Source organism: Rhipicephalus microplus, chromosome 8 (genome assembly GCF_043290135.1).
Source record: "Rhipicephalus microplus isolate Deutch F79 chromosome 8, USDA_Rmic, whole genome shotgun sequence".
Taxonomy (NCBI): Eukaryota; Metazoa; Arthropoda; class Arachnida; order Ixodida; family Ixodidae; genus Rhipicephalus; species Rhipicephalus microplus.
The window spans coordinates 105335601-105479779 of NC_134707.1; the positions used below are offsets into that span (position 1 = coordinate 105335601).

Below are 144179 nucleotides of genomic sequence, written 5' to 3' on the forward strand. Positions count from 1 at the left end.
TTCCCTAGCATTCTCTCATTGTACTCACTTGAGATCTCCGGCTCGCCATCGTCTCTTCACAGGCATTTGTTTGTTTGTTTGTAGCCTAGAATGCATGGCTCATACCCACTCTGGGGACTGGCCAAAAAACATATGGTCTCATATGGACGATAACTGCACTACTGCTTACAGTAACAAAAAAAGTAGAAAGAAAACAGTATAGTAAATGTACAAAGATTAAGAGAGAGAGGGAGAGTAAAAATAAGAAGAAAAGAAACACTAATACATTCTATACCTTCATTTTGGGAACCGACCAGACAGCTCAGTTTGCCAAACCCATATACTTTTGTATGTATGTCTCAGATTTAACCACATTTCGGAAATCACTTCTCGACCCACCTTTTTTTAGTCTTTGTTGCGCCAACTGTTGTCTTTTTCACCGTCAGTGGAAGTTCTGTGTATTTGGATTTACCCCATTTCTGTGGCGTTTACCCGTTTTCGGTGATGGTGTTTCTTGAAGGCGTGTGAATTTGTGTGGCGCACGCCAGTTTGATGGACTAACTGTTATTCACTCATCTTTAGCAAGGCAGTGGTGAACTTTACGCGATATCTAGAGCGAATACTGTGCTGTAATCATGATTTCTTTTCGGAACTGGGCGAAAAAAAATAAAATATTTACTTTACAGTGTCGCACAGCGTTATAAATCACACCATTATGGTACCTGTTTGCACGAGCGAATACAAACACATCACAGGGGTTGACGTTGACAGTTTATTTTCTCAATGCTATCCTGACCCGTTGTCGAGCCAGCCCCTTTTACGGCTCCAACAGACCATCGAAGTTGATAGAAGAAGTCGAGAACTGTTGGCTTTCCTTCTGTTGCCCTTTCACAAAAGGAAATATGTTTCCCTGGTAGCCAGTAAAAACCTTATCGTGGGAGCGTTCGCTTTGCTGGGGCTGGGATGTCTCAAACGTTTTTCATATTTGTTTCATGCCTAATGAATTGCATTCAAATAAGTTGTTAGTGAGTGGTGAGAATGTGTTTTGTTTTGGTTTTTCGTCCCGTCTCAGTGCGCTGTTCTTAACATATACCAATTTTGGCTCGCCAATAAACAGTGTCGCCCTTTTAGGCGCAAGCACGCAAGACCCGTTAGACAAGATTGGTCAAGTTAGCGTCATGAAATACGTTAAATACATAGAAGGAGCGTGCTAATAGTCCTCCAGAATAATATAAAAACAATCGCTTGCGTATCACCCACTTTTGGGAGTGAAATGTCATCGTAACGTTCTCTAAAGGGACAATAAGGGCAACTATGCTTGCGACGTTGATTGTCGAAGTTCGAAAACATCGTTGTGTTAATTTTATACCGAATAAGTGCTCACCTTGAGGTAAAGTAACGTTTTAGCATTCCGCATTGCCTCGGCACACTTCTACTGACCGGCGTGAAAGCGGGCTATTAGACGTCACTGTTTCTGTGCCCATTTTTGCCCACGCTTACGACTTTGCCCGTGTATATTCTCGCGCTGTTAAACCTCAAGTATGCTAAACCAACTAGTACACTCAGCCACTTTGTTGGGTTACAACGAGGCCGCAGGCACCAGTAGAAGCCGAGCGAAAGTTGCGGCAGACACGGAGGCAACAACGGCCATTGTACAATTTTCTGCCATCTTAAAACCCGTGGTTTTGCTTTTTTGGTTTAACTAGACCCCGCTAGATGGCGCCACCTACCCAGCTTACCCAGCTGAAAACAGAAGAGTCAGTTGTTTCTCTTTTTTTTTTAGCTGTTTATTAAGCCTCTTGATGCGCGAAAAAGTATTTGTGTAATTGTATCAAGTTTGACTACTAGCGATTAATTGTAGTCGGACACTATCATCTCTTCGTGATCATTTCAATAATGTTCCACTCGTGGCATACCCTATATCATACATTTAGCTTAAGTTTTTGGCAAGTAAGGCACTGCTGTTGATAATATGATCGTTTCGAACTTTGTCATACATTTAACTTTCACTCTGACATAAATGGCCATTTGCCTTTATGTGTCTCTTTAACGCAGAAAAAATGGCTTATTGTAGGCAATGACGCCCCAACAGCAAAAGCAATAACTTTCTGTTTTATCAGCAGAAAGTTTTTTAGAGTTCAAAGATTCCAACGTTTCAGCCGCTGAGAATGTGTACTTATCTAATGCAAAATCAAAAGCACCCAACAGAAGTTTCTATGCACGTATTAGGCAGGAATATTAAGTTTATATCTGAAAACCCTAATAATGTTCCCTGGCTATGCGTATGTTTCACGTGCATTTACTTGTTTGGTGTATTCTGTAATCACTCTCATGAATCTGAAGCCCTCAAGGCTAAACTTTTCAATTAAAAAGCTTAGGTGACGGTGTTTCACACGGTGTTTTACAGTTCGACAAAGCGGAACCTCGCTGGTCTTTCGGGTTTAGCGGTGAATTGCGTAAGAAATCCGATGTCACCATGGTGATTTTCCACTCGGTAACGCTTGAGTACCTGCAGAAGAGAAGAAAGTTTAGGGGAAATATCAGTTAGGAAACATTTTGAACCCATGGATAACCCATACAATTTCGGAACTCAAAATAACGAAAAGTAAGATGCTCAGAAAACGTTTCTCTACTAGACACAACCAAAGGGACAGAGCAGGCATTAACGCAATGCGTTTAAACAAGAGGTATACAATAATGTGCTGATGTTAACCATATCTCATAATGGTTCATTTAGAAGTGTCTGTATTCACCGGGTTTCAAACAAGACAAAGAAAACAGCTTGTCATGTCGATGTTCAGGTTATCTCTATAGGGCCTAGTAGACCTTGCAATCTTTGCAAAAAACCTGATCATGGGAAGCAGCAAAGAGTTCTTCTAAAAGAAGAACTAACAACTTCAGTGTAAGTGTCATCTTACCTCTTCCATATGGTGCTGCGATTGAAGTTACATGGCCAGAGGTGCACGGAGGTCCTGTTAATTGGTTTTCATAATTCCCAACTTTTCTTGCAGCCTCCTCCAACCCCGTTGGAATGGTCGAAAGCAAAACGAAAGGAAGCTTCGCAATGGCATACAAAATTGAAAATGAGGTGATGACCTAGCCGTCCCAACGGCTTGCGCTTGGTCCCCAGCATACTGGGGGTGCAATATGCGAAAAGTAAACAGTTTTTGCCAAACAGCAAGGGTTCTCAGATGCAATAACGAACAAAAACCTGCATGAAACGATGAGAGCCACTGTGCCCTTCTTTTTTTGCCGTGCACATGCACGCAAAGAAAAGTGGATGATGCATGCAATAACAGCTGAAAGACCACAATAACAAGGCTAATAAACATCACTATATAGATTTCTTTCAGTGCTGTGCCGAGAATGCTGATAAAAATTCCCTTCTTTGATGAAGACTTGGCATTAGGTGAAAGCCGGTAGAAGGTAACGGTCTAACAAATGAAAATCAGCAGTTTTTTTACACAGACAGACAACGGATAGATAGATGAACAGATAGACAGACAAATATACATACATACATACATACATACATACATACATACATACATACATACATACATACATACATACATACATACATACATACATACATACATACATACATACAGACAGACAGACAGACAGACAGGCAGACAGAGAGACAGATAGATAGATAGATAGATAGATAGATACATAGATAGATAGATAGATACATAGATAGATAGACAGATATATAGATAGATAAAATAATGAACCAACCGATAAAAGATGGACATGTATATATTCAGGTGAACGGACAGAAGGGAGGGCGGACAAACGCATGGACCGACAGACTCATGCATGGAAGCACGGACGGAATAATGGAAGGGCTAGTGATCGAGGTCGCGTGACTTTGGCGCCAGGCCTCTAGTGAAACATCGCTCCAGGAGCTTCTAGGCCTGCTCCGGTGCTCCAGCTGTGCACCGCGTGCGTATGACGTCGCTACTCCTCCAGCAGGCGCAGCACAGCTGTCGATAGGCCACGCGGGACTGCTTAACTTTGGTCAGTGTTCCTTACGCTAGAAAACAGCTACTTCGGGCATTCTCACAGATCAAGTCATATTCCCCATTCAGGCTCTGGGTTTACGGTAGAAAGGTAAGGCAGGCGTTGTGGATTCACAGAAACCTGTCCAGAAGCATGAAGGAAAAGGCGATGATTTAATAGAACTTCGTGGTTACTCAGTCACTCCTGTCATTTCAGTATATTATCCCTATAGCGTCGTAAACTGCAGCCATTACTCCGACATTACAGAACATTGTCCGAACCGCCGCCATCGCAGTGACTTTAACCACAAGCGCTCAAGGTGCCCCTCTTTACAAGAAAATATCAAGAATTTTCCGAAAATGCCTTTCATTTCATGCTCACGAGTCCGGTCCTCATTGAAGAACTCAAGGCTGCCAGAAGTCCCCCGATGCAGCGGTGAGGCTAGGCCTTCCTATCCATACATAGAAGCGTCCCGCGATCTTACCCCTATAAAACGGGGGTGGAATCTTTCAGAACCGCGATAAAGTTTTTCATCCATTCATTCATATCCCTCAGTGCCAGGCACCTCTCACAGTTTGTTAATATGCATGGAGTATTTCAGGGAATGTTACATTCCCACGCACTCAAATTCACTGAACTCTCACTTCAGTAAACGTCGAAGAACCCGAGGAAATTTGTAAACTCAAATGTGGACAATGTTTTTTACCTTCAAAATAATTTGCGAATTTTGATTCCGACTGGTGAGCTGAAAGAGCAAGGAGAGGAAACTCCGTCCACAATGTCTACATTTGTGGGCACTGCCTTTGGGTAGCTTCTCGCTGAGACGTGTAGAGTTCCAACCTTCCATTTTATGCTACATCCTCTGCTAGGGATAAAATTCGAAACTGCATCAACAATTACAAACTCTTCGTTGAACTCATCTGCTCTCGTTGTCGGAGAACCTGTAAGAACAATTTGAGAACCTAACAGTTCCGCTCAAATATTTCAGCTCACGAAGTTCGTTCTTGTATTGCGTGCGGCCACTTTGACTCGATGGCACTGCATGCACAAGAGATGTTGCACCGCCACCGATGAATAGGCGATTTGGAGGTGACACGTATGGGCTATGCCAGTGCTGCAGGTTGTAAGCACTTCATTTATTGGTAGATAAACTAGGTCGGGGTCTGAAGATCAAGTTCGTTCAACTGAAATGCTCCTGTAACTGCAGTTCTTGTTTGCACAAAATGCGTAAGAAAACCGCTCAGAATTTTGTAGAACAGTGCTATTCTGATTTATTTGTTGAATCATCATTCGTACAAATGACAGCTCACTGTATTTGTTTTGTGTATCTGGACACATGTGTGTTTTAATCGTTTAATGTGTTGTGTAACACTACGGAAAGCATCAATGGGGTCCACATTTAGAGTTAGCCTAATAATGTCTGGAGTTCTACGTCCCAGAAGTACGATATGATCACGAGATATGCCGTAGTGGAGAGTTGCGGAAAATTTGACCATCTAGTGTTCTCTAAAGAGCACTGACATCGCGCAGTACACGGGTCTCTACCAATTAGCCTCTATTGAAATGTGGATGGTATGGGCGTCATGAAACCCCTTCAGGTTGGCATCCGAGTACCATACCCACTGTCCCACCGAAGAGGACAAGCGTTAACTTAAATCGATAAGTAAAATATGATGTCCAACTCTTGTAGATGAGAACCAGTGCTGTTCGGTATGTATACCTGGGCGACAAATGTCTTCGTCAGTAAAAATAATTCTGTGGAGGTTTTCGCTTTCGCATTAGTTACGTGATTCAATTAGCTAACATGACGACCGAGAGTAGGAACGATGAAGTGCTGTAGCAAAAACATAAACGTAGAGGATAACAAAAGAAGCACAATAAAAAGTGCAGGTTTTTATAACTTAACTACGCCTTACTTCAGTGTCAACGTCGCAGTACCTATTACATCTTGTCCAACAAGTGATATTACATAGGCAGAGGCGTGCGAAGGTTTTCATAATTAGGAGCAGCGAGCAAACTTCATTGCTGCCTCTTCTACCCCTATTGCAATGGCCAAACGCGAAGGGAAAAGAAGCTTCGCAATGCGCACGAAATTTCAAATGAGGTGATGACGTCCTCGACCCCGGTTATAGCATCTGGAGATATATGTGCGCGGCAATATCTCTCGGTGGAAACAACGGTGTCCTGCCTTGAGTGAACGAGCAACAGGCTGGAAAAATTATATGCTTTGCGAAAATCTAGTTATCAAACAAGATTACGGGTTTCGTAGTAGAGACACCACTATGACTCTTTGGTATAACTGCAGTCGCTCACAACAAAGCGTGCGGTTTCCCAGAAGAGTCAAAGAGCGCCCTAAAGACACATACGGGGACCAACAGTGAGTTGCTAGGCACTCTGGAAAGCCGAGTGGCCTGTATAATCACATTTTAACAGCATATTCAAGTTACTCCTTGCTGTGGGAACCCGTAAATCATTTCTTAAACCTAGCTTTTTTCACCAGATGCAATTTTTTTTGCCTAGCCAGACCACCTTCGTCACTAAAGAAAGGGAGCGCTATGCGTACATGTCTATCAATCCTCATCATTGAACTCCGCGTCTCACATCTCGCAACTCGTGTGACATATATGCACAACTCTTCAAGAACTTTTGAGCTGAAAGCTTACGTAGAACGCTTGAACCCTATCGAACATACCTGGGCGACAAGAATGGTGATCTCCATCTCAGCGACTCTCCTGCCTATGCACATTCTCGGTCCAATGCTGAACGGGAGAGAGGCGAATGGGTGTAGCTGCCAAGAGCCATCACTTGTCTTCTGCGAGTTGTCGTCGCTCGACCGTAGCCACCTTTCAGGCAGGAATTCGGACGCCCGAGTAAAGTTCTCCTCGAGTCTTCCAGCTACAAATGGCTCAGTGCGTAATACTGTCTGAAAAATGATATTTAGGCTGTTACAATCGCCATCAGTTGAATATCTTTCGCTTTTGTTAGCCACTGTGAAGTCTTTGCTTAAAAACAAGTAACAAGTTAGGCGAGGGCACCCGGTAACGTAACTGTGTGGCTCGTTATGCAGCACTGAATGAAGCTTGAGAAGAACGTATCTAAGCCCAGTAGATACCCATCTCGTCAGTTGTGGTGACTGCTGACAGAAATTTGGGTTATCTTTTTCATAACCTTCGGGCTGCATATTGTAAGGAGAAGACTATGTAAGTAAATATATCATTCGGACGATTTCTGTCGTAACTACGGCGACAACAGGCCAAAGGAAAATAGAAACATATGCAAATGCATTGAACGTGAAAGCCATAAGACGTCAGGAGCAGAAATTCACCTGTCCCTCAACGGAACTCGCGTTCATTGGTAAACTCGTGTGCGCGTTTAAAGCAGGCAGTCTGCCCGGTGTTGCCTGAAAGGCTTGATCGCGCAATGACTTATGCATTTGTATATGTATATATACACATACATATACATATAAAATTACATGAATACAAAGCACAAAGTTTGTGCATGCTACAAAAATGTTTACAAAAGATGATTGTCAGCTTTGAAAATGGTGTTTGAACGCAAAAATGCTTCTGTAAAATCAAACTTTAGCGGTGCTTCAAAGACGTGGCGCAAGCTTAAAAACACGATGAAAGATGATCAGTCCTCGTTCTCGTTTTTAAGCTTACGCTATGTTTTTAAAGTAACGTTCACCAACTTTGCCCAACATTGCGTACTGCTGAGCTTATCGGATAAATCTGGACTATCGAAAATTACCGAGATGTGTGTATCAGAGATCGTTAAATTTATCCGAAAACACGAAGTCCTACTTATAACGAATGACGCCAAAACAAAACCATAATTTATGCAAAATGAGCTTTTTTCCCGCTATCACGTAGTAATTGACGCTGTCACCGTAGGTATTGCGACAATAAAACAAGTATTACCCTAATAGTATTACGCTAATAAAACAAGACCTTGCATTTCAGTCACTAGAAATACGCCGCAACATTGCTCTTTTATGTCTGTTTCATAGGTACATCTATAGTAACGAAATTCACTGTTTGCCACTTTATTCTCCTGCGCGCACTTCCCAGTGCATTCACAATGCACGTAGTCTTATGCGCATTCATGGTCACACGCAGGCATTTAACTTATCATCACTACCTCGAGTCATTGCATATTGGAAAGGTCTTCCGAATCATGTTGTATCCATTTGTAACCGTGATATTTTTCGTGACAACCTGATTTCGTTGCACTCTAGTATTGTATAACGCTGTCGCACCTTGATTTTTGTAATCTTATATATATATATATATATATATATATATATATATATATATATATATATATATATATATATATATATATATTCGTCTGCTTTTCTCCTTTACTGTTATTTTGTTTGTATACTGATGCCCCCCTTAAATAAATAAATAAATAATCGCCCAAAGTTTCTGCTACGATAGACGGATAGGCTGCTTTTTGGGACTCTGCCATTTATTCGAAATCAAGGCAGTCGACTAAGCCAGACAGTTCTTTGTAACTAAGATTTTGAACAGCGAAGCTAGTCCTAGATTGGAGTAAACTATCAGTTGTCATCCAAACGCTATCACTTACAAGAAAGGGTATTTGCCACAGAAATTGACCATGTCCTACCAATCACCATCGGTCAACTAAAAATGGCCACAGGTGGGCGGCAAACGTCAACTACTTGCTCACGAGGCATAGGGATTCCTACACCCGCATACATAGGACGCGAAGGGAATGTCTTGACACTCCGCTATCCAGGACTACAGACAGAACCACATAGAGGAGTCGCTTTCAACATAGAGCAAGAGAAAAGTTAGTTCAGCGCTGTGATTAACTGTCACTGTCATAGGAGGACGACAGTCAGGCGCTGCACTTCTTTCTTCGTGTAGTATCACACAGTGAAGGTGCATGCGAGAAATGCTAGAGAGAGGAAGAGAGAAAGAAGATAATGGAGTAAAGCATAGTATAAAAATATTAAGGAATAAATTGAGCAAGACAAAAGAGAGATTAAAACTAGATTACAAAGGAAGACAGAAAGAACATAGAAAAAGAAGGTGAGCGAAAAATAGAGGAATAGTGATACGAAGAAAGGAAAGAAAAAGAGAATAAAAAAGGCGGAGAGAAAACATAGAGAAAGCAGACAAAAACGACCAAGAAAACAAAGCATGGAGAAAAAGAAGAAAAGTAAGAAACAAAGAGAGAGTGAAAGAGTAACAAAAAGTCACAATGTTTTCCCCTAAAGGGAAGCATGTGTAGATGTGAAGCAGCGGGTGCTAACGCTTACACTGCCGATGACGTTGACGCCGGCGCCCATCGTGGTGTCGCGGAGGTGTCAGACCTAGGAAGGCCTGAAGTACGAAGTGACAGGCCGGTTTTTTCTACTGAAACATGCCAATTGCTGCTAATGGGCAATGATGGACAAAAGACTCCGATTGCACAGAGGCTCCATCGCTGCCCGCTTTTAGTTAACGTGCTCACGCTGAATTTTGAATGCTCAACAACGCAAAGAAGGAACCTCCTACCGGCACTACCTTGGAGTTCAAGATCAAGTGCCTATAAATATGGGATGGCCCGTGAAAGGCTTGGCAGCGTGAGTGGCCATTTTTTTTTCTTTCAATCAAGAAACTGACTACCTGACGCTGCCTGCATCGTCGTTGCGATGCGAAAGAGAGAAGAAGCTTAGGAGAGGACCAAGAGGGATAAGAAACGCGCATGCGCAATGGGGGGCGAACACTGCGGGGAAGAATGCTTAGAGGAGAGAAACGGAGGCGAGGGCATGTTAGCAGGCGCTTCCTGCTTCGACGCTGCGAGTCGAGAGGGGGAAACCTAAGAATAGGAGAGAAGGGGAGCGGACGCGCATGTGCAGCAAGGGTGGTCACGCCGCAGACGGCATTGAGCTTGACCCTAAGATGATTCGCATCTAAAATGCCCGCCCAAACCCACAATTCCTTCTTACTTGGGTCTGACACTGACACTCTCTTGGTGATTGACTAAAAATTCTGGACGTTCCCACCACGTCGCGCAAAGCTTGGCGCAACCAAGATGGTAGATTCTTAACCTAAACCTAGTTGCGACATATTTAAACCAAGCAAGAATCATTTACTCCCAGCAGCAACAAGCATTACCATGAAAACTTAAGGACTGACCAGCCTCGATATCAAGATCTTTGTGGGGGTAGTGCAAAATTCGCTTGTACTTATTTTTTGTTGTTTCACCGAACTTGACTAAGGGTGAACACATAATATAGATGGCTCCTCCAGTCTCCTGCTAATGAAATCTTCTTTTATAGAAAGTAAATGAAGTCGCAAATTTTTGTGCCTGACAAGAATTGTTACTGAAAATAACCGGAACTTCATGCTGTGCTATTGTACGTAGCCTCATCAGTAAGCGTGGGTAACACACTTATTCCTAGTCAGAAAAAAATATACGCCATAAAAGAATGACGAGCAAAATAAAATTGAGGACTGCAGAATTTGTATTGTCACGCTTTCTTTCTTTGCGCCTGGACCATGTTCGTGTGAGAAATGAACCTCTACTGTGACAAATGCACTATTTGCCCTACCGTTATTTATACTGTGATGACGTTTATTGAACTGGAGAAGTCGCAACGATGTCGCAACGAAAAATGGCCGTACGACAAGCCTCGCAAAGGTGGCCTAGGTTCTCGTGCAATCAGAGCACGGGGTTTTTCCTTCTCTTTGGAAGGCGCATACACGTTAGTGCGTATGCTCCACTACAATACCCCCCGGGTTGAAGAGTAGCCATCCTGGCGACTCAGGGAGTAGGCACAATGAGGGGGTTGTAGTAGGGCTTGAGACGGTCGACGTGTACAGTCTCGCGTCCTCGACGGCGCAAATCTGGCGATTGTGTTAGGGGCTCGATGATGTAATTCACCGGCGAGGTTGCATCAATGACACGGTATGGACCATGGTACCGGGCCAGAAGTTTAGAAGACAGGCCAGGAACGTGCGGGGGCACCCAAAGCCACACGAGGGAGCCAGTACGAAACGTAGGCGCTATGTGATGAGCGTCATCATGTCGGGTTTTTTGTAGACCTTGAGCCTCACTTGTCATAGACCGAGCCAACTGACGGCAGTCTTCAGCGTATCTGGTGACTTCCGAAAGCGGGGAGCACTCCGATGCATCAGGGCGGTACGGGAGTATGGTGTCGAGGGGGTGGGATGGTTCGCGGCCGTACAACAGAAAGAACGGGGAAAAACCGGTAGTCGCTTGCGTCGCGGTGTTGTAAGCGAAGGTAACAAAAGGCAAGACAGCGTCCCAGTTAGTGTGGTCGGAGGAGGTGTACATCCTCAGCATGTCGCCAAGTGTGCGGTTGAACCGTTCAGTGAGACCATTCGTCTGTGGATGGTATGCGGTAGATTTCCGGTGGATGATGTTGCATTCAGCGAGAATAGCTTGGATGACCTCCGACAGGAACACTCGACCCCTATCACTGAGTAATTCCCGTGGAGCCCCATGGCGGAGAATGAAGCTGCGCAGAATGAAGAGTGCAACTTCATGGGCGGTCGCTGCCGGTAGAGCTGCAGTCTCAGCGTAGCGTGTCAGATGATCGACGCCGACAATAATCCACCGGTTTCCAGAGCGACTATATGGGAGGGGGCCATAGAGGTCTATACCCACGCGGTCGAATGGGCGAGCCGGGCACGGGAGCGGCTGTAACATGCCAGTAAGGTGCCGCGGAGGTGTCTTGTTCTGTTGGCAAGTGGTGCAAGACTGAACGTATTTCTGCACAAAGCGATACATTCCTCGCCAGTAATATCGTTGGCGCAGCCGTTCATAGGTTTTCAGGACACCTGCGTGAGCACTTTGAGGGTCTGCATGGAAATTCATGCAGATGTCAGAGCGCATATGAGTTGGGACAGCAAGGAGCCACTTCCGACCACCAGGCATGTAGTTGCGGCGGTACAGAATGCTGTCTCGCACGGAAAAGTGGGCTGCTTGTCGGCGTAGCGCTCTCGTGTAAGGGACAGCAGACGGATCGGTAAGGTAGTCGAGTAACAATGCAAGGTATGCATCTTTACGCTGCTCCGAAAGCATGTCAGTGGTGTCTATTGGTGACAAGGTGGTAAAAAGTGGTGACAGAGAAGCCACATCTGGGGTTAATGGCAATCGCGAAAGTGCATCGGCATCCGCATGCTTGCGACCGGAACGATATACTACACGGATGTCGTATTCTTGCAATCGAAGTGCCCAACGTCCCAGGCGTCCGGACGGGTCTTTCAATGTGGACAGCCAACATAGAGCGTGGTGGTCTGTGACCACGTCGAAGGGGCGGCCGTAAAGGTACGGGCGAAACTTCGTCAAGGCCCAGATTATGGCCAAACACTCCTTCTCTGTCACGGAGTAATTCAATTCAGCCTTCTTGAGAGCGCGACTTGCATAGGCGACTACGTATTCGGCTTGGGTGGCTTTCCGTTGTGCCAAAACTGCACCAAGACCGATGCCACTTGCATCGGTGTGAATTTCTGTGGCAGCAGCGGGGTCGTAGTGACGAAGAATGGGTGGTGAGGTCAGCAGGCAGCGCAGCTGGCGAAATGCGTCGTCACATGCAGGTGACCATGCAGATATACCTTTGCTGTTGGAAAGCAGACCCGTGAGAGGTGCGATGATGGACGCGAAGTTGCGCACGAAGCGACGAAAGTAGGAGCAGAGACCGATGAAACTTCTTAGGGCTTTCAGTGATGTGGGCAACGGGAAGTCAGCGACAGCCCGAAGCTTTTCGGGATCCGGAAGAACACCGTCTCTTGTGATGACATGTCCCAAGATGGTTAGTTTTCGTGCTGCGAAATGGCACTTCTTGGAGTTAAGTTGTAGGCCCGCAGAAGTTAGACACGTCAGAATCTCGTGGAGGCGAACAAGATGTGTCGGGAAATCAGACGAAAAGACTACGATGTCGTCCAGGTAACACAAGCAAGTTTTCCACTTATGGGCACGCAAGATGGTATCGATCATGCGCTCAAATGTGGCAGGTGCGTTGCAGAGCCCAAATGGCATCACTTTGAACTCATATAGGCCATCTGGCGTTACAAAGGCTGTTTTAGGGCGATCACATTCAGCCATTGGCACCTGCCAATACCCAGAACGCAGATCCAAGGATGTAAAGTACTCGGCGCCTTGTAAACAGTCAAGAGCATCGTCTATTCGTGGTAGCGGGTAGACATCTTTCTTCGTAATCTTGTTTAAGCGGCGATAGTCCACGCAAAATCGAACGGTGCCATCTTTTTTCTTTACGAGAACCACAGGTGATGACCAAGCGCTTTGAGAAGGCTGTATCACTCCACGTTTAAGCATGTCGTCTACTTGCTCCGTAATGACGCGGCGCTCTTCGGCGGAAACGCGGTAAGGACGCTGTCGCAGAGGCGAATGTGAGCCGGTGTCAATAGTATGAGTGATAGTCGTGGTGCGGCCCAAAGCAGGTTCTTGAAAGTCGAAAGAAGAGCGAAACTTGTTAAGGAGAGCAACAAGTTGGCGGCGATGCGAGAGGGGAAGGTCTGCGTCAATAGCATTGTCGAAGGGTGACAAACTTGATGGCTCAGACGCATCAGTTATTGCGGCAATGTGACATGGCGTTTCGTCGGGAAGAATAATATCATCGATATGGTCGACAGGTTGCACATATCCCAACGTTTCACCACGAAGTAAGCCAATGGGGTAGTTGCAGTGGTTGGTAACCAGCATTACGGTTAAACCAGACGCAATTGTAAGAACGGCAAATGGGAGAACGATGCCCTTGCGTTCAGTAAAAACAGGAGATGGCGTAAACACCACCGTGGCGTCAGGTTGCGCCACACATGAAAGGCTTATAGGGACCGAAGCTTCCGGGGGCAAGGTGATGTCGTCGTCAGTGATAAGTTTGCAGAGCCGAGGCGACTGGTCGGGTGGTGGAAATTCATATGTTGGCACAAGGGACACTTCGGCACGGGAACAATCGATGATAGCTTCATGACGTGATAAGAAATCCCAACCGAGGATAAGGTCATGAGAGCAAGATGGCAGAACAAAAAACTGTACGACGTACAAAACGTCTTGGATGACGACGCGCGCCGTACACAGAGCCGAGGGATGAATTCGTTGCGCGCTAGCCGTGGACAGCACCATGCCACAGAGAGATGTGGTCACTTTCTTCAGTTTCCGACAAAATTTGGCGTCTATCACAGAAACGGCGGCCCCGGTATCAATTAACGCTAATGTGGCGACTCCCTCAACATCGACATCAACAACATTTTGTGGCGAAAACGGAGGCCTTGGGAATTGCGCACAAGGTGCAGTTCTTGCCTCCGGAACTGCACTGATTAGTTTCCCTCCTCAGGAGGTGGTCGATGACGCTCCACTACAATACTTACATTAGCGGGTATGAGGTAACCTGACATTACGACATCATGGTTGATTTTCCTGTTCACTCCTGGTATGATGGGGTGAAACCTAAAAACAAAACAAAACGTAAAAGTGATTTGCATAATACTCAATAATAAAAAGAAGTGTCCTTTCAGTTTCCCAAAAAAAGATTCCAAGTTAGGTGGCCTAAACATGGGGTATTTTGAAGTTAAACTGTTTGCTATACAACTTGTTGTGGCTGTTAGGCAGATATACTCATAACTTTGATGAAGGTTGTGTAAGTGTAAGCATGCGTACCAATCAGTGTACATAACGGTCAACATGCAGAATTTGCCGCAACCTTAGGAGTTAGGACTTACCAGGAACGCCACCTCAGCCGATTTATATGCATTCATATGAAACGCTGTGGCAGATCTCATCAACGACGTAAAAAATAATTATCGCCTACAGGGTACCATATATATAGCCCACTCGCCTTACGGATACCATATAGGGTACCATAAAGGGTACCTAGTATATATAGCCCACTCCCCTTACGCCATGTAGCTTCTCAATTTCACTAAATACTATGCCTCCAGTTACATATCGTACGTTTCTTACCCCATATTTTCGCCATCTAATACACCCTGCGATATATATCTTGCCTTCATTCGTTTTCTGCTAACAAAGGAATGAGAGAGTGAGTCAAACAAGCTTATTTTTGATCCGGCATAAAGGGCGAAAAGGGAGGAAAATTAAAGGAAGACTCTAGCGTGCTTGGACGTCCCGGAGCAGCATCGTGCTCGCATGAAACCACTGGCTAAACAAACAAAGGGCTAATCTAGATCGTATAATGTAGACCACCACCTAACTCTCTACACATTAAAAGTAAAAATAGTGGGAGTCTGCTATGTGCAGCTCGGCGCCAGAGGTCCAGGGCCAGATGCTGAATTGGACCAAGAGGGTAGCGAAGACCTACGTTTGGTAGGCTCCTCTGCTGCCTCCACCACCGCACCCCTCCCTCCTAAAATAAATGAAGTTTTACCCTTCTCCTCCTTATCTATCAACGATGGTCTCTAGTTGTTCTTTGAGGTGATTTCTTTGCGTATAGTAACTACTCACTTGGATGGTAAGTTCGCCAATGAGTGTCATCACTTCCCTCACACTTGATAGACGAACAAAGCTCCTCTGTCGGTATTGGCCGCAAACGGAGCACTATGTCGTTGTTACATTGTATACTTAGTACTGACACGGCCGTGGTAATGCGCAGACCATCGAGGGTCTCCAACGTGCGACGATTTCATGGAAAGTTATGCCTGCAAACTCTGCGATGATCGACGCTTGTTCGGTTGTAATGTGCGTTGATTGAGATGAATCGTTCAATTTTTCAGCTTCCACCCTATCTTTCTGCAGTCTTTTTTCTTTTCGTGAGTGCGTGTGATGTGGCAACTGTGAAGCCCGGTAGGAAGGAGAAGAAGCTGAACCTTGCCGAGAGTTATGAGAGAGGCTCGTTGAGGTGCGGAGCGTCTTACGCTCGTTCCTATGTGGATGGGGCATGAAAGCAACAACGCCTCACCAAAGAAGCGAAGAGGGCATGTCATGGGGAGCAGCCACATTTGCGATGATGCTCGCTTTCCAGCGCAGCCACCCTTGTAATACGCTCTTGGGTGAGTGGTCGAGTGGAAAGTGCCATGGTTGCACCAAGATGCTACCATAGAATTACAGCGTGGTCGCTACAGCTCATTGGTCATCGTACGAAACCAACATAGCTTAATGGGAAAAACAGGAAATGGTAAGTGTGTACTGCCAAGACTAAAGGGTGAAATGTAATGTCTCACGAACGACGCTACAGCCATCGCTTTGGTACATTAAAGTCCTATAACTACCATAGAGCTAACGTAGAGCTGCAGCTACAGAATAAAAATAAAATAACAACAAAAAAACTTAGAAAAGGCTTGTAAAAAAGAAAAATGCATTAGTTTGGTGAAATGGCACATGAACTTCCCTATTTCAACAACTTTAACGGAGTCGTGCCGGCTTAGATTGCTTATGTTCACACTCACCTCAGTGCTTCTTTGATGCAGGCTCTGACGTAATGTAGTTGATCATGAATCTGTGCAGGGAACGTCCCAGGGCAGTCCTTTGTGGCAGCGAGAACTTCTTGCCGTGCTTTTTCTTGGGCTGCTGGGTTCATTGCTAACTTATATAACGTGTAGGTGGCCGCGGCAGACGTCTGCAGTCAAGAATATGGAAAATAAGCTACTGTTAACCGTATTCAACAGTACTTACTTAGGTATTTACTCATTGACGCCAAACGTCCCAGCCATTTCAACGACCATCTCAAGTGTTTTAGACAAAAATCTTGCTGGTTTACTGCATTGACAACAGTAAACTGCTAGAATATTTGGAACAGAAAAAAATATTTGGTTACGTGGGTTTCTTATTTACATCCCAAAATGTCATCTTGGTGCTGTTCGTGAAAAAAGAACTATTTTAAAAGTACAATTCTTTCTTTGCATATAAAATTTGGTTTACATGTTAAGTAGAAGTGTTTTTGTAAGCTTTTTGCGGCTGAGTAATATTTATGCAGTTTTTCTGCCACACGCGCCTTGGTGAATTCAGAAAAAATGTTTTATTTTAGCAGTTTTTATAGTTTATTACTGCACTTTGCATGAATATTCCAGAAATGAATGCTTATTTGAACAGAAGGCATATATTGCAAAAATATTTTAGACCTCTAAAGATTCTAAACTTTGAGTGAAAAATTCAAGAATTTCACAAAAACGCCATATTTGTCCTTATTTGCGCCATATTTGCACGATGTGTTGTTTCAAATAAAAGCTAGATTTACACGAAACTTGGAAATAAATGAACGGTTCTTCTTACGTGGCTTGTTTTTTCTTTACAGTTTTTGTTTGAGGAATAGAATACTTTTTTAAGTTTTGTACTCCCTATTTTCTATTTTTGAAGTTTCCTATATTCAAGCCAGAAGCTAGCATATGAACAAATGGTAAGATAACCGCCACTGTAAAGCTTCAAAACTTGTTTTTTTCCTCACTCCTTGGCCTGCTAACCATTTCGTTTTCATACAAAAACAACATAAGCAAGTGTTGCTTTTTCTGTATGTCAGTTAGTTGTTATCAGTAATGAATTTTTCGTGGACTTCTTGTATATCAGTGGTACAGGTGGGGGATGTATGTAAAAGAAAAAAAGAGGGGTTTTTACAAACAAACACAAGATGCAGCGTGAGATCCGTGCCTTTTATTCATTCATGGCAAGAAATAGTGAAACAAAACATTCCCGTGAATTCTATCTCAACAGGTAGTCAATGAGGTGTTTAGTCTAGCCACATTCAACCTGTTTCTAGCTATGTTTGCGTTTCATATATGCTAGCATAAATAAAGCATACCCTCGTGCATATGTCATAGACAACCGACAAGAATTCTACAACCATTTCATGAAGGATGACGTTACGTCAGCTCTGCCACAATGTACAAACGCAACCCAACGAAGCTTATCGTAAAATTCAAAGGGGCAATGTTACGGGACAGTGGAACATAGTTCATCAAGAAAATGTAGGGGAACTTAGTTAATCCACTTTTGAGAACAGTTGCTGAATATTGTTCTGTGAGAAACAATACGGTACACTGATGTTTACGAGCGTTTTGTGCATTAGTTCATTCTATGATAACAGGTTCGTCCATTTCATTGCATAATTAGCTTTGTGAGGAGCGCCCGGTCGAGCATTGTTCAATTTTTGTCTCAGTTTCATGTAGGAGGTGCTACAAGGAAAAGCGTTTTTAATAGTAGTCATTTTTTTTATTTCAACACAGGGTTAGGACCACCAGGGGGACGCCGTCTCGTGTGGATGTGAAAACATCGGCTCCGCGTTCGAAAATGTTTTTGGACAGTTTTTTGTGCATTTGCGAGCGTCTTTTGGTGCCAGTCAACGCATAAAACCGCACGGACTACATCGATACCAAGTATTTCACTGTGGGTGAGCTTTTTCACCCTTTTTCGAGACTCTTCTGTTTGCCCATCTGCTCAGCTGAGCGCCCTAAGCGGAGGCTACGGCGGAGCGGCCGCCGGCCCTTCTCGGAAGGGTGTTTCAGCACTCTACGCACGGAATGTCTATGCAAGTCTCTGTCGATGGAGAGGATATCACTCCCGATGATCTTCAAGATTCTGGATGGTCTGTGGCTACCACTAAACGTAAACTTCGTGGGACGCATACCCCCAGGACCGAGACGCGAGCAAGCGTCTCCATGCACGGCGACGCGTGGTCGCCTCAGCGCTCCCGGGCTGCGGTAAAGAAGCGTCTTATCGCTGCTTCTAGACTCCCTTACCTTCCAAGGGATCACCATTGAGTTATCGTGAGACCTCGAATTGGCCTGGACATGAGAACTGTGAGTCAAATTAAGTTTGCGAAAGCACCTGCAGTGGCTGCAGCGCTCAGTGAGGAAGAAGTCACGGAAGACGTGGTATGCCCAAATATGATGCAGAACATTGCAGTTATAAGCACTCCAGCGGAGAGGAACGCCAGGGCGTATTCCAATATCACCGCCATTACTCTCGGTACCGCCAGTTTTGATGTTAGTGCCTACCAAGCTGCCCCCGATGACACCTGCAAAGGTATCATCAGAGGTGTTGACGCGGACATCGGTCAAGAACAACTTTATTCAATTATTGTACACCCAAGGAGCCCGACTGCACTCCAAGTGAAAAGAATCAAGAATTCCACCACGGTGATCATCCTCTTTGACGGACTAAAAGTCCCAAATTACGTCTTATGTGGGAATAGTTTGAGTCGCTGCACCCTGTATCGTCGACAGACGGATGTCTGTTATGCCTGTGGAAAGCTAGGTCATCGAGCCGATGTTTGTCCCCATCCAGAGGAGGCCGTCTGTAGAGGGTGTGGTATGTCATCTCCTTCGGAGGATCACGTCAGCACTCCAGAATGCAAGTTGTGTGGGGTCCACATCTCACGGCAGACAACACGTGTAAGCATCGTTTTCAAGTGTCCTACATAGTATGTCGACGAAGACGAGAGCGATGAATGCAATATACGATGGAATTCGCGGAACAAGACGCCGACGACATGAACTTCACAGATAGTGGAGGAGACTTCCTATCGCTACCAGCCGCTGCAGGCGGCCGTGCTACGACTGAGCACCCGAGCAGCAGCTGGCGCCCGCGTGACGTCAGCCAACAGCTACAACCACCGCGAGGGCGATCCCTTTCCAGAGGCAGAGCAAGGGGCCGTTCAAGATCCAGAGGACATTCTAGATCCAAGGGCCGTTCTAACTCACGGGTGCCTACCGTCCGCAACGGTGTGCAGCAAGGAAATCAGCACCAGACCTGGGCTTCCAAGATCAAGGGCTCCCAACCACAGGTAAAGGGGGGTACCAATCCAGAGCAGCACTCAGATATATATGCGCAGATGCAAAGGGAAAATGCTAACCTCAGGGCCATTGTCGAGGAACTCAGGGCTGAAATAGCCGACTTAATGAAATCACAGCAGGTTTCGTCTCCGTCTCCTTCAAACACAGTTCCCTGTACAGAGGCCACATCGGATGCGAGTCACGATGAGGTACCCATGGACGTCCATCCAGGGGCAAAACCAACAAAAAGGAGAGCGCTAGCACAACCGGCCAATAACGAGGACAGAAATTTCAAATCAGAGGTCAAGAAAACCTTGAATGATATCAAAAATGCTCTCAGGGAGGTGGTCGAGTCGATTGCGGTATTGGACAGCAGAGTCACAAAGATCGAGACTGACCAAGTTAAAGCTTTACAATCAGCCGAGACTACTCCGGCCTAAGTGATACCTAAGGTCAGGATCGTGCAAAAGGTGGCAACCCGTAGCGTCTCTCAGGAGAGAGCTTTTGAGGGTCCCAACAATGGCGGGGCACCTTAAAAATTTCGTAATTTTGCAGTGGAACTGCTGGGGCTTCCAATCAAAGAAGGCAGCTCTCCAGCCGTATATTAAATCCCTGCCAATTCGACCACATGTTATTATGCTACAGGAGACGCTTACGGAAACAATGAGCCTGCCAGGCTACACATCACATCACGAAACCTCCAGATGGCCGCGGTATCTGCACGTTTGTGTCCAAGAAGTACACTTTCATTGAGCACAATTTGCACATGGCAAATAGCAAAATTGAACACTTTCTTTTAGAAATTATACCTGGCAGCAACCTTAAAATAGCATTTTAATACTCCACATATATAGCTCTCCAAAAGGCAGGCACCATCGCTTCAACTCATTGTTATCAAAAGCCGTTGCGATTGCTAGGAAAGTGGACGCACTCATAGTTATAGCGGGAGATTTCAACGCACCCCATAAAGCTTGGCGCTACCCTCGCACCACTGCCAAGGGGCCGAGCTCTGGCAAGTGGTATCGGATCTGAATCTTACTTCGGTCACTGACCCCACGTTTCCTACCCGCACTGGAAATTCTCGCTCTAGGGATACTACTCCAGACCTCACCTTTGTCACAACTACGGGGGAGGTATCATGGTTAAACTTAGGAAAAAACTTGGGGAGTGACCAATGTACTTTGAGTACGGCATTACAAATTCAAGCAAAGCCCCCTAAAGCTTTCAAATTTACAGATTGGGACCTCTTCCGTAAGATCAGAGCGAAGAGCGCAGAAGAGATTAATGACTCACCGAATTTCGACAAGTGGCTGTCTCAGCTGGTCAAAAACGTCAAGTCGGCCACCAGAACGATAGAGACTGATCTTCCGATCAATAAAATGGATAGTACGCTTGCTCATCTTCTTGAGGCTAAAAGCGCCCTGCTAGCCAGGTGGAAAGCACACCGTATGAATCGAAGACTGCGAAAACGCATCGCAAGTCTTAACTAGAAAATAACGACTTACTGTCAGACGCTGGAAAAACAGCATTGGGACGAGATTCGCAACAAGGTGGATGGTCAGATGAAAGTTGGGGGAAAATGGAACCTTCTCAAACACCTGCTGCAGGAGACCCAATCTAAATCTAACCAGACGCGCTTGTTAGACCGAATACTGCACTCAGAAAGGAAGGGTAAATCGGACACGGAAATAACGAAGTGTCTGGCACAGAGATACCTCCCTTTGGACACAACCCGGCCTCTTTCTGGCTACGCGCAATACACGGGATCACCAGCCTTTGAATTGGACAAGCCCTTCCAGGAAGCTGAGGTCCGCACCATCCTAAAAACAATCTTAATGGAAACTCCAGCCCGGGCTCGGATGGCATTACAAACAAGACACTACGCAATTTAGACGATGACTCTGTCACCTACCTCACCAAACAAATCAATCGTATTTGGGAGACGGGGACTTTCCCTGAGCAATGGAAAAGGGCGTCAGTTATTCTCATACCTAAACGTGGCCGGAGTCCCAGTTTTAGCAACTTACGACCCATTTCACTGACGTCCTGTATAGGCAAGGTCGCCGAGCATGTCATCAACGATCAAATATCAAAGCACATAGAGAAGACTAACCTGTTTCCGTACAACATGGTAGGTTTTAGACCACACCTATCTACTCAGGACGTCATGAAAATGCTGAAGCATCACATAATAGATCAGGAGACAAAAGACGTTAGAGCTATTCTCGGTCTGGATCTTGAAAAGGCCTTTGACAACGTCTCGCACTCCCACATACTTGCCTCCATGTCTTCTCTCAACTTAGGAGCCAACTTTCACAAGTTCACCAGCTCGTTCCTCAGAAATAGAAAAGCCACTATACAGCTTGGGGATCTCAAGTCTGAGCCCTACGATCTCGGTTCCTTCGGCAGCCCGCAGGGCTCAGTCGTCTCCCCACTGCTTTTTAACATTGCAATGTGTGGCCTTGCTGCAAAGCTCTCAAACCAAGAAAGCAACAAGTTCGCCATCTGCGTGGACGACATCACCATATGGAGTGTCGGTGCCTCGGAGGGATCTGTGGAGAGCTCTCTTCAAGAGGCCGTAGACTGTGTTGAAGTCTACATAAATGAAATGGCCCTCAAGCTCTCACCAGCAAAGTCCGAACTTTTCTTCTATCGACCCACGAGACGGGAACCCAAACCCCAAAACTGGCAACCACTGGCTGACATCGACATTAGGCTGCACACGGCATCGGGGCCGCGTATTCCAAGGGTGGACTTCATACGCGTTCTGGGCATGATTATCGAGGCTAATGGACAGAACGGCCGCACGATCGACCGTCTGACTTCTAAGGCAGTAGGGGTCATCCGACTAATCTCACGCATTTCCAACAGTCGGGGTGGTCTTCGAGAGCACAACCTCCTCAGACTATTCCATGCATTCTTAATAAGCCACATAAGCTATGTCGCATCTATGCACAGGTGGCAACTCCATGAAATAAATAAGTTGAACATCCTCATAAGGAAACGCATCAAGAAAGTTCGTGGCATTCCTATGCGCACAAGCACTGAGAACCTTATGAAACTTGGAGTCCACAACACGCTCGAAGAAGTTATCGAGGCTCAACAAACGGCACAGGTTGCCAGGCCTTCGATCACATTAGCGGGGAGAAAAATTCTGCTTGACACTGGAGTCAACCCCCTGATGCTCGAAGTGCAAAATACGCCACTCGATGGTTATATACGCTCTTGCATCAAAGTATGCCCCCTTCCACGAAATATGCATCCACAGTACAACGCGGGCAGGCGTGTCGCTCGAGCCTCTTCTCTTTTAGCTCAAGCTCACAAACACTCGTCTGTTTCATGCTTTGTTGATGCCGCCCAGTATGGCGTTTCCGCTCGCTTTGCGGTAGTATCCGTAGATACTAAGGGTCAGATTTTATCCTCGGCGTTGGTTCGAACCACTTCTCACAAAGCAGAACAGATGGCCATTGCACTTGCACTCCTTAATCCACAAAGGACTGATATTTACACGGACTCTAAATCCGCTGCTAGGGCCTTCGCTTCTGGTTCCGTGTGCAAGGAAGTTTTGAGAATTCTCACTCACAAGGAACTCACCCACCACACAATTATTTGGTTCCCTGCTCACCTTGGCTTGAGGGTCGGAGGCCTTCCCATTGTCAACAAGCTAGCCCACTCCTAGGCGCGAGGCTTCACTTACCGCGCCGGGACTTGTGCTTCTCAGACAGAGGAGTCAGCCACCAGCCTTCATTTTAAGAACATTTTGACTACCTTCAACGAGATCGCGAAGCATTATCAATTAGGCCGTAGGTCCTTTCCATTGCCACACGAAAAAAAGTTGTCTAGGCCACAGGCAATCTCTCTTCGCATGCTTCAGACGGCAACATACCCTAGCCTCGTAACCTATAGCCATTACTCCGATATTTCAGAACTTTGTCCGGACTGCCAGAATCGCAGTGATTTTAACCACATGCTCTGGAGGTGCCCCTGTTTACAAAAAAATGAAGAATTTTCTGAGAACTCCTTTCATTTAATGCTCACGAGTCCGGTTCTCATACAACAACTCAAGGCTGTCCAGAATGCCGACGATGCGGCGGTGAGGCTGGGCCTCCCCGTCCCAACGTGGGAGCGGCCCGCGATCCTACCCCTATAAAACGGGGGTGGAATCCTTCAGGACCCCAATAAAAGTTTTCATCCATCCATCCAACACAGGGTTACAAATATTAGGTTGCCATGCACACCTTTTATTCCTTTTTTTGTGTAACCACTTTCCGGCAGAAGCTACACCTCATTGTCTCTCTGCCTTCAAGAATATTTCGTATTTTAGGGGCGAAGCTCCTTATAGCGGCATCCGTTCGTCCCCCGTAGTATGTAAAAAGGATAACATTTTGACCTCCAAGGTGGTGCCGGTGAGAGACTTCTTCTGTGCGTTGTTGAACAATAAAAAATAGTGCTCAATGTACATGTCAATAGCTGCTAATGGGGAATGAGAGACAGGAGCATTCGGCTTTTAGTTAACGCGCAGGCTGCGATCACCATTAGCAGCCATTGGCATGTACATTGAGCACTATCTGACAAGAAAGGGTTGCTACTTTATACTCGCTGGGTGTAACCTCCTTAGCTTTAGAAAGGTTTAGCGAGCGTTGAGCTGCAGTGCCATGAATACAATGAACTTGTATATACCATGAATGAACTCGAGGTGGTTAAAAATGGGAAGTAGATACGAAGCGCAAGCCGTAAGAAAGTAAAAGCCGAATTCTCCGCCTCTCATTTCCCATTAGCAGCCATTGGCATGTACAGTGAGCACTATCTGACTGAAAAAGTTTGCTACGTCATACTCGCTGGGCGTAACCTCCTTGGTTTTCGAAAGGTTTAGTGAGCGTTCGGCTGCAGTGCCATGAATACAGTGAACTAGTATATACCATGAACTGGAGGTGGTTAAAGGTGGGAAGTGGACCCGAAGCGCAAGCCGTAAGAAAGTGTGCGTGTGCCACCTCTCGTTTAGTCCATGGAATGTCCGCTGGATGGCGGTGCTTCTATATGGGGAATATATGATGAAAAGATGCAAGATGGTGGTACTTGGAGTGTTGAATAGATGGACGAACGGACACATAGACAGATGCATGAATGGACGCATGAACGGACGCAGGGGCGGCTGCATGGACGAACGCAGGGACGGACGCACGAACAGACACACGCACGGACGGGCTGATGGACGCATGGACGGTCACACTGACGGACGCATGGACGGACGGAAGCAAGAACGGACGGACGAATTCTTCACCCCACTCTCCATCATTCACTCCGTGGATAGGCTGCCAATTTTTTTTTGTATAAGCTACAGAGCACAACGGGAACAGTGGTGTTTTTTTTCTTCAACTAACCCGGCCACTAAAGACAACGATGGAATCTTCGTTGTCACGAGTGTAAAACTGCGAAACTCTTTACTGCTGATCTGATCCTTCAACAACCAACGAATGCCTGCGTCGATATCTTTGCACATTAAGAAGCCCCTAAACCAGCAGGCGTCGAAACTTTGTTGCAATATTGAGTTGTGTACGAGTGTGCAATGAACGCGTAGCCATTAGACAGTTTTGAAACGGCGCCGTACTGGCAGAATTACACGCGTTTCATGATCCAAAGTTGCAGCTCATCCGTTTAGCGCTTTTCTTCGCTACCACTCGTTCTCGGGCTCATTTCTTCCAAAATTTCTTTTCCCCCCTCGTCGAGTGTTGCTGATCTCGCACGCAATCTCACTTTACATACCGTCATCGCTGACTGGCCCTTTGAAACAGCGTGTACTGACGGCAGCCGCGACTCTGTCAACTCTGTGCTTCTTGGTTAACTAGTGTAGTTGCAACAACGACCCGAGCTCTGGCGGATAGTACCGGTACGGACACCCTGTTGTGCGCTTGCCTTCGAACGGTCGCCCATGTATGGCGACACGCCTTGCAGGAGCACATCCGCTCGAGGTGAGAGGTACCGTCGCCACATTCCCCAGATCACGGCCGACGATGCGGGTTGGTGCATGGCAAGATTTTTGCCCGCTTGTTGCTACTCCCGCCTATACAAGCGTACGTAAAGGGGCAAGAGGGCAGCCCCCTTGTATCCACCTAAAAGAGGAGATGGAGTGCTAATTCAGCCCTAAACATTGATTTCATGGGGAGGAGAGGCTGCGATGAATCCCCCCTCTCGCCCCGAAGGGTAAACCTGCGCGCCCTTATGCGTACACCATGCTAAGATCATCATCAGTGCAAGTGAACGTGCCGATTGGCTAACGTGCACGCACAGGCAACACGACGAAGGGCAGCAACAAGTGTGGGCAGCTACTTGCAGACTGACCGTAAGTCGCAAGTCAATGTTGAACCAAAACGCAGCTTCACTTGCTGGCAGCATCACAGATTTTACACGTTGTCGTCACGAACGTCACTGGGGAGGCTGGAAGGGCCCGGACAAGAGAAGCTCTTATTTTTGAGAATTTGTGGTGAGTTCGCGACTTGTAGCACTGCCGTATGTGACATCGTGGATCGCAAAGGCATTTTTAACAAGATGCGCGTATTTATCAAAATGTATGAAAAAATATCGCAAGTGGTTTGGGGTCTTTTCATGGCCTTGATTTTCTGGGCACAAGTTTGCACAAATAAAAAAAAATTATTTTTACCGGCTATAATTGCTTAGGTCGCCGTAACAACCGAAGATCAGGACATGCAACTCAACTCATGTACCTCATGATATACACGCCACGCTCACAATGCAATGACGGCTGATTCTGTAGCTTGACATACATCAAATTCGGTATTGCAAGACGAGATTGTATGACGAATATAAATGACAAGTGGGAATATGAAAATCATGACATGTCACGTGCGACATGACTTGCACGCCACACTCATGGCACACTTGCGGCCGCTTTTCTCGCGTGACATGCACAAAATTTGATACTTCGCGATGAGACTGTGTGAGGAAAATAAATTAAAATTGGTGATATGAAAATAATGACGCGTCTTGGGAAACACGAGTTGCATCTTAGGCTCATTATATGCTCCCGACCAGTTCGCTATCTTGATATGCACTAACGTACGCATTCACTGATGCGTCTGTACGACAGGCATAAATGGCAGATCGTATAATAACATAATGAAATCGGTGTCATGCACATGATTTACATGCCGCGCTTATGGTGTCCTCACTACCGTATCGCTAGCTTTATATACACCAATTTAGGTATTCGATGGCGTTACTGTATGCAGACCATCAATTGAAAAAAAAACTATATCCAAATTATAACATGGCGACAATTTTCTGCCACGCTCATGCACGCCGGCGGCCATTTCGCTAGCTTTTATACAAAATGTTCGGCACTGCATGACGTGACATTATGACGAACACAAATTACAAATGGTGATGTAATAACATGACACCTAAGGTACAGCCTGACTGCCTTGCTACGCTCATGATACACTTGCGTTCAGTTCGCTTGCTTCAAGTACACCAAAACTCGTACTGCGTGACGCGACTTTATGATGAGCATAACTGACAGGCGTTAATGAAAAATCATGGCATGCATGTCATGCACAACGTGATTTGCATGTTATAACTATGGTGTGCTCACGGCTGTTTCGCTAGCTTCATATATGTCACGACTAGTATTGCGTCATGTGACTGTATGACAAACATGCTTGAGAGGTCTTAAAATGTGAATCTCGACGTGTATATTAGGTATAGCATGACTTGCTCCCTGATCGATCTTTCGAATTTTATCAATTCCCACAGTGCCTTGATCTTATTTTGTTCCGAAGATGTTTTTTGCAAAATGTCGCAAGTTGCATCGCAGACCTGCATTGGGAACTGCTGATCTTCATTAATTCTGACGAACGTCTCCTTTATTTTAATGCCGGTGCAAACGCGCGTCTCTCCACGAGAGCTGTCGGTCCGCCCTAATTCAGCGAGTGGTCGTGATGCGGCGCTATATGAGAGGTCGCGCTGTTGCCGTCGCACGTGCGTCCGAGCGCTTTTCCCCGACAATGCGATAGACGTTTTTTCCACACCAATGTCATATGTCTGTCAGATTCGCTCCTTCATGCTGCTTCTTTCTGGCTCGAGACAATGCCGCCACCACGTCACAAAGTAGCGCATGCAGAAGCGTTGCAGTGACGCTTCCTCGCTGGTTGCCCGCATACCGCCACCAACAGTGACACGCTATCTCAAAGCACTGTATATTTCACAGAGCCAGTGTGACTGCCAATAATCTGAACACGAGAAATGCCACACGCCGCCCCATGGATCTGTACACAAGTGAACAAAAATTGGAGAGGGAGCCGAACAGCTGGAATTGGGAGCATATGGCTGATACTCATAAAATAGAGCAGGCGTTGTCCTGAGTAAGTGTCTTATGAGACTCTTTCTTGAAGGAGATGTTGTAGTTGTAAAATACTCACTGGATAGCTATTGCGAGAATACGCAATATTTAATGATTGCATGAGCTCATTCATGACGTAATAAAGGCGTTTACAAAAATGAATATTTCATAACTAGCCGAAAGAAGAAAAATAACTAACAATAAAAATGACTTACTGTATCCGTTCCGCCGACAACAAAATCGTGAAGAAAAGTGAACATTTCCTTGAAGTCCATCTTCTGCTGGTTGTAGAGGTGCCGGAGGATTGTGCAGTTCTGACTGCTATCGCGCTTTGATTCGTCCTCTTCCGCTGCTTCCTTCATCATGTGAAACATGCGCCTACAAATGAGAATAGTCTGTCAAAGAGCCATGAAGCCATCCTCTTTTTCAAATATTTTCTTTTCGCATAGAGTGAACAAAGGCAAAATTATTGGAAGTATCAAATAATTTTGACATCTCATGCTAAAGCTGGAGAAAATGGTTCAATACAATAGAAGGTGACCTTGATTTTTTTAAAGCACTGATAAAAAGTAAAACCTTCAGCGCAAGCACAAAGCAATGAATACGACATGAAAGTGTTAGAGAAAGAAGGAATATAGGAAAGGTAGGGAGGCTATCTATAGACTACGTCCAGCTTGCTGGCCTGCGCATCTTGTGACCACCGTGCATCTGGTCACAGCGAAAGCTGAAAAAGCAGCCTTTGGGAGCTTTTTTTTTTTCAGTTTTTTGGGCAGCTGGTACAAGAACACTTACAAGTTACACACTGCACCTATTTTCATAATAATTTTCGTGCAGTATAGACGCATTCACGAGGCCATCCTTCGTCATTCTACGGAAAAGCGTGGTAAGCGGTACACACAATGAATCTGGTGCGTTTTTTTATGCTGCGACTGACGGTGACGAAGATTTATGCCTGAAGCTTTTGTAACGGGTTGGAGCATTCAACAACCTGATTGTTTCACAATTCTCATTGTGTGACGCCTGGATGATCTTTGCTGTTCCAAAACGCATTATTTCTCAAATAATGTATTTCTTCCCCGACATCAAGCCTGCTGATGGCCAGATTACAAAGGCGTTTGAAGCGTCAGCTTTTTTCAGTGATGAAGTACTGGGATATCATGTAGGGAACCCGGGTTCGAATTCCATTGTGTCTCTGGTGTTTTCAGTTACACGTTTCTTTTTCCTATTTTAGTCATAGTGGTTACGAATACAAGCCGTGATGGCAAACTACGGCACACGTGACCCTTGTTGTTATATAAAACAGCTTTCGCTGTTATAAAGGAAGTAGTAGGATAGGGAGAGAGAAGGCTTGGCAATACACATAGAGTCAGGTTTCACAGGTGGTTTTTCATGTCGAAATTTCCGGAGCCCTCCCCTACGGCGTCTCTCCTAATCATATGGTGGTTTTGGGACGTTAAACTCCAGTTATCAATCTATCAAACCAGATGGTTTCTCACTGCTGTTGCCTTAAACTAACGCAGAATGGCTTGCGCAAATTTCTGGGTGACTGTGCTGTGAAGCCAGGCTCTCAGTGTCTTTAATTCACAAAGGGCCGATCATCAAGTTTCCACTGAAGGTGAAGTATGCGATCCTGTTCAAATTGCGAACAGTGGCACAAAATATTATCAATAATATCTACACAGTTGCAGTTATCTCACACGGATCAATTGGCGATACGATTGCCTAATGAATTGGTAAGCGCTACACCACCCTCAGCCGACACATTACCGTACCGTCTCATCGAGAAATCTTTGATGGCAGTTGTAGCTAGAGTAACCATTTCAAGTATTGTGGGAAACCCGATGGAGCACCTGCATTCTACATACCTTAGTCTTAAGTAGACGCTGAAACAACGTGTCGGAGTATCGCAAGGAGTAGAGATGTTACTATAGGTTAGCTTATTCCTTCCTTCCTTCAGCATAAGGCATACGGTAACTCAAAGAAAACGCTGGCGTGAGCAAACGAGGCTGCTTAAGCGTATCGATCTCCAACTGTGGTGTCTGTGGTTTCAAGGCAAACTGTGCGGTGAGAACACGTGTCAAAGGTGAACACCATGTGTTGATCTCCTCTGAAGATACAGGGCGAGCGACAACAGGCAGCCATGCCCGGCTAATCACAAGACTTCTATTCTGCATATGCTCTGCAGCCTTCCTTTGGGATCTCTCCAGTGAAGAACACCTCCGGCTTGTTTCGTACGTCTCAGAGCCGCGTTCTTCGGGCCCCGCTCCCGAGCTTTCAAGCGCACGTAGAATACAGGACACGTGGCACCATATGTCCAACCTGAACTTGGAGCTAATCATAACAGTGACAAAAAAATGCACCTACTGAAGTGACCATATAGCCGCTATCCCCCAAAAATGATTAAAGGTATACAAGCTTCTTCCTTCACCACGCTAATATAAGAGCAACCTTGATGCATTGACCAAAACCCTTGTGGTACCACTGCGCGAGCAGCTGGGGTAACAGACTTCACCTTGTTCTGTTTCTTATTTTCAATAATTTGCTATTACAGTGTGGCACCTTTTTGTTTCCTGAGTATTGATTTTTTGAAATTGTGTACTATTACTCGCTTCAAAACGCTCGAAGGTACATGCGCTGTCGATACATCCTTAATGAAGAGCACGAAAGAAGTTGACAAACGAAATAAAAGCAGGAACACGCAACGAGCGCTGTCTGTGAATTCAAACATTTAACAAGGCGAAAGGCTCATATTCTTGATCAAATAAACAAATTTACCGTCAGAGGCTTCAACATGAGCGATGCCAAAACCATGAAGTGATAATGTCAAGGTTTGACGTCATCAGGACATCATGGATAATTAGAATCTCTGACGTCATCACTTGATGTTGTCGCCTGCCTGAAATCTAAAAGAAGCTATAGGCAACACCAAGTATTCACTCACTGCATGCGCGCACTGTTCGTGCTGGAACATTTGTGTGAACCAGTATTTCCACTAATAGAACCACCATTTTAAAGACGATAGTTTTACTAGGATACTTCAAACAGGTAAGTTGATTGGATAATATGGGTACTAATAAAAGAATTTCAGGTGAGTACAGCTGTCCAAAAAGTGTAACAAAATGGCTTGAAGGAGGTGTACAAACAAAATTATTAGACCCGACGTAACTTACAGCACTGTGATACTATCACAGATCACTAAAGAAAACAAAGAGAAAAGACACCACAAAAAGTTCCTATTCGATCAGCATCACATATTGTTTGTGTAGAAAAGTAACACTTTTCTACACTTAGAAAAAGTGTACAACAATTTATAGTACTTTGTATGCTACTATGGGAGAGCAGCAAGCCGTCCCAGTTACGCGAGCATTCCGGATAATCAGTTTATAAAAACGTTCTTAACAATTTTGTGTACTTTGTTCTTTACAGCAGGGGAGTGAAAAGCCGTCGCAGTCATTACAAAGCATGTGCAAAAGTATTGCTCTGTCTGTCTTTCCTCGGGTTCGTGTGTTGAACGATTCATTTAACCCCTTGCTCAAAGCCCACCCATCTGAATTGATGGTTGCGTTTATACGTAAAAGTTATCAATCAAAAAGCAAATATTACGCATACCTGAGACACATTGCTACGTGAGTGTTACGAAGTGTACTTTTTTATTAAATGCGAATCATTTCTTTGCGTACTGCAAGCACGTTTGGCATCTATCTGCGTATCTATCCACCTATCTATCTAGCCACTTGCCCGACCACGGTGGTCTAATGGCTAAGGTACTTGGCGGCTGACCTGCGGGTAGCGGGATTGAATCTTGGCTGCAGCGGCTGCATTTCCGATGGAGGCAGAAATGTTGTAGGCCTGTATTCCTATATTTAGGTGCAATTTATAGAACCCCAAGTGATCGCAATTTTCGGAGCCCTCCACTACGGCGTCTCCCATAATCATATGCTGGTTTTGACGCACTAAACCCACCACAGTGACTGATCAATTGATCGATTGATCTATCAAGCCGCTTACGTCTGGGTGCTCCTGTGATCACCCTCTTAATTTGGCATGAACCAAAATTAGTATGGTAGGGTAAGAGGGTTTTGCGGATATTACGAGCTGGTCAAGACACGAATAAGGCAATGCTGTCGCATACGTCGTCAAACACTTGCCACCAGACAGTGGCACATACCCACGGGCAAGCATACCCGCGTACCCACTTGTATTCGGGTATGGACCACAGGTGAATGACACTTGGTATCTATCGAGGAACGACAAAAAAACATGCATGGGTAGCGAGCCTCAAGAAAAACCTGACATCGGCAGCATTGACTCCACGAACGCAAAGAATAAATGTCAGGGTACTAGCAGAAATCAAACCAAAGCATTTTGCAAGGCATTCAAGCAATATACCACAGAGAAATGCCACATCGATTCCCAAGGTACGTAGGTTCTGCCAAAAGTTTTTAGAAAATGCATAAATACGTAACTAGAAATAAAACAGTTTTTATACGTTGCGCCGACGATGTGGCGCTATTACCCAAAACGCGAGTGCTTCCTATGCTTTGCTGAAAAATGCAGGGGCTTTAACTAAAACGAAGCGGTGCGTCTGACGATCACTGTGTCTGCGTTCTAAAAAAGTTCAATTCTTCGCATTACTGTCAGTTGGTGCCATATCTCACGAAGCACCTCCAGATAGAATTGTCTTTCTACGTCCTTTGCAGGGAGGCACGAAGATACGCGGCCATATTTTGTGAGTAATCGTGTTCGCACGACGCTATGCTCACTTGTTTAATTATTACGTTAGTGTTCAAGGCAATATTGCCACGTTCGCTTGTTTTTAGCATTTTCATGCAACCAGCCAGTCACACATCTAACCATGGACTCGCGCTGTGGTTACTTGTGTGGCGTAACTCTACGTTCCCAAATACTCCAGTCTTCCGTTCAGCTGTACGCGCGAAATGCCAACACTATGGAGTTTATTTTGCAGCTGACGCAAGCGCCACTGAAAACTTTGGAAGGTTAAATAAGGCATTTATAAAAAAAAACGCATTTCACCGACAAGCATATTGTTCGACGACCGTCAGCTGTGTGCGCCGTTTTAATTACACTTCGAGTGCCATTCTGCTTCTTAGTACAAGATGAACCAATGCGGTGCTCGACTGCAGACCCGAAGGTCACAGGATGGAATCCTGGCGGCAGCGGCTGCAGTTTAGATGGCCGCGAAATCGCTCGAGGCCCATGCAATTAGGCTAAACTGCGCGTTGAAAAACCCCAGCTGGTCCAAATGTCTGGACCCTTTCATCACGGCGTCCCTTTTAACGATATCTTGGTTTTGGGACATTAAATCTCAAAAAATTATTGTAGGAACTTCTAACAATGAGGAGTTCAGTATTTACAGGCTACGATGGCTTTTTTTTGCGATCACAACACCGGGACACCATATAACAAACTATAAATGATGCAGATTCTCATATGTATTGCATTGATATATATTTACGTAAAGGTAACCCAATTATTATAACAGAAGATGCAACTGAATCGGTGACCATAAAGCGTAAAGTTTACTTAACAAGCGAGCTGTAGGGGGTGCTGGTGTTTAGCAAAACATGATACAAAAGCAACATATTAAACAAAGGTGTAACAGAACCCGAGAACTGAGTAATACCCATTACCGCAAACAAATGTGCAAAACATGTAAAACAGAAAGCGAAAATTGAAGAACTGTTATACGACAAACAAATGCGGAGAAATTTTCTGAGGAAGAGCTTCATTCGAGACGAGCTCGAGCTGGCACACACTGATGATGGTATCTACAGGTGAGGGAATAATACAAATGATGATGACACATCCAATTGATAAAGACGAGTGAGTAACGGCGCTGACACTAATTTCACTTCACGCTGGAAGCAACCTCATGGCCACCTGAGAAAAAATATTAAGAATTGCATCGGGTCGCTTCAGTCGAGAAATGTACACAATATCTTTCTTGTGGCAATGGTGGTCGGAGGGAGCCTTAAATGGTGAGATACAGTGAATAACGGGGGACGTTTGTTCAATGACAATATAAGATCCTACAGAACGACTGAGGAACTTTTCACATAAGCCGGGCACAAGCAGGGGAGTCCAGATAAGAACTACGGCTTCTGGAGAAGAGGTGACAGCACGGTGAGTTGAATCGTAGCAAAACTTTCGAGCTTCCTGGGAGATGCCGCTGTTCATTCGGGCCAGATGACAGCAGTGTTCGAGGCGACACAAAAATAGTGCGGATAAAAGGCCTGCTGAGATAGCAGGAGCCGAAAGAAAGGAGACGTCCAGAGTTACACTAGGAGAGCGGCCATCTACCAGAAATTAGAGAGAAAAGCCAATGGTCCGTTGTGTAGCCATATTATGGGCGAACGTTACGAATGGCGGTGTCCCAGTTCGTGTGGTCAGAGTTTACGTGCATGGCAATCATGTCCGAGAGGGTACGATAAAAGTGTTCTGTCAAGCCATTTGCTTGTGGATGATAAGTAAAAGTTCTCTTGTGGAGGGTGTTGGCGGCGTGTAGAACCTCAGCAACAATGTAACAAAAAAAGACCTTGCCGCGGTCGCTGAGCAGAACACGTTGAGCTCCATGGAGTAAAAATATGTTACGCAGAAAAAAATCGGCTACTTCAGTGGCTGTACCAGCATGCAGCGAGGCTGTTTTCGCGTAGCGAATGAAGTGGTCCACAGCCGTCACAATCCAACGATTTTTATTGTAGGTCACGAGAAGGCGGCCGTACAAGTCAATGCCGACAAATTCGAATGGCATAGCAGGAAAGGAACCGGTTGCAGAAAGCCAGAAGGAGCAGTAGTGGGTCGTTTCTGCCGTTGACATAAGGCACTGTAAAGATGGGAAGGAAGAAGTTGCAGGTGATGGCATCCCACCGCTGCCACCAGTTGTTAAAGGTCGGAAGGAAGGACGCTGGAGGATACGGAAACATAACATGTTTATGGCATAATTTACACATATTTACAGAAAAGAAAGGTTAGTGGTTTCACAAACCACGAGCGTGGTGGTTGAACGTTACATAGTTCAGAGCGACGTCCAGCATTCTGCGGCGTCGTTTTAAGCCCTGTTCGGCTCCTCCTCTCCGAGTGGACCACCAATCACACACACACAGGTGAGGGAGACGAGCATGCATGGTCCACGTGAACACTGCACTGCAAGGTGGCGCCAGCAGGGCTCTTCCTCGTCGTGTGTGTGCCGCTAGTCGAGAGTTCCCACGATCCGGAAAACGTACATCAAAGGGTCCGCCGCACAGCTCGCCCAATTAGCGGGGCGATCTGCGGTGGCCGTCGCGGTCTCTTTCAGGAAGACGCCGTCCCTGTTGCCCTCTTTCGTCGTGGCGTCGCGGCGACACGATGTCGCCTCCGCCGGCCAGCAGGGACAATGCCTGGCGGGCATAGGCAGTCAGCCCGTCGGCTACTTGACTGAGGATTAAAGAAGCGCCGCTCCGCCGTCAGCTCTGGCGCCGGTCACGCCAGCTCTCCTGTCGCTCGATGAGTCGCCGAGGCCATCAGTCACGCTGCTGCTTGAAGGGACGACAAAAGGGTCCACATTTGAAGGACGGGGACTCGCCTTTGCTTGCTGCTTGGTCTGGATAATAGCTCAAATCTTCCACAGCGTCTGTCAGACTGGGCGCCGAAGGGATTGAGAGACGAATCTCCAGGCCAAACCTAACAGCTCCTCCGCCGCCCGGAAAATCTCGGCTGGCCAGCGCTCCCAACCGCTGGGCACGAAGAGAATGGTTGGTGAAGAAGACGATGGCCTGGCTTTTCTCTCTCCAGCTGCGAACTCGAAACCAACTCCCAAACCAGCTCACAATGATTGACAACAACAAGGCGAACCACACAACACAATACCATGCTGAAGTCAAGCACATTGGACCCGCTTAAAACCCTCCAAGCTTCTCAAGAAACACAAACAAAAGAGAAACCTGTACGCAAAAATTTTTAGACAATTTTGTGCCTCGAAAGTTACAACAATCATGGATGTGGAGATGCTTACCAAAGATGGAACAAATTGCCGTGGGAGAAAAGCACACAAAGGCAAACATAATTTGTCCCCATATAACCGTAATCACATTTTTACAAAACTAGCTTTCTCCTACCATTCGCACTACTAATTTGTAACTTACATTTGACTTCATGACTCATTTCATGAAACACAACCAACTAAATTCCACACAAATGCAACCTGAACCTACAAAAGGTATCTGTGCGCATTTTCTATTCTCTCATTACAAACTTCAAACGTAGTCGTGAGTGCCTACGTGAGGGACACCCTGACGCCAACGAAAACTCACTCACAACAGATCAAACTGCGTTTTTATAAATTCCTGAAATGTATTTCTAGCTTCACCGTTCGGTATAGCGTAACGCTTTTCTCAAGAGATCACTTTGAACTCTGAGCACTCACAAAAATAACAAAGAGAATAGGCCTCGTATACGAAGACGCTCGTTAAATGAATGTAGCCTCATGCCAGCCCATGTTTTTAAAGAACGCATAGGACTAGGCTGTGCGCCCTAGCACGACATCATACTCTAATTCAAAGAACGGTAGCATACCAATCGCACACCTAACCGTAGGCCATTCCCCAGAACCTCAACTAAAAACACTTACAAAAAAACTAGAAGGGAAAAACTGCTGCTACAGGAACTTGCCGGGGAGATGACAAAGGAATATTACTTTAAAATCAAAAATAAGCAAACAAACATGCTTCCCAGTAAATTCCTGTATCACCTTCTCCAGCCTACAGCTGTCCCTCACCTCAATCGCACACGCGGCGGTCGCAGTCTTGCCGGATTTCGGGAATTCCCGAGGCAACGTCGCGTCTGGGCTTCAAGCTGAACGGCGCAGTCACGCATCATTAGCGATTTCAGCCTGCCTCTGTCAGGTTCGCGGAGCGGGCCCGAGCAATGCGTGGAAAAGAGTGACGGTGTCCTCTTTGGTCTAGCTCCCGAGCGGTGTTTAGCTATTGTGGCCTTTCTTCTAGGACCAGGACGACACTCCCCTCCACGAAAAGCTCCAAATCTCCACCGCGCATACCGTCGCGAGGACTTGCGCCTTGGCCTACCGTTTCGCGTTCTGTGCCGTACTGTAGGCCACAAAGGGCCTTCCGTTGAACGGGCCGATGATCTACCCTGCTTTCTTTCGCCCTGCTCGTTGTTACACTTTTCTTGCTTTCGCTTAGTCGCGCGCGTACGCTTCAATCTTTTTCGGCGACGTTTGCGACCGACCTTTTCATCGTTTTGAAATTGGTCGCGGGTTGAGTCATCGGCGGTTTTACAGCTCAAGGGTGATTCTGCACCACGTGCCCTACTAAATCGGTACTTTGATTTCTTGGCTGTGTTGCCTTGTCGGGCCGGTTCACCTGTACTGAACCTGCATTCGCGCGCGCCCTGAAATGTGCAGTTGATAAAACTGAAGTACCGACGACTTACACGGGAATGTATTCGCGAATAACCCGCTTTTCTTTTTCTTGTCCGGTGGCTCGGACTCATGCAGGGCAACTTTGACGCCGATGCGAAACGCCTAATTTTGCCTGCTACGCTCAAATTTTGCGAGCTTTCTTCAACGCGTGTAGTGCCTTTTGTCTCGCTCGTGGCTCTTCGACGTCTCTTGCGTCTGCGATGCTTCCTGCGTCTCGTTTCCGAGCCTCCCGATTGAATCTCATGCTCGTGAACCCTCTCGCAACTTTCCTGAGCTGTCTCAGTCGCGCAGTCTAAATGATTTTCGACCAAATTATCTTTATTCTCACCCTCAAGACTGGCGAACTGGTTAACACACTTAGGAACAATGCAGCTGTTTCCCTTCGGAAAATCTTGCTCGCATTCCTGTGAGCTGTCTGCAACTGCACTAATACCATTCTCTGCTTTGGCTGCTGCTCCTGAGCTTTCTCCGGTTTCCTTGCCTACTACCACATTGTTTGCAAGTTCCACCGTCACGACAACCTCAGTTGAGGCCTGTACCAGCCTGTCTACAGATATCCCAGCTGTTTCGCTAGCATCTAACTGGCACAGCACCTCGTCGCACACGCTCTGGCCTTTGTCGGCCTCTCTACTCAGAGCAGCACCTTTCGCAGCTCTCAAACTCAATTCGGCTTTGAAACTGCTGCTATTTTCACACGTGCTAGCCTTCTCTTTGGCTCTAAACTGCACCTCACTCATTTGATTATCGCACTTCTCGTGCGCTATAGTTTCGATTGGCTGAATCTTTCGCCTCATTGCTTCAATTTTCTGTTCCAATTGTTCGAGCACCAAGGCGCGTGCTCGATCACGCTCTTTTGTATCCCTTTTCCATGCCTCTTTTTCGCGTTCCTCTCGTTTCCGTTCCTCTCGTTCCCGTTCCTCTCTTTCGTGTTCCTCTCGTTTCCGTTCCTCCAACCTTTTTAAAGCTTTTAACGCGTACCCAATATCCACCTCACTGGCGCTTTCCAAAATTAGCTCTAAAATTTCTGACCTGCCCATTCCTTCCTTAATCTTAATACCAAGGTCTTTACAAATGTACAAAAGACCATCTTTTAGCAGTGTCTTCACCTCCATGATTGCCGGTATACTTTGGTCCTGCATCTCACACAAATGTAGGGGATCCCTCTAACACACAAATAGGTGATCTCCCTAACTCACACACAATCCAGCTTCTAATCAACGCACACTCAAGAAATGAAGCCTGGAAAGTTATAGCAAAGACCAAGCACTCACCACAGCACAGCACCACATCATGAAGTCCATCTCACCGCTGCCAACCAGTTGTTAGGGTCGAAGGAAGGAAGTTGCTGATGATGCATCGCACCGCTGCCACCAGTTGTAAGAGATGGGAAGGAAGGAGGGTCACTGGATGATGGCATCCCACCGCTGCCACCAGTTGTTAGGGTCAAAGGAAGGAAGTAGCTGATGATGGTATCCCACCGCTGCCACCAGTTGTAAGAGATGGGAAGGAAGGAGGGTCGCTGGATGATGGCATCCCACCGCTGCCACCAGTTGTTATGGGTCTGAAGGAGGAACGCAGGAGGATACGAAAAACAAACATGTTTATGGCATCATTTACACTTATTTACAGAAAAGAAGGGTTAGTGGTTTCACAAACCACGAGCGTGGTGGTTGAACGTTACATAGTTCAGAGCGACGTCCAGCACTCTGCGGCGTCGTTTTAAGCCTTGTTGGGCTCCTTCTCTCCGAGTGGACCACCAATCACACACACAGGTGAGGGAGACGAGCATGCACGGTCCACGTGAACACTGCACTGCAAGGTGGCGCCAGCAGGGCCCTTCCTCGTCGTGTGTGTGCCGCTAGTTGAGAGTTCCCACGATCCGGAAAACGTACATCAAAGGGTCCGCCGCACAGCTCGCCCAATTATCGGGGCGATCTGCGGTGACCGTCGCGGTCTCTTTCAGGAAGACGCCGTCCCTGTTGCCCTCTTTCGTCATAACGTCGTGGCGACACGACGTCTCCTCCGCCGGCCAGCAGGGACAATGCCTGGCGGGCATAGGCAGTCGGCCGGTCGGCTACTTGACTGAGGATTAAAGAAGTGCCGCTCCGCCGTCAGCTCTGGCGCCGGTCACGCCAGCTTTCCTGTCGCCCGATGAGTCGCCGAGACCATCAGTCACGCTGCTGCTTGAAGGGACGACAAAAGGGTCCGCATTTGAAGGACGGGGACTCGCCCTTGCTTGCTGCTTGGTCTGGATAATAGCTCAAATCTTCGACAGCGTCTGTCAGACAGGGCGCTGAAGGGATTGAGAGACGAATCTCCAGGCCAAACCTAACAGCACACAAAGAAACGTATTCGGCAATGGTGGATGAGAGGTAGGCCATGTGAACCAACTGCGTATTTTGTCGTAAGTTTTGTGATAGCCGAGATGCCCTGCAGCAGGATCATCATGGAATGTCTCAAGAACCTGACGTTGTAGACAGCACGGTATAATGGGGACCCATTTGTTTCCTTTGACGTGGTAAATATAGCAATGTAAAGCACCATCGTGAAGTTTCAATTGATTAAGTTGTCGACGAAGTCGGACGTTCGGAGCAGCGGATGCGCCTGCTAAGCATGCTATTATGGAGTGGCAGTAAGGGTCAACGCGTTGATGCGACACTAGGGTAGATGGGTGACCGAATCTTAGCCAACTGAGACCCGCAATGGGTAATGCGGTGGTGGAAATCGGTGATGGTGGGCTATCCCGGTTGGGTAGAGTTCAGCGAACGAGAGCATCAGCATCTTGGTGCTTTTTACGAGACTTGTAGACGACATCGAAATTGTGCTCCTGTAAACGAAACACCCCGCGACCAAGGCAAGCCGATAAGTTCTTTAGCGACGAAAGCGACTACAATGCATTGTGGTCGCTGACGACTGTGAAGTGGCGGCCATGGAGGTATGGGCGCGATTTTGTACCGCCCATACAACAGCGAGGCACTCTTTTTCGGTTATTGTGTAATTTTTCTCGCAGCAGTCAAAGCACGACTGACGTAAGTGATGACACGTTCGCGTGCGGTGTTCTCACGCTGCAGTAGATAGGCACCGAGACCATGACCACTGGCGTCAGTGTGAAGAATGGTGGGTGTGCCTGTATCAAAGTGACAGGGTACCAAGTCGGATGTCAAGGCTTGCTTCAACGCCAGGAAAGCATTTTCACAGTCTTCGGACCAGAAGAATGCCGTGTTACTTGCGAGCAGTTGATGGAGTGGAGATGCAAGCTTCGCGAAGTCGCGTACAAAGCGCCGAAAGTAGGATTCCATGCCGAGAAAACTGTGCAGGTCTTTTTGACTTAACGAACGGGAAAAACTGAAGGATGACGGCAAGCTTTTCAGGATTCGGTCAAATGTCGTCTGTGCTGACTAAGTGTTTTATAGAACCTTAGTCGTCCTGCTTGCGAAGTTGCATTTTTTTGTATTGAGCTCTAAATAAGCTTTTGCAAGGCAACCTAGGACTTCTTCGAGACGTTGCAGATGTTGCGAAAAGGTAGACGAAAAGACTATGATGTCGTCGATGTAGCATAAGCAGGTTTTTTACTTCAGGCCACGCAGTACGCTATCGATCATCTATGTGTTCGAAGGTAGCGGGCGCGTTACAAAGTCCGAAAGGCATTACGTTAAATCCATACAGCCCATCTGGGGTAGAAAAAGCGGTCTTCTCTTTGTCAGATTTGGACACTGGTATTTGCCAATAGCCCGGTCACAGGTGAAGGCTGGAAAAGTACTCTGCGCCATGCAACGTATCTAGTGCGTCGTCGATTCGTGGGAGAGGGTAAACATCTTTGCGGGTTATTTTGTTTACTACCCGGTAATCAACGCAAAAACGTTCTTTTCCGCCTTTTTTTGCACTAAAACAACTGGCGAAAACCATGGACTCAAGGAAGGACGTATGATATTCCGTCGAAACCTGTATGAGATGTTTTTCTCGATTATCTTGGTTTCTGCAAGAACCACGCGGTATGGGTGCCGGTGAATAATTCGGGAGCCGTCAGTCTGAATTCGGTGAGTCGCGGAAGTTGTCATACCTCGGACAGCAGAATAAACGTCGAAAAAACAGAGATGTCGATTCAATAAATTCAGCAATTCTTCACTCTGTGCTGTTGTAAGACGAGGCCTTATTATCACCGATAAAAAAAGTGGGAGAGTTGAGTGGTGGCGACCTTGGCTTTGGTACATCTTCTAGACTCGGAATGGCGACGATTTCAACGAGATGCGGGTCAATAGCGCAAGTAGGTGTGGGATGGCCAAAGAACATAATCTGAAGTGGTGACAAGGCGAATGCGCTCTTCGTGTTCCGATACAGAAGCGTCGGTGGCATTGAGGTAGATGAGGCGCCGAGGACAAGAGATAGAAGTGCATACAGACGACAGAAATCCCACACCAATATAAGTTCATGGGTACACTCACGGAAAACTGCAACGGCAATATGATTACAAATACCGTTTATAAAAACACAATCTGTACACTGGGCGACTGGGCAAGTAATGGTGTTCATCGCAGCACGGAGAGACGGGCCCGAGTAAGGTGTGGTCACTTTGCGAAGACAGGAGCTAAGGTCAGACCGAATACTCGAAATAGCAGCGCTAGTATCCACTAGAGCTTCAACGCGTATACTTTCTGCAAACACTATTATACGTCGTAACTGTATAAAGATGCGCTTTGGTTGATTTACTGTGTGTAAACTGTGTGTTGGGTGTGTAAACCTGTATTTGTATGTTGAATTCTTTCCTTTTTCCTTTTCTACGTGACTTGAGTGCCTAACATGTACTTGCTACTTGTACCGTGCCCACCTGCTTGGACCTGTGAAGGTCTGCAGTATGCATAAAAAATAAAAAATAAATAAAATAAAAACAAGTTCGATGGTCAGTCTGGAGAAAGGGCTGGCTGTCCAGTGAATGCAGTTTCTGCTCCCAAAACTGCACTGAGTTTTCCGAGTGGGCATTGAGAACATTGGAGGTGGGTCGCAGAGGCGACACGGAATGGCAATTTGGAGATGGTAAGTGGCGGCAAGACTTACAGGAGTTCAAAGGCATACCCATACTGTGGAAAGGAGAGGGCAAACGCTGAAAAGAAGACCGGTAAGGCATGCGCTGCTAGTTCATGAGTAGACTGAAGCGTCCGCGTTCCTCTGGAGCGTAGCCACGTCGCCCGTCCTAATGGCGCCTTCGGCAAAAGCGAGATATGTGACCCTTGTAGCCGCAAAAATAAAAGATCGGGCGAGGAGGACGCGGAAAGGTGTAATACAACTGTGAACGCATCGGTGGTGACACTGACGCCACAGGTACATGGCGACCTGGAGTATACCACTGGGATAGTGGTGTGTGCTGAGAGCGTCGCAACTTCGGCGCACCTTGGTACATGACGAGGTCTTGATTCGGTCGAACAAGGTGAATGTGACCCAGATGCCTTGCCTAATGATTTCCCGCAAGTTGGTTGGAGCTGAGGCTAAAGTATATGGAGGAGAGCAGGAAGAGCAGCGCCCATGAAGCTCCTTGTGAACGATGTCGCAGACCAGGGCACAGATGTCGAGGGCCGCAGGAAGACGAATGTCCGAGGCATCATAGCAGACATGAAGAGCCTGAAGTTCGTCTAGTGTCTGACAAATGGTGATGACATCTTGAGTCGTGGTAGGATTTTGGAACGCTAGGGTGCTGATCGCGGTGGTATTTATGCCTTTGACAATATGGCGTATTTGCAGCATAGATGAGTTTACACGCTTGCACAAGGCAAGAACATCCTCAGTGTACGAGGTGTCTGATTCACCCGCCAGTTGAATGCGTTCAGCAAGCTTTTTCGTTGCTGCCTCAGCGCCAACACTGCAGGGAAACCAAAAATCTGACGAAGCTGCCGTAAGAACGTGTCCCGGTGGGGAAGATCTTGCAGATGGTTCATAAACCAGGTTTTGGCAACATCAGTCAGGTAGAAAGAAACCGTACGTAAGTTGTACAGAGTATCGCACCTTTTCAACTCGCTGACGAGGTCGTATGTGTGTATCCATTCTTCAACGCCATCTCCTTTGAGAGCCGAGAACGCTGGCGGATCACGCTGGTGGATGTGGATGGCCGGAGTCGACGGCGGAGGCTGCACTGGGCCGGCGATGTTGGATAAGCCAGGATTGTCTTGCACTGCCATGTCAGGTGGTAGGAGACGACGACCCCACGTAGAGATAACGTGCGGTAGGATTTGGGGATCAAGAAGCACCGTTCACCACTTATGAGGAAGAGCTCTATTCGAGATGAGCTCGAGCTGGCCCACACTGATTACGTTATCTACAGATGAGGAATATATACAAGTGATGATGACACATCCAATTGTTAAAGAAAAGTCAGTGACTGCGCTCACATTATATATATAGGAGTGCTATTGGCACGATTGCATGTGATATTGTCATTATTCAAATTTTAGGGCATAAATTCTTTTATAGGATAAAGTATTTTATGCTAGGGTACACCACTGCTGCGATGATGTATTTGCGTCATAGATAAGACGTTGTAAATTGTATACTAACAGTCTGCAAAGGAAAAAACATTACCACGTGTCTGCATGCTACCCTGCAAAGTACATCGAAACACGATAGTCTTCTGACTGATAAGAGAGAATAATAGGTTTCTTTGACGTTTTAGCCGAGTAGATTGGCGGGTTCTGCATGGGATATGCGCCATCTACCATGAATGTGAAGAAACGAAAGCATTTTAGAATAGAAACCTATTTGTTGGTTGCAGCACTACGTCAAATAAGGAAAGCGTAGGAAACACCCACTTTTTCGTTCATGGTGTCGCATTGTCATCGCAGCGTAATAAACACTGCCGTCTTTAAAATAATGTATCAGTGCATTTTCTAAATAAACACACTACCTAATACCTAGTATTGATGTTGCACCTCAAATATGTGTAATATTTGTTTTTTTTTATTGACAGTGTTCAGAACTATGAAGGCAGGCTAATGACGTTCAGCCCGTACCTTTGTCGCTGCATCCCCCTATACGTTGACCTCAGCATACTTCTTCTTAACAAATTATTTACTTTAAAATTAGCAGTCATCATGTTTCGCCTTATTCATCACTATGTGCGCATAGAAAGTTTCTCACCTGAATTTTCGACTAATAATAATAGAACTCGTTTCTCTGTGCGTGAGAATTTCCATTTACCTAAAGCTCGCACAAACTATAGGAAAACGACTGCTAAATTTCCTGGTGTGTCCGTGTGGAACTCAATTCCTTCTGAAATTTCCTTCTGAAATTTCACGACAAGTTCATTTTACCGACGAACCAAAATACACTTAATCACTGAACTAACTAGAACATGTTAGACATAGGTGCAATTAGGAAATTGAAATTGTTGCATTTTTCACTTTCTTCTTGTTTTGCACTGCTTTGATGAATTGTTCAATATATGTGTAATTACAATGTCGCTACTCCAATAGTGTAATTGGAGATGTACACCACCTCTAAAGAAAACGTAGTTTATGTATGGTTTAGTTCTGCTCTTCTGATTATTGTAGACTTGTTGTTTGTCTTCGTGTTTTCGAAAATTGAGTAAAGTGTTTTCGTTCATTTTGTTCACGCTACACATTGTATTTAGAACTTTGTCACAACGCCAATTGTCTGCTGCGTATTATGCATCATCTTATTCTCAATATGTTAGGAGGTCCCTCCGACAGTTTTTACTCTGGGACCTCCTCGTGTACTCCGCTTATCTGTTCATTTATATGTATGCTTACCCTTCAATAAACTTCCACTTCAACTTCCGTTACAAGATCAGCATGGCTAGGCTTTGAGCATAGGCTTAACGTTTGCCGGGTGGCTAAATCGTTAGACAGACACCCACAGCTGGACAGACACAAGCACAGACTAAGTTTTTTTGTTGTTGTTGAAGTATCGCGAAAACGACTATCGTCTTCAAAACTGAGAAGCGAAAGTTCTGCCGCAGGGCGTCCAACCAGAAACCTCTCGATCCACTGCGCACAGTGTTAACCACTAGGCCCCGAAGCCGACATTATCAGAAATACTGATGGCAGGCTATTTACGTTTTTCATACGTCGTTTGGGGGCCCTCAGAGCTCGGAAACTTAAGTGGGCATCAGTAGGGAGATGGCACGAAAGGCTTGCGTTGGTAGCGTTGGGTGCGCTGTCGTCGCCTCTTGTGTTTTCATGAGCGCCGCCTCCACTGAGCATGATCTCTTCAGCGCACGTGCTTATCGGACTCGTAGTTCGGCAGAGCACGATGGTCGCTTCCCTCCCTGCCGTGGCCGGGTTTATGAAAAGAGCACGCTGATTACACACGAAGGAGTAAGAAATGTGACAGTTTGCGCTTGTCCTGTGTGTATTTGTGGGTTCGTTTTGTGCGTCTTCCTGTTTAACAGCGCGCTTTAAGTGTCGAGCTGTGACAGTTACTTGTCCCGCTCGTCTTATTGAAAAGTATTATCTTATTCAATGTATTATCTTATTCAAAATCTTATTGAAAAGTAAGACTGTACCCCTACTTCGGATAAGATGGCAAATGCTATCAGGAAATATTGTATGCTTTATAATTTGTTCCCCAGGTGATCCACATTTCCAGATTCCTCAACTAAGGCGTCTTTGATAATCATATGGCAGTTTTAGGACATTAAGCCCCACAAATCAATAAAGAATCAATCGATCAATTATTTGATAATAATTTGTCAGGCAGGCATACATCGGCAAAATCTCTGCATCTCACTCAGACTCACTCATGACACGCATATCGCGCTTTGGACTTCCTTGCACTCCGGCCCACCAACATTTTTCTGTATCGGACTCACTCGGACTCAAAAGAAAATTTTCTTCTGCCGAACCCACTCGGACCCAAACTCACCAAAATATCACTAACTCGGACTCACTCAGACTCAGGCTTGCTGTTCGATCTGAGACTTAGTGAGTGCGTGTGAGTCGACTCATGAGTGCATTAGTCTATAATTCGCTTTTTCGGCCAAAGAATGAATAGTATTTAACAACGGCTCTTACGTAATCAATGCCCTTCCTGAAGCCACTTGATTTAGTGCATCAGAATGCGAGTTAACGTTCTCGCAAACCAGTTTAATCATTTGTCTTGGTCGATGTAACTAAATAACTCATTTTGATCAAGAACTTTCCTTGAAGAATTGGTGAGGGGGGACAAGGCACCTCTATTTAATTCAAACCTCTGATCAACAACTATTGTAATAATGTAAGAGTGATGCTGCTTTAAAATACCTGTGAATATACGTGAGTATAAATGGTAAATGAGATAAGGCTGTGGTAATGCTGAAGCAGAGTAGATGGTTCAGTGGTAGATAGGCAAAAGAAAGTGGAGCTCACTCAGACTACCTCAAGAACTATATCTTGCACTTCAGACTAGCTTGTACTCAGACTCACTAAACGATTCCTGGGCCGAACTCCCTCGGACTCGCACTCACGATTTTCTTTGAACCGGACTCACTCGTACTCTGACTCGTTAGAATTACACTCACTCGGACTCACTTACTCACTCGCGCTTACTCGGGCTCTTGAGTGAGTTGACTCAAGAGAGAGCTGGCCAACCTATGCCTTGGGCAGATCAGCAATGCAGATGAGGAAAAGTAAGGGGTCGGAAATATTGCCGTGTGGTACACCACATAAAACATGAAAGTGACGAAGTGTTTGCTACGTTAATTAGCTGCCGGTTCATGAGGACGTTTCAGAGCCATGCTAGCCCAAGTAAACTAAAGTTTTAACGATGGTGTTTTAACTTCTAAGCATGGTGGTCCCCCTCCCCTCCAAGTAACCACCTTTTCTTCATTTCTTTCATATAAAGCTGAGCCCTCCGTTCCGGATTTTAAAGGGTGCATACTCTAAAGCTCTCAGCAATGCCACATAGCTGACGCTACTTTTTTCAGGCTTCAATGTGACGTGCTGCATTCGCTTTCTTCTGATGACGTGGCCCACAATGCACGCTAGGCGGTGGACCCCACATAACTTTATAGATATATATAAATGCGCTGGACCTGCTACACGCTGGTTCTACTTACGAGGCTAGGTAATCACCGGCTCGTTGGAAGCTCCTCATAGTGGGCGTAAGAAAATACCGGTAGTAAGGAAATCTTGTCACGAGCTCGTCCATGCAAGAAAATAGGGTGAAAATTCCATTCAATATGCCAGCTGCGTCTGATTCAGGTGGCAATGGATTAACGAGCAGACCCAGTCTCCTGTCCATCGAGACAAACATGACGGCTGCAGAAAAAGAAAGAAAATAACAATATTAAAACGCTCGTTTTGAGCTTCATACTTCTACACACTAATAGCATATAGGACACATCTCAACCAATGTCACTTTTTACTCTAACTTATGTACACTGAATATTGTGTGCCATATAAGCGGAAATAGTGACTTTAATTTTATTATAATCGGTTTTGTTGACCACCGAGGGATATTAATTAGTTCGACAATTAAGATACAAGCATTTTCAAATTATATCTACCTTAGCGTTACTTCCTTTTTAGCACGAAGGTGTTTCACGCTTGGGTTCACGATGGCTGCGCTGACGTATATTCGGCACAGATATTACATTGTAAATAATATACTAACAGATGTAGAAGAAAAAAGGCAAGTGGAAACAATTCTGATACAGGATATCGAACCAGTCACTTCTCACTTCGCAGCACGCGACAAAACGCACAGGACCACAAACCGCACATGGCTCCACTTGCTAACTGCGAACCACCATGCGCTCGGACCACATGGCGTGGTCCAAGTGTGATAAGACATGCTCTGTAGCGTAGTTACTGACTCGCGCGCGCGCTTAGCTCGGGAATCGGGCGCTATGTACCTGTCGTGCTTAAACCACAAGATTGCTTCAAAGTTACAGTGGTTAAATAGAACACGAAAGTCCCTTCGCTCGCTGCCGCGGCCGCGTATAGACGTGGGCTGCTCACCCAAAAAAGTAGGTAATGTGACTGTTCACGCTCATTTTGTCTATAGTTGCGCATTAGTTTCCTGCTTCTTTCTTTCTGTTTGAGCAGCGTGCTTTAGGTGTCGGTCTGTGACAGTTGTTTGTCGTCGCTTATCTTGCGTACGGTCATTCTATGCATGGTTTCTGCTTGAGGTGCGTGCAGAAAGTTTCAAGCTGCTTGTCTTCGCGTAACATTCCGATTTGTTGCTATAGCATTCTTTCGCCCTTGTGCTGAAACAATCCACAATAAATGCTTAGCTACCACTGTGTAGACCCGTTTCACTTTCGTGCTTTACAGATTCCTGAAAAAAGGAATCAGCCATCTTTTCTCAAAGCTGCAGAAGTATGTTTTTTAAATATAGAAACTGCAGCAATGTACATTACCCACGTAGTTTTTTTTCTCTGTACATGAACCTGCTAATGCATTATAGTTTTAATTTTGCCCGTCTACCGTTCATTGACAAAAAAGGCTGGGAGACACTCCTTCAAAGCCCTTAAGTGGCTTTTCGTGCGTATTTTTGTTATCCGAACCATGCACAGATGCAGAAATAAAGTTCAAGTTTATGAGTTCCAATTCAAGTTCAATTTCAGCCAACGTGAACGCCAGCAAAAGACTTTAAAGGAAGACCAGTGTGTGGTTCATGGCAGTTCTTTGTTGCCGCCACCACCAGAGGTGCTCCCTATATCCAAGTGGACTTCGCGGTCTCACAAAGAGCACCTACGGCGCGGAACAGCGTATGATTGTTGTCTTCTAGTGCGACTAATCGGCTCCGCCACCTTTGCTGGTAGAAAAAGAGTGTACAGATGCTGCAACTGATGAGTCATTATCGACGGTGAAGATGGCTTTCGGCACGCTGCACGCACTACTACGGGGCTAGAAGTCACTAAGACGTTAAACAATGTGCTAAATCTACTCATTCTTGGCGCTCTCGCTCCGCTCAACGCAGACGTCCGCTCCTAATCTGCATCCGCAACTTTCTCAGAAATAAGACCGACACACTTTGGTCAATGATTTGCCGGTGCCGTGGTCATAAATTGAGGACATTGATGCAGTTTAGTAAGCTGTCACCAGATGCCAGTAGATAGCAAAAATATTGCGCACACAGCCAGCACCTGTAGCGAGTGATGAACCAGACACATTGAGGCATTGCAGCACCGTTTTCGCCTCGCTTGGCCAGACATGCTCCGCAACACTGCATTCGAAAACTGTCACCACCACGAGCGGATCTTTACATCCAGATACAATGCGTGACTTGATTTGGGCTCTTCAAGCAACAAGAATAGGGTTGACAGGTTTAACTGAAAAAGTGACATAGCTTTAGCTACGCAATAAAGATGAAAATAAAGATGAATATGGGTTGAAAGAGAGCTTTTAAGCTGAAGTAAAACCAGAAGCCGTTTCTGGGATCTTTCTTTTGAACCTAAACGAGGCTGAAAAAACAAGTCTCAATTGGTCTATGTTGTGGGAGCTTTCTTGGGTCTAAATTGCGGAAGTATTACAGTGGCCTCAGAAGGTAGGTGTTTTGTGGCTCGATATGAGATTTACGCCCGAGATATTCTAGTGGTCGCGTGATATACGAAACCGATAATTCTTTTCATTGCAAAATTGTGTTCGTGGGAAGTGATGTCTTTGGTTGCGCTTCGCATTCAATTATGGCAGAGCGGCCGCCACCGCCGCCGAGAGATGGCATTCCATAAATGTATATGGAAGCTTTGAGAATGTTCCTCAAGAATTCATAGCAAAAGGACATGGCAAGAGGTAAGTCCTTTCCCCATTTTTCTCCAATCTGCCCATGCTTCAGCTTTCCATCACTTCTGAAAGATATTCATGACATCCATTGTAGCACATAAGCGGCCGATATTACGCTCGGCATCGCCCGAAGCAGCGACGGAGATATGCGAGATCGACTTGAACTGGTCTTGATAGTGGCACAACTCACTCCGAACAACGAGGACTGCCCTGCTCTACCCATAAATGAGATCTACTCCGATGTTGGCCTACAACTCCCCTCAACAGTGGCCCCCTCAACAGATCTCAGTGTGCAACATAACCCAAGCGAACACTCTCTACTATTCCCATCCTGGACTTGCGCATTAAACAAAACGGTGGCAACTCGAAACACGATGCAATTACTGTACCACCACGTCTACCAGAAATTAGGCTCATCTCTCCCAACGCCAGAAAACGTCATGTCATTAAAGAGGCCAACCTCATCTTACTGGTTACCGCCTTCCTAACAAACAGTCATGTACTTTCCTCCATTCATAAAACTTGAATGTACAGACAAAAATGAAGTAATTATACTGATAAAGCCCTACTACAAGCACGTGCTCCATCTCGATGCATCTCCCTCTTTCTACGAGCTGTGCGAAACTCAACTACCTAGGCCTCGACGACAATAGAGGTTATCAGTGAAGTGCATCGTACATCGCACCATGAACAATTGTCTTAAACTCCCCGTGATTGTCTAAACACTTGTCTTAAACACTCAAATGAACAATTGTCTTAGACACTTAACGTACTAAGTTGTCAAGCTCCTTCACCACGTCATAGAAACAGGCCACGAGGTCAATTTTCAGTGGCTACATGGTGATTGTGTGATAAGTGGCAATGATTTCGCAGACAATGCGGCTCGCAGATCCCATCAAGAACAGTACACCCTTCCAATTCTTTTGTAAAGGACAGACGCTGCAAGACAACTTCGTCACCTGGCACGTAGTTTGTGTATACTGGAGAGAAATACCCTAAGCATAAGACATATGAGAGTCTACAAAATAAACCCTCGACTGGAACTTCAACGTCCATCCGCACTTCGTTCACGTGAAGCTTCGCTTTTTTGTCGGCTCTGGTTGGAGGTTGCCTTCACAAAAGCGTACACAACCCTCATTGGATTGACCGACAGTGCGGAAAGTGATATCTGCGGCAGCGAAGAAGACATCGACCATCTGCTATGCAGTTGCCCTCGATTTGCCTCAGATACAAAAGCTTTCTGATGCATTGCAACCATTGGACTATCGGCCACTCCCTGTGCAGATGCTGCTGGAGCACCGTCCCTGTCCTTCTTCGGGTCAAAGAGCAATCAAAGCCGTCTTGCGCTTTTTGAGGACTACAGGCCTATATTAGGAACGCCTTTGACTTTTGTATAGCGCCACCGCTGCATAAGCGTCAGCCCATATACTGACAATTTTATCCTCTCTTTCCCTTCTCTTTCCTCTGTCTCTCATCTTTATACTTCCTATTCTCCCTGCGTAAAGTGGCAAACCGGGCATGTGCCTGCTTTACCTCCCCACCTTCTTTCTTGTTGTCCTTGTCCTTTTCCACACAAGAAACTATCTCGTGTGCATTTTCGGCGTACTTTATGTCTCACAATTTCGCAAGAAAACCCCGACACTTACGGACATTTGCGAGATCTCTGTGATCAAACCCGCACCTTTCAGGTCAGCCTCCGATTGTGATCGCCACTGAGCGAGCAAAGCGATTGTGATGGGTAAATGATATAATTACTAGAAACAGAATATCGCTATCGCGTTCGACACTTAAATACGAAGCTGTAGCGTCCCTTGATTTTTTTTACTTTTGCTGCGCTTTGTTGCTTTGACAAAAGAATAATATTCCTGCATGGTTGATTGTCGCTGTCGGTTCAATGAACCTAAAGCTCATTGAAAGCGAAGTGATGTAATTCGTAATACTGTCATTATATCTCGTCCCGCACCGCGAAGCAGCCGTATGAATATTACATGTTCTTGCCCACAGCAAAAAGTTCATTTCCTTCTGGTGTTAGCTCTAACATTTCCTCTGTCTGCAGGTCCATATTGCAGGCCAATTTCGGCAATACAAAATTGTCCAAGTGCTGATCGACATTTTATTGGTAGTGATCAATTCTAATCACTTTGTTTATATACATTGAGTGTGAAAATAAAGCATGATGGGTATTTTTCTTAACAACCAAATTTTTCGTAGTGTCCAAAAAGATTCTTTGTGCTTTGAAGGTTAAAAATGCAGAAAGTTGAACAAGGTAGTTGAAACAAGGTAGTACAAGGTAGTAGAGAAGCACGCCCCATTAAGAAAAATTAAGTATCAATTAAAAATGAAAAACAGGAATACCTTTGCATTGTGGTTTTATGAGATCACACCTGCATGCCTACATTCTTTATGATAAGGCACTGTAAGTCCAGTTTCATGTGAACAAAACAGGTACATCATTGAAAAGGTCACCTAGTGGTTGATCTTACTACCAGTGACAACAGTGAAGACGTTAAAACTTTCCTAAATGTACTTTCAACTTATGGAGCGGCCGCCCATTAGCGCTTATTTATTTTTGGTATTTTTTGGAATATAATGCACGACCATGTTTTTTGGATTTTCAGTGCTTTGAAAGCAATACTGTAGCAGAACAGACTTACACTCCAATGCCCATCTCTGCATGATTTTGTAGCAATCCGATACGTCTCCATTTTCATCGCGGTCACTTGCGATCAGTTCCACGGCATCCTCAGCAATATTTCCCATCGCTTCAGCGTAAAGCTGAATAGTCCGAGGCCTAAAGGTGCATGGCTGAACCGCTGACCTTATCTGGTGCCATTCTTCGTCCTGTCTGCAGAGAATACGACATGACAGCGTGACATGACCATATAACGTCTCCATGCGAGATTTGAACGAGACAGTATTTCATTGTTACACCGTTGATACAACACATAGCCGAACTTCCTACGGGCAGAATGATGCTAATTTGTTTTATTTATATGAAGAAGACCGCGTAGAAAAATAACGTAATGTTTTTCGGTGTCAGTAAAGGAGCCAATAATATAACGCTGTTGTGTTGCGATGTTAGAGCAACTTTTGCTGCACGTGCGTTTAAACCGTGTAGTGACCTATTCCATGTTAATAAACAGTGGTAGGCGTCGTCGACATACTCAACTGCTTCTGGCGACGTCGTGGGGCGTATAGCGCCGCCTAGCTCATTGCTCGCCATAGCCCTATACGATCACGGGGCACGCACGAGAGACTCGCCATTGCTCTGTGCTCGGAGGCAGCTCTGTGGCAGTTGCCACGTGATCATGGAAGGCGGTGGCAAGGTTCGGGTTGGGACTACGTGTTGTGACGTCGCTACAAGCGCCTATGTATGTCAACGGTGCCTGCCGCTGTCCAAACACGGAATACGTCATTGTGCGACCAGAAGACTGCAGTAATACTTCGGATATCGCAGGTTTCGTCGCAAGTGTGGAATAGCATTTATGTACACACAAAAAAACATAATCAGATTTATTCCTCAGTTCACTGAAATTGTCAACTAGATCATTATAACCAATTAGCGACCAAGTTTGGAGGCTTTTTGTGAGGCTGATTGCGGTGTCTTCAAGCTCACTTACTCCTCCGAGGCTAATGGTCATTTTATGCTCCCCTCTTTACAGCTGTTATTAATGGTCAAAAAATATACGGTACTTTCTTCACCCCGGCTCCGTCTTTATGAATGAACTACCCAGCAAAGGCGAACAAGAACTTGTATGCTGTCCGGAACAGTAGCCATGTCCGACCCTAAGGTTGCTGCTGACAGGCAGTATGCAGTAGCAACATGAAGCCACATGCGCGCCTTCTTCCCCGCGCAGAGCTCCATATGCCGAACTTTTCATACAATAAAAAGCGGCTTCCATGTCAGTCTGAGCGCTAAAAAACAGTAAACATCATGTGATGACGTCGCTATGGGAAGTCACAGCATAGAAAAATTGGTGCCGTTGCGGCCACTTCATGACATGACGTCAATGAATGACGTCATCATATGATGTCGTCGCTTGATCAAAGGTGGAACGATCATGCAGGCAGTGCAAAGCAGGAGCAGAAAGCTTCATATCCTGGAGACGGAACGTCAGGTACCGAAGGCTTTTAGAGGGTGCCTTGGGAAAATCTACTTTTCTATACTGAGAAGGCAAAGATGTAGTAGGAGATTGATTTCGCCATCAGGTCTTCTTAATTCATTTTATTAGGTACCCTGTGAGTATTAGGTCCCCGAAAGTAAATTTTGCGGGAGTGCACCGACATTTCAATGGCGTAATGTCGTCACTAACACATCATCATCATCATCATCATCATCATCATCATCAGCCTGACTACGTCCACTGCAGGACAAAGGCCTCTCCCATGTTCCGCCAGTTAACCCGGTCCTGTGCCTGCTGCTGCCAATTTATACCCGCAAACTTCTTAATCTCATCTGCCCACCTAACCTTCTGTCTCCCCCTAACCAGCTTGCCTTCTCTGGGAATCCAGTCAGTTACCCTTAACGACCAGCGGTTATCCTGTCTACGCGCTACATGCCAGGCCCATGTCCATTTCTTCTTGATTTCAGCTATGATATCCTTAACCCCCGTTTCTTCCCTAATCCACTCTGCTCTCTTCTTGTCTCTTAAGGTTACACCTACCATTTTTCTTTCCATTGCTCGCTGCGTCGTCCTCAATTTAAGCTGAACCTTCTTTGTAAGTCTCCAGGTTTCTGCTCCGTAGTTGAGTACCGGCAACATACAGCTGTTATATACCTTCCTCTTGAGGAATAGTGGCAATCTACCTGTCATAATTTGAGAGTGCTTGCCAAATGTGCTCCACCCCATTCTTATTCTTCTAGACACTTCAATCTCGTGGTTCGGCTCCGCAGTTATTACCTGCCCTAAGTAGACATAGTATTTTACAACTTGAAGTGCACTATTACCTATCTCGAAGCGCTGCTCTTTTCCGAAGTTGTTGTACATTACTTTCGTTTTCTGCAGATTCATTTTAAGACCCACCTTTCTGCTCTCCTTGTCTAACTCAGTAATCATGAGTTGCAATTCGTCCCCTGAGTTACTCAGCAATGCAATGTCATCGGCGAAGCGCAGGTTACTAGGTACTCTCCATTAACTTTTATCCCTAACTGTTCCCAGTCTAGGCTTCTGAAAACCTCCTGTAAGCACTCGGTAAATAGCATTGGGGAGATTGTGTCCCCCTGCCTTACACCCTTCTTGATTGGTATTATGTTGCTTTCTTTATGAAGCACTATGGTAGCAGTTGATTTCCCGTAGATTTCTTCCAGGATGTTTATATATGCTTTATCGACGCCCTGATTCCGCAGTGTCTGCATGACGGCTGATATTTCTACTGAATCAAACGCCTTCTCGTAATCTATGAAGGCTATGTATTGTGGTTGGTTATACTCTGAGCATTTCTCTATTACCTGATTGATAGTATGAATGTGGTCGATTGTTAAGTAGCCTGTTCGAAATCCTGCTTGTTCCTTTGGTTGATTGAATTCTAATATTTTCTTTACTCTGTTAGCAATTACCTTTGTAAATAGCTTGTATACTACAGAGAGCAAGCTAATCGGCCTGTAATTCTTCAAGTCCTTGTCATCTCCTTTCTTATGTATTAAGATGATGTTAGCGTTCTTCCAAGACTCTGGTACTCTTCCCGTCAGGAGACACTTCGTAAACAGAGTGGCTAGTTTTTCTAACACAATCTGTTCTCCATCTTTTAGCAGATCTCATGTTACCTGATCCTCACCAGCAGCTTTGCCTCTTTGCATGCTCTCCAAAGCTTTTCTGACTTCTTCTATCATTACTGGTGGGGTGTCATCTGGGTTACTGCTATTCTTATAGTATTAAGGTCGTGGTTGTCTCGGCTACTGTACAGATCTCTGTTAAACTCCTCCGCTATTTTAATTATCCTATTCTTATTGGTAGTTATTTTGCCTTCTTTGTCCTTAGTGCATACATCCGATTTTTGCCTATCCCAAGTTTCCTCTTCACTGCTTTGACACTTCTTCCGTTTTTCAGAGCGTGTTCAATTCTCTCCATGTTATACCTTCTTACATCGGATACCTTACGCCTGTTAATCAACTTCGAAAGCTCTGCCAGCTCTATTTTGTCTGTTGTACTTGAGACTTTCATGATTTGACACTTCTTAATGAGATTCTTCGTTTTCTGGGAAAGCTTGCCAGTGTCCTGTCTAACTACCCTGCCTCCAACTTCCACTGCACACTTCATAATGATACTCGTCAGATTATCATTCATTGTATCTATGCTAAGGTTGGTTTCCTCACTAAGAGCCGAGTACCTGTTCTGAAGCGAGACTCTGAATTGCTCTACTTTCCCTCTCAGTGCTAGCTCATTGATTGGCTTCTTGCGTATCAGTCTCTGTCGTTCCTTCCTCAAATCGAGGCGAATTTGAGACCGTACCATTCTATGGTCACTGCATCGTACCTTGCCAACCACTTCCACATCCTGCACGATGCCTGGGTGTGCACTCATTATAAAGTCTATTTCGTTCTTATTTTCGCCATTAGGGCTCCTCCATGTCCACTTGCGGTTTCCTCGTTTTCGGTAGAAGGTATTTAAAATCCGTAAATTATTGCGTTCTGCGAATTCTACTAGTAGCTCTCCTCTGGCGTTTCTAGTACCGATGCCATAATCTCCTACTGCCTGGTCTCCAGCCTGCTTCTTCCCTACCTTTGCATTAAAGTCTCCCATCAGTATTGTATACTAACACATAGCGTTGGTAAAATGAACACCATCGCATGAGAAAAAAAACTTGAAAAAAGAGGTTTGGGCGCGCCTTTAGGCCGCAGATTGTGTCAGGGAACAAACGCCTGTTCACGCTCTGTTAGTCGAAATGAAGATAAAGAACTAGGCTTGGGCTGGACATAAATCAAGAATTCAAGATTAGCTCTCCTCCCTAAGAGTAACATACTGAATTCCAAGAAAAGGGAAGTGTGCCACGCAGGCAGAGAAAGAAGCGTGGCGTTAACACTACATCAGCAAGCGCAGGACCAGACTAACTGGAGAAACATTGCAGATGCCCTTGCCTTGTCGTTAGAGAAGTTAGATTGCCCATGATGAATTACCATAGCAATAAAATAAAAAGAAAGTGAAACCTTTCTTACGCATTCAGTATGCCAGCGTTAGCAAAGTAGTCCTTTCTCTCCGTGTGGTAGAGCTTGAAGGGAAGTGCTCCCATTCGGTAAGGCTTCCGTCCCTCCTCTTGGTACAAGGTTCTAATGTCGTCAGCGTTGAAAAGGTGCACCAGGACTCGCCTTCCAGGGAGTTGTTCTCCCACGACAGGGCCGTACCGCTGGTACATGTCCCAGGCCGCTTCATTCTGCTTCCGTATATTGTACCTCCCTGAAATAGAATGGAACAATAATGGGACTGTCTACCGCTCAGAAATTTTTTTTTGATTGTGGCACCAATGGAAAGATCGTTCATCACAATGGTGGCAACACAAGTATGCTTTTGTGCCAGAAAAAAAAGGAATCCTAATTTTAACTTGATCTTGAAAGTCGATAAAAAGTGACCACTAACGTCACCCAACAGCGAATGTGGTCGATATTGACTATCTATTGGTTGGACAAGAAATCGCCAGAGGTAGAAATAGTTTGCTTGAAAACAAACACGTTTAACATTAATTTGTATTTTATGCCCTTGAGAAAGCTTTGTATTGCGCCAGAAACAATTTTTTTTACCCGTTGAAATAGGCGCCTAGTGGCGCTGCTGGCGGTGTGTTCGCTTGTATGCATGCCTGCCTGGAAACGGCAGAGAAACGCGACCACGGTGTCCGCCACCACTCGTGACAAGAACGAAAATTTGTGTGCGTGCCTAAAATGACCACTGAGGTATTTATGTTTTATCAATAACCAAACTTGATGAAGCCTGCAATAACCGCGCGCGGTTTCAGTTTTGTGATTTTCCCCGGCACCCACCAGTGTTGTCGGCATTCATCCCACCGATGTGAGGAGACATAACGCGGGCAGAAAAACTCCTTTTTAAAAAAAATCTACGTGCTTTCCAGAGAAACCGCTGGAAGGTTAGACTCTCCACATGGTACGCTTTTTATTGCGACACAGAAAAGGAGAGCAATGAAGGACGTTAGACAGTCCATTTAACGTAAGATAGCAGTAGATGAAACTTCTTACTACCAAGGTGAGCGTAGATCATCTTCTGTAAATTGTTATTGTTTGGGACTCATGGTGACCTGACGATTTGTCAAAAAGAAAGAGGCAGATATACGTAGTTTTAACCTCCTCAGTTCCGGGAATGCACCAATAAGAAAGCATTCGTTAAACTGTAATATTTAAATCTCTGCCCTTAAAAACAAACGCAGAAAATTATGAATTCAAAAAAGTGTACGGTTGTCTCAAAATCTGATGGTACCTGTTTGTGTACTCCACATCTTTTGATGACTCTACGATTGAGTGACACCAAAGTTTCAGATTGGAATGACTTTGAATGTAATCTACAAGCGGTCCACAGTTAAAGGAATCCCCTGTAGACGAACTTAGCACAAGGACGCAGACGAGCATCCGGGCAACACGCATCCGAGAACTCGTGCAGTACTCAATCATTTTCGTTCGCTCGTGTTACAAAGATGACAAGATACACGGTGCAAGTTCTGAGGACTTCATGAAAACAAATCATCCCTATTGTTCCTAGATGAATTTGAACACACGATCATCGAACTGTGATGATTTGTAGCATTAAAAACAACGGTGCCCATTTGGGTACCCAAGGACTGTGGAGGTTATTGCTACGATATATTGCAGCAAAATGTCAAGAGCAAACAGAAAGAAAATGCCTGCTGTCATGCGCTCAAGAGCGAACACCAACATTACCTCTCCAATAAGCGCATGCAGTGGCTTACTTCCACAAAGCCATATCGATGAGCAGTCCAAAGTTTGATGGGCCAGTAGATCGCGTTGCATTTCCCTCCTTACATATAATGATCACAGCTGCGATAAGGTATGCAGAGGTTCTGGTGTGTCTGCTGAGACAGCACACACTGAGTGACCAAGCCCCACGGTTCACTTAGCCAGTAAATCTTGTATGGAGTTGTTCCATGTTATACGACCTTGGTGGCAGGCGGAAACAGACTAGCGCCTTCAGACCAGGCTGATTAGAAGAGAAGAGGCACACTTCGCTTGCAGCGCATCTCTTTTGAACTCAATCACCACACACTTTCACACAACTGTGCATCAATATAGAGCTTTTTGCTGTGTAGGCTGGCACCAGGGTTTCCAAAGAGCATGAGTACGCGTCTAGTTACGCATCCTAAAAGACGTGCCTGATAGTTGTGTGCTCCGAAGCGAAGCCGCATAATAGTCACGCGCACTCCCAGTGCCATAGCGTTTTGTAAAATATGCATTGGTTCAGGTACTTACCATTTGAAATGTTGTGCAGCCAGTGCGTACGCACAGCCTGGCACACCGGGCACCCTTGCGCAGAGAGCAGCGCATATTTAGTGCCGCCACCCCATCGTCTTGCGTACGCAAGCCACTTGGGCACCGAACTGTTTAAACTCTGTAATGTCAACTGCATATATTTTACGCACGTTTGTCTCGAAGCGTTTCTCGCCCCGCCGCGGTAGTATAGTGGCTAAGGTATTCGGCTGCGAAGCCGCAGGTAACGGGATCCAATCCCACCTGCGGTGGCTGCATTTTCGATGGAGGCGAAAATGCTCTAGGCCTGTGTGCTCAGGTTTTGGTGTACGTTCAAGAACGTTAATCATATACTGGTCCCAATTTCTAGAGCCCTCCGCTACGGCGTCTCTCATAATCATATGGTGGTTTTAGGATAATAAACCTGACATATGAATCAATCACATAAAGATGCATTCTGTGTAATAGGTAGCTTGCTATAAACCACGAAAGTTTACTCGCGTGAAATATTTTCGAACCTTCCATGCGGTAAACGATAAACAATAAAATTCTAGCTAATGCTGATGCTGATGACCTGAGATGGCTGGCGCTCACCCACCGAGAGGGGAGGGCCAAGAACAGGGCGGCAAGATACTTAAATGACACCAAATTGAAATTAAAGTCAATCTGAAAAATTAGTTTAGAGATAACAATACCAATAAACAAAAATGTTTGCTGAGCAAGCTGTCAAAACATCTCTTGTTTTTGACAGACATCGGTACGAATTATAAAATAAAGATCTGAAAAGGTTAGGGTTCACTAGCACGGTAATCTTTTAGTTGCGTTGATGTAATCAAACGCAGTAGAGCATATACCCCTGTGGCAGTAACCAAATGAAGTGCCACCAAGTGATAAAGGTATCGGTAAATTTACATGTATTCCTAGCTTTTGCGATGGGGCTACTAAAAACCTTTTTCTCTGATAGTTACGATGACAGAATAAAAAGAAATGTTCAATTGTTTCAATTTCGTTGCAGTAAATGCACAGCGGTGACCTCTTGAGTAGAGCTTTGTTAACGTAATTATTTAGTTGTGGAAATGCACAGCGCAATCTGGTATGAGTGACCTCGAACTGGCGAGATACACCCCACTGTTTATTCCAGCAATACCTCAAATGCTGGAAATATTTAAGTTTATCCAAATTGCCTATTTCTCGTTGCAGACAAGCATTTCGGAACCTTAGCGCTGTCACGTGAGCCGTACCTGGCAAAACTGGGATGGTGGGCCCACTCAGGGATACTGCTGCTAAAGAGTCCGCCATTTGTTCAAATATAATCCGTGGTGAACCGGTACCCATAGCAAATGCAGTTTCTTTTTACGTTTTTCGGTGGTGAATGCCGAAACGTATTCATCAGATCTGCATTTGCTGCCGCAGAAAGTGCATAACATACTGATAACGAATCTGTAATATCTGCACGTAAGCTAATATCAAGGTGAACATCTTTTTTATCTTCTACTAGCCGCCAGAAAATCTCCACTACGCACAAATAGCAAACTGCCTTGTACAACAGTCAAAGACTCACTGCCCAATCGGGTCAATATTACAAATTGCTGCCGTCATATTCATTGCGGGGGTCTCGTGCTGAAGTACTTTAACAGTACAAACAGAGACACACAACAAAGAAAAAGACGACACACGCAAGCGCTGATTTTTAAATCCGAAGGATTTCTTAGCAAAATTCGGCGAATTTGAGCGTATCTATCTATCTATCTATCTATCTATCTATCTATCTATCTATCTATCTATCTATCTATCTATCTATCTATCTATCTATCTATCTATCTATCTATCTATCTATCTATTTATCTATCTATCTGTCTGTCTAGCCGCCTACGACTTTTAGCTCTCTGTGGTCGTTTAGATAATGGTATCAATACAAAACTTGGTATGGCATAAAATGACTGCATAAAGAACATATTCGCCTAGTCATAACATGAAAGTTATGACAGGTATGTCATGAACGTCATGATTTACGTTTCATGGTCCTGCAGCTCTTGCGGTGGCTTTGTTCACATGGCATGTTTCAAAACTGGTATGGTGTGACTTGATTGCATGGCGAACACATGTTATATACCCTAACATAAAAATTATGACATACGTGTCATGTAACAACATGACTAAATGCCACGCTCATGATGCGCTCGCAGCCGTTTCGCCAGCCTCACGTATACAAAATTTGGTATTACGGCACGTGAATTGATGGCGAAGGTATGCGGCTGGTGCAAACATGATAATATAGGACGCCGTGTCATGTAACAACATGACTACATGCTGTGCTCATGATGTGCTCGCAGCCGATTCGCTAGCTTCACATGTACCAAACTCAGTTTTATGTGACGCGATTGGACGACATAAGTGAATGACACATCAAAACATGATAATCCCGACAGAATCATGAGATGCGTGTCATGTGAGAACATGACTGCATGCCCCAGTCAAGGCGCGAATACCTTTGGACGTGACACGGTGCGTGTGCTCGCCGGCATTACTTTCGTTGCGTCCAGCTGGCGTTGCCACGCCAGGCGCTGGTCCTGTCATATACTCGCAGGCACGCGCTGCGCTACGTTGCTTTGACGCATGCGCGTTTCAGCGTGTCCGGCGTCCAACCATCACGAAAAGAGGGAGATGCAGTGTTGTCTTGGTAACGCATCGGCCCGAAAAGCAGTATGTCGCATTTCACGACGGTTGCCGTCGGGCGGCGCCAACGAACGCTGGTCGCGTCGGTCGCACCTGGCGTCAGACTATAGAGTGCAAGCGTTTGGCTAACGTAGCGTCGGTGTGCCCAACGTGTGCGCGCGTCAACGCTACATTGGAGTATATTGGGCCCTTCTTGATGCGCTCGGGACTGTTTCGCTAGCTCCACATATATCAAATTTGATGTTACGTGACGTCAATGGATGACAAAATTATGACTGGTGCAAACATGATAATCCTGACACGCGTGTCATGTAAGAACATGACAACATACAGCGCTCATAGCGTGGTCGCGGGCGTTTCGCTAGCTCCACATATAATAAATTTGGTATCACGTGACGTGAATAGATGACGAAGGTAAACGACACATCCAAACATGATAATCCTGACACAGAAGTCATGTACGGCATCATTTACCTCCACCACGTAACATTGTGCTGATTTTAAAGTGACATATCAATCTTTCTCATTCGTGCTTCGCATATCATTGATTCCCAGTGTACTAGGGATCTGCCATTTTTTTTGTTTTCATGCGTCATGCAATTGACAAAAAAAAATTACACACAACACTGTAATCTGGCCCCGCCACGGTGATCTATTGGTTAAGTTACTCGGCTGCTTACCTGCACGGCGCGGGATCGAATCCCGGCTGCGGCGGCTGCATTTCCGGTGGAGGCGGAATTGTTGTAGACCCGTGTGCTCAAGTTTGAGTGCACGTTGGAGAACCCCAGGTGGTCGAAATTTCTGGAATGCTCCACTACGGCGTCTCTCATAATCATATGGTGGTTTTGGGACGTTAAACCCCACATACCAATCAAATCAAGATTGTAATCTGAGTTGAAAAATGAAACAGTGCATTACGTACGCGAAGAAACAAAATCAAACTCGGATGGGTGCATGAAGAGAGACGTGTCACATATGCAAATATGAGCACTTTTTCTGAGATGATAGGCTTCCAAAGCCAGCAGCGCATGCTCATTGTTGCTCCTGCCAAGGATCGCCGTCTCTTCAAATCGTGCCTCCAAATTGCAGCGAGTGTTGATATGTGCCACAGGATGGGCTTCTTTATCGGCATTCTTGTTAACATTTTGCGAGTGTTCTTTGAGCTGCTCGTTGATGCATCTTTCAGTTTTTCCGTGTCGCCTCTTTCTTTGTGGTGTGTCTGTTTGCGCTGTATAAGTACCTCTGTGATCATGAACCAACTAGGCTGAAATGAAGTTTTACTGAAGTTCCTCTCGCGGTAAAACTACTGCAATTTTTTTCCTTTCTTCCTTCATGTCACTCTTTCCCCGCTTTTACTTCCTTCTAACCGTGTTTTGTTTCCTTATTTCCTCATTGCTCGCTCTCTTTCATACTTTTCTTGTTTCTTTTTCTTTTTTTCCTTCGTTGCTTCTTTACTTTGCATTGTACAATGCACTGTTCTGACTTTTTTCTTTTTCATGCTGATAATAGGACCTTCATCTCTGTGCTGAGCACAACAATAATTCTGTTGCCACAAGCAACAACGAGAACGAAAAAATGCAGTGCGTGAAAAAAAACGGAGATAGATCACCAATCAGAAGCTGCCGATGGACGACATGCTCATGATGAAGACAGAATAATTAAGGCGAAAAATCAACCATCATCTCGAGTTAGCGGCGATAACACAAAGGAAGCAAAACGAAACATTCACACGTGATGACGTCACCTTATACCAGCACGACAATCTCAGAGATGACAAAGTATTGTGCCATCTTCGTGTCTTTAGGACGTCAGCGTGACATCATGTTAGGCGACATCACGTGATGTCACAGTGAAGACGAAGCCTCGTGAACGTTGCACCAATCGCGGGGGACGAGGTGCCTTTAACCCTGGAGGCACCTTCGAGCAGCTCCATGCAACCAAAGAACGTATTTAGCTGCTCAGCTTGCTTTTCTCAGTGCTACCTCCCCCCCCCCTCTAACTTTCTCTTTTCCTTACAGCGCTGACCCATGGACGGTGAAAATGATGGTCATTTGTGGAAAATGATTAAGTTGAGCCGAAACCTCCCCAATCAAGTCCAAGTTTGTAGTTCTGCCCATAATTAAACCAGGAGATGGAGCATGAACCCAGCGATGTCACAGGTCCTCTGAAGAGCCTGCAATTTATGTGAAAAATCCGCACTTGGCAGCGGGTTATACTACAGGTGGCCTTGTCATCTAAGTTTGAGGCCCAAGAGGAAAAATGTAAACTCAGCGAAAAACGTCACGTGCTCATTGTCAGTACCAAGTTGCGCATGCACAGCTGCTTAATGTGTTTGTATGGAAAGCTTTACAGAACCACAGAACTTCTCCAGTTGCGCAAATACCATTTTTACAATGAGCCCCCTCTCCGTTGCCCTTAACATTAGTGACCTAATTGCAAAAATCTAAACGTCGAAATGTAGGCGTAACAAGGTTTCTTTTATGTGACATATTTTTCTCTTCATGTGGGTTTGTTGCGATGGTGATATAGATACATCAGTTATATTAATGCACAAACATAGCGGGCGTTTCAAGAAATGTGTTAAAACTTCCTTAAAAAGTCCGGCAACGCCACACTTAATTGTTCTCTCCACGATTGTTTCGCCAGCAGAAAGCCTATTAGAATGGCCGAAAGGCATCATTTGGAACAGCGATAGCACATTTTAACTGAATTAAGAGTTTAATTAGTTAGATGGTTATGTCGAATGGGAGAATTGGAATCCTTTTTTCGAAGTACCCAGTGCAGGCTTTAGGAAAGCACCCTGTAGTATTTATTTCCGAGAAGCGAAATTCACTACGATTTAGAGGCAACACCGAAATCCAGCAGAGCACAACAGCCATATTTTCTGGAATTTTCAGGATGTGCATGCCCAATTATATCAACCGTCAACTGTTCTCGTTGTGTGGTTATGCGGGCTGCAGCTGCAATCGCAACATATAGCGCATATACGTTAACGAACATGGAAGAACTAAAGGTATTTAACCAATCTCTTTAACACACGGTGTCACTCTGGTCGTATACCTGTCGCGCCGATTTGCTGGCCAGTTTCCGCTTTGCTTTTGAATTCTGCTGTATTCTAAATACGCCGCAACAACTACTAGATGCCGCTATTTTTATAATGTGAACGTGTGGTGAGTTGGTTGTAGAGAGAATTTCAATTCACTTTTGAGAGAAACGACTTACTCCAATAAGCGAAATTTTATTCACCTGATTTTTTAAACTACAGTCCAGTTGATGTCCTTTTATATATTAGGGCCCATATTCCTACATAAAAAAGTATCTGGGAAGTCAATTAGTAGATGTCACATTTTTAAACTTTTTTGGGGGGGAGGGGGGGGATTCTGGACGCATTTATTAATACACCCGGTAGAGAAAACATGACCAAGTTATAGTGCAGCTGAATGCGAAGAAGGCTTCGAGTCTTTTCTTCTGTGTAAGCCATCGCCATAGCGGCCTTGTGAAAAGCTTGAGGAATGGGCCGACTAAACTTGGCTTCAATGGAGTGCTGCAAAAAGCTATGGAAGTGATCTAGCTGACCACCACTACCCGTGAAAGACCAGAAACGCGCAGTAATATATGGCTCATCGGAATGTCTGTTACTCGCTTTGAGACTTTTCCTGATTTATTTAGTCCTTTGGAGACTCATTTTGAACAGTTTACCTTTATACGATACTAGATACCATCAGAGCATGCACCACCTCGAAACTGTAACGATTATTGTGCATCAGACCTCTAGCATCCTTACAAAACCTGCTAGAAGAATGCTTCAACAAAACCAAAAACGCGGCAAGATGGTGCATAGTTAGCGGAAATCTTGAGATAAAAAAAGCACATTCACAAGATGAGAGAACAATACGGGCTGTCTTGTCCTCTCTCAGCCCCGCCGCGGTGGTCTAGTGGCTAAGGTACTCGGCTGCTGACCCGCAGGTCGCGGGATCAAATCCCGGCGGCGGCTGCTGTATTCCCGATGGAGGCGGAAATGTTGTAGGCCCGTGTGCTCAGATTTGGGTGCACGGTAAGGAACCCCAGGAGGTCAAAATTTCTGGAGCCCTCCACTGCGGCGTCTCTCGTAATCATATGGTGGTTTTGGGACGGTAAAGCCCACATATCAATCAATCAATAAATCAATCAATCTTGTCCTCTCGTCTTGTGGATGGGGTTACCCTTTCGTGCTAAAAATTTCTGTTAGATAAAAGAATGTGAACCAAACAGACCTAAAACAGTCTTCAGTTTGATCTTGTCTAAAAAAAATAGACAAGAAATTTAGAAAAATTATCCCTCAGGAAAAACGTCCTCATGGATACGCCCAACACGCCACAATTCAGAAGACGCACTTTTTTTATGAAGACATGGAGTAGTACATTTTTGATTTCGATAACCTTTGCCTTCGAAATTAAGCGTAGGCAGATGGTTACGAATACGCCTGTTTTTCGTCAACCTGTACGTGTATCTGCAGAAGAGCATCGAATAAGCGCAGCTGGCGCAGATCTCACTTCTGACGCTGACGCAACAGTTGCGGCACCCGCTTCATTATCATGAATGTGTTTCAAGTATTTCTCCGGTGCATTCCACTCGTATTGCATAGGCGAAACTTCCGTTTTATACTTTGATAATGAGTGGAAATTTTTGCAGGTGTCGTAATCAGGTAGCTCCTGACCATGTAATATATTTTACTTGCACATTTCTGTTAGCCTCCATATATATTGAATGTCAAAAAATAAATGCAGTTTAAAGTACGCGTCTGTCCGTGTCTGCCTTACTGTGTTCCAGGGCCATTTGGTACCTGTTCTTATCCCCAATTCACGCCCATGAAGGGACGACACAAGATTTAATCATCAATCTCTGCGAGAAGGACCTACGTGTCATTGCTGTGTTTATCTTCTTGACATAAGCACAATGCGCACAATCCTCATCATATTGACAACACTATCCCCCCGAAGTGCATTGCAAGTTCTACATGCATTGCAGCCAGTCTTTTCAAGCCCCTTTCAGCATCATGGATTGCAGTGTGCTTCCTATAAAGCGATCGAAGTAGACCCGTACTCTGTGACAGTTCACAGTTTTATGACCATTTTAGCCATGAGCGCTACGCATTGGTAAGAGTGATAGCGTAGTACTTGTCCTGTCTTTCTATCTTTACTTCTCTGTTATTTTTCTCCCCTTTCCCCTTGTATCTTGTACGGTAGGCAATGGGGTTCAACCTGCTTAATCTTCCGGACTTTCTTTTGGTTTTCTCTCTCTATCTTTCTCTCATTGATATCATTTTGAACCTATGCAGCCATGCTTTTTTACGCATATGGGGTCTCACCAGCCAATCGTATAGACTCGCGTGAGCTAATGTTGGCGCGCGAGAAACAGGGCGCCGCAAACTCATGAAGCGGAAGCCAAGCATCGGTGCAGAACTGAGCTCTGTGAGCTGCGGGCTTACGTAGCTTGGACAATTAGCAAGCGAAAAGCCAATGGTTCCTAAACGCGACGCTTTGAAGCCGAGACAATAATGAAGCGACGTAGTAAACGTGCAGTGGAGTTTTTCAGTGGGGGGGGGGGGAAGGGGGGTGGGCTTCTTCACCGCACATCCTAGCGGATAAAAGGAGAAATATAGAGACTTGCCCGAACACTAAGGAATGGGATGGGCGACGTAGCCTAGTGGTCCCCACACTCACTTTAAGACAGGAGACACCTGGGTTCAAATCCCACTTGATAAGATGCGAGACCGCCTCTGCTTAGCAACAACGTGCATTGGGTTTGACTTTTTCGCGCGCATTAGTGCTGAGGGAGAAGATTTTTTGGATGAGGACTTCTGGCGTTTAACTTCCACAATAATTGGTCTTTCAGAACACCATCTGTGAACAGGACATGAATATAAGCTTTGTTTTAACAATTCGTGTCAGTGCAGGCAATACCATTTGTATTCCAAGAAATAGAAAAGAATTTACGCTATGGGCGTTTCATATAGCTTTACATAAAATTTTTGTAGTTCGTACCAGTGTTGGTATTCGCACTGACGCAAATTTGCTTTCAGTGCTCAATTTTGTCAGGGCTGCCTTCAGGAGCTTGTTTTTCTTCACGAAGAAACATAAGCCCTTAAGCGTCGTTCTTGTTTTCGTTAAAGGCGATGATCTCGTTCTGGTAGTTTTGAAACGTTAATTCAGTGTGCCAGATAATACACGCTAGCTGCCAACACGTTAAAACTGTTACATACACAATGACGCCAGTAGGCTCAAAAAGGGGGTTCCACAATCATTGCCATGGTTTTAACGGCGGTAGCTTACATTCCTCGGGTTAAAAGCACATATATACAGGACCAGTCAGCCGCAAAGGCCGGCGGGGGTCCTGGACTAAGGAACCCTTCCATATTCGTCCTTATTCCGTGTGAGTACAATAAAGTTCCTACTACTACTGCTACTACTCCATCAAGTAAATGGGTGGATGACCGTTGCTCTAGCTCAGTTGGTAAAGCCTGGGACAAGTTATTTGAAGGTGGCAGGTTTGGTCCATGCTAATGGCAACTTCTCTTTTAGTCCGCACTAATTGGGCACTGAGACTATTTTTCACAGGTTTTTTTTTTTACAATGTCATACGAATCTGCCTTAAAGAAACACGACTCGGAGCGATTGTGAGGCATCACATTGAATGGTAACATGTTTTTGTAAGGACGATAGTCACTTTTGGTATAATTCGACACAGAAATCATCGTCTGTCTATCTTACTGTTGGTGCGTGTGTTCAATAATTCAACCCCCCGTGACAGCTTAAGCCCTCGCTCTAGACCCACGCATCTTTATGTTGTGGCGGCGTTCATGCCTGTGAACATTGCCAATTAAAACGAAGTAGGACGCATAATTGAGGTGCAGCGTTAATACTTTAGTACCAGGTAATACGTAATTCTGAAAACCGCAGTGTTTATTACACTGCGCTGACATTGCGATGCTATGAATGAAAAAGCGGGTATTTTCTACGCTTTGCCTCCACACAGAAGACTATTTTATTTAACCTTCCTTTGCAGCAACTTACGCAGATACACGGCCACTTTGTTTTCATACTAAACTAGATTATACTGCAGCGCACTTACCGACATTGGAACTGGATAGACTTCATGCTACGCTACAAAATCTGCTCACTTCCTGCAGCAGTCTAGCTAGTTGTGATGAAGCCAGGCACCCAAACTTTCAAATTGATCACTTGTGCATCATCAACGGAGGAACAGTGAATAGCGGTCACGGAAACGCATGACATCTCGCGCCAGCACGCGACGAAGACCTGATATCGTGCTCTGATGTAAATACAGTAGAAATCGAAACTTAGGTAACAAACAAAAGACTGCAATTACATGTAAGAGTCCACTCCTGCTTGACAACACATTTTCTATGCTCTTCAAGGCTACCCCATTCATTTCACTTGGAAGAAAAAAAACAGCTGCAAATTTATGTCAGTACCCCTCTCATTTGAATACGCTTATACCGAAGTAAATGCAAAACCTCCCCTTGTACTCCTTCTCGCTAGATTGTCTTATTTTGTAACCAATGTTGAGTCAAAGAAAAAAAAAGCGATCACTTAGAGTGCCGTTCTGCTATAAAAGAGCTGTCTCACACAATAATTTAGGCTTTCTCAGATAAAATGTTTTTTTGTACAATTTTTATATCAAAAAGGAAAACTTGGGCTATCTTCCTGAGGGGAACCATAATGTGATCCGAAGCAGTAGTGGTGAGCATGGCGTTGACCCGGTTTAAACGGGCGTCGACGCGGTGCTAGAAAAACGGTCTGAAGCGAAACTACACTTATTGCGTTTGCTCGAGTAAACGACGTCGTCCTTCGTAAGCGCGCTCGGCTTCGCTAACCCTCGCAATGCCGGCGACGGACGGGTTAGGTATATACGGATCAGCGGCAAATTATTAAGAACTTATTTCATCAGCAAGATCGGCACTGTACTTTGCTTAGAAAATGTCATGCGCACGCAAATGCGGTCTTCAACATCGCTTCTCATTTCTCTAAGGAATTCAGTTGCCCGCCTGAAACTTAGCTTATACTTTCAGAACACTATTTTATATATGTATATATATATATATATATATAAGAAACAGTCGACAGGCGTCACACACGCGCGATAGAGCACGATTGATCAACACTAGCTCGACGATGTTGCACAGCGACGAACGCAGTGATTTACGTGGGTAAATATGCATGCATTGCCACAGACGCAGCTGAACGCACTGCGGTAAATTATTGCCGCCACATGAGACTATCGGCGCGAAAATCTCTGCAAGCATCCGTTAGCGAGCTTCACAAGGCAGAGAGTGCCGTGGTGCATAGCGCATATGCTACGTCAGCCCCTCCCCCACTTTACACCCCCTTACCCTTAACTTTTATCACTTTTTAGTATGCTATCTTTGATTGACATCCCCTACGAGCATCTATCAAAGAGTCACGGAGCCGTAGAGCACCTGTTTGTATGGTAGATCATTGCACTCGTATTTTCGCTGACCACATGTTCTCGTATGCTGTTCCATGGGTTTTCGGAACACCAAACAATATTGCAACGCCGCTGTGGATAGCAAAAGCAAAGAGTGTGACATTCTAAAAAAAGATATGTCATTGAACTCAGACGTATAGCGTTCGAGTGAAACAAACTGACAACATTAAATCCACGCTATTGATACGGACCACAAGACATCAGAAAGAGTAGTAGTGCAGTGACAGGGAGAAAAAGAGAAAAAAAATCACGGCATATCTACGGGGTGACTAATGATGAGTGGGGCGAAATGACGTCTGCCTCTCTGCCTGCCTGCCTGTCTGTCTGTCTGTCTGTCTGTCTGTCTGTCTGTCTGTCTGTCTGTCTGTCTGTCCATCCAGTGACGAGCACGGGCCGCCGCGGCTAGTAAAATACAGCCGGTTACGCCTGACGTAGGTCAAGTTTAAACTAAGAGGAGCTTCGTTCCTAAAGAAATCATTCATTTATTTATCTGGTGGGCGACTATCTTAGCCCCGCGAGAGGAGGACCATCGTGATGCGGTCACATATCACCACGCCGTGACGTCCTCTTCTCAGTGAGCAGCCATCGCTTCTCTCACCTTCTTTTGGCACTCGCACCTGCCCCTGTCAGAATACTGAAGTAGAATTCTTTACCACCATGCGTACTGCAGCATGAGTTCATTTCATTTTGGGGACAAAGCTCTTTAAGATCAAGGCATGTCCGTTGGCTGTAGCGTGTGCCGTAGCCGCCGCCAACGATGATGCTGATGACAATGAAGAGGAAGCGCGTTCCAGACCACACATCCTCTTTCAACCATCCTGGCACAGCACACGCGAGGTATCCACCGTGCGTCATGACGATGACACTCGTGACGACGAAGATCATTATGATAACTAGCACGGACGGCAAATGTCTTGTGCAGCAGATGACGTCTCGATATCTCTTACGATGCATTTCGTATAACTGCAAGCAACCATAAACTACCAGAGGAATGGGCACAGATCTCGTCTCTGCCTTCCTAAGGCTATAGGTGATAATTTCGATACCACAAAGCCGTAATAATAAAAAAAATCGCAACTCAACACAACACACCAGTTATGACCAATAAAAATATTCTATATAACTGTAGACCGCTTGGTATTCATTCACATGCGTCAGTGCGCAATTTCACGGGTTAGTTATACTGTAATACCAGACAATTCCACTGCTTCGCACACTCGTCATGACTCACTGGGAAAATAAGCCGACGTTTGTTTTCTTTTCTCTTGTGCTATAACTGCGAAAGACAACGATCACGTGGCGTACATCACAACAAAACTGGCTGTTGTCTGATTACAACAGCTTACGCCACAATGACGTAATCATATAATGAGGCCAAGCTTAGGCTCTCTTAGTTTATAAAATGCCGTCGGCAAGTTTATGCCTATCACCAATGATGATAATCAACGTGCAACTAGATACATTTACTGCCACTGCTGGAATGAGGCCAGCATATCCTCGCTGAAGGTTGACGATAATATGGTGAATTTCTGACCTATATCGTTACACTTGAGCTTTACAACAACTCTTTTACAGCATGCCTAATTATGGACCCTATGGTCGCAATTTCGTTCACGCATTCCTCGAAGGTCCACTCTCCGGCAGCACGTCGTGCACCCACTTACGTATGGGGCTCATATATTTGCCTTGATGAACTTACATATAACAAAACGGCTGACGTCTTGGCCAGTCCTAGGCATCCGTATTCCGAGAACATGTCACCACGAAGTTAGCTAGTCAACTATAAATCACGTGTAATATATTGTCAAATTCTTCAATGTTTTTGTTACTTTTATATACGAATACTTTATGCCAACGAGCGACCTTGTCTAATAGAATCTTAATTTCAATGCCACCGAATGCATTAACGGCCTATATTATTACGTTCTGCATGTTATATCTTGTCTGTGCACTGTCAAGTGGAAGAAACGAAGTTCTTCTAGATACCATAATTAATTCTTTGAACAGGTGGCCAGTAAAAGAGGGAGGGATTGTGGGATGCACCGTCTGCTGCCGGCTTCCGGTTCGAGGACAGTAGACTACGGCAAACCGCTCTCCGAAAGCCTCAGATTATTCGAGATTCGCGCGTGCGGTCACCCGTTTATCTTCGTCCTGCTAAATTATGGTCGGTTGTTAAGCCGTTGGCTGCTCGAACTCGAGCGTAAAAGGCAAACGCATGAATCTATTCCCATAGAACGAAGGAACAAAATTGAGTTGGGCCGTGGCTTTGAAGAAAGTGACAATGACAGGTAGCCTTTGGGTACCGAACGTTGGAGCCAAAGTGTGTGAATTCCATTACCACAGATACCTGTGTATTCTGAACTAATAAAAAGCTTACGCACGAGTTCGCTGCAAATATTATATAAACAAATAAATTGTCGTGCAGGCGCACCTAGCAAATACATTAACGGTATGCGTGGACGAAATCTAGGTGCACAGTAAAAATTTTTACACCCAGAAGGGTGTAAATGAGCTTGTCCCGTGGACAACACCCTAAGGGTGTTAATTCAGCACCTTCCAAAAAGGGTGCTTTACCATGCACCCTTAGAATAGGGTGTACATGTAAAAAAACTGTAGGGTGTTAAAAAAACACCCTTAAGGAAGGGTGCCTTCGATGTCCATCACTTTTTTAGCACCCTCTGAGGAGGGTGCGAGAAGGGTGCACAAGGGTGTTGAGTGCCCATGGCAGGGGTGGCGAATACTGCCACCTAGATATCAGCATGCACTGATTAAACACTACTTGAAGAAAGTGGTCCTGATTATCGATGGTGCACCACCTGTCGAGCTCCATTCATTGCGTGTGGGCAAAAATATAAACGCGTACAATCGTGTATGAACTTGTGCTGGATCTATATATACTTCAGTGTATATGCATAATGTGCGTTACAGAAAATGAAGCCTTGCTGCCCTTGCATATTGCGTTTATTTAATAGGCAATTAAAACATAAACTTTTCTTCTGCCACACAACTTTTTCACCAGATATACGTTCATGTATACGTACACTACACATGCAACACCTCAAATGTTTATTATATTTTTTCAGTTTCACTTTATTGACAATTCTTTGCAACATACAATTACACTGGTTTCAGTTTAGTATACTGCTTCAAGTACATAGAGACTACAAATGAAATACACACTAATATATCCCTATAATTCTTTCAAGTATCTACAATCCCAGTGGTTTCCAGTTTAATACTCCTTCGTGTACACAATCGGTTCATAGGAATGAAATACAGGCAAATATATACTTATGATTCTTTCAAATATATACAATCACCATGATTTCACTATATACGCCTTCATGTACACAATCGTTCCCAAGAAGTGATGCACACAAAAATATATATGGATAGTGTTTTCAAATGTATACAATCACAGTGGTTTAAGCTTTGTATTCCTGGATGTATAACAATTGGTTATGAGAAATGATGTACATGCAAACATATACAGGTTTTCGCACCTATAACTTTAGCGAATACTTAAGAAACCAATACAATGATAAGAAACACAATATGCTAAAAACGAACACAAAACTGAGTCAGGACACACAAAAAACAAAAGAGGTAAAGCATAATTATGGCTAATGACACAGCTGGGTCACTTTATGCCAAATGTCCCAGCCATTTTGGCAACCATCTCAAATGTATTCGAAAAACTCGTGCTGCATTGAACTTCTGGAATATTTAGGAGAGGAAAAATATTTGGTCACGTGGCTGCCTTCTGAACTTTCTGGAATGCCGTCTAGGTGTTGTATGTGAAAAATTTTATTTTAAAAGCACCGCTCCTTCTTTCCATACGAAACTTGGTCTACTTGTTACGTAACAAGAGCTTAATTTGGGAGAGTTGGTTCATCGTGGTTGTGTGCTAGTCACAGCGCGACAACTTTAGGAAGAGACAGAAAGGACAGGAAAGAGCACAGACTGTCAACTGAATTTAATGAATGAGCTACGAGCGCTTTTATACGGAGTACAAGAACCGTGTTCATGCGCGACGACACGTGTGAGCACTACAAAATAATTTTAACTGTGAAAAGAATACTCCCTCTCGGAAAGGATAAGTGAACGCGTAGTGATGCACTGATCATTGGTTTACCTGATCAAAAATATTTCTACAAACGTTAAATTGGCATTAAGTAAACCTATTCTCGTGACGAAGGGGGCAAGATTGACTATTCCTGTTGCTGTTTAGTACACACACTTTTGAAAGCTTGCAAGGGGTGGAAAACAACACGCTAATATCATATCTGCTGGCTATTTTTCTAGTTGTGAGACACGTGATGTGGTATAACATGCAAAGGTTTTGGTCATTGTTTTTTGTTGGTCCTGTCTTCTTTAACTTTACTTTCTGCAGGAGGGTTTTGCAAACGGGTGTGAAGATTCTGTTGGGATACCCAGCATCTTTTAGTCTTTTAATCTGGTTTTTAAGCCTGACCTCACCCTTGTGCTAACATGACTTCTGAAGGGTGGCCTGAATACATGTGGTATCAATTCCTCTTTCTATTAATTTTGAATGCCCACTATCAAAAGGCAGAACATTCTTAGCACTCCTGGGCTGATAGCACCAGCCAATACCCCAACAGCATCATCACACTTGTTTGCGAAACCATCCTGCAGAAAGTAAAGTTAAAGGAAACAGGACCAAAAGAAACAGAGAATGACCAATCACCTTTGCATGTCACATGGTACTACGTACATAAGGTGTCTCATAATTTTAGGAAAAGAGCCAGCAGATATGACATTGTTGTTTTCCACCCCTTGCAAGCTTTCAAAAGTGCATGTACTTACAGCAACAGGAATAGTCAATCTTGCACCATTCGTCACTAGAATAGGTTTACTGAATGCCAATCTAATGTGTATGAGATACCGCTAACACGTGGAAAAGTAAACATAGGACAAACTGGGCAATGCTTCAATGATCAAGCAAGACAGCATGCTTCAAATGTTAAGAAGGGCTATAGTAGTCTCATGGCCAGACACCGTAAAGAATGTAAGTGTAGTCCTAGGTTTCATAAAACACGGTTTTTGAAAAAAAAGCTAGCAGAAAAATGAGAGATTTTAGAACTCTTTATCAGGAAGGCCAAGGATCAATGCATCAGTACACCTTCATTTATCTTTTCCGAAAAAGAGTATTCTTTTCTCGGTTAAAATGATTTTGTCATGGTCACACATGTGTTGTTGCAGATGAGCCCTGGTCTTGTGCTCAGTATAAAAACGCTTGTAGCACCTTCAATAAAATTCAGTTGACAGCGCTCTTTCCTGTCCTTTTTGCGATAAGATTTTTATTACAGAAAAGAATTTCATTTTCTTACAGTTTAGGTATAATGATGAGTTTTCATTGTATCACAACATGGAGCAAATTGCATCTCCATACGTACAAAATTCACGATTTTGTGAAATTCGTGATATTTTCTCGTATATTTCAGCAGCTTGAGAGGTATAAAGATATTTTTTTCCTCAGAATTTACCTTCTGTGGAGTAAGTATTCACTGCTCAGATATTCATAAAAAGTGCAATATTGCAATAAAAAATGCAAACATAACACATTTTGGCTTTATTCTTGGAAGCGAATGTGGAAAAAAAATTGCACTATTATTATTGAGCTATTATTATTGAACAAAACTTTTTTTCTCGCTGAAGTATTCTAGCAGTTCACTGTTTTCAACGCAGTAAGTCAGCACATTTTTTTTTTTCAAATACAATTCAGATGGTCGCCAAAGTGGCTGGGACGTTTGGCATGGAATGGTCCAGCTATATTTAAGCAAAATAACTTACACAAATAACAATATTTGTTCATCTACCATGACCACACTAGAAGAAGTTGTTCAGGCATTGTGACACTAAAATTTTCAGCGTCGTACTGCCTGAACAACTTCTTTGATAAACTCCAAACTCACGCCGAGAAAAAGCCGCTCAATCACGGTGGTTGTTAAAGGCCTTGCGGCCGTAGACAATGTTGAAAATAAAAAAAAATCAACTCATCAGTGCTGTCACTCCTTCCTTCTTCGTCATTACTGACACGGAAGATTTTTCGGTTATCCATGTGGAGGTTCAGGAAGTAGGCTTGCTCTAGGCTGGGTCCAGGGTAGACTACGCAGGACGTCAGCGGCACCCTCTCATCCTGTAATAAGAGCAAATATGACTTCTCATAAAAAAATTTTCGTGCTGTTCTGGCAGCACCATATATAAAGAATGTGTAGTGTGTATCCTTCGAAATGGCGTGTAATTGACATTACACTGAACTCGAAGCATACAACCTATACATTCCAATAATTTCGTATGATAAAGATAAGAGTTTTCCAGCATACAGCGAATTCCCGAAATCAGGTGAAGTGTCAGACTACAGCTCAAAAATGGCACTTACGAAAGCCTGAACTCACTTAAGAATCAAATTCCTTCTAGGGTAGTGAGCCAGTGTGAAAAACAATTCTTAAAGTACAACGTTTAGAACATGTAGCATTAAGCAAAACGCACAAGAAACTTACCTCTTCATGTACAAACAGTGAAGACATCTCTGCTTTCTCTTTTACATGAGAACAAATGATCTTGGGCGTGGCACTAGCGAAGAGGTCTGCAAAAAAAAAAGCAAAAGATTTACTTACTTAAATCACGCCTCTAACAATCTGAGGAATTTTTACAAGTCACCAATCAGTGCAATTCTGACTGCCTCTATAAGGGCATCAAAAATGAACAATTTTCTCGTTCTTTCTACTCTCACAAGAAGCTCCATCAATGGAATCTAATCCAAATTTGACGCTGTGCTTCCTATTTGCCTGCTTTCTAGACGTAGGGCTGCGAACATGTGTTTTGTGCACCTAATCTAGCACAGAAATTCGTCATCTATAATTCAATCATCTTAATTCATTGTAATTTGATAAAAGATGTGATAGCTCGTCCAGTTTTTAAAGAGTTGCGGGCCTGCAATAGGCACTGCCTTGCACGTATGAAAGTACTTCTTTAAAAAAAAAATTTAAAGCTTACTTTCAGAAAAAGCATCTGGCATATTTCGACAACCAAGCCCATCCTCTGATGGCAATCAGGGGCACGCTATTAGCGATTATTGACTACGAGATTTACAAACGTAACCCGTGCCTAAATACTCAGTTAAACACAATCACGCAAGTAAGAGCGCTCGAACGACACCAACGCGCGCGGACGCCGACTACGTTGCAGCAGCCATGACTTATGCTAGAGCAACCGCACATAGCTCCAACAGTCACGTATACTCTCTCGATTCTGTTATAACGCCGAATATTATCGCAGATGAAAGCGAAGCACGAAAACAGCAAACAGAAACGAGGGAAAACAACGCACGGCGATGGCCACAACAACGCGCCTTTGGAAGTTTATTCAAGTTTATTCAAAATACCTTACAGGCCCACTGAAGGGCATTGAGTAAGGGGGGCATCAGTATACAAACAAAATAACAATAAAGGAGAAAAGCAGACGAAAAAATATATACATATATAAAAGATTACAAAAATCAAAAATCAAGGTGCAACAGCGTTATACAATGCTAGAGTGCAACGAATTCAGGTTGTCACGAAAGATTTCACGGTTACAAATGGATACAACATGATCGGGAAGACCGTTCCAATATGCAATGGCTCGAGGTAGTGATGATAAGTTAAATGCCTGCGTGTGACCATGAATGCGCATAAAACTACGGGCATTGTGAATGCGCTGGGAAGTGCGCGCAGGAGAATAAAGTGGCAAACAGTGAATTTCGTTACTATAAATGTACCTATGAAACAGACATAAAAGAGCAATGTTGCGGCGTATTTCTAGTGACTGAAATGCAAGGTCTTGTTTTATTAGGGTAATACTTGAATGATAGTCGTAGTTTCCGGAGATGAATCTCGCTGCCCTATTCTGGACGGCTTCCAACATACGTACCAAGTAATCTTGATATGGTGACCATGTGGATGATGCATACTCTAGCTGTGGGCGAACATAAGTAATATATGATAATGCGCGTACGTTAGAACAACTTCTTTGGGCTGATAGCACCAGCCCAAAGAAGTTTGGGCTGGTGCTATCAGCACCAGCCCAAACTTCCCACCACCACCAGCCCAACAGGGAAAGTCTGCTAGATCTTTCCCTGTTGCTGGTGGCACTTGTCCTAAATAGCTTAAAAGACCGAGGCGCACGTGCTGGGAGCATCGCGGCATATCAGCACCTCCAACTATACCGTCTTTAAGCAAAAAAAAAAGCCATTTCGTACAGTGCGCCTCTGTACATAATTTTTGCTTTTTCTTTCTTTTTTTGCGCTTACACCTACAGAAGCACGTTGCACATTTGAGTGTTAATAGAAATGTTATTACGGTGTAGCCCAAAACACATCTTAAAACAATATCAATCACTTTGCGCAGTGTAGAGACAATGTGCGATCAGCAACTAATCCCGCCCTTGTTAAGTGATCACATCACTCACTGTATGAGTGATGCAGGCACTTACACAACATCGCGCATAGCAGTGTGAACTCGTTAAGTCCCACGTTTAATCGGGCATCTGCAACAGGCCCGCGAACGCATGCTGTTGTAAATGGCTGGCAGCCTACTTCGGCAGAGCTGCTGCAGGCGCCCACCTAGCGCTGTATGATTACTACCTACGAAAACAGTACACTCACCGTTAACAGGCCCACGTTGTCCGTGTCCGCCACTCCATGAATATCCCTTAATTCGAGCGTCACTTCGAACACGGTGTCATGCGTGACCACCATTGAATATGCGCCTGTTCGCTAGAACACACACAGCGACCAAGACCCCCGACCAACGCAACGCATTTGAAAGACTGATGAGACAGAGAGGGCAACACTGAGAGAGAGAAGGAGGAGGCACTGGCGGCGGCGTGGCGGCGCCGCAGCTGTCGACGCAGGTGTTCGGTGACGCAACTCTTCGCTTATCTACGCCGCCGTTGTGGGAGCAACGCTGGCCGGGTTGAGCGGGGGGGGGGAGGAGCGGGAAACCCGCCAGGACGGCGCCGAAAGGCAAACGCTATGGCGCATACGGCGGACGGCCGTTCAACGCGGAATGACTCCTTGTAAACGGCCACTCTCCTTCCAGCCAGTCGCACAGCGACGCAGGTTAATTACCAGCCTCGGGTTCTTTGAGTATTTTGACGGAATGCGATTGCAGTGGGCGAAAAATAGTGAAGCAAAACTTGCGCAAAACAAAGTGCACCATGGAATGGCCAGAAACAATAATTATTTCGTCCTCGGTGGCATTAGCGGGAGAGCATCGCTACACCTTTTTCCAGAGAAATTTCTTTTTGCATTGTCTGTGTCAGGCGATTCCGCGTATGGTGCCGCAAACACTGAATGCGTAGTCGAAGCTGGAACAAATTAATCCACAGTAGCGGATGTTTAGAAGGCTTGTCATGCACCACGAAACGTGCCGAGGTTGTTATAACAAACTTTTTGCTGACCACATGATCAGCACATAATTCCATATGGTTGCCCAATGAGCTAGCTAAGCACCTGTAGCAAAGGCAGTGCACGTTCTTGTTAAACGTTGTTAATATAAACGATGGTTGTGCATAAGTGCAGTGACAGCTTTCCGTGTGAATTGGTCATAACCCACGTTTTCGAGCGTAGAAGCGCCTCAACGGAGCTAATCAGTTACCACAGCAAGTTCGTAAGCAATGATGAGGTACGAAAATGTGCAGCTGTTTTCCATGTACTGAATAGTTAGTGTACAGTGCCTTGACCACCGCCATTTCTTAAGCCACCTCCCATATAGACTCCCAGTCTGAACAGGTGTGGGACCTTAAACACTAAGAAGCAGTGCCCCCCCCCCCGCACACACACACGAAATTTGAGGGCGCAGGGGCTGATGCACACGGATACTTATTCACAGGCGCACACACATACACGTATACACACAAGCGGCCACACACACGCGCGACCGTAAACGCACGCAAGCATGGGCGTACACATGTGCACAGGCACGCTTAACACAAGCACGGACTCGCACAATCGCGCTTACACGCACACATGCATGGGTGTACACACAATCGCGCTTACACGCACACACACCCATACTCGAGCGAACATTATTTGTGTGTATATAATCCACAGCAAACATGCAGCTTATAACCAACGCTAAGGAAAGCTTTCGTAACATGGATTGCAGTTAATTGCCATTATAGATGAAACGCGATTTGCTTCTGCTGACATTCTGCTGTATTCGGAGAGCACCTTCACACATTCTAAGTCAATTAGGCCGTCATTTAACGCAAGGTCCACATATTTGTGCAGTAGCTGCGCTGCTCGGCCGCCAATCCGAAGGTCGCGGGTTCGATGCCGGCCGTGGCAGTCGAATTAAGGCGGAGGCGAAAACGAAGAAGCCTTTGCACTGTGCGATATGAGCGCTCAATAAAGAACACCAAATGGTGAAAATCTCTGCAGCTTTCCACTACGACGGCCCTCATAATCTTATCGAGGTTTTTGAGACGTAAAATCCCAAATATTATAATTATGTGTTCTTCTTATGCTGCATATTCCATCTGATGAATCGGCACCTACACCCTTCTCAGGCACAAAAGCACCCTTAGAGCCTATTTTAGGGTGCTATCGAGGCAAGCACCCAAACAAAGGGGTGCTTTTTTTTTCAATCGACCATTTATGGGTGTTAAAGGGTGTTGCAAAGGGTACTTTCTCGTAAAAGCACCCTTTTTACACCCTTTTGGGTGCAACAATTTTTACCGTGCGCCATATATGAGATGAGCGCCGGCCTTAGCACCCATATATGACGAGAAACGCGAAAGCTTCACTCAACATTAAGTTTACACGAAGCGCTGGACGAGTCCGTTCGCGATTATCTTGGCCAAACTGTGCGCCGGGACGGCACACAAAGAAATACGTGCGTTAAACAAGCGCAGGGTTTCGATTCTTCGGCGCCGTCTATGTCTGACTGTACGTTTATTTGCCACCGTGCCGTGCAGCTTGACCAAGATCAGAGTTCAAATAAGCATCCGACTTCAACTAAGAAAAACATCCTATAGCGCGCTGAAGGCTTGAAAAAAATATATATACCTGAAAGTGCTGAATAAATGCTGCGCTTCATGCCGATTGACCGACGATGTTGGCCGAAGCAGCGATCCCGAGAACTCTTGCCACACTGCTACAGTCATCCCCATTCTCTCAGATCTTAAAAAATGGTGATTTTTTATCTGAAGTAACGTATCATACATTGAAAACTGTGTTCTGTATTTACTGATCTGCTAGCCAAACTTACAGTACCTCCGAGCAGCATAAAAGCATTGCAGATCATTTTGGTGCAATAAAAAAGTTTCATGGCTTTCGTACCTTGGCATCGATGCTGTCACGGTTAGCAGAAAAAAACAACAACTTCTAAAGCATTGACATTGCACGGAGAGGTGATTCATCTAACGGAGCGGTACAAAAATGCTTGCGTGCCGCGGCTAATTCGCGTGGCGCGTCGAACCAGAAGCAGTCGTATCCCATTGTTCTGTGCGATTGCCTATTTTACCGGTCACCTATTGTGTTAGCAAAAAAAAGGATATCGAGATACTGTTAAATATTGAATTAATGGCTACAAAAGCAGGTTTTAGATTGTCTCTGAGAGCAATTTTGGTTATTGCGAAGGACAGTAAGAGCATTACTAAAATACGGAAACGACTATGCTCACCAACAATTGGAAAATATATCCAGGAACTTCCCACGATTGGCAGAGACAGAATTCTGGGAACTTCGCTGAAAGGCTTGGCGAACGTTGGCCCATCACAATATCTTGATGAGCTGAGGCTAAAACACTGTTTACAAGATTGCAAAGCAGTTCGTATTCCCTGCTTCGTCGGCCTACATGCAGCCGAGAGCAACATCCTGACGTGCCGTTCACGTCTGCTCAGTGTGTTCACAAGCACCGCCGCATTTAGGCAGAGTGACAGACAGGTGTGGGTTACCTGACACGATGGATCTGAGTAAGGACGTCAGACTGCTAGCAACACATGAAGCAACATGAGTGCATGAACTCATAGAAATTCCTATGCAAGCTCTTGCTCATTTTTTTTCCAGCTTACATATGAAGCAGACAGCGCCTAACAAAGTTTGATGGAGGCAGTCGCAAAAAGATAGTCAGCGGAGTTTTTAGGTATTTGCCGCAATTGATAACATTTGAAACGCAATATATATTTTCATATTGAAGTTGTACCTCTGAAAGAACTCAGCGATGTGTGACGTCGAAGCAGATAGTTTCATAACAGTGTGTGAGCCCACCCTTCGAAGATAGTAGTTGCATTCCCCAATCGGAGCAGTCGACGCTGGGGAATTCATAAACAGTTCATTGCCTGCATTCCAGGCATCGCGGCACATCTCAGCGGTACAGAGGTCCGCCTTTTGGTTGCATGTTGTCGAGTAGTTTCTTACTACGCTAGCATTCTCATCGACACTCGTATATATATATATATATATATATATATATATATATATATATATATTTATATATATATATATATATATATATATATATATATATATATATATATATATATATTTATATATATATATATATATATATATATATATATATATATATATTTAGATCTAGCAGACAATAATGCCAAGGAAAATGTAGGAGAACATATTAGACCAAATTGTAATGTAAATATGAAGAAAAGTGGGTGAAAAGTTAATTTTCCGGGGGTGCAGGATCCGAACCTGCGACCTTCGAATGACGCAGGTTCAGATCCTGCCCACGGCAAGTTATCTTTTCACCTACTTTTCTTCATATATACATTACAATTTGGTCCAATATTTACCCCTATACTTTCCTTGGCATTATTGTCTGTTAGATCTCATTATTATTGTGTAAAACTCGGCAAAACGAGTCCTTAGCCATACAGTTATTACCTTAATATATATATATATATATATATATATATATATATATATATATATATATATATATATAGATGGGTATGTGTTTGTTTATTTCTTTATTGATTTAATTATTCATTGTACCCTCAAGGCCCAAGGGCAATACAGAGGGGATCGGTGGACGAAAAATTATCCAGAATAGGGGAATCGGATAGTAAATAACACAAGAACATAATACAACAATGGAATAAACCAATAGACTAAAAATAGCAGTACATACAATGAAGTAAATAAATGCTTTGTAATTGCTAATATGTACGTACAAGGTAACATGACAATATATCCTGTTTATACATCTTTACGAATACAATAGCAAGATGTCATGAATTCTAAGTTAAACAATGTTAGCTATAGCATTGTGAAAACGTTTGTTGTCAATGATGGTGACTATGTCATTGGAAAGGTGGTTTCGCTGCCGAGATGTTCTAGGGTAAAAGGAATGGCTGAAGGTATTAGTTTTGTTGCTTGTATTCCGACTTTAAAGCGATTTTCAACACGGTGGGACAAGTAATGTGGCTGTGAAATGAAGTCATTTTGAAGAAATGGATTATAGTATACCTCATGAAACAGAGTTAAGCGAGCTATTTTTCGCCGTGATGCTAGAGACGTAAGACACCAGCATCACGATTAGAAAAAGGCATCAGAAAAAAAATGAATCGAACAGAATCGTTTTGAACAAGCTCTGGAGAGATGAGGTTTTCATTCTGTGGGTCCCACACTGCTGCAGCTTACTTGTGACGTTAGCAGCCAACCATGCTGTTAGCTCTATTTATTAAGTATTCAATATGTATAGAACAAGTTTGGTGCACTGCCAAAGCATAACAGTCCAATTATCATAGCGGAATTGCAATGTTCTCAATATTACCTTCCAAGAAATAAAATTGTGCAGTGTATTGTTCTGGCGGTATTCTGCGTTTCAGTCATTGATTGTAATCTATGTTACAAATAATATGAGGTATGGGGATCGAGAGCAACGAGCACCAGTACCCAGCACCTTCACCAAATTCAGCAAGCGTGTTCTTCGGAAGTCTTTCGGCAAGAGACGGAAGGAAGGCGAGCAAGGCAGCTGCAGCACAAAAAACAGGACGCTGAGCGTGCGACACACGAACATCGTCGTCTTTTCTTTCGCTGGTACGGAGCTGGTGCCAATGTGCACGAAGGTAATCTGTATATGTCGCTCATGGGCACCATGGCATGGCGGAAACATTAATCAGAAGGGAATGGTTTTTCTGCACGTGAGACGCTGTATATATATATATATATATATATATATATATATATATATATAAAAGTAAGGGAGAGAAGTGTAGAAGTGTATACCTAAGGGCTCGTATTTCCGTGTTTTAACACAATATTAATGAGATATAACAGACAGTAATGCCAAGGAATGTACAGAGGAAGTTATTAGAACCAATGGAATGTAAATAAGAAGAAAGAAGAAAGAAAAGTGGATGAAAAAATTACCAGCTGTGAGCACTTTTTTTTCTTCTTTCTTTTTATTTACATTCCATTGGTTCTAATAACATCCCCTGTACATTCCTTGGCATTACTTTCTGTTATATCTCATATATATATATATATATATATATATATATATATATATATATATATATATATATATATATATATATATATATATATATATATATATATATATATATATATATATAGGCAGGCATGGTGGTAGTGGTCGTAGCGTTGCATATAGTCCAGTAGATCCTCCGTGAGCGGTCACAACGTGGTTTATTTCGACGTTTCGGCCTAGAGCCTGGCCTTCATCAGGATTAAAGGTACAGTTTGTTGGTGCTCAGCTTTATACAATCTCAAATCAGAGGGAAAGGAAAGAGGAAACAGGCAGAAAAAAAAGAAAAAAAGAAAAAGAATATAGGGCGGACTCCCCTCGGGCACCCCCCTTCCACTCTTCCTTCCACATCCCCCTTCATCTGTCTGCCCTTTCTCCCCTTCACCTTTCTGATGTCAGTGGTCTTGTGTATGCTTCCTTTCACTAACGCATTCTTCCCGACCATACGGCGCCTCCTGGCACTGGCGGTTCGGTGTAGGGCAAAAAAGAGCTTTGTTAGGAAGTTGTAAGCCTTTAACTACTCGGAGCCCCGTCAACATTTCGTCGTAGAAAGAGGGGCACCACGTATTGCGGCAGAGGCTGGTAAGCGGGCATTTTAGGAAGTTTTAAGCCTTTAACTACTCGGCGCCCCGTCAACTTTTCGTCGTAGAAAGAGGGGTTCCGCGTAGTGCGGCAGAGGCTGGTAAGCGGGCGCAATGCGAATTCCTTGCCCGCTTCTGGATTACGCGTGCAGTGAGGGCCTCTCGGCTGTGCACAGGGTTGCTGTTGGGCATGTCATGCATGACACAATTGATTGGGTAGTAAAATAAAACAGAATACAGACGACAGCTGCACTTAGGAAGAGCAGTTACACTGGGAATTGTTTTGAGTTTTTCAGTGCCCTTCGCAGTTGCAGTGCCGTTGAAAGGCCCGAGGTTGCTGCCGTCACCGATGTTGGCGCATGCGTTGGAGTCAGGACTAAGGAAAGGACGGCTTCTTCGATAAGACAACGGTGACCACGCAGAGGAATCTCGATGCCGTGAAGATCCTGCCAGTTAAGCGATGGGTCTGTCACAACGGATTCATATTCAGCAGCTTCCGTTCCGAAGATGGTCGCCACAACCGGCCCCACAAACACGAATGGTTTGGTGAGCATTTCGCCCAGAGTGCCGCTGCCTGGCCCACTCTGTTTTGATATGGGTAAACCTTTGTTGGGCCGTGTTAACCCGAAGGATATTTCCGTGAAGATCTGGCAGAGTTTTTTTTCGGCTTTTTTACACCACTATCACAGTGCCCTAATCGGCAATTTTCACAACTGTAACATGACAATTGGCTTGCGCAACAATAGCCGGATCAACCAACCTCAAAAATCGATGTTTACCAGGTAAACCTCTGAAATAAATATCTCGAGGCAAGGAAAAGACACATGACAAGGTATTATTCTGTTTAGTGGAATAACAGAAGTAAAATAAAAAAATTAATGGCACCCAATGGCATGCCTTGCCGTAGCCCCAAATCAAACTGAACTTTTCAGAAATGTCACAGTGGTATTTAGTTACTTGTATTACAGTGCATAACGAATGAATGTGACCTGCATTGAAGAAAAGAACAACTCTTGACCTCTATAGGAGATGAAATACACAAGTGGTAAGAGGGATAGGTCGCGAGCAGCACCTTCCCGTCATAGCTTCGCACGGTTCAGATGACTTCTCATACATCACTCGAAACAGACCTCTTTGACTACCGTATATTGCAAGAGCTTTCAGTGCTTCATGGCCTGACACATCTTTTCTTTAGAATGTCACACTCTTTGCTTTTGCTATCTACAGCGGCGTTGCAATATTGTTTGCTATTCCGAAAAGCTATGGAACAGCATACGAGAACATGTGGTCGATGAAAATATGAGTGCAATCATCTACCATACAAACAGCTGCTCTATGGCTTCGTGACTGTTTGATGGATGCTCGTAGGGGATGTCAATCAAAGAAAGCAAAATAAAAACAGATAAAAGTGGAGGGTAAGGGGGTGTAAAGTGGGGGAGGGGACGACGTAGCATATGAGCTATGCACCACGGCACTCTCTGCCTTGCGAAGCTCGCTAACGGATGCCTGCATAAATTTTCGCGCCGATAGTCTCATGTGGCGGCAATAATTTACCGCAGTGCATTCAGCTGCATCTTGTGGCAATGCATACATATTTACCCACGTAAATCATTGCGTTCGTCGCTGTGCAACATCGTCGAGCTAGTGTTGATCAATCGTGCTCTATCGCGCGTGTGTGACGCTCGTCGACAGCTTTTTTTTTATATGCAATAGTGTTTTGAAAGTATAAGCTAAGTTCCAGGCGGGCAACTGAATTCTTTGGAGAAATGAGAAGCGAGGTTGAAGACCGCATTTGCGTGCACATGATATTTTCTAAGCAAAGTACAGTGCTGATCTTGCTGAGGAAATAAGTGCTTAATAATTTGCCGCTGGTGCGATTATGCCTAACCCGTACCTCACTGGCATTGCGAGGGTTAGCGAAGCCAAGCGCGTTTACGAAGGACGACGTCGTTTACTCGAGCAAACGCTATACGCGGTGTTTCGCTTCAGACCATTTTTTCCACCAACGCGTCGACGCCCGTTTCAACCGGTTTCAACGCCGTGCTCACCACTTCTGCTTGGGATCAAATCAAGGTTCCCCTCAGGGAGATGACCCAAGTTTTTCTTTTTCATTCAAGAAAAATGTAGAAAAAAACATTTTATCTGAGAAAGCCTAGAGTAGTGTGTGAGACAGCTATTTTACAGCAGAATCACACTCGAAGGAATCGCATTTTTTTCTTGGACTCAACATTGGTGAGGAAATAAGACAATCTAGCGAGAAAGAGTACAAGGGGAGGTTTCGCATCAACTACGGTATAAGTGTGCTGAAATGAGAGGGGTACTGACATGAAATTTGCTGCCGTTGTTTTTTTCTTCCAAGTAAAATGAATAGCCTAGAAAAGGTATTGCCAACCATGAGTACATCCTTACATGTAACTACAGTCTTTTTTTTTCGGTACCTAAGTTTCAATTTCTATTGTATCTTGACATCACAGCGCGATATCAGGTTCTCGTTGCTTGCTGGCGCAAGATGTCCTGCGTTTCCTTGACCGCTACGCACTATTTCTCCGTTTCTGATGCACTAGCAGTCAATTTGGAAGTTTGGGTGCCTGGCTTCATCCCAACTGGCTAGACTGCTGCAGTAAGTGAGCAGATTTCGTAGCGTAGCCTGACGTCTATCCAGTTCCAATGTCGGTAAGTGCGCTGCAGTATAATCTAGTTTAGTATGAAAACAAAGTGGCCGTGTACCTGCGTAAGTTGCTGCAAAGGAAGGTTAAAAACAATAGTCTTCTGTGCGGAGGCAAAGCGTATAGAAAATACCCGCTTTTTCGTTCATAGCATCGCAATGTCAGCGCAGTGTAATAAACACTGCGGTTTTCAGAATTACGTATTACCTAGTACTAAAGTATTAACGCTGCACCTCAAGTATGCGTACTACTTCCTTTTTTATTGGCAATGTTCACAGCCATGAGCGTAGCCACAATATAAAGATTCATCGGTCTAGAGCGAGGGCCTAATCTGTCACGGGGGGTTGCATTATTGAACACACGCACCAACAGTAAGATAGACAGACGATGATTTCTGCGTCGAATCATACGAAAAGTGACTATTGTCCTTACAAAAACATGTTACCATATATTGTGATGCCTCACAATCGCTCCGAGTCGTGTTTTGTTTTAAGGCAGATTCGTATGACATAGTAAAAAAACCTCTGAAGAATAGTCTCAGTGCCCAATTAGTGTGGACTGAAAGAGAAGTTGCCATTAGCATGGACCAAACCTGCCACCTTCAAATAACTTGTCCTAGGCTTTACCAACTGAGCTAGAGCAACGGTCATCCACCCATTTACTTAATGGAGTAGTAGCAGTAGTAGTAGGAACTTTATTGTGCTCACACGGAATATGGACGAATATGGAAGGGTTCCTTAGTCCAGGACCCCCGTCGGCCTTTGCGGCTGACTGGTCCTGTATATATGTGCTTTTAAACCGGGGAATGTAAGCTACCGCCGTTAAAACCATGGCAATGATTGTTGAACCCCCTTTTTGAGCCTAGTGCCGTCATTGTGTATGTGACAGTTTTAACGTGCTGGCAGCTAGCGTGTATTATCTGGCACACTGAATTAACGTTTCATAACTACCAGAACGAGATCTTCGCCTTTAACGAAAACAAGAACGACGCTTAAGGGCTTATGTTTATTCGTGAAGAAAAACAAGCTCCTGAAGGCAGCCCTGACAAAAATGAGCACTGAAAGCAAACTTGCGTCATTTCGAATACCAAAACTGGTAGGAACTACAAAAATTTTATATAAAGCTATATGAAACGCCCTTAGCGTAAATTCCTTTCTATTTCTTGGAATCAAATGGCATTGGCTGCACTGACACGATTTGTTAAAACAAAGCTTATATTCATGTCCTGTTCACAGATGGTGTTCTGAAAGACCAATTATTGTGGAAGTTACACGCCAGAGACGCTCATTCAAAAAATCTTCTCCCTCAGCACTAATGCGCGCGAAAAAGCCAAACCCAATGCACGTTGTTGCTAAGCAGAGGCAGTGTCGCATCCTATCAAGTGGGATTTGAACCCAGGTGTCTCCTGTCTTAAAGTGAGTGTGGGGACCACTAGGCTGCGTCGCCCATCCCGTTCCTTATTGTTCGGGCAAGTCTCGATATTTCTCCTTTTATCCGCTAGGATGTGCTTTGAAGAAGTCCACCCCTCTTCTTCCCCCCCCCCCCAACTGGAAAACTCCACTGCGCGTTTAGTACGTCGCTTCATTATTGTCTCGGCTTCAAAGCGTCGCGTTTAAGAACCATTGGCTTTTCGCTTGCTAATTGTCCAAGCTACGTAAGCCCGCAGCTCACAGAGCTCAGTTCTGCACCGATGCTTGGCTTCCGCTTCATGAGTTTGCGGCGCTCTGCTTCTCGCGCGTCGACATTAGCTCACGCGAGTCTATACGATTGGCTGGTGAGACCCCATATGCGTAAGAAAGCATGGCTGCATAGGTTTAAAATGATATCAATGAGAGAAAGATAGAGAAATAAAAGCAAAAGAAAGTCCGGAAGATTAAGCAGGTTGAACCCTATTGCCTACCGTACAAGATACAAGAGGAAAGGGGAGAAAAATAACAGAGAAGTAAAGATAGAAAGAGAGGACAAGTACTACGCTAGCACTCTTACCAATGTGTAGCGCTCATGGCTAAAATAGTCATAAAACTGTGAACTGTCACAGAGTACGGGTCGACTTCGACCGCTTTATAGGAAGCACACTGCAATCCATGATGCTGAAGAAGGCTTGAAAAGACTGGCTGCAATGCATGTAGAACTTGCAATGCACTTCGGCTGGATGGTGTTGTCAATATAATGAGGAGTGTGCCCATTGTGCTTATGTCAAGAAGATAAACACAGCAATGACACGTAGGCCTTACTCGCAGAGATCGATAATTAAGTCTTGTGTCATCCCTTCATGTCCACGTAGTGGTGATAAGAACAGGTACCAAATGGCCCTGAAACACAGTAAGGCAGACACGCACAGACGCGTACTTTGAACATTTTTTTTGACATTCAATATATATAAAGGGTAACAGAAATGCGCAAGCAAAATGTATTACATGGTCACGAGCTACCTGATTACGACACCTGCAAAAATTTCCACTCATGATCAAGGTATGAAACGGAAGTTTCGCCTATGCAACACGAGTGGAATGCACCGGAGGTATAAGTGAAACACATTAATGATAATGAAGCGGGTGCTGCAACTGTTGCGTCAGTGTTAGGAGTGAGATCTGCACCAGCTGCGCTTATTCGATGCTCTTCATCGGCAACACGTACAGGTTGACGCAAAGCAGGCGTATTCGTAACTGTCTGCCTACGCTTCATTTCGAAAGCAAAGGTTATCGAAATCAAAAATGTGTAACTCCATGCCTTCATAAAAAAACGGCGTGTTCTGAATTGCTGCGTGTTGGGCGTATACCTTCGTCCACACGGATAACTTGTTTGAATTTCTTTTCTCATTTCTTTTGTAGGTCAATATCAAACTGCAGCTGTTTTTAGGTCTGTTTCGTTCACACTATTTTACCTAATGGGAATGTTTAGCGCAAAGAAGACAACACATTCACAAGACGAGAGGACAGGACAGCCCGTCCTGTCCTCTCGCCTTGTGATTGTGCATTTTGTAGCTCAAAATTTACTTGAACTTTCCACCTTTTTGCCGCGTTGTTGATTTTGTTGAAGCAGTCTTTTAGCAGGTTTTGTAAGGACGCTAGAGCTGAGATGCACAATAAGCGTTACAGTTTCGAGGTGGCGCATGCTCTGATGGTATCGTAAAAAGGCACACCGTTGAAAATGAGTCTCCAAAGAAAGAAGAAAGTCTCAAACCGAGTATCAAATATTCTGAAGGCGCATATTCTTAAGCGCGTTTCTTGTCCTTCACGGGTAGTGGCGGTTGGCTAGATCCATTCCATAGCTTTTTCCAGCACTCCTTTGAAGCAAAGTTTAGTCGGCCTATTCCTCAAGCTTAAGCTTTTCACAAGATCGCCATTTCAATGGCTGACACAGAAGAAAAGACTCGAAGCCTTTTTCGCATTCACCTGTACTAGAACTTGGTCGTGTTTGCTGTACCGGGTGTTTTACTAAATGCGTCCGGAATTCCCCCCACCCCCCCAAAAAAACTTAAGAAAATGCGACATCTACTACTTGACTTCTCAGATAATTTTTTCTGTAGAAGTATGGGCCCTAATATAGAAAAGGACACCAACTGAACTGTAGTTTGTGAAAAATTAGGTAAATAAAATTTTCCTTATTGGAGTAAGCCGTTTCTTTCAAAAGCGAATTGAAGTTCTCTATACAACCAACTCACCACAGGTTCACAATATAGAAAAAGCGGCATCTAGTAATTGTTGCGGCGTAATAATAATATAGCATAATTCAAAAGCGAAGCGGAAACTGGCCAGCAAATCAGCGTGACAGGCATACGACCAGAGTGACGGCATGTGTCAAAAAGATTGGTTAGATACCTTTTGTTCTTCCGTGTTCGTTAACGTATATGCGCCATATGTTGCAATTGCAGCTGAAGTCCGCCTACCCACACAACGAGAATGATTGACAGTTGTTATAGTTGGGTATGCTCATCCTGAAAGTTCTTCAAAATATAGTTGTCGCACTCTGCTGGGTTTGGGTGCTGCTGCTGAATTATAGTGGATTTCACTTCTCGGAAATGAATACTACAGGGCACTTTCCTTAAGCCTGTACTGGGTACTTTGAACGAAGGATTCCAATTCTGCCATTTGACATAACCGTATAACTAAATAAACTCTTCATTCAGTTGATTATTGCAATTGCTGTTCCGAATGATGCCATTCAGTCCTTCTAATAGGCTTTCTGCTGGTGAAACAATTGTAAAGACATCGATCAAATGAGGCGTTTCCGGACTGTTTAAGGAAGTTTAAACACATTTCTTGAAACGCCCGCTATGTTTGCGCAATAATACAACTAGAGTATCTATATCTGCATCGCAAAAAAACTCACATGAAGAGCAGAATATGTCACATAACATAAACCTTGTTACACCTACATTTCTGTGTTTCGAAAAATAATCTACGAATGTTACAATCTGGCATTCGATCCGACTTGCGATGCCGCGGTGTGTACTATAGTACGCCAGAAAAACAACGCTGATTGGCAAAACCACAACTCAAACGCATCTCTGGCAATTCACAAAGTTTCCTTACCTCATCTACAGTTTAATACAATTATGAGAGGCATGTCGATGACTCAAACGTCATCTTTCTCGAGCCACCTGCACCAAAATCGGTCCAAATAAGTAAATGTGACCCGTACAACTCCCAGCGAATGTAAGCCTAGCTTACCGGCCGAGTCCGTCATACATGCCATCGGCACTGGTGAGTTTAATAATTTCCTATGCTGAGGAGTAAGAATGACTACACAGTAGACCCTTGCCATCGGTTAATTTGAATAAATCATTGTTTTTTGAGTACGGTGTGCACACAAGGAGCGATGAGCATCGATGCGACGAGCTTTCAGCCTGCGGTGCAGAGCACACAGGCCACCGCCGACAGCCGCCGGGCGCACTCGTCCGCACTGCTCTCGTTCATACGTGGCTTGTCGTGCAGTGTGCGTTCACAAAGCAACATGATCAGACAGCTTCGTGCACATTCAATTTGGTTTTGGGGCATCGGCTATGTATTTCCAGCTATCGGTTTAAAGAAGCGAATCAGTACGCTCTAACACAGCCACTGCGCTATAGTATATCTCGCTTGCGCACGAAAATACTCCTAATTCAACCAAAAACGCGCGTACTTCTCTACTAATACAGTCGATATAAAACTTCGGTGCACGTCAACCAGCAGAAAAAGCGAGTAATTGGTATTGCACTGGGTAGTCGATCATCTGCCCAATGATCTCGGTTATTTTTGTATATATTCCTTTCTGTGTTCTATGAAATCGCAAAGAAACTTGGCGTCTTGGCATTAGTGGCATGTAATGCGTGGACGCTAGTAGTTTCCATATCATAAATACGCAAGTTTTAGTTGAAAACTGAAATCGCACATGCTCAAGCTAAAACCAATTTTTTACACAGCACACTCCGAGGCAAAAGGGTGTTAAAAGGGTGTGTGGTTCGTCCTTTTGGGGACTAATGGGGCGGCCATCACAATTAATTGTTTTAAGAAGTAACGACACCGGGTCTAACAGTTAGTCCCCACTGACGAGCTCAAGGGACTAATATTTAGTCCTCAGATTTACACTATAGTGAGTAACCGTTAGTCCCAAAATTCACCTCAAAGGATTAACACTTAGTCCTCACATTTACACCTTATAGGGCAACTATTATTCCCCTCATGTGCACCTTACCGGGCAACTGTTAGTCCTTACAGTTGCACCTCGTCGGACTAATGCTTGATCCACTCCAATACCCCAATGGGATGAACATTTTATCCTCAGTTCAAACAATGTATTTTTTATTTATTTTCCGCCAGACCTAGTACTTTTTGCGCCTGTTTTTCTGCACAGTGAGCAACAAATAGCGCAGGAAAGAACACGCGAAAGAGTAGTTAGACACCTGTGTGTAACTGCTTTCGCAGTCACGGCAACAACAAAAGACAAAAGTGAGACATCGAAATCTTTTATTTTTTTACATACACATGAAGTTTCTCCATTCTTTCAAGTAAATTCATGGTGAAGTATACAAGTCCAGTCTCGTTGTCAAATCTTGTTCACTCCTTGTGGAGCCCATCCGATGGAAGCGACAGATGACAGGCATTGCAGACTTCAGCGCACGCAGCCTTCTGCCTGTTGTAATCCCACGGCTGTACGTACAACAATATTGTAAAAATAGTTAGACACACGTGACAGAAGCTAAAGATGCCCGCATATTACAAGTACGTGCAAGTTACTATAAAAAATGCGTGTAAAATATGACACACAAATAACTTTACCTCCACATCTCTTACAGTCCTTCTGAAGCTGCTCTGACGAAAAATATGGATGACAGGCATCGCAGACGCCAGCACACACAGCGTTCAGCACGGTGTGTGCCCACGGCTGCACAATAAGCATGTAAAATAGTGAGTCGCACGTGACAGAAGATGAATACGAATGCATATCAGAAATACGTGCAAGGTGAAATGAAAACATATGTGAAATATGACATGCTAATAATTTCACCATGATGTCACACATCGTCAAAGACTCATTTCGATCGCCGTAGCGCAACACCTTAGGAGCGGCGGCCGCAGCCACAACTCCGCGAACCACCGTGCCGCTAAAAAGTCGGCGAGTTTTAAGCGAGCGACGTTGTTCAGCTCGAGCAAGCGAAAGCGAGACCAAACACGGCTCTGCACGTGGAGTGTCTGGCGCCAGCGAGTTTTGAACAGGAGAACAAGCGTACGCTTGGCCGCCGGCATGAACAGCGCCGAGATGGTTTGTACCTAATGCCGTAGAAATAGACCGTAATGTGGCTCTTTTCCACAAACTCGAGCGAGTACGAGTGCAGCGCGCAAACGCGAGTCCGCCGTCGCGGCCAATGAACGGCGCCGAGCTGCTTGCGACCGACTGACAGAGAAGCCAACTGTAATGGCGACCAATTTTCACTAAGTTCCGACACTAGCGAAAGCCCCGCCAGGCCGTACTGGTGCACTTACAGCGGCCGACATACTACAACCAAGCTGGTTACGAGAACCCGCAACGTGTTTTAGACGACTCCCAACACAGCGACGAGGTCTTAGCCCAATATCGTCAGCCCGGAGCTCATCGCTGCGGCGAAAACATGCGACCACTCGATGAGCAAGCATATGGGAGGCCGACGGCAATGGCGACCGATTTCCAGGCGATCGTAAAGCACAGGCGAACTGCAGACGCCCAAGCTGACCTTCGCGGAGCGTTTCATGCGTGTGATATACAACACGACCGAGCCCGTTGCCGGCAAGCACGATCCGTATCGCACACGCGACAAGTAAAGTAGAATAAAGAATGATCACCAATTTGCGAAAGAATCCAGCGCTGATTTCTGCCCTCAGTCAGACTGAAGTAATGTATCCGATAAGCCTACTGTCTTCTCGGCCGTCATGTTGGCCTTCGCAACTGTTGCTGTCGTGTGTTCATCGTGAACTATCTTGAAGCCAGAGATATACAGTACGGCGTGGTGACGTGTCGAGACCTGCTCCAGACTTTATGAGCGTGGTGAAACGTAATAGCAGCAGCGCACGCTCCTTCAAGCGTATACACAAGCACCACGTCGTAATTCCTAGATCGTGGAATCCAGGCGGCCCTGGTGGAGCACTCCGAGCGTGACGCTACGCAAACAGTCGCCAGTAAAATACGGGGAAAGACAGAGCTAGGAGAGGAGGAGGACGGCTAATCACCTTAGCAACGCTTTGCGCGCTGCCCACAATACCCGGGAGGTTCATCCCTTTGGGGCATGTTTGGAGACTGGAGTGGTTTGCATGCGGCACGCTTCCCTCTGTGGTTGCTCCTCAACGGTCTATCTGTTCATCGCGCATGCCTATTGGGCTCCGTTACTCCTTTTTCGGGTAATTCTGCCTTAGAGTGCAGGTGGCATGGCACAACGTGTCCTAGTGGTAGAGAACCCGCATCGTCATACGTAGGTGGTGAGTTCCCAACCCGCTGTAAAACATTTAATTTTCTCTTTTTTACAATACATGCGGACTCTTTTGCCTCACTCTAGTAGCAATTTGTTTGTGCCATAAATTTACTTTTGTCGACGCTTTAGAAGCCGCTGTTCCTTGTTTCGAAGGTGTTGGTGTTGGGGCATCGGGAACTTGGTTGATGATCACACAAGTGTCACAAGTCCCGTTAATTAGGGAGGCGATCGCCGGGCTAATTCCAAGGGCCGAAGTATCAACCCCCCCAAACCGCACCCCGAAAGCGTGGACAATTCAGGAGTGGTCCTTTTTGGCGTGCCAGCGGACGCCAGCTGTGGCCCAAAGAACAAGTCAGGGCCGAGAGTTGATAAACAAACAAAATTATATTCTCAATAATGGCAGATCGAAAACAACACACAAGAATGCACACTCCACAATAGTTGCATACAATATGTCACCAATCCAACAACGTACTACACAGTACAATCAGCCACTCTCGAAACAACGGACATAGACAACAATACACACTACAATGCAGTCGCATGCATTGAACAACCAAGACACTTAAAGACTAAAGAGATAGAAAACCTATTCAGTCCAAAGTTATTGGAACAAAAGTCTGGATGATACTCTTGCGATAATCACTCACTCAAAGTCCAGCGTTGTTGTCGTTCCGCTGCCCTGAAGTTTCTCTTCCAGGAAGCCTCGCCGAAGTTTCTCTTCCAGGAAACGTCGCGTCTTCAAGTGGCCACTCTCCAAGCTTCAAACTCCTTCGCCGGAAACACGTCGGTTTCACACACGCAGCTGTTGCCATGCGTCTTCGCTCGATGGCGGTAGACACACACTCTTGCCTGTAGCTCGAGCCTTCACCCCTCAGGTGGAAATCCTCTTCTTCTCCTGCTTTGTCTCTACGGACAAAACCTTCGCCGACTACACGGCGGAATCCCTACGCGCTCTGGCGCTAACTTCCGTCTTCTCATGACCTTTCGTCTCGGCTGCTCGATTAAATACCTTCCGCGCGAGATTCCAGAATGTTCTCGTCATTTCGTCGGCGCGATGCGCAGCGGAGGCTGGGGGAAGGCGCGAGACTGTACGAGGGCCGTCCCCGACAGATGACTCAACCCTGTATAACACGCCCCTTTCCTTCTAAAAATTTCCAGTGCTTGCTCGGCCGCCGTTGTGGGGTGAGGAGGTTCGTAGGCGAAGCCACGCTTCCGAGAGGAGAGGCTCGCGCGCCCGGGGAGCCTTTAGATGTTTGTTTTCTTTTTCTTTCTTTTTTGTTAACCTCGCGGCGTCACTCGGGCAGTTCGTCGCGAGAATTTGGCGGCGCGCCCTTTTTGAGCGCTTGTTCTGTGACACTGCCCCCTACTTTAAGAATATTATCTCATAATATTCAAAACCACACAAACGAGCGCGAACAGTCCCTACACTCTCAAAGACTGTAACATAGTCCGTCGCTCATGACACGTCACATTCACAATATATCACTCAATACGATTGGACATTACATTCAATCTGACCCACATGAAATATAACCGCAGGTACATGAGTACAACGCTTCATCACACATTCCAAACAATACAAACGTACAAGGTTCTGTCTTTACAACAATTACACAACACTATACATCACATCACAGCACAGATACTTCGACACTTGTGACACAGGATAACACAACACTAACACAACATATGGCACTCAGCACTGTCAAACACATTCTGATTCGACTTCAGCACTTATCCTGTGTACTTTGAGCGGCGCTTGCGCCCTTTCTTGCGGTGCTCGCTCGATCTCTTTTTGTGTTTCCACGTTCTTTTTCGGCGAGCCCTTTCCAACGCCGATATCTGAGGCGGCGTCTCAGCCATTGTTGTCACTTCCGACACCGTTAACGGGTCATAACGTTCAACGGGTCCTGTCTGTTTATTTACCAGCTCGTTCATGTCACGGCATTGGGCTTGGCTGGCCAACTCCGTCACCATTACACTGTCGGTTGGTTGGGGTCGTGCCGACGTACGTCCAGCTGCCCAGCACGTGAATTCATTCAACACGATCGTCTTCTCATTCGCTGGCTCTTGCGCCGCGGCTTCACCTTGGGCTCTAGTGAGATCCGTCTCGGGATGCTCCTCCACTGTATCTCGCGGTCGCTGGGTTGGCGAGGGCTCTATCTTAGGGTCTTCTCCCAAACATTCCGGATCATTCGGTCCTCGCGCCCCGGCGATGTGTCTGATGACAAGGTCGTAAAGGGGGTCGTCATGCATAGAGTGTTAACCGTCCCACTGAAGTACGGGGTTTCAACCTCAATCTCTGCTTCGGGAAGCATCCGAACCGTACGGTCAATTAGGCAAACCGGTTTCGTTCTGCCTGTCAACTCACTTTCCTGTACCAAATTTGTCCGCATGATAACCGTGGAGCTACCGGTGTCTCTTAACACCGTAATCTTCTTGTCCGCAACTTTTCCAGGCAGCGTTGGCATTCCCTTCGAAACACCGGTTGGCTGTTTTGTCATTACAGCACCCACCATAGGGATTTTCTCCCCATATTTCAACTCTACAAATCTGTCGGTGACGGCATTATTATCGGATTTCGGTGCCGCTTGCACACAATATACCTGGTGAGTTTGACTCACTCCGTTTCGACATGCGTCTGCTTTGTGCCCAGTCTGACCACACTTAAACATTTTACTGCTATAGGGCTCGTAAAGATCGTTCGACAGTTTTTCGCGCGATGACCCACTCGGTTGCACAGAAAACATCGCGGAATGCTCTCTGGTGCACGCTTCTTTTCTTCGGGAGCCAATTTCTTCGAATCATCGGGACAATCCTTCTTGATCTTGATCAAATTAGTTCCACCTTGCGCTTCCAAGAATTGATCAGCCAATTCAAGCATTCCTTCAAGTGACTCAGCCTTCCTCTCTTTCAAGTACAGCGACAGGCTTGGGTGGCAACTAGTAAGAAATTGTTCTCTAATTAGGAGCTCTCTAAGTTCATCGTACTCCTGCGCTGTCTCTGAAAGTTCAATCCGTCTGTCGAAATAATGGCAAAGTCGGGCGGCATACTGCGTAGCCGTCTCACCATCAGCTGGCTTTTCTGTCCGAAATCTGTCCCGGAATCCTTCCACAATAAATCTAAATCGCTTCAGCAAAGCAGTTTTCACCTTTGCATAGTTGGCTGCATCGGTCGGCGTCAGCCTACCGTACACACTGAGCACTTCACCACTCAAGCAAGTACTCAAAGCAGTTGCGCATTCGTGTTCCGGCCAATTCTGGCTTCTCGCAATCGTCTCAAATCGGTGAAGGTACGCGTCAAGGTCGTCCTTCCTTTCATCAAACGCCACGAGCAGCTTGCTTGGGTTCAAGCGGAAGCCGTGGTCCTCCCGTTCGCTGCTTTCAACTCTAGCTTGGACCGGGGTTTCACTTCACTGTTGCCAACGGAGCCGCTCGAGTTCTATCTCGTGCTGTCGCTGCCGTTCTCTTTCCTCTCTTTCTGTTTTCGCCTTCTCAGCTGCCAGTCTTTCTCTCTCAAGCTCCAACTTCAATTGCTGCTCTCTTTCTGCCCTTTCGGCTGCCATCTTTTCTCTCTCCAACTCCAACTCTCCAACTTCAATTGTTGCCCTCTTTCTTCCTTCGCCCTTTCAGCGGCCAGCCTTTCTCTCTCCAACTCAGCTGCTTTTTCTTCCTTGGCCCTCCCAGCTGCCAATCTCTCTCTCTCCAACTCAGCTGCTTTTTCTTCCTTGGCTCTCTCAGCTGCCAACCTCTCTCTCTCCAACTCAGCTTCTTTTTCCGCTTTGGCTCTTTCGACCGCCAACCTTTCTTTTTCTAGCTCAGCTGCCTTTTCTTCTTTGGCCCTCTCTTTTTCCTCTTTCTACTTCTGGGTGACCCACTTCCGTAGTTCGGCGCCAGAAAGACCCATCTTCTCACCAAGAGCTACTAACTTTTTGAGATTCATCGTGTCTCGCAAATGCAGGCTTACCGCGTGCAAAAAGTATCTGCCTAAATCAGTATATCGGAACACTCCCCTGCACTCGTTAACGAGAACACTGAACAACACACAAAATCGTTCCGATAGCACTATCAACAACTCGAGGCTCTTTATCACTACTTTGGACACACTGTGCACCAAAAAGTCCTGTCGCGGACGCCAGATTAATTGTCACAAGTCCCGTTAATTAGGGAGGCGATCGCCGGGCTAATTCCAAGGGCCGAAGCATCAGCCCCCCGAACCGCACCACGAAAGCGTGGACAATTGAGAAGTGGTCCTTTTTGGCGCGCCAGCGGACGCCGGCTGTGGCCCAAAGAACAAGTCAGGGCCGAGAGTTGATAAACAAACAAAATTATATTCTCAATAATGGCCGATCGAAAACAATACACACGAATGCACACTCCACAATAGTTGCATACAATATGTCACCAATCCAACAATGTACTACACAGTACAATCAGCCACACTCGCAACAACCGACATAGACAACAATACACACTACAATGCAGTCGCATGCATTGAACAACCAAGACACTCAAAGACTAAAAAGATAGAAAACCTATACAGTCCAAAGTTCTTGGAACAAAAGTCTGGATGATACTCTTGCGATAATCACTCACTCAAAGTCCGGCGTTGTTGTCATTCTGCTGCCCTGAAGTTTCTCTTCCAGAAAGCCTCGCCGAAGTTTCTCTTCCAGGAAACGTCGCGTCTTCAAGTGGCCACTCTCCAAGCTTCAAACTCCTTCGCCGGAAACACGTCGGTTTCACACACGCAGCTGTTGCCATGCGTCTTCGCTCGATGGCGGTAGACACACACTCTTGCCTGTAGCTCGAGCCTTCACCCCTCAGGTGGAAATCCTCTTCTTCTCCTGCTTTGTCTCTACGGACAAAACCTTCGCCGACTACACGGCGGAATCCCTACGCGCTCTGGCGCTAACTTCCGTCTTCTCATGATCTTTCGTCTCGGCTGCTCGATTAAATACCTTCCGCGCGAGATTCCAGAATGTTCTCGTCATTTCGTCGGCGCGATGCGCAGCGGAGGCTGGGGGAAGGCGCGAGACTGTACGAGGGCCGTCCCCGACAGATGACTCAACCCTGTATAACACGCCCCTTTCCTTCTAAAAATTTCCAGTGCTTGCTCGGCCGCCGTTGTGGGGTGAGGAGGTTCGTAGGCGAAGCCACGCTTCCGAGAGGAGAGGCTCGCGCGCCCGGGGAGCCTTTAGATGTTTGTTTTCTTTTTCTTTCTTTTTTGTTAACCTCGCGGCGTCACTCGGGCAGTTCGTCGCGAGAATTTGGCGGCGCGCCCTTTTTGAGCGCTTGTTCTGTGACACTGCCCCCTACTTTAAGAATATTATCTCATAATATTCAAAACCACACAAACGAGCGCGAACAGTCCCTACACTCTCAAAGACTGTAACATAGTCCGTCGCTCATGACACGTCACATTCACAATATATCACTCAATACGATTGGACATTACATTCAATCTGACCCACATGAAATATAACCGCAGGTACATGAGTACAACGCTTCATCACACATTCCAAACAATACAAACGTACAAGGTTCTGTCTTTACAACAATTACACAACACTATACATCACATCACAGCACAGATACTTCGACACTTTTGACACAGGATAACACAACACTAACACAACATATGGCACTCAGCACTGCCAAACACATTCTGATTCGACTTCAGCACTTATCCTGTGTACTTTGAGCGGCGCTTGCGCCCTTTCTTGCGGTGCTCGCTCGATCTCTTTTTGTGTTTCCACGTTCTTTTTCGGCGAGCCCTTTCCAACGCCGATATCTGAGGCGGCGTCTCAGCCATCGTTGTCACTTCCGACACCGTTAACGGGTCATAACGTTCAACGGGTCCTGTCTGTTTATTTACCAGCTCGTTCATGTCACGGCATTGGGCTTGGCTGGCCAACTCCGTCACCATTACACTGTCGGTTGGTTGGGGTCGTGCCGACGTACGTCCAGCTGCCCAGCACGTGAATTCATTCAACACGATCGTCTTCTCATTCGCTGGCTGTTGCGCCGCGGCTTCACCTTGGGCTCTAGTGAGATCCGTCTCGGGATGCTCCTCCACTGTATCTCGCGGTCGCTGGGTTGGCGAGGGCTCTATCTTAGGGTCTTCTCCCAAACATTCCGGATCATTCGGTCCTCGCGCCCCGGCGATGTGTCTGATGACAAGGTCGTAAAGGGGGTCGTCATGCATAGAGTGTTAACCGTCCCACTGAAGTACGGGGTTTCAACCTCAATCTCTGCTTCGGGAAGCATCCGAACCGTACGGTCAATTAGGCAAACCGGTTTCGTTCTGCCTGTCAACTCACTTTCCTGTACCAAATTTGTCCGCATGATAACCGTGGAGCTACCGGTGTCTCTTAACACCGTAATCTTCTTGTCCGCAACTTTTCCAGGCAGCGTTGGCATTCCCTTCGAAACACAGGTTGGCTGTTTTGTCATTACAGCACCCACCATAGGGATTTTCTCCCCATATTTCAACTCTACAAATCCGTCGGTGACGGCATTATTATCGGATTTCGGTGCCGCTTGCACACAATATACCTGGTGAGTTTGACTCACTCCGTTTCGACATGCGTCTGCTTTGTGCCCAGTCTGACCACACTTAAACATTTTACTGCTATAGGGCTCGTAAAGATCGTTCGACAGTTTTTCGCGCGATGACCCACTCGGTTGCACAGAAAACATCGCGGAATGCTCTCTGGTGGACGCTTCTTTTCTTCGGGAGCCAATTTCTTCGAATCATCGGGACAATCCTTCTTGATCTTGATCAAATAAGTTCCACCTTGCGCTTCCAAGAATTGATCAGCCAATTCAAGCATTCCTTCAAGTGACTCAGCCTTCCTCTCTTTCAAGTACAGCGACAGGCTTGGGTGGCAACTAGTAAGAAATTGTTCTCTAATTAGGAGCTCTCTAAGTTCATCGTACTCCTGCGCTGTCTCTGAAAGTTCAATCCGTCTGTCGAAATAATGGCAAAGTCGGGCGGCATACTGCGTAGCCGTCTCACCATCAGCTGGCTTTTCTGTCCGAAATCTGTCCCGGAATCCTTCCACAATAAATCTAAATCGCTTCAGCAAAGCAGTTTTCACCTTTGCATAGTTGGCTGCATCGGTCGGCGTCAGCCTACCGTACACACTGAGCACTTCACCACTCAAGCAAGTACTCAAAGCAGTTGCGCATTCGTGTTCCGGCCAATTCTGGCTTCTCGCAATCGTCTCAAATCGGTGAAGGTACGCGTCAAGGTCGTCCTTCCTTTCATCAAACGCCACGAGCAGCTTGCTTGGGTTCAAGCGGAAGCCGTGGTCCTCCCGTTCGCTGCTTTCAACTCTAGCTTGGACCGGGGTTTCACTTCGCTGTTGCCAACGGAGCCGCTCGAGTTCTATCTCGTGCTGTCGCTGCCGTTCTCTTTCCTCTCTTTCTGTTTTCGCCTTCTCAGCTGCCAGTCTTTCTCTCTCAAGCTCCAACTTCAATTGCTGCTCTCTTTCTGCCCTTTCGGCTGCCATCTTTTCTCTCTCCAACTCCAACTCTCCAACTTCAATTGTTGCCCTCTTTCTTCCTTCGCCCTTTCAGCGGCCAGCCTTTCTCTCTCCAACTCAGCTGCTTTTTCTTCCTTGGCCCTCCCAGCTGCCAATCTCTCTCTCTCCAACTCAGCTGCTTTTTCTTCCTTGGCTCTCTCAGCTGCCAACCTCTCTCTCTCCAACTCAGCTTCTTTTTCCGCTTTGGCTCTTTCGACCGCCAACCTTTCTTTTTCTAGCTCAGCTGCCTTTTCTTCTTTGGCCCTCTCTTTTTCCTCTTTCTACTTCTGGGTGACCCACTTCCGTAGTTCGGCGCCAGAAAGACCCATCTTCTCACCAAGAGCTACTAACTTTTCGAGATTCATCGTGTCTCGCAAATGCAGGCTTACCGCGTGCAAAAAGTATCTGCCTAAATCAGTCTATCGGAACACTCCCCTGCACTCGTTAACGAGAACACTGAACAACATACAAAATCGTTCCGATAGCACTATCAACAACTCGAGGCTCTTTCTCACTACTTTGGACACACTGTGCACCAAAAAGTCCTGTCGCGGACGCCAGATTAATTGTCACAAGTCCCGTTAATTAGGGAGGCGATCGCCGGGCTAATTCCAAGGGCCGAAGCATCAGCCCCCCGAACCGCACCACGAAAGCGTGGACAATTGAGAAGTGGTCCTTTTTGGCGCGCCAGCGGACGCCGGCTGTGGCCCAAAGAACAAGTCAGGGCCGAGAGTTGATAAACAAACAAAATTATATTCTCAATAATGGCCGATCGAAAACAATACACACGAATGCACACTCCACAATAGTTGCATACAATATGTCACCAATCCAACAATGTACTACACAGTACAATCAGCCACACTCGCAACAACCGACATAGACAACAATACACACTACAATGCAGTCGCATGCATTGAACAACCAAGACACTCAAAGACTAAAAAGATAGAAAACCTATACAGTCCAAAGTTCTTGGAACAAAAGTCTGGATGATACTCTTGCGATAATCACTCACTCAAAGTCCGGCGTTGTTGTCGTTCTGCTGCCCTGAAGTTTCTCTTCCAGAAAGCCTCGCCGAAGTTTCTCTTCCAGGAAACGTCGCGTCTTCAAGTGGCCACTCTCCAAGCTTCAAACTCCTTCGCCGGAAACACGTCGGTTTCACACACGCAGCTGTTGCCATGCGTCTTCGCTCGATGGCGGTAGACACACACTCTTGCCTGTAGCTCGAGCCTTCACCCCTCAGGTGGAAATCCTCTTCTTCTCCTGCTTTGTCTCTACGGACAAAACCTTCGCCGACTACACGGCGGAATCCCTACGCGCTCTGGCGCTAACTTCCGTCTTCTCATGACCTTTCGTCTCGGCTGCTCGATTAAATACCTTCCGCGCGAGATTCCAGAAGGTTCTCGTCATTTCGTCGGCGCGATGCACAGCGGAGGCTGGAGGAAGGCGCGAGACTGTACGAGGGCTGTCCCCGACAGATGACTCAACCCGGCATAACACGCCCCTTTCCTTCTGGAAATTTCCAGTGCTTGCTCGGCCGCCGTTATGGGGTGAGGAGGTTCGTCGGCGAAGCCACGCTTCCGAGAGGAGAAGCTCGCGCGCCCGGGGAGCCTTTAGATGTTTGTTTTCTTTTTCTTTCTTTTTCGTTGACCTCGCGGCATCACTCCGGCGGTTCGTCGCGAGAATTTGGCGGCGCGCCCTTTTTGAGCGCTCGTTCTGTGACAACAAGCATGGTTTGGTTATCACTGAAAGTTATCCTTGACGCATCAAACTTACAACTGGAGCGTCTAGGCGTATGATTACGAGACAGTTATATTGCTTTGCGGTGTCGGTGGTAACATGCAAGCGCTCGATTGTACTGCGCCGCAAAAACAGAGTGCCAGATCCCATTCACGCCTCATCAACACGAGAGTTGCGTAGATTGGGAACCCCACTTCAGTAGCCGAGAGGTCGTAGTCTGTTTAACTCTGCATTCAACGAATGATTACGTTCCGCTGCCAACTCTACCCCACTCCCCCACGAAGCTAAAGAACTCTGAGGAAAGTAACACAGTCCCTCTGCTCTTGCAGTACCCCCTCAAATTTTGCGAGTGTATCTACAGAGTGAATGCTGACCATGGAGAAAAGCAGTGTGCATCAGAGGGTGAATCGTGGTCTTCTACATTGCTTTTGTTAACGTTTGGTTCTGTCATTTGCTTTATTTATTTTATTTATTTTCAATACTGCCAGTCTCCTTCCGAGACCATAGCAGGTGGGCGTACAGATTGTACATGCAGGTGGTACATTAACAGCGCAGAAAACAGAAACAGGAATGTAGTGAAATGACAGTCATCACAAAGTATAAGAGCGAAAAATATACAAATTGTTTACATCTGCAAAGTCAAAGAAACCATCACCAAAAAGAAGATAAATTTTGCATGAAATCCAGTGGTACACAGGCAAACAAATAGCAAACTTCCAAACACTCCAGTGAACACTTGTACACTCCACTAATACGCTTTCACTGGTGGCGCAATGCTTCTGGTAATGCGAGTATTACCGCATTAAGAGAACATATTTTCTAATTTTAGTGGAAAGTCGGATAGCGATTTCGCACTTGTTATGGAGGAATCCAAACAGTTCCATTCCTTTATGGCAAGTGGAAAAAAAGGAGTGCTTGAACGTGTCATTGCGGTAAGAGTACTCTTTCAGTGTGTGTGAATGTTTGTGCTTAATAACGCGGGAGTCTGCCGGATGGATGTATAATGATAGGTCAATTTTATAATGGTTGTGAAGTAGCTGAAAAAGAAATTTAAGGCGCGCTTGTTTTGCTCGAATCGTAAGTGTTTGGAGGCCAGAGCTTGCTAACATATTTGTAGGAGAATCAGTGCGCCTATATTTGCTGCAGATGAATCTTGCTGCCTTCCTCTGTACATTTTGTAGCTTTTGAATGTTAGTGACTGTATAAGGAAACCATACTGTGTTAGTATATTCTAATACCGGTCTTACGTAAGTAGTATAGGCTAAAAGCTTGGTTGAGTGAGGGGCCAACCGAAGGCATCTGCGAAGATAAAAGAGCTTGCGCAGAGCAACCGAAGTAATGTTAGAAATGTGCGCATCCCATCTGAGGCTTGACGTTATCGTGACGCCTAAATATTTGTGCGCATTCACTTTTTCAAGCCTGGTGCCTTTAATGCTGTAGTCATACTGGATAGCTTCTTTTTTTCGGGTTATCGTCATGCACACTTTTTTTGGGGGGTTAATCGACATTTGCCACATGTTGCATCAGTTGGAAAGATGGTGTAAGGAATCGCTTAGTGCAAGGTGATCTGAATGACTGTTAATTTTTTTGTAAATAATGCAGTCGTTGGCGAAAAGCCTAATGGTGCAAGAGATACTGCCTGTGATATCGTTAATAAAAACAAGAAATAACAAAGGCCCCAAAACGGAGCCTTGTGGTACTCCGGACGTAAAAGGCAAGTTTTCTGATGGTACTTGGTCATACAGGACATTTTGTGAACGATTAGTTAAGAAGTTCTTAACCCAATTTGTTAATATTCCATCTCCAATAATACTTCGAAGTTTTGCAATTAATTTGTTGTGACATACGGAATCAAACGCTTTAGCAAAGTCTAATAGTATGATATCCGTTTGTGTGCAGTTGTTAATAGATAATGCTAAATTATGAACAACTTCTGTTAGTTGCATGGTAGTCGATAATCCGCTGCGAAACCCGTGCTGGCAAGATGACAAAACGCCATTATCTTCTAAAAAACGGTTTTGTGTTTCAAAATTATATGTTCTAATATTTTGCATGACGTGCTCGTTAAAGATATTGGCCTAAAGTTTTAAGGATTATCGCTATTTCCTGCTTTGGAAATCGGTGCTATTCTAGCTTTTTTCCAGTCGTCTGGAAGTTTTGCTACGGCGAGAGATTTGCGGAAAACCATACCAAGGTGTTTGCTGCACCAGTCGGCATATAGCTTAAGAAAGGTATTGGGGATGTCATCTGGTTCCGAAGATTTTTTGGGGTCTATGTCGAGCAAAAGAGAAAATATTCCTTCATCAACTACATCTATAGGGCTGATTCCAATATTATTCATGTGTGCAAGCTGTCGAATTTTTCCGTCATCTTTTGTAGAAACAGAGTGGAAATAGTTGTTGTACATATTAGATTTCACCGTTTTCTGTTGCAACGAAAGTTCAGGACTGCTGTTTTTTCCAGGGCTGAAATGCTTCCAGAACCTTTTTGGGTTATCAGTAATGAATGACGGTAGCGTTACTTCAAAGTATTGTTGTTTTGCTTGCTTTGTTTTGGCCTTAAAGTGTGAAATAGCTGTTTTTAATTTTGATGTATTCACACTGCAGCACTGTTTTTTTACCGCTTTCCGAAGTCGTTTGACTTTCCGCTTTGCGTGTAGAATTTCTCTTGGGATCCAGGGGTTATGTCGTTGCGGCCGTGTACGCCGCAGTGGTATAAATTCATTCATGCAGTGCAGAACAACGTGCTTGAACCTTAGACAAAGTCATTTACAGATGGCGGGATCACAGTTCAATTCCACAAACTCGTAAAACTCATGGGCTAAATAAGTTAGTACGCTGGCGTCGTCTGCTTCACTGAAGTCTGGGACATGGTTTACTGTTGATTGTAGGTGTAATCTGTGATCAAGTGCTAACCGGCAAACAGGCACTCTGTGGTCTGAAATGCCCTCTACAACATCAACTTGAGTGTCCACATGGCTAAGGTGACTACTAATAAGTATTAAATCTAGAACACTTGCGGCTGTTCCTTGAACACGAGTTGGGCATGAAACAATTTGATGAAGGTTGAAATTTAACATTAAATCAAATAAATCCTCTGATCCCTGTGAGGTGTGGTGCATGGTACTCCAGTTTATGTCAGCAAGGTTAAAATCACCCATTATCACGACTGCAGAGCTATGGACATGCTGCTGAAGAAAATTGTGGATGGAAACTACGCATTCCGAACCAGAGGATGGGCTATGATAAACGCAACCCGCCACTATGCTTGTGCTATTGCACAACATTTTGCAGAAAACCGTTTCTGTGTCCGGAACGTCTGGCAGTAGTGTGTATGAAATGGAACGTCGAATCAACAACGCGACGCCTCCGCCTCGAGATAGTCTGTCTTTTCGGATGACAGAATAGCTAGGGGGAGTGAATTCATGGTCGAGTATATCTGATGAGAGCCAGGTTTCTGTGATTGCTACAATATCTGGTTCATGAAGTAGCAACAAGTTCTCAAGAGGCTGCACTTTATTCACGACGCTTCTGGCGTTCACGTTTAGCAATGTTAATTTTTCTTTTGTGTGGTACTCCGCGTGTTCGGCCGAGTTGGTATTTCGTAGTTTTTTTGGTTTGTTGAGTTGCACCCTTTCTTTTTTTTCCTCATCCGAAACGAACGCGCAGTCATTTATGTACAGCCTCTCGAAAGCCAGTGCCACTTTTTCCTTTATAGCTCGGTTTGATTTCGCACTGTCCCAAAGCTTTTTTCTAATTTCGCGAGTTTTGCGAAAGAAATCTTCGCCAATAGCGTACTCAGTTCCCTTAAGGTGCTTTTCATTCTTTAGTATGGCTTCCTTCTGACGCGAATCCACAAGTTTAAAGATAACTGGTCTGGTTTTATTGGAAGCTGGTTTACCTAGCCGGTGGATGCGCTCGATCGCAATCGGTTGTAGTTTGAGTTTATCCTGTATGACGTCCCTGTTTACTGCTTGTTCGAGGGTTTCACTTGTCTCAGATTGTGCTTCCGGCAATCCGTATACGATTAGACTGGATCTTCTGCTCCTATTTTCAAGATCGTCTATTCTTTTTTCTAATGTTTGTATTACCCTAGTCATTGAATTAAGTTGCGTTTTACAGTGCCCAAGCTCTACCTCAAGGACTGACAGAGCGTCAAGTTTGTTATCAATGTCTACTAGCCGCTTTTCTTTTATTTCATTATTGTCGCTAGCAATGTCCTTTAGTTGGTTAAAAACTTCTTCAAGGGTGGGGTCTGGGTTAGCTTCAATGTCTCTACCCAACAACCACAGTTTTTTAAGACATTTCGTGCTATCTAACGCCATGCTAAACAGCCGTGGGCACGGCAACATCAACAAGAAGCGGTCACTTGAGCGAAAGCATTTACCGTAGTTTTTGCTCACCTGCAGAATGAAGACAAATGGGTTAGCGAACTGCATTCCGCTGGTGAAGCCGTGCCCAGTGACCGTCGCCTCAGGGGGGCTGGCCTTTATAGGTGGTCTGGAGGGGGGTGCTGCCAGTTGGTTCTGCGCACCGAGATGCGCCGATGTCGTCTTGCGTGGACTGATTCCATTCAGCAGGCCCGGCACGTGTAGGACCCTCTTGTTCAAGATTAGCGCCGTTCCGTTTATGCTCAGCCATCCAGTGTCGCCATTGTTGGCGGGGTACAGCTGGATAAGGCAGAACTGCAGAATGAAGACAAATGGGTTAGCGAACCGCATTCCGCTGGTGAAGCCGTGCCCAGACGGCTTGATTGACGGGTTGTTAAATGTCGATGTTATTACTGCATTGTGGTCTGCATTTTTTGTTTATTCAAGTTTGGTTAACTTATTTTGTTGTTAATAAATGTTTCGGTTTGCTCACAATGCACTTGCAGTATATCTTCTGCAGACGACGGCGACACAGGGACGTTGTATTGTCTCAGGGTGTTCCACCCCTGAAAGTAGTTAATTGCTGGCATTCGCGTGAACTAGCAATTAGTATTTGCACGAAAGTGACGCCAATGTTTCGACAATTCGACTTCAATAACAGCCTTAATAGTGTTGGATGCATTTTCTTGAAATATTTAAACAGGTGTGCCATAACTTTAGCTTCACGAAATAAAACTTCAACAACTGGGTACTTAAAACATAACTCGTCACCTGCGGTGGCACAGTGGTTACAGTGTGTGGCCGCTGACCCGAGATTAGCCGTTTCAATTACGGCCGCCGGAGTTGCATGTAGGTGAAAAGCTAGAGGCGCATGTAGTGGGCAACCTCCGAGCACGTTAAAGAACAACGAGCGGTAGATACTACGGAACTTTCCACTATGAATTGCCTTATGATTATCTCCTCGTTTTGCCAATTAAAACACCAGATTTCTGTTACACCTAAATACCAGATGCGTTTCACTGAGAGTGGCATCGCTTTTTAATAACGAGTTTCACCGCATCCTGCAAGAAGGCATGTGGGTAATGAAATCAATTATTTACAAACAGCTTAATGTAACATGAATAAATAAGAAAGTGCATCACGATTTCTCAGACACGAACCAAGCCCTGGTTTGGAAATCGAGTGTTGTACACATTCCTCTACAACAGAAACGAAAGTTCCTTCCTCGTTCCTTCCCGATTTTGGAACGAGTTCCGTTACAAGCTTCTTTAATGCGAGAAGAACTCGAGACAATTTCAATATCGAATATTGAAACGTGTCGCTACATTACCGTTACATTTGACATATTGTATAAAAATTTACCTTCGCTTAATCCTGACGCAAAATAAAATCGGTTCATATCAAACTACATATATTGTATGAAATTCACATCCTTGAAAAAGGATTATACGTAGGTAAATTGAATATGAGTTAACACCCGGATTACATTTTTATAGTATTTGCCGGTCATATTACAAGCACATCTAATCACAGCTGGCGTGCTAAACACATGTGGCACTTCGAAGTCAGTCCTGAAAGGTGCAGCCAATATACTGCAAAATAAAAAATTTCGCAGAAGCACCAATATATAAATTGCACGGAATCCACATCTAAACAGAGGATACTTAGCGTTTTATGAGTGCGGATTCAGTGTGATAAGAAAGTATTGTCCTCCAAACGAATTTGCCACGTAGGGAAGTCTTCGAACGATGGAGCTATTTGAGGTATTAGTTTTGAATGAATGACCAGGATTTTGAATGGACAAGTGTTTGGAAATTTCCGTCCGTCAGCGTATCCCGACGCTTTTAAGGTGGTTTTGATACATAAAACTCCAAAATTCACATCATTATATTAAATTTGGTTTCTTCTTCACGTGTGATAGGCCATTTATATAACGTGTTGTCTCGTTCAATGCATATACTGAGAAAGTGACCAACACCTGTATACCATTCCCTCCGTAGGGACGACTTGACGTAAGGCATGGCTGGTTGTATTGAAAGGTTGACGGCTTGCACTGCGAGGGAGGGGAGTGATGGCAAATTTAAGTTAAAATGACATACGCGATGCCGAATAAGCAATATCTACCTAGCTAAATAAACCAGTCGTCCGCGGTGGTGTAGTGGTCTAGCATGTCGATTTCCGACCTGAACTTCGTGGTGTGTGATTCCGGACACGGAGGTTGTATTTTGATAGAGTTGAAATGCTAGAGGCCTGCGTACTTACTGTACAATGCTAGTAGACGTTGAAAAATCCCAAGTAGTCAAAACTTTTTAAGCCCTCTGCCATGGGGAGCCTCATAATTCTATCGTGATCTTGCACGTAAAATCTCAGGTATTATTAGTAATACTTGACAAACGAGATTGCTTTCCTTCTTCATCGGGCGCTTCAAGAACGCTCATGAGGTAACAAAAATAGAAAAAATTAGGATGCCACCTAAACAAACTTGCGTTCATTTGCATTTACTTTTTCTCGGGCTGCAGGAAGGCCCTGAACAGCTTCAAATGAGTGCCAGTTAAGATTTTCAACAGATCACGCTTGCACTCAAAAATATACGGCTCGAGTGCGCGTACGTAATTTCTGAAGCTGATGTTCTGTGACCCGCGGCAACTATCAGTTCTTTGCTATTTTTCGTACGCTTTTTCACATTACGTCTGTGTGGAGAGGCGAATGTGAAAATAGAGGAGGTCGGAAAAATTCAGAACCGTTGTCTCTTGTCGTAAATACCTTTTAGAGGTAGCATTCGTTACGTCTTTAGAAAGAATCACTATACGTTGTTTTACTATAAAAGATTCATTGACATTTTGATAAGTTCATAATACATAGAAATTAAGTTAATTACATAGAAAATACATGGAAAACATAGGTGTCGCGTAAAGGAACTTATGGAGTCAGTGAAATGACATTTAAAACGTATTTATGGTAAATCAGCAAGCAAAGCTTTTCAGAGCTTTTAGATCATCACAGCGTGAGCTCCCCATTTGCTGCTGTCAGCGAAAAGCAGCAAGCGTTACAGTGGGATTACTCCCGTAAAACTGTATCCAGGTAGGCATTTTGCTCTCCCATATTGAAGTAGTAGGCACTCTGAAATGTTAAACACTTTTCCTTAACACACATACTCCCAATATTCGTTTAATAGTAAAGTATCACGTACTCTAAATCACTAAACTCTTTATCGATTTTTGTTGCCCAGAATCCAATATCAGTTGTATCACAAGTATTCTACTCCTCATGTAGTTTTCTACTGTCTCTGTATCTGCAAACCTTTGTCCAGGTAACGATGAGATCCAGAGTCATAATATTGACGTCACTACGATGTCAGATTTTCTCATATTGTAACGTCATACGACGTCAAGTGGCCATGTTGCCATGTTACCACACGATGGATTTCCACGTGCCTCGCGTTGACGCTGGCGTTGCCTACAATGACGGGAAATTTACGCACATGTGATGGACGGATCCCCGGCTTTTGCCGTAGTATGGCTACTAAGCCCTGATCCGTGGAAGCGACATACTGCGAGTGAAACTGGCTGAGACAAAACAGTTCGAAATGCATTAGTGGTCTTGAGAGAGTAAAACAACCAAAACGGAGTCGTTTTTATTTCATTAGTAAACAGAGTTTTCACATCTGACAAGTGTCGCGCAAGTCTGTGGCAAAGCAAAGGTGGTCGGCAATTGTTTCTTGTTGTCAGCTTTTACTTCTAGTTTTCACACTACATATGCTTATAAGTGACAGCTTATTCTTGCGACAACTTGCCGTGCGTGGTTTCGAAAGTAGACTTCTGTTTTTTTTTCACCATCACTTTTTAACGGTGAAGTTGTTTAGAAAATAATTGCTTATTCATATCATACCCAAAGGCTATGGTCGCAATGAACTAATACGCGCCAAAGGAATCGGGTTAGTACCAAGCTCTCACCACTGCTCAGTAATGCGATGAAAGGGACAGTTGGTTGATGCTGAATAGTCGATGCGCTTATGGTAGAGAGACGTTACGAAGGACAGATACGGAGTTCTCGGTACCTCAAACTTCTCTATTCGTGCACTCGAACGACAGTTATACCACAAAGTTCACAGTTTAACCGAATAAGTGGACACCTAAACTGTTCATGTTTGTGGTCATTCATGCGCAGTTTAAAAGCAAGCGGAAAGCACACCTAACTCCACCTGTGTGACGTTCATCGGAAATCGTGTTCAGCAGGAGATATCTATAATGATCGCTCTTCGGCATGTGTTTTGGCACTCACAGATGTCATGACAACCGCTTTGTAGACTGTTCATTCCCGGTAATTTTTATATCTGTTGCCTGTTTTAAATGCGACGCATTTCTTTGCGCACTGCAAAACTTCTGGCATCCATCCATCCATCATCAATCATTCTTCCATCCATCCATCCATCCATCCATCCATCCATCCATCCATCCATCCATCCATCCATCCATCCATCCATCCATCCATCCATCCATCCATCCATCCATCCGTCCGTCCGTCCGCCCATCCATCCATCCATCCATCCATCCATCCATCCATCCATCCATCCATCCATCCATCCATCCATCCATCCATCCATCCATGCAGTTTCTAGTTGTGGGAACACACCCCATTTACACTCCTGATAGACAGCGTGTAGCCAACGACCGAGATTCACAACAGTGGGACGGGAATTTCAGCTGCGACACTGAACATGTCCCTCCTAAATCGAGATGCATGGGGACTTTTAGCCTTGTAAACTCACAAATTTACTCGGTTTCAACTTCCGCGTCCCGGCAAGACTGTTGAATGGTTCAGTGCAATGTGTAATGCTGTACCATAATTTGTAGTAGACTACTTCTTCCTTTATTTTTTCCAAGCCAGTGCAAACGCATGCTTCTCAACGGGAGCCGTTAGTCCACCTTATCTCAGAGAGTACCTACGATGCAGTGCCACATGTAGGGTAGGTTAGCTTGCATCGCACGGGCGTCTGAGTGCTTGCCCACGATGATGCGATAGGGGCCTTTCTCTCTCCAATTTCATACGTCTGTCATATTTGTTCGTTGATGCTCCTTCTTTGTGGCTTCAAGCAACGCCACCACCGCCTGACGGTAACTCGATGTGACAGCTGTATTATAGGACTACATACGTTGTGTTTATAAAACTGCCAGCACTGAAACCACAATTGACCCTTCACCAGCACTACGCATAGGTACTGTCCCTTTCTATTGTGGCACGTACCCACACGCGGGTATATGCCATTGACCACCAGATAGCCTGTGCCATTGATGTGCTATCGTCCAGCACATAAAGCAACTTCCATGGCCTTTTGTTTTTATTAGGTTGGGTTTGGCAAAGAAGTAATTAGTGATCGTTTATTGCCCGTAGTCTCATTCTTATAATTGTGAACGTAGGATACGTGATTTGCGCAGAGAAAAGAACGACAGAATCTTTGAGTCCTTACGGCTATACAATTCCACACATCTAAAACGCAACGCACCGAAAAGCGACCGAGCTGTCTCCCAAAATCATGATTCAAAGATAAAGCATAGTAACACGAAATAATTATGTAAAAATTGCGTGACGTATTTCACAATATTAAAAGCTTAGGTTTACGAGTATCAAAGGAGGGTTATCATGTGTAGGTTCAACCTGGCATACCTGGTGTTACCAAATGATATATTCTTGTTGCACGCGTGTCATCAATTGTAATAAGAACGAGTGTTGAAGCCGTTGTATTTTGTATTACCATATATATATATAAATATATATATATATATATATATATATTTATTATTATAACAAAATCATTAATATAACATAATGGAGACACGTCGTGGTCCCACATGCCATGTGCTTATTCTATTGCATGCGCACTTCCTCTTCGTCGGCTTCTCCTAGAATCACCTTGTTAATGCGTCAGTCACACACACACACACACACACACACACACACACACACACACACACACATATATATATATATATTGTTAAGGCGTTTAATAGCCGGTCCACAGCGAGCAAGCACAATGGCGACAGTAACGGCCAAGCACGGGCTCTTAGTGCGAGCGGCGTCCTTGTTGGGTAGCCCCACTAGAAGGTACTCAAGAGTTCGACCCATTTCATAGTTCGGAGGCTTCGCTACAATTACCCCGGGGTCGAAGAGGGAGCCGCCTGGCGACCTAACAGCTTGTTATTATGAGCGGGTCATAATAAGCCTTCAGGCGCTCCACGTTGACGATGTCTCGCCCACGGCGGCGCATGTCCGAAGATTGTTCAACGGGTTCGATCAGATAGTTGACGGGTGAGGTGCACTCGATGACACGGTAGGGGCCTTCGTATTTGGGAAGTAGTTTGGAAGAGAGGCCAGCGGCAGAGGTCGGGATCGAGAGCCATACAAGCGCACCAGGAAGGAACGTGGGCTCAGAAGTGGTGCTGGCATCACGGATACTCTTCTGCCACTCTTGCTCTTGCGTCGTAAAAGTCTTGGCAAGCTCGCGACACTCTTCAGCAAGCCTGGCTGTCTCGGAAATAGGTGTACAATCAGATGGATCCGGCGTGTACGGGAGTATTGTGTCCATGGTGTGCGACGGGTGCCTTCCGTACAGCAAGTAGAAAGGTGAAAAACCAGTCGTGCTCTGAGGGGCGGTGTTGTAGGCGTAGGTGACGAAGGGCAGTATATTATCCCAATTAGTGTGGTTGGCAGCGACGTACATAGAAAGCATGTCGCCGAGAGTGCGGTTAAAGCGTTCGGTGAGGCCATTCGTCTGTGGGTGGTAAGCAGTAGTTTTGCGGTGGACAGAATGGCACTCCGTCAGAATGGCTTCGACGACTTCCGACAAGAAGACACGGCCTCGATCGCTGAGAAGCTCTTGGGGTGGTCCGTGGCGCAGTATAAATCGATGCAGCAGGAAGGACGCAACATCGCGCGCAGCAGCCGCAGGGAGAGCGGCGGTTTCGGCGTATCGCGTTAAATGGTCAACGGCAACGATGGCCCAGCGGTTACCAGCCGACGTCAGAGGAAGTGGTCCATACAAATCGATACCTACGCGCCCAAAGGGACGTTCAGGGCAAGGTAACGGTTGTAGACTGGCGTGCGACATGTGAGCTGACGGTTTACGGCGTTGGCAAGTGAGGCAAGAGCGAACGAACTGCTGCACATAGCGGTACATCCCGCGCCAGAAGTAGCGTTGCCGAATGCGATGGTAGGTTTTGAATACCCCAGAGTGCGCGCATTGCGGATCAGAATGGAAGGATTCACATATCTCTGACCGCAGACTGCGGGGTATCACGAGTAACCACTGCCGGCCGTCGGCGTCGTAATTGCGTCGGTGTAGAAGGCCGTCACGAATGGCGAAATGGCGAGCTTGACGACGCAATGCACGCGTGGATGGCGTTGCGGATGGATCAGAGAGCAAGTCGATCAGCGGGCCGATCCAATTATCCTTTCGCTGTTCGGTAGCGATTATGTCAACGTCAATGGCAGAAACAGCAGCCGAGGATACTGAGCAGAGCACATCACCTTCAGGCAGAGGGGAGCGCGAGAGGGCGTCGGCATCAGCATGCTGGCGTCCATTGCGGTACAGCACGCGGATGTCGTAGTCTTGTAAACGAAGAGCCCAACGGGCGAGACGGCCTGAGGGATCCTTCAATGATGAAAGCCAGCATAGTGCATGATGATCGGTGACGACATCGAATGGGCGACCATACAAATACGGTCGAAACTTTGTAAGAGCCCAGACGATCGCCAGGCACTCTTTCTCCGTGACGGTGTAGTTTGTCTCAGCTCTCGTGAGCGTACGGCTTGCATATGCTACGACATATTCAGGGAATCCGGGTTTGCGCTGCGCCAGGACAGCGCCGAGGCCTACACCGCTGGCGTCTGTGTGCACCTCCGTCGGGGCCGTGGGGTCGTAGTGGCGTAGAATGGGAGGAGATGTCAACACATGGCGGAGCTTCGCGAACGCGTCGTCGCACTCAGACGACCACGAATTGAGGGACCCGTTACTTCCAAGGAGCTTCGTCAGCGGTGATATGATCGTGGCAAAGTTTCGTATGAAGCGTCGGAAGTACGAGCACAGGCCCACGAAACTACGCAGTTCTTTGACGGACGCAGGTTTGGGGAATTCGGCCACGGCCCGACGCTTGGCTGGAAGAATGCCATCCTTGGACACGACGTACCCAAGGATGGTGAGTTGCCGTGCTGCAAAGCGGCACTTCTTCAGATTTAGTTGCAAGCCGGCATTGCTGACACGTGCAAAAACTTCTTTCAGACGTTGGAGGTGCGTAGAGAAATCTGGAGCGAACACAACAACGTCATCGAGGTAACACAAGCACGTGTGCCATTTCAAGTTGCGCAGAACGGTGTCCATCATGCGCTCAAAGGTCGCAGGTGCATTACATAGACCAAACGGCATGACGTTGAATTCGTACAAGCCGTCGGGTGTGATGAACGCAGTCTTCGGTCGAGCGTCATCAGCCATGGGTACTTGCCAGTACCCCGAGCGCAGATCGAGAGAAGAAAAAAATTCGGCTCCGTGAAGGCTGTCAATTGCGTCATCGATGCGCGGCAGTGGGTAAACATCCTTGCGAGTGATCTTATTGAGCCGTCTGTAGTCTACACAGAACCGCGCAGAACCATCTTTCTTCGCAACAAGAACAACAGGAGACGCCCATGGACTGTCCGAGGGCCGAATAACGTCGCGTTTGAGCATATCATCAACCTGCTCGTTAATTTCCCGACGTTCAGCAGGCGACACGCGGTAGGGACGTTGCCGTAATGGTGGATGGGCACCAGTGTCGATACGATGCGTAACAGCGGACGCACGACCGAGAGAACTTCGCCCGACATCGAAAGAAGAACGATATTCTCGCAACAGGTTCAGAAGCTGGGAACGCTGTACCGACGTGAGGTTGTCATCAATGCAAGGGCCAAATACATAAGGAGATGACGAATCAGAAGTGGAAACAGCACTGATGGTACGCAAATTGGGACAACGCGAGTCATCAGGTACGTCCAGGACTTGTGCGTTATCCACTGGTTCCACTCTGCCGAGACATTCCCCTCGAACCAAGGTAACAGTGTACGGGGATGGGTTGGTCACGAAAATAGAGGCGTTGCCCTGGGTGATTTGCACGGTCGCGAAAGGTACTAGCAACCCTTTCCTTCGGCAAGCACGGTCGGATGGCGAAACGAGTGCAATTGTGTCGGAGAGTCCAGCGCAGTAGACAGATACACCCATCGTGGAGCTTGGAGGCACTATGGTATCGTCTTTCACGAGAATCTTGCTCACTTTCGAAGAACTGTCTTCCGGCGTCAAATGCGAGAAGGGGGAGAGTTCAATTTCGGCGGCGGCACAATGGATGACGGCGTCGTTGCGGGAGAGAAAATCCCACCCCAGGATGACGTCATGAGAGCATGCGGGAATGATGATGAATTGGGCGACATACAGAACGTCCTGAACGACAACGCGAGCTGTGCACCCTGCTGTAGGATGGATACGATGCAAACCGGCGGTACGAAGGGACAATCCAGAAATTGGCGTCGTCACTTTACGAAGCAAGCGGCAAAATTTTTCGTCTATAACGGATACTGCAGCTCCTGTGTCAATAAGAGCAGATGCGTGAACACCGTCCACAAGCACGTCAATGACATTAGATGGGCGGCTCTGAGGGCTTTCACAATGCGATAGCATCGCAGTCCTTGCCTCGGGGACTGCGACGACTAGTTTTCCCGCTCGTGAGCAGCTGAACTTGGCCGCATGGGGGACGGGGAACGACGTCGTGGAGACGGTGACCTACGAGAAGATGAAGCTAGGCGAGTTGGCGGTGGCATAGACGGCGTTTCCTCGTGATAGGTACGCCTAATCTGGCCAGCACCAGGCGACGAGATATGGGGCGTCTGTACGCGAGTGCAATAACGTGCTACGTGGCCGGCGTAACCGCAGGCAAAGCAAATGGGCCGGTTGTCGGATGTGCGCCATCGGTTCGCCGGGGTAGGTCTTGTCCATGACGCAAGAGCCGATGGACGGAACGGTGGCTGGAAAGGCTGCAGGGGGTGCTGGAGCTGAGTCTGAGAGGTCACGTCAACATACGTAGCCGGCATACCCGCTGCAAAGGATGGAGGTCGTGCGGCAGCTTCGGCGTAAGTCAGTGGGGCGGGCGCTTGAACGACTGGAGGCGGCCTGGCGACCACTTGGGCGTAACTTGGGGGTACAGGAGCCGGAAGCTGTTGTGGGTGGTACGCAGGCATAACCTCCGCTATTTCCTGCTCAATCGCTCGGCGGATGGGGGGGAAAATGGTAGTGGCCGATTGTTGAGCAGCCGGTGGGTGGGCGAAGGGCAGGAGAGAGAACTGCCGTGCGATTTCCTCACGTATGAAGGACTTGAGGTCTGCCAGCAGTGCCACCTGGTCACAGCTCGCCTCCAAGCCTGCAAGCCCTGCATCTCGTGGTGTGGAGCGACGGGTCATCGAACGCTGCCGGCGGAGCTCCTCGTAGCTCTGGCACAGCGTGATGACCTCAGCTACTGTGCCTGGGTTTTTGGCCAGCAGCATCGTGAAGGCATCATCGGCAATGCCCTTCATGACGTTCCGGATCTTGTCTGATTCAGACATGCTGTCGTTGCATTTCTTGCATAGGTCCAAGACGTCTTCAATGTAGCTGGTGAATGATTCACCGGCCTGCTGAGCGCGTTCGCGTAAGCGCTGCTCGGCTTGCAGCTTACGAACGGCAGGGCGGCCAAAAACGTTGGTGATAGCGGTCTTAAAATCGGACCAGGTTGCGAAATCAGACGCGTGGTTGTTATACCACATGCCGGCCACACCCGCGAGGTAGAAAACCAGGTTGCCGAGTTTACCTGCCTCGTCCCAATGATTGGGGACGCTGACGCGTTCGTACATGACGAGCCAGTCCTCGACGTCGGTGCCATCCGCGCCGGTGAAGACAGGTGGGTCGCGGATGCGGGGGACACCGGAACATGGCGTCGGCGCAGGAGGAAGCGTTTGCTGGGCGGCGTCTTGTTGCATGGTTGAAGGCACGGTACGGGATCTAAGCTCCAAGGGCATCGAATGTGAACCGAAGATGTTTGAAGGGCACAGCACTCTCCACCAAAATGTTAAGGCGTTTAATAGCCGGTCCACAGCGAGCAAGCACAATGGCGACAGTAACGGCCAAGCACGGGCTCTTAGTGCGAGCGGCGTCCTTGTTGGGTAGCCCCACTAGAAGGTACTCAAGAGTTCGACCCATTTCATAGTTCGGAGGCTTCGCTACAATATATATATATATATATATATATATATATATATATATATATATATATATATATATATTGCCACGAGGAATTGCTAAGGCGCAGTACAACGCAGACGTTGTTAAAAGAGGAACGCTGACGGCATCGCTACGACTCATGAAGCCCGCCGGAAGGCACGAGCCGGCCCAGCCTGTGCACGAGCTGCTACCGAGCAGCGGCAAAGAAAAGAGAAGAAGAAGAGGACGACGAGCGTTCGCTGCTTTCTCCCAGCTACTGTGTAGTTCTTTTGGCTTTGGGCACAAGTTCGCCCTTATTAAACCTTGTAAATAGGACGTCCCGGTTGTGAGGTTGTTATATCCGTTACATTTTCTGGTGGAGGTGCTGGGTACATGATTCCGAGCCCCACGCAAGAGCGAAGTCCAAGCACTGACCCGCCGCAACCAGTGGAGCTTACACCGGTGCACCAACGAGTCAGCCGCCGTATCCGAGGAGAGTTGCCAGAATTTGGGCCACTCCCTTCTGTATCAAGGGCATCGGTGACGGAGACAAGCGCCGCCACCACCATGACGAGCCAAGTTACGCCGGCACAACTCATCGTAAGCCAACCGGTCATTCCAAAGGTGTTTCATGGTGACCCATACGAGGACGCCGAAGACTGGTTAGAGCATTTCGAGAGAGTGGGAAATCTAAATCAGTGGAACGAGGAAGGCAAGCTGCGTAACGTCTACATTGCGTTGGAAGACTCTGCACGAGTGTGGTACGAAAACCACGAGGCATCTCTGACGTCGTGGCAAGAGTTTCGGCGGCAGCTACTGAGTACGTTCGCCAACAGTGATCGCCGGGAAAGGGCGGAAGCAGCTCTCCGCACACGGATTCAACGAACGAACGAAACTGTCGCGATGTACATCGAAGACATGTCCCGCCTTTTCAAGCGAGCTGATCCTGGCATGACGGAAGACAAGAAGGTGCGCCACCTCATGCACGGGGTAAAGCAAGAATTGTTCGCGGGACTCATCCGCAATCCGCCCCGTACTGTTGCTGAGTTTCGGTCGGAAGCAACAACCATCGAAACGACGCTTCAGCAGAGAGCCCGACAGTACAACCGCGACGTAGCCGGTGCATCCGCAGGAGTCTACTCAGCAGGCGTCGTGGATAATCTTGACACATTGCGCGAGCTCGTCCGGTCTGTTGTCAGGGAAGAATTAAGGAAACTGCAGTCACCTGATGTCACCCCCGAGCTGTCTCTTGCTGAAGTTGTCCGAGATGAAATTCGACAGGCCATGCGGGAGCCGCGGAGTGATGTGCCAGCGACACGACGGGCGGTAACGTACTCCGAGGTGCTCAGGCGACCTACTCCGCACTGTTCGCCGATCGAGACACCAAGTACTTATGTGCAGACAATGCGCAGCCCGCCTGAAATCGTAGAGGCAACACGCACTCCACCTCGTGCGAGAGAGATGATGCCACGGAAGAGCGATGTGTGGCGAGATGCCACACGTAGGCCCTTGTGTTTCCACTGTGGAGAGGCTGGCCACCTGTACCGATTCTGCCGATATCGTCAAGCTGGTCTTAGGGGATTCGCCATCAATGCACCGTGTCCGCGAAACGGCGAAAGACCTTCCGAGATTGAAGAATACCTATGCTCACGTCGGGAATTTGACCCGCCTCGTCGTCATCAACCACGCTCACCATCCCCTATGCGCTACCGCTCGTCTAGCCCACGTCCCTTCCCAAGCACGTCTAGGCAGCGTTCGCCTAGCCCAAATCCGGGAAACTGAAGAGGGCGACCTGTGGAGGCGAGGCCGCTGGCGACTTGGGATATGAAGATCCTCCACTGCGGTACGAGCCTGATAACGACGACTGTTTCCAGGTAAAGGAGTGCAGTACAGAGAAAATTACTTCAGACTTGCCGTTGGTGATTGACGGACTAGAGCTCAATGCTTTGATCGATACTGGTGCGGATTATTCTGTGATAAGTTACGAATTAGCGAAGCGACTCAAGAAAGTTCTGACCGAATGGGGTGGACCTCAAGTACGTACTGCAGGTGGTCACCTCATAACCCCTTCCGGCCGATGTACCGCAAGGGTCATGATACGGGGCTTCACTTACGTCGGTGACTTTGTCGTCCTACCTGTGTGCTCGAGGGAAGTGATACTGGGAATGGATTTCCTACAAGCTAATGGTGCGATTATCAATTTACAGAGGTCGAGCGTGTCCTTTTCGACGGAGCAAGCTTTAAAGGTAGCACGATCAGATGAACGATGTACCACTCCACTGCGCGTCGTCGACGATGATGTGACTGTACCGCCACGGAGCAGTATAATGGTTCTCGTGCATAATGATGCATTCAGCGACTACGAGGGTGTGGCGGAGAGCAACGTGGATGTTTTCTTGAAAAGAGGCGTTTGTGTGGCACGAGGGATTATCCAGCTGCGAAACGGGTGCACAGACATCCTCTTGACGAATTTCGGTAACGAATTCCAGCACATCGCAAAAGGGACGGCAATAGCGTTTCTTCATGAGTTCTGTGAAGTGACAGAAATATGCAGTCTTGAAACGACGTCACCGAATGTGAAACTTCCATCTGATGCCTGCGACACAATATACGTAAATCCTAATCTTTCAGAGATTCAACGTCAACAGCTATACGACCTCGTGCGGGAATTTGGCAGCTGTTTCTCCAACAGTTCAAAGGTACGGCGCACGAGCATTACAAAACACAGGATCATAACGGACGAGACAACCAGGCCGGTATGCCGGCACCCGTATCGTGTTTCCCCTAAGGAAAGGGAAGTCATCAAGAAGCAGGTACGAGAAATGCTTGAAGATGATGTTATCCAGCCTTCTAACAGCCCGTGGTCATCTCCCGTGGTGCTTGTCAAGAAGAAGGATAACACGCTACGGTTTTGTGTCGACTACAGGAAACTGAATGCTGTGACTAAACGGGATGTATATCCCCTTCCACGCATCGACGACACGTTAGATCGACTTCGGTGTGCCAAGTTCTTCTCATCACTAGATCTGAAAAGTGGATACTGGCAAATCGAGGTTGATGAACGTGATCGCGAAAAGACTGCTTTTGTTACCCCGGACGGACTTTACGAATTTAAGGCTCTCCCGTTTGGTCTCTGTTGTGCGCCGGCAACGTTCCAACGCATGATGGACACTGTGCTTTCCGGATTGAAGTGGCAGTGTTGCCTAGTGTACCTAGACGACGTGGTCATCTTCGCGGCTACATTTGAGGAGCACATCAAGCGCCTTCGGTCAGTGTTAGAGGCAATCCGTTCGGCAGATTTGACAATCAAGCCAGAGAAGTGCCGATTAGGTTTCGAAGAGCTTCGTTTTCTTGGGCATGTCGTCAGCGCCCAAGGTGTTCGCCCTGATCCTGATAAGACGACCGCCGTCGCAAGGTTTCCGGTGCCAACAGACAAAAAGTCAGTACGGAGATTTCTAGGTCTATGTGCGTACTATAGACGATTTGTGAGAAATTTTTCAAAGATCGCAGAACCCTTAACGAGACTTACGAAAGAAGATGTGCCTTTCCAGTGGCAAAACGAGCAACAAAGCGCCTTCAACGAATTGAGAAAGAGGTTAGAAAACCCCCCGATTCTTTCTCACTTTGATGAGACAGCCGACACGGAAATACACACAGATGCCAGTAACATCGGCCTTGGATGCGTTCTAATACAGTGGCAGAAAGGTGAAGAAAAAGTGATAGCTTATGCCAGTCGGACTCTAACAAAAGCAGAGACAAACTATTCGGCCACGGAAAAAGAATGCCTTGCCGTCATCTGGGCCATCAGTAAATTTCGGCCGTACCTATATGGTAGACCATTCAAAGCAGTCAGCGATCACCATGCGCTTTGCTGGCTGGCGAACATAAAGGAACCATCCGGACGACTAGCAAGGTGGAGCCTCAGACTGCAAGAATACGATATAACCGTGGTATACCGATCTGGCAAAAAACATACCGATGCCGACTGTTTGTCACGGGCTCCTACAGACACACCACCATCAGAAAAAGACGACTTTCCGTTCGTAGGAATTGTCGAGACCACTCAAATAGCCGAACTCCAACGTACAGACAAAGAATTACTCCCGCTTATCGAACACCTGCAAGGAATTGACGTACAAGTACCCCGTATATTTTCTCGAAGCCTCGCATCGTTCTGCCTCCGAGGAAACGTTCTCTACAAGAGAAACTTCAAGCCCAACCGCGAAAAGTTCCTGCTTGTCGTTCCAGCAACTATGCGACAAGAAATACTTCGAGCGTGTCACGATGAGCCCACATCTGGACATTTGGGTGTGACTCGAACGCTTGCAAGGATCAGTCTCCATTATTATTGGCCCAAGCTACTAGCTTCAGTGCAACACTACGTCAAAACATGCCGCGAATGCCAAAGACGAAAAACACCAAGTTCTAAACCAGCGGGCCTTCTACAACCTATAGATCCACCGAAAGCGCCTTTCCGCCAAGTTGGAATGGACCTCCTTGGACCCTTCCCGACATCTTTACTCGGCAAGAAATGGATCGTTGTGGCCACTGATTATTTAACTAGATACGCCGAAACAGACTCTTTGGAACGAGGAACGGCAGCAGAAGTGGCCCAATTCTTCGTACACAAAATAGTCCTGCGACATGGCGCTCCAACGGTTGTAATCACCGATCGCGGAACGGCTTTCACGGCGCAACTTTTGAAGTGCCTGCTCAACATGACTCACACTGTTCATAGGAAAACCACTGCATATCATCCTCAATGCAATGGCCTGACCGAACGCCTTAACAGAACTCTAGCAGACATGATATCCATGTATGTGGATGTCGAGCACAAAAAGTGGGACGAAATTTTACCATACGTCACTTTCGCCTACAATACGGCTGTGCAAGAGACCACCAAAATCACCCCATTTGAACTAGTTTACGGTCGTGCTGTTACCACAACACTGGATGCTATGTTACCAATAGACCAAGATGACTACCCCCCCGATCTTGACGACTTTCTACAAAGAGCGGAAGAAGCCCGCCAGTTAGCAAGATACCGAATACGCCACCAACACCGCATCGATGCCGACCGCTACAACCGAGGAAGACTTGACACGCGATATGACGTTGGCGACAAAGTGTGGATATGGACTCCAGTACGACGACGAGGCCTCTCCGAAAAACTCATTTCCCGGTATTTTGGCCCCTACGAGATCGTACAGCGACACAATGACCTCGTCTACGAAGTCAAGCCTGCAGGCCACCTGCATCCGAGGCGACGCAATCCCACGGAGCGTGTACACATTGTACGGATGAAACCGTACTACGACCGATTCCAAACCTAGCCACCCCAATCCCTTGACGTACTGCAACCTCATTTTTACAAACTTGTACACACAAAAAAAAAAAAAAAAAAAAAAAAAGTACTGAACAGCCTCATCGCAAGCATCGGGGCGATGCCGCTTGAGAGGGGGGATAATGCCACGAGGAATTGCTAAGGCGCAGTACAACGCAGACGTTGTTAAAAGAGGAACGCTGACGGCATCGCTACGACTCATGAAGCCCGCCGGAAGGCACGAGCCGGCCCAGCCTGTGCACGAGCTGCTACCGAGCAGCGGCAAAGAAAAGAGAAGAAGAAGAGGACGACGAGCGTTCGCTGCTTTCTCCCAGCTACTGTGTAGTTCTTTTGGCTTTGGGCACAAGTTCGCCCTTATTAAACCTTGTAAATAGGACGTCCCGGTTGTGAGGTTGTTATATCCGTTACAATATATATATATATATATATATATATATATATATATATATATATATATATATATATATATATATATATATATATATATATATATATATGTACAGAAAAGAAGAACACATTTAAAGGCTCTTTCCCGTCTTTTGACACAATAATAATGAGATCTAACCGAAAATAATGACAGGAAAAGTATAGGGGAATCTGTCAGACCGAATTTCAATGTAAATGTGAAGAAAGAAAAGTGGGCGAATAGATATTTTGCCGTGGGCATATAGTCATGTAGATGCTCCGTGAAAATGATAACAAGGTAACCGTTTTTAACTATTTTGACTGTTTTGACTGTTTAGGCCAGACTTTGGTCTCAACTGTGGAGATCAACGCTTCCGTAGTAGCTGCTCTCACGGAAGATCTACTTGACTTATCATAACGCTATGGCTACTTTCACCACCATGCATATATATATATATGTATATATATATATATATATATATATATATATAGGATCTAACAGACAGTAATGTCAAGGAATGTACAGGGGAAGTTATTAGAACCAATGGAATGTAAATAGGAAGAAAGAAGAAAGAAAAGTGGATGAAAAAATAACCAGCCGTGAGCAGGAATCGAACCTACGACCTTCGAATAACGCGTTCGATGCTCTAACCACTCAGCTATCGCAGCGGCCTTCCCTCCATCCACTTTTTTTGGGTTTATATGTGAATTTAGAAGTAGGAGTGACAGTCAGCGCCATCTATAAGCCAAACAACGAGTGTGAAAACACTCTTATTTGCATGTTTGGCGTCACGTAGCACGTGAACTTATTATGAGCGGGCTGCTGATTAATTGTTCCTCTTATACAACCTAAACACACCAAGTCTGCCAGTACGAGACCCTCGTTCAATGAAATAAGGGAAAGAAGTGTATACCTAAGGGCTCGTTTTTTCCTGTTTTAACACAATATAAATGAGACCTAACAGACAGTAATGCCAAGGAATGTACAGGGGAAGGTATTAGAACCAATGGAATGTAAATAAGAAGGAAGAAGAAAGAAAAGTGGATGAAAAAATAACCAGCCGTGAGCAGGAATCGAACCTACGACCTTCGAATAACGCGTTCGATGCTCTAACCACTGAGCTATCACAGCGGCTTTCCCTCCATCCACTTTTTTTGGGGTTTATATGTGAATTTAGAAGTAGGAGTGACAGTCAACGCCATCTATCTATCCACTTTTCTTTCTTCTTTCTTTTTAATTACATTCCATTGGTTCTAATAACTTCCCCTGTACATTCCTTGGCAGTACTGTCTGTTAGATCTCAATAATATTGTGTTAAAACACGGAAAAACGAGCCCTTAGGTATACACTTCTTTCCCTTATTTCATTGAACGAGTGTCTCGTACTGGCAGACTTGGTGTGTTTAGGTTGTATAAGAGGGACAATTAATCAGCTGCCCGCCCATAATAAGTTCAGGTGCTACGTGACGCCAAACATGCGAATAAGAGTGTTTTCACACTCGTTGTTTGGCTTATAGATGGCGCTGACTGTCACTCCTACTTCTAAATTCACATATAAACCCAAAATAATTGGATGGAGGGAAAGCCGCTGTGATAGCTCAGTGGTTAGAGCATCGAACGCGTTATTCGAAGTTCGTAGGTTCGATTCCTGCTCACGGCTGGTTATTTTTTCATCCACTTTTCTTTCTTCTTTCTTCTTATTTACATTCCATTGGTTCTAATAACTTCCCCTGTACATTCCTTGGCATTACTGTCTGTTAGATCTCATTTATATTGTGTTAAAACAGGAAAAAATGAGCCCTTAGGTATACACTTCTTTCCCTTGTTTCATTGAACGAGGGTCTCGTACTGGCAGACTTGGTGTGTTTAGGTTGTATAAGAGGAACAATTAATCAGCTGCCCACTCATAATAAGTTCACGTGCTACGTGACGCCAAACATGCGAATAAGAGTGTTTTCACACTCGTTGTTTGGCTTATAGATGGCGCTGACAGTCACTCCTACTTCTAAATTCACATATAAACCCAAAAAAAAGTGGATGGAGGGAAGGCCGCTGCGATAGCTCAGTGGTTAGAGCGTCGAACGCGTTATTCGAAGTTCGTAGGTTCGATTCCTGCTCACGGCTGGTTATTTTTTCATCCACTTTTCTTTCTTCTTTCTTCTTATTTACATTCCATTGGTTCTAATAACTTCCCCTGTACATTCCTTGGCATTACTGTCTGTTAGATCTCATTTATATTGTGTTAAAACAGGAAAAAACGAGCCCTTAGGTATACACTTCTTTCCCTTATTTCATTGAACGAGGGTCTCGTACTGGCAGACTTGGTGTGTTTAGGTTGTATAAGAGGAACAATTAATCAGCTGCCCACTCATAATAAGTTCCCGTGCTACGTAACGCCAAACATGTGAATAAGAGTAATTTCACACTCGTTGTTTGGCTTATAGATGGCGCTGACTGTCACTCCTACTTCTAAATTCACATATAAACCCAAAAAAAAGTGGATGGAGGGAAGGCCGCTGTGTTAGCTCAGTGGTTAGAGCATCGAACGCGTTATACGAAGGTCGTAGGTTCGATTCCTGCTCACGGCTGGTTATTTTTTCATCCACTTTTCTTTCTTCTTTCTTCTTATTTACATTCCATTGGTTCTAATAACTTCCCCTGTACGTTCCTTGGCATTACTGTCTGTTAGATCTCAATAATATTGTGTTAAAACACGGAAAAACGAGCCCTTCGGTATACACTTCTTTCCCTTATTTCATCGAACGAGGGTCTCGTACTGGCAGACTTGGTGTGTTTAGGTTGTATAAGAGGGACAATTAATCAGCTGCCCGCCCATAATAAGTTCAGGTGCTACGTGACGCCAAACAAGCGAATAAGAGTGTTTTCACACTCGTTGTTTGGCTTATAGATGGCGCTGACTGTCACTCCTACTTCTAAATTCACATATAAACCCAAAAAAATTGGATGGAGGGAAAGCCGCTGTGATAGCTCAGTGGTTAGAGCATCGAACGCGTTATTCGAAGTTCGTAGGTTCGATTCCTGCTCACGGCTGGTTATTTTTTCATCCACTTTTCTTTCTTCTTTCTTCTTATTTACATTCCATTGGTTCTAATAACTTCCCCTGTACATTCCTTGGCATTACTGTCTGTTAGATCTTATTAATATTGTGTTAAAACACGGAAAAACGAGCCCTTAGGTATACACTTCTTTCTCTTATTTCATTGAACGAGGGACTCGTACTGGCAGACTTGGTGTGTTTAGGTTGTATAAGAGGGACAATTAATCAGCTGCCCACTCATAATAAGTTCACGTGCTACGTGACGCCAAACATGCGAATAAGTGTAATTTCACACTCGTTGTTTGGCTTATAGATGGCGCTGACTGTCACTCCTACTTCTAAATTCACATATAAACCCCAAAAAAAGTGGATGGAGGGAAGGCCGCTGTGATAGCTCAGTGGTCACTCTGCGTTCGGCTTCGGTGGGAGAGGGACTTGTGATGGCTCGCTCCGTGCGAGGTGCTTCGGCGGCCGCTGCTGGCCGCGGTGTTAGGTTCCCTTCTGCACCATCGGATTACCGGTTTTTGTTGCCTACATTGCCGTCGGGTGACAGTATGGAAGAGTGTGTGTTTCTGCACGGGGATTTGGAAAAAAGACCATACCGGTTGGAAGACTTTCGGGCCCCGTTGGAAGAAGTGGGACTCATCAAGGCGATCATTGGCATTGGAGCCTTCCAGATGAATCACATCTGCTGGCGAAGATGCGAAGCATGGATGACAAAGAAGCATTACTCAAAACAGGTGGACTCCGTGTCAAGGGTGGCTTCTGTGCTATCATCGACCCTATCCAACATGATGTAACCGTGAAAATCCACTGGGTTGACTTTGCGGTCTCGAATGAGAGCATTCGACAAGCGTTAGGTGAGTTTGGTGAAGTTCTGGAGGTTTCCAACGACAACTGGACCGTCGCGGGCTTTGAACACGCGATATCGACGACGAGGGTGGTGCGACTGAAACTGAAGGAAGGCGTGGTGCTAGAAGACTTGCCGCACCTTTTTAAGATTGGAGGGGGCACCGTCCTTCTTGTGGCCCCGGGTCGGGCACCGCTTTGCCTAAGGTGTCACATGCAAGGACATATACGACGAGACTGCCAGACTCCCCGCTGTGGTGTATGCCGAGCGTTTGGTCATGAAAGTCAAGATTGCGTCAGGAGTTATGCCAGAGTTACGAAGACCGTGCTGCCAACAGACGACGCCCAAGATAATCTAATGGACGCCGAAGAGGCTGAGAAGTTGGCCCCTGGCAGCAACGCTATGGGACCCAACGCCGCGGTTCAGGCAACTGGAGAAGAGACAGCCGACGCGACAACGCAAGATGGCAAAGACTAAACGAAAGAATCCGAGGAGTTGGCCGCAACAGGCGGCCAGCAGGACATTCAAGAATCGATGGAGGAAGATATGGGCACCAGTGGCGAGATCGCTACGCCAGAAGCCGGCACAAAGTCTCCGGAAGCGACCACGGCACGCGGCAAGCGTTACCGAGTGGAGAGCACGGAACGCAACCTGTAACGCCCGGAGCGTCTGTGGCATCGCGTCACGGGCGCTAAGAGTAAAAAATATGCCCTCGAAACCCGGTCGGCGTCATCGTCGCCGGTTCGGGGACACGATCTAGACGCGTAAGACCTCGGTTTTGCCACTGCACGGTATACGAGACACGGTAAGCGCGGCATTGTAGTTTTCGTCTTTGTCATCAACATGGCTAGCATAACTGCGCCTTTACGCATTGGTACGCTGAATGTACGTGGTCTAGGAACGCGTCGCAAACAGTACCAGTTGAAACGCTTGTTGCAAGAAAAAGACCTTGACTTGCTCGCGGTCCAGGGGACTAAAGTTAGTACTGAGGACGAGACTGATAGCTTGGTAGCAGAATTTTCATTGCGGTACAATGCGTGTGTGAGCTATGCAGTGGGAGCATCAGCCGGATGTATTATTTTTGTCAAGAACTCTCTTGGTATTGTAGTGGATAAGGTCAAAAGTTGCCTACATGGGCGTTTTGTTTTGTGTGACTTTTGTTACGGGATCACTAAATTTAGAGTTATCTGTGTATACGCACCTACAAATTCGAGAGACAGATGTTTGTTTTTTCGGGAAATGCAAGCGTACTTTGAATGTCAGAAATGTGTGGTTCTGTTGGGTGACTTCAATTGTGTTTTGACCCAGGAAGATTGCACGTATACTGCTAAATTAGGTGATGAAAGCGTTGGGTTGCTTAGAGACAGCCTTAATAAGTACTTTTTACATGACGTAGCTCTGTTTGCGATGGGTGGCAGTCGCCAGCACTTCACACATTTTCAAGGTTCGAGTCACGCACGACTAGATCGAGCATATGTTTGTTCTGAGATAGTATCTTTATGTCAGAACTATGACGTTTATGCTGTTTCCTTCAGTGATCATTGCTTAGTTTTGTTTGAGATAGGTAGAAAGTGCAAAAAGAAGGTTGTATGGGAAACATGGAAACTGGATACTAAGATAATTACGCACGAAGGGTTTGTAGATAAGACAAAGAAGGAAATCGAGAATTTTTTCAAAAACGCAGAAAGGAGTGCCACGGAAAGATGGGAATTATTTAAGCAAAAGATAAAAATGAATGCAATAGAGTGTGGTTGCTACATGCAGTACCAAGCTCGAAAACAGGAACGTGAGCTAAGGGCAGAGCTAAATGATTTGGTGAATATTGAAGCAGAAAACCCGGCCTTATTCACACATCAACTGCAGGTTGTCAAAACCAAAATTGAATGTCTTGAAGAAGATAAATATAAAGGCGCAATTATACGAGCAAGAGCTGAGAGATACCTCGTAGGTGAAGCCCCGACAAAGCGAGCCTTGTCAGATGAAAAGGCATATGCTCGAGCTCACGACATACTAGAGATAGAATGGAATGGTAAAATATTGAAAGAACATAAAGATATTATGAAAGCTTTTGAAAACTATTATCAGGACTTGTTTGCTTATCGCGAACCAAAGGAGCCGGGTTTTGTAGATGAGTTCTTGATAGAAATGCCGACACTTAATGCTGAGGACACAAATTTATTGGAAATGTCTATTAGTATAGGAGAAATTGAGAAGGCTATCGATGATCTCGGCATGGGCAAATCACCTGATCCAGATGGCATTAATGCCGCCTTTTACAAGGCGTTCAAGGAGGATATGGCCGCCGCATTGCATGAGGTTTTTTCAGAGTCTTTAGATCGCGGAGCTTTGCCTCCATCGTTTAATCGAGCGCACACCGTGCTGATTCCTAAAGGGAAAGAGCAACATGTTTTACGCAAAGTGACAGGATACAGGCCAATCACGCTAACAAACGTAGATTATAAGGTGTTTATGAAAGTTCTGGCTAGGAGGTTGCAAGGAGTTATATACAAGTTGGTCGGGTCACATCAGACTTGCGGCATCAAGCGTAGGAGCATATTCACGAATATTCATGTTAAAATATTCATGTTGCCAGGAGCATTTTGGAGTATTGTGACGCTGCGCTTCTAAAAGTAGCTATGTTGCAAATTGATCTAGCCAAGGCTTTCGACATGGTTCCACACAATATACTCTTCATGCTAGCTGAGTACGTTGGTCTTGGTGCGATCATATGTAAAGGTATTAAATTGGCATATAAAAATTCAACCACAAATTTAATTGTAAATAGAGAACTCTCACAGCGCATACAAGTACTTTCCTCCGTGCGCCAGGGGTGTCCTTTAAGTCCTTTGCTCTTCGCTCTATTTTTGGAACCATTGTGTCAGAAAGTGATTCACCATGCAGGTAATAATAGTTTCAGGTTGCAGTCATGTGAAGTGCGTGTTTTGGCATACGCCGACGATATTGCCTTTTTTGCAGTTGATAGAGAGAGTGTCACTTCGTTATTAAAAATCACTCAAAGGTTTTGTGACACGAGTGGAAGTTTAATGAACAAAGAAAAAAGCATTGGTTTATGGCATGGTAATTGGGACCTTACGCCCAGTTCTTATGGAAATATTCAGTGGCTCACGACGCCTAGTCGTTACCTTGGGGTACCATTGGACAGGTATCAAGACAGTGAAGCATTTTGGCTTGAAAAGGCTGAAGAACTGCACGCGACCGCCGAAGGATGGGGCGGTCGTGGCTTATCAATTTTCTCTCGGTCAGCTGTATGCAACGTATTGCTGGCTGCTAAAATTATGTACCTTTTGCAAGTACTTGGTTGTAAGCGTAAAACCATTCACAAAGTCCACAGGATATTCGCCACGTTCATCTGGAGCTCTACGTGGGAGAGAACATCTAGAACGAACTTGTTTCGGCGAGTTAGGCAAGGAGGGCTGTCTCTGTGCCATCTGTTTCTTAACCAAGTAATATCACGTTTCCTGCTCATTAGAGACCAGAGAGACTCTTTTTTTACGTTCTTTATTTCAAACAACGCTGTTACACCACATGCCTGACTTCTTTGTATCTTCAGACAGGCGAGAACGACACACCTTGTCACCGTTCTTGCGCGAAGTTGTGTTCTCATATCGTTTCTTAAGGGCGAGGTTTTCGATAGATTACCTAACTAATGTGAAAAGAAAGCGCCTTATGAAAGACCTTATACAGAATGTTTTTCCTGTGCCCCTGTACCGTTCAAGGTATGAAAAATCATATGGTCATGACGTACTAAAGCGAGTGAAAAACATGTGTATACCACCCAATGTGAAAACCTTCTTTTTTAAACTTCATACGGGAACCTTGCCAGTAAACACGTGGCTTGAAGATAGAGGGATGTATGTACCATGGGGAAGCAGCTGTCTCCTGTGTAACAAACCTGAGACCATTGAACATGTGTTTATTGATTGTAAGAACGCTATTTTCTTTTGGGACATTTTACAGAGAACTTTAAAAAAAGATTTACCTCTTACTTCATATGGAATTCGTTTTTTGCCTTGTGATAGTTCTGTGCAAAATTTGGATGTTATATTTGTACTTGGTCTTCATTCGGTTTGGCGTAGTATGCTATCGTACAGACACTGTGATGTGAGAGTTCTATCCGTTAATGAGTGTTTCGTGGAAGCTGTTATAAAAGTGCGAGATGTGTATAAGACTACCGACTGTAATGAAGATGTAATATCTTTGTTTGACGCGTTGTCACGCATGAAACACGTGTAATAGTGATTGTCATATTAGCTTGACCTGTAGTCAAGAAGGCAATAAAGAAAAAAAAAGCTGTGATAGCTCAGTGGTTAGAGCATCGAACGCGCTATTCGAAGGTCGTAGGTTCGATTCCTGCTCACGGCTGGTTATTTTTTCATCCATTTTTTTCTTCTTTCTTCTTATTTACATTCCATTGGTTCTAATAACTTCCCCTGTACATTCCTTGGCGTTACTGTCTGTTAGATCTCATTAATATTGTGTTAAAACACGGAAAAACGAGCCCTTAGGTATACACTTCTTTGCCTTATATATATATATATATATATATATATATATATATATATATATATGAAAGTAGATGCACTTTCACATAACAACTGTTTATCGCGCCGGCGTTTCGACGGGCACCCCGTCTTTTTCAAGGCATAATACTATTTACACATGTTCCGTGTCTTCTTATAGCCTGTCGAGACAGGAGGGAACGGGTCAGAAGAAAAGTAAAAAAAGAAAAAAAGAAAGAAAAGAGAGAGAGAAAAAAGAAAAAACAGCGAAACGGGAGGACAAACATTAAATAAAATATAGAAAATCTAGGAGAAGAAGCAAGACCGACACGGCGTAATTAGAAAGGGGCAGCATTTCAACGGAGTAGGGCAGAGGTAAATGAGCAATGTCATCATTGTCAACAATACCTCCCATGCAAGCACTCTTCCCCAAGTGGGCAGTGAGCCGCCGTTCTTGTATTTCACCTTTCCGTGTATTCCGCTGGCGGCTCGTTCCTCTTTGAAGTTTAGGACAAGTTAATGGGGAGGGCTTAAGCGCTTCGAGTGCGTGCTGGTGGCGTCGGGACAAACGAAAAAGCTGGTGATTGAGGCACCGCCATCGATATCCATTATATGCAATGACTCCTTGTCAGTGAAGGAACAGAATGTGCGTTAAAAATTAAAGAAGGAAAAAAACAAGAAGGACAGAGGGGGGGGGGGGTGGAGACTGTATGACATCCGGGACAGTCACCACACAGTTGCGGCTCAACGGGAAGACATGCGCGCATGTATGAAAAAGGTAACGAAACCACCTAGCTGTCAGCTCCTTGTCAGTGAAGTTACAGAATGTGCGTTGAAACTTAAAGAAGAAAAAAAAACGAAAAGTGTGGGGGGGGGGGGACCGTACGACATCCGGGACAACTTATCTGTGCGTTCCGGCTGTGCCTGATGAGGCAAATCATTTCTATGTTGTCAAATGCATAGGCCAAAAGCTTTGTTAGCGGGTAATATTATTGTCGTAATGAAACCGGACTGAGTAGAGAGAAGCGTTTGCGTCTTTTAGCGGTCGTAACGCTGACAGAGTGCCTGGGTGTTCATTTATTCCGTATTTTATCGTGTTAAATTTGTAGATAAAATAAGATTCCCGTTGTTCCCGTTCTCTGAGTGTTTGAAAGTTGTTTTCTAGTAGTGTAACCCTGATGTCATCAAAGCTGTGGTCTTTTAATGTGCAGTGTTTTGAAAGTGGAAGGCTTGGCAGAGATCGTACATGTGCCCGATGGTTGTTAAATCTAATTCTAAACGGAGTGTCTGTCTGGCCCACGCATTGCTTGTTACATACCCCACATTCCAGGAGGTATATGACGTTGTCTGAGTCACAGTCTAGTGCACCTCTTAGCCTGTGCTTAAAATCCGAGTGGGTGCTTTTCGCCACTGTCGTTGTCTGCATGTGTTTGCATACCTTGCATCTGCTTTTTCCGCAAGGGTGACACCCAATTTGAGGTTTCACACCTATCTTTGAATTTATTAAATGATCCTTTATATTTTTCGGCCGTCTGTATACAACACAAGGAGGAGAAGTGAAAATTTTGGATAGTCGCACGCTCTGTTCCAATATGTTAAAGTGTTTTCTTAGAACCTTGTATATGTTTGGTGGGTTGCTCGTGAAAGTTAATAGCAAGTTTTTGTTGCGGTGTTGGTCGGCGTTTTTCTGGTGGTTGAGAAGAATCTGGCGGTCCAGATTTTCAGCTTTTTTGGTGGCGTCATCGATGATAGCTGGCGGGTGTTCTTCATTAAGGAGTACTTCGCGCATATGTGTGCTGTTTTTGTGGAAGTGCTCGGTGCGGGAGCAGATTCGTCGGAATCTGTGTGCTTGGGAATAGGGAAAGCTGGTCTTGCAATGTCGCGGGTGGCAGCTCTTGAAGTGCAGGTATTGTTGCCTGTCCGTAGGCTTTCTGTATACGTTAAATACCAACGCACCATCGTCAACTCGAATGAGTACATCAAGAAAGTCCCCCCCCCCTTTTGTCTTTTCTTTTTTTTTCTTCTTTAAGTTTCAACGCACATTCTGTTCCTTCACTGACAAGGAGCTGACAGCTAGGTGGTTTTGTTAACCTTTTCATACATGCGCGCATGTCTTCCCAGTGAGCCGCAACTCTGTGGTGACTGTCCCGGATGTCGTACAGTCTCCCCCCGGGGGGGGGGGGTTCTTCTTTTTTTCCTTCTTAAATTTTTAACGCATATTCTGTTCGTTCACTGGCAAGGAGCCATTGCATATATTGAATATCGATGGCGGTGCCTCAATCACTGGCTTTTTTCGTTCCTCCCGACGCCACCAGCACGCACTCGAAGCGCTTAAGCCCTCCCCATTAACTTGCCCTAAACTTCAAAGAGGAATGAGCCGCCAGCGGACTACACGGAAAGGTGAAATACAAGAACGGCGGCTCACTGCCCACTTGGGGAAGAGTGGGTGCGGGGGAGGTATTGTTGACAATGATGACATTGCTCATCTACCTCTGCCCTAATCTGTTGAAATGCTGGCCCTTCCTAATTACGCCGTGTCACTCTTGCTTCTTCTCCTAGATTTTCTATATTTTATTTATTGTTTGTCCTCCCGCTTCGCTGTTTCTTCTTCTTTTTTCTCTCTCTTTTTTCTTTCTTTTTTTTGTTACTTTTGTTTTGACCCCTTCCCTCCAGTCTCGACAGGCTATAAGAAGACACGGAACATGTGTAAATAGTATTATGCCTTGAAAAAGACGGGGTTCCCGTCGAAACGTCGGCACAATAAACAGTTATGTGAAAGCGCATCTACTTTCATATTTAAAACCTTGCGGCAACCGAAGTTACTCTTATATATATATATATATATATATATATATATATATATATATATATATATATATATATATATATATATATATATATATATAGTCCAGTTTATTTCGACGTTTCGGCCTAGAGTCTGGCCTTCATCAAAATTAAAGGTACAGTTTGTTGGTGCTCAGCTTTATACAATCTCAAATCAGAGGGCAAGGAAAGAGAAAAAGAAGAGAAAAATAATATACGGTGGACTCCACTCGGGCACCCCCCTTTTACTCTTCCCTCCACATCCCCCTTCATCTCTCTGCCCTTTCTCCCGTTCACGGTTCTGATGTCAGCGGTCTGTGTACGCTTCCTTTCACTAACGCATTCCTCCCGACCAGATGGCGCCTCTTGGCACTGGCGGTTCGGTGTGGGGCAAAAAAGAGCTTTTTTAGGAAGTCCTAAGCCTTTAACTACTTGGAGTCCCGTAAACATTTCGTCGTAGAAAGAGGAGTGCCGCGTATTGTGGCAGAGGCTGGTAAGCGGACATTTTAGGAAGTTCTAAGTCTTTAAGTACTCGGCGCCCCGTCAACATTTCGTCGTAAAACGAGGGGTGCCCCGTATAGCGGCAGAGGCTGGTAAACGGGCGCAATGCGAATTCCTTGCCCGCTTCTGGATTACGCGTGTAGTGGGGGCCTCCCGGCTGTGCACAGGGTTGCTGTTGGGCATGTCGTGCATGGCAAAATTGATTGGGTAGTAAAATAAAACAGAAAAAAGATGACAGCTGCACTTAGGAAGAGTAGTTACACTTGGAATTGTTTTGGGTTGTCCAGTGCTATTCGCAGCTGCAGTGCCATGAACTCAGTTACTATTTTCATTATTGCCGTTATTGTTTTCTAATGCTTTAATTGCTGCAAGTGTACCAGGATTCTATTTATTCCTCTATCGAGGGTGTTAAATCGGTGGATAAGGTATGACTCTCGTTGTTCACGTTCTCAATTTGATTTAAATCCCGTCTCCAAGAGCGTTACTGATAGTTTGTCGAATGCATGGTCGGAAAGCTTGAGATGTTTTGATAGAGGTGGACTTGGGGATGATTTCGCATGGGCTCTGTGATTATTGAAGCGAATCCTAATTGGTGTTTCTGTTTGTCTGATGTACTGTATACCACACGTTGCATTCGAGTAGGTATACCACATTAGAGGAATCGCATGTTAGGTCTCCTCGTATGTTAATCGAAAACTTGGATTGTGTGCTGGTTGCTTTGTGTGTTTCTCGCATCGCCTTACATACAAGACATCGTGGCTTTAAACAAGGTTTGCATGAATTATTGGGAGGGGGGGGGTGATGTGTTGATTCTAGAGTGGACAAGGGTGTCGTTGAGGTTACGTGGTCATCGGTAAACGACGCCTTGAGCGGATGGGAATGCGCGTTTCTGACGTTCACTTTGTTCCAGAATGTTGTAATGGCGTTTGAGGATTTTGTTTACATTGGGGAAGTTTGTGCTGTAAGTCAAGCAGAGGTTTGTTTGTTGTGGGTCTTCTTGTGGTGGTCGCTTCATAAGTAAGTCTTCACGCTTTAGTTTTCTCGCTTTTGAACAGCGTCATTAATTATATGTGGGGTGTATTTTTGTTTCTCGAGCATAGGTTTTAGCCTCTGTGAGCCCGTGTCAAAGTCAGCGTCTCTAGAGCAGATTCGCTTGAACCGGTGAGCCTGGCTGTATGGAATACTGTTTTACAATGGCGTGGGTGATCGCTTTGGTAATGGAGGTATTGTTGTCGATCCGTTGGTTTGCGATATAGGGTTGTAGAGAGCTTCTCTTCTTCTATCGTTATGGTAACATCAAGAAATTTTACGGTTACTTGCGAGTATGTGTGTGTGAAGTGTATGTTCGGATGTACAGCATTGTAAGTGTCGATAAAGCTGAGAAGTTCGTCCTCGCTGTGGGTCCAAATGGGAAAGATGTCTATGTATCTTCTGTATAACATTGATTTCAAGGAACTTTGTGCAAGAAATTCAGATTCTAGCTTTCCCATAATTACGTTGGCATTATTAGGTGCCATTTTGGTGCCCATAGCGGTCCCGCTGATTTGTCGAAAATACTCTTGGTTAAACTCGAATGAATTTAATTCGAGGACCATCCTCGTCAAAGTTGCAATGGCAGAAATTTCTGGGGTGTAAGATTGTCTATGGTTTGTGTACATGTTTTGTAATGCAGCTATGCCGTCATCGTGAGGAATGTTTGTATACAATGAAGAGACATCAAGAGTAACCAAGTACGAGTTTTTCGGCACACACAGACCTGCAATGTCCCGAAGAAAATGTGTGGTGTCTTTTATGTATGACGCGAGGGTGCATGGAATGTGGCTCATTAGTTTGTCCAGGTACCCTGATATGGGTTCAGTTATTGTACCGATGCCTGATATGATTGGTCGACCTGGTTTACCGGGTTTATGAATTTTTCTGAGGATGTAGAAGCGACCTGGACAAAGGTATGCTGCTCGCATAAGAGTATGTTACTCGCACACCTCTTTCTACGACAAAATGCTGACGGGACTCCAAGTAGTTAAAGGCTTAGGACTTCCTAAAAAAGCTCTTTTTTGCTCCACACCGAACCGCCAGGGCCAGGAGGCGCCGTCTGGTCGGGAGGAATGCGTTAGTGAAAGGAAGCATACACAGACCGCTGACATCAGAAAGGTGAACCGGAAAAAGGGCAGAGAGATGAAGGGGGATGTGGAGAGAACAGTGGAAGGGGGGCGCCCGAGTGGAGTCCACGGTATATTATTTTTCTCTTCTTTTTCTCTTTATTCTTTTTCTTTTCTTGTTCCTTTTTTTTCTTTTTTCTGTCTTTTTTCCTCTTTCCTTGCCCTCTGATTTGACATTGTATAAAGCTGAGCACCAACAAACTGTACCTTTAATCCTGATGAAGGCCAGACTCTAGGCCGAAACGTCGAAATAAACCACGTTGTGACCGCTCATGGAGCATCTGCTGGACTATATATATATATATATATATTATATATATATATATATATATATATATATATATATATATATATATATATAAATTTATATATATATATATATATATATATATATATATATATAAATTTATATATATATATATATATATATATACATACATATATATATATATATATATATATATATATATAAGAATAACTTTGGTTGCCGCAAGGATGAAATTATATGCGCTTTCACTTTCACATAACCATTGTTTATTGTGCCGACGTTTCGACTGGAACCCCGTCTTTTTCAAGGCATAATACTTTTACACATGTTCCGTGTCTTCTTATAGCCTGTCGAGACAGGAGGGAACGGGTCAGAAGAAAAGTAAAAAAAGAAAAAAAGAAAAAAAAGAGAGAGAGAAAAAAGAAAAAACAGCGAAACGGGAGGACAAACATTAAATAAAATATAGAAAATCTAGGAGAAGAAGCAAGACCGACACGGCGTAATTAGAAAGGGGCAGCATTTCAACGGAGTAGGGCAGAGGTAGATGAGCAATGTCATCATTGTCAACAATACCTCCCCCGCACCCTCTTTTCCCCAAGTGGGCAGTGAGCCGCCGTTCTTGTATTTCACCTTTCCATGTAGTCCAGTGGCGGCTCGTTCCTCTTTGAAACAAGGAGAGCAGAAAGGTGGGTCTTAAAATTAATCTGCAGAAAACGAAAGTAATGTACAACAACCTCGGCAAGGAGCAGCGCTTCGAGATAGGTAATAGTGCACTTGAAGTTGTAAAAGACTATGTCTACTTAGGGCAGGTAATAACCGCAGAGCCGAACCACGAGATTGAAGTAACTAGAAGGATAAGAATGGGGTGGAGCACATTCGGCAAGCACTCTCAAATTATGACAGGTAGATTGCCACTATCCCTCAAGAGGAAGGTATATAACAGCTGTATCTTGCCGGTACTTAGCTACGGAGCAGAAACCTGGAGACTTACAAAGAGGGTTCAGCTTAAATTGAGGACGACGCAGCGAGCAATGGAAAGAAAAATGGTAGGTGTAACCTTAAGAGACAAGAAGAGAGCAGAGTGGATTAGGGAACAAACGGGGGCTAAGGATATCATAGCTGAAATAAAGAAGAAGAAATGGACATGGGCAGGGCATGTAGCCCATAGACAGGATAACCGCTGGTCATTAATGGTAACTGACTGCATTCCCAGATAAGGGAAGCGGGTTAGGGGGAGACAGAAGATTAGGTGGGCAGATGAGATTAAGAAGTTTGCGGGTATAAATTGGCAGCAGCAAGCACAGGACCGGGTTAACTGGCGGAACATGGGAGAGGCCTTTGTCCTGCAGTGGACGTAGTCAGGCTGATGATGATGATATATATATATATATATATATATATATATATATATATATATATATATATATATATATATATATATATATATATATATATATATATATTTATATATATAGGTATTGGATATGGCACAACGGGCGCGTTGTCAACAAGGATAAATATATTTATTTCCCAACAGTTTCGGGAGGGCTAGTCCCTTCATCAGGGGATCAGGGGCGAGTAAAACTCATCCCCTGATGAAGGGAGGACCCCTCCCGAAACTGTTGGGATATAAATATATTTATCCTTGTTGACAACGCTCCCGTTGTGCCATATCCCATACCTTCACGAAGACTAACTGGCCCAATGAATTATTACTCCCACTTTATATATATATATATATATATATATATATATATATATATATATATATATATATATATATATATATATATATATATATATATATATATATATATATATATATATATATATATATATTTAGCGAAGAAATTCACAGAGATTATAAGTGAAAACAGAGTGCCCAGACTTAGACGCTCTTTATTATTGAGCTAAGGTCGAGCAATTAAATCAAAGCGATAAATACTTTCAAGTTCTGAACCTATAACTGAACACAATACACATTCTGTACAAATAAAGCTATAATACAAGTGTAATGAACGATCGAACGCGAAGCACTTATTCATATTAAAAAGCCCGCCACTTGTACGTGTGTATGTTTAGCGGAGCCGGTTCCGCACGGACAACGACCTGGTCACTCCTCGTCCGGCAGCTGCTCTCGTCTAGGTGAATGGACTGGCTCGGTGCAAAACTTTATTGAGGGCACCCGCTACTGTCGGGCGTCGGTGGTATAGTGGTTAGCATAGCTGCCTTCCAAGCAGTTAACCCGGTTTCGATTCCCGGCCGACACACGTTTTTTTTTTTCAGTATTTTGTTCCGTTTTATTTTCAAAAATTTTCATAGTTCACGTGTTTTAGGCTGCTTTGCCGATTTTCACAAAGGAGGAAGAAGGCTCTAACGTAAATGTGGTGAAAAGTTGCTAGTTGACGACAACGTTTTCCGGTATAATTGTCACTGTGGCAATTAAGCCTATTCTTGTTCAGTACAAAGCGATAGCTTTTTGATTTTATCTTTAATGAAGCTTGTTCTAAACGAACAGATTTTTGCAGGCGTAATAAAACAGGCAAATATAAAGAACAGCCCAGAGTTAACAAGGTTGTTATTTTCTTGAAAATTAAATAATAAAAAACAGCGGTCACTCTGTTCAATGGCCACGTATACCTCATGTTAAGTGATATGTGGGGTTCAACGTCCGAAAACTATTACATGAATATGAGAGACGCCGTAGTGGAGGGTTCTGAAAATTTTGACCCCCTAATGTTTCTTAACGTGCACCCAAATTCGAGCACACGGGCCTACAACATTTCCGCCTCCATTGGAAATGCAGCCGCCGCAGCCGGGATTCGATCCCGCGACCTGCGGGTCAGCAGACGAGTAC

At 45.4% G+C, this 144179-nt stretch overlaps 1 protein-coding gene, 1 long non-coding RNA gene and 2 other non-coding genes across 5 annotated transcripts; 2 read left to right on the plus strand and 2 right to left on the minus strand.

The window, feature by feature from the left end:
- Positions 1-733: 733 nt before the first annotated feature.
- LOC119186683 (putative cytochrome P450 49a1) lies at positions 734-82791 on the minus strand. Of its 2 annotated transcripts, XM_075872446.1 has the most exons (10): positions 82507-82791; positions 57365-57602; positions 52866-53056; positions 47541-47742; positions 28281-28443; positions 16392-16561; positions 14358-14436; positions 6677-6907; positions 2898-3036; positions 734-2488 (listed from the first exon to the last, which is right to left on the minus strand). In XM_075872446.1, the coding sequence occupies exons 1-10, from the start codon at positions 82697-82699 to the stop codon at positions 2451-2453; spliced, it is 1644 nt and encodes a 547-aa protein (XP_075728561.1). In that variant the 5' UTR covers positions 82700-82791; the 3' UTR covers positions 734-2450. The 2 variants fall into 2 exon arrangements, with proteins under 2 accessions (XP_075728561.1, XP_075728562.1); XM_075872447.1 differs by lacking the exon at positions 2898-3036 and having other exon boundaries at positions 82507-82789.
- LOC142769308 (uncharacterized) lies at positions 73882-79756 on the minus strand. Its single transcript, XR_012885764.1, has 3 exons — positions 79485-79756; positions 77341-77426; positions 73882-76976 (listed from the first exon to the last, which is right to left on the minus strand). It is a non-coding gene; the product is annotated as an uncharacterized LOC142769308 (long non-coding RNA).
- Positions 82792-135361: 52570 nt separating the features above from the next.
- On the plus strand, positions 135362-135434 carry TRNAA-CGC (transfer RNA alanine (anticodon CGC)). The gene has a single exon. It is a non-coding gene; the product is annotated as a tRNA-Ala (tRNA).
- Positions 135435-143520: 8086 nt separating this feature from the next.
- Positions 143521-143592, plus strand: TRNAG-UCC (transfer RNA glycine (anticodon UCC)). Its single transcript has one exon. It is a non-coding gene; the product is annotated as a tRNA-Gly (tRNA).
- Positions 143593-144179: the final 587 nt, after the last annotated feature.

Coding starts and splice junctions, on each gene's coding strand:
- LOC119186683 (XM_075872446.1), bottom strand. CDS start 82,699: ATGTTGCTCTCGGCTGCATGTAGGCCGACGAAGCAGGGAATACGAACT. Junction 47,743..52,865: donor GCAGAGATGGGCATTGGAGT/GTAAGTCTGTTC, acceptor CTTTTTCTGCAG/CCGTCATGTTTGTCTCGATG. Junction 14,437..16,391: donor TGCATCAAAGAAGCACTGAG/GTGAGTGTGAAC, acceptor TTTTGTTTTTAG/GTTTCACCCCATCATACCAG.